The following is a 144,179-nucleotide window of genomic DNA, read 5'->3' as shown; positions in this document are numbered from 1 at the left end:
CACTAATGTGAGAAAGGATGAATTCAGGACAAAGACATCCTTTTTTTGAACCCAACCATTAATAAGCTTTACTTGATTAACAGAAAAAATGTAAAATTCAGATAAAATAATGTTATTTATTGTAGTGGGATTTCTTTGGTGGTTTCATTTTGCTCTGTTTCTCATGCTGTACTTCCTAGTTTCTGTTTTTCCTTTTCATAGTAACAAATGGGGAATTTGGCACTCTCTATCATCATCCCCTTGGCTGAGAACAGAGCAGAGTAAATAGAGGAGTGTGGGTTATGGTTTAGCATGTCCCTTTAGGAATCTCTCTGACAGGATAATGAGTGGTCAGTGTGGGTGACTCTCATGTGGTGTTAAGGAAGGAAAAGTGCTGTGTCCTCCTTCACAAACTGGTTTTGGGCATCATTTCTGGGACATCTGCAACAAGCTTAGTAGAATCTAAACTGGAGATTTCCCAATCAAGACCCAAACAATGAACAAGGTAATGAAGTCTGACTTCTGGTGACTCATCCCTCCTCGAGAGCGGCTCCCTGGATAGAGCAGTCCTGGCCCCTCTGCAGAGGGAGCATTGGAGGCATATTTTGCTGTAGACTTTAAACATTACACCTGCAATTTCAGAGTTTCATGGTCAAATTCCAAGCTAGAAATAAGCCCTCAGTGTCTGTTCCTTTATCAACCACACTGCAATGAAGATGACAGATGGTGTGAGGTTATTATGTTTAAATGGCCACGGAGGGAAGTAGGAGTCCCTAGCTTTGGTGTTAGCAGGAACTATGTTCTGAAGATAAGTGAATGAAGCAATTGCTGAGAAGAGTAAGACATTATTCCATATATCATCCATTGCAGACATACATATTATCTATGATATATGGATAAACCAGGAAGGATTTCAATTTTTAAAAAATGCCTATTGTTCTGTAGCAGTGTGGGGGTGTGTTTTTTCATGAACAGACATACATGTGATTCCAGTGTGTGCAGCTTTATTGTATTCAGAACTGCTGAAAATAATTACCCACAATATCAATTTCCCTTCTGGAGCTTAAGAAGCAGGTTGAGAGCAATGGTGCTATTAAGAATAATTTCAGAGTAGTAAATATAGCTATCTAATCATCTATAATGGCAGGCTAGACATCCAAATTTGACTGAAATGAAGAAATATATCACTATACATTCTATTTCAGTGAAAATATGCATACATCTATCCTGCCTGCAGCAAATGTGAGGTACAGAAAACATTCTTCAAAACACATAGTTCCTGTAGTGATCAGTTCCCAACCCTCCCTCTTTAGCCCAAAGTATTACAACCAAAACACTACATAAAATGTTGCATCTACTCTCTTATGTGTCATGATCTACTAAAGAGTTGGAATACTTTAAATGCATTTCATATAATATAAAAGCTATTCTGAATCAAAGCCTGTGATCTGGAATACAATGAGACTCTCACTGATGGTTCAGTTGTTAAATGGAGAAGATCCTAGAGATTCTGTTGGCATTCAGTACCAAGTCCATACCCAACACAGGCAGTATTTGCCTGTCTGTACAACAGTAGTTGTGGAGCTGCATTAACATATGGGACTGCTGCTCTCAGCTCTGGAGCATGAAAGGTTCATACCCCCCTGGCAGCAAAGCATATGGTCTAATAAATATGAACAGGGTCAATGCTTAACTCTGTGCTCTTGGGATATTTTGTACTCACCTAATGCCCTTCTGGGAGAAAACCTTAAGGGATGTGGCCAAGATATATATAAATATAACCATTCATATTCTACTTGGCACATGCTGTAATGCTTTATATTTTTAGTATGTGAAGTCTGCAGATTTTAACAGCTTTATGATGCTACATTTAGAGATGAGACCAGTAGTAATGGATGAGAGACTGAACGTGACCCAGCAATTTGCACTTGCTGCCCAAGAAGCCAAAGGTGTCCTGGGCTGTATCCACAACCCCGTGGGCAGCAGGTGAAGGAGGGGATTCTGCTGCTCTGCTCTGCTCTGCTCTGCTCTGCTCTGCTCTGCTCTGGTGACACTCCACCTTCAGTGCTTCATCCAGCTCTGGGGGTCCCAGCATGGGAAGGACCTCAACCTGTTGGAGCAAGTGAAGAAGAGGCCACGAAGATGATTAGAAAATTGGAGCACCTCTCCTATGAGAAAAGGCTGAGATAATTGGGATTGTTCAGTCTCAAGAAGAGAAGTCACTGGGGTCACATAATTGTAGCTTTCCAGTAGCTGAAGGAGCCTATGGGAAAGATGGAGAGGGACTTTTTGCAAGAACCTGGAGTGACAGGACAAGGGGGAAAGCTTCAGACTGAAAGAGGATAGGTTTAGATTAAATATTAGGAGGAAATTATTGTGAGAGGTGGTGAGGCACTGGAACATGTTGCCCAGAGAATTTGTGGCTGCTCCATCCCTGGAAGTGTTCAAGACCAGATTGGATGGGGCTTTGAACAACCTGGCCCAGTGGAAGGTGTCCCTGCCTATGGCAGGGGTTGGAACATGATGATCTTTTAGGTCCCTTTCAACCCAAGCCGTTCTGTGATTCTATGATTCCACAGTTCCATGATTCTATAGATAAAGAGGTGGCTGAGGCTGAGCTTGTCACAAGTTTTGCAAATTTTGTTTTTCTGGGAGAATCTCAGGTATCGTTGTCTGTATCAGGATTGACTGTGACCACATCCAGGGCTCTGTGGATTCAATGCCATGCACTGGTCTGCATCTCTTGGGGCAGGAGCTGCAAGACAGAGTTCACCCTAACAGGAGAACTGACTGCAAACCAGAGCAGGTTTTGCTGAGATATTTTAGATGATTGCTTTTGTGAATATATCTTAATAGATTAATATACTTTTTAGAGAAAAACTAAAGTATCAATTAGGTTAAATAGTTACTTCTACGGTGAATACCAATGTCAGATGAAACTCTTAAGTGCTGGTTACCTGTTTCCAGGTGAGGTCACCTCTCTGCTCACATTCACTACACATCTTCAAATGGCTCACTGGATGATTTTGATTCAGAAGGGTTCATGATGAGTTATTTTTTCTCACTCCACTCACAAATTATGGCTTATCTTAGGTACTTCCATGTATTTATTTGATTTATTAAGTGCAGTCGGTGACTCTCTATGATTGATCCAGTTTATCAATACCTCACACTCCACAGGGCTGTGTTTGCTTTACAATCTTTATCAGGGTCTAGTAAAAATGCACTGATTCATGAACCTCATCAGAGAGATGCCAGATGGTTGGCAAAGGTGTCTTCTGGGCATCAGGTAGCCCATTATTGAAGTTGTTAGATATGTTCATAATTTCTACTAATTTATTTTTTGAGTAGTCATATGACAATAAGTTATTACCCAAAGGACCTTCACTACACAGGGCATGCAGTAAAAAAGGTGAACAGTGAAGAACTTAGGCTCACTCTTGTAAATACACTTGACCCTCCCAGATGACATTTGACACTCTCTCAATTTAAAAATAGACTAGTGTGTTAATTCATATCTCTATGGCTTTTCTTGCTTGTCTGAGCTTGGAAAGTCTTTGTGTATTACTTTCCACTTGACAAGGAAAAGAGGTGAGAGAACATGTATCAGAAAATCAGCATCAGTCACAGCTTTTCAGTGTTTTATTTTTTTCTCCTTAACACTTTCAAGGTTGTATCACCAGACATGCTAACTAGTAAATGTACTATGAGAAGAAATTTAGCACAGAGAACATTAGCATCATCACTGATATTAATTAAAAAGCAGATTTAAAAAATGAAACAAAACCCCCAAAACAACACAAACCCCTACCTTCCAATGATTAGAGCTGTTTTTCTTATGTAATTAAACCAACCAGCTCATTAGCATTAACCACACTACACATTCTAATGACCCAATTTATTTTAAACTACAGATTCAAGCAGATCTGATAAGGCTGCTGTTTCCTAATTCTAAAATAATGCCTAATTTAAAACAGCCTTATGGGCTTTGGCTGCCACATAACCATGTCCCATTACAATTTGACTTACTCAGCAAGCCAGTCCAGTTCATCATGGAGAAATTCAGGAAGAGAATTTGCAAGCTTTTGACTCCATATGTTCTTTATGGGAATTTGATGAATTTATTTTAATTCAAATCTATCTAAGGACTGAAATTCAAAACTGTTAAGGAAAATGAACTATTTCCCTTATGCTAGAGATTGTTCAGTCTCCCGAGGGCAGCATCTGGCAGATAATACAGTATGTTGTGCAGGAAAACAGCTCAGACATATTTAAGTAGCAAACTGTGATTACAAAGGCAAAGCTTAGAGGATGATGTCTTTTGACACAGAATTTAAACTTTTAGCTTTTAACGTCAGTCAGGTTTCTTGGCCCTCCTTGGCTTCAGAATTTCAGTGAAGGAACCATAGATGCCTTCCCAGAAGTTTTACACTGTGTCCAGAGAGTGATCATGCTTACATGATGGTGACTACCCCAGAGCAATGAACTTGTGCTCTGAGCCTCCAGATCCAGCCCAGGCGACAGCAAAATTTGGGTCAAGGGGTTTTGGCCAGCTCAAAGGAGAGCAAGTTGACATCCTCACACTGCATCCAGTGCAGCCACACATTGAATGGAGTCACTGGCTGCCACTGTGGGATCGCCCTTTCCAGAGAATTTCAGTGCTTATCAGTGATCCCTGTTAGGAGATAATTTTTAATTTAACTCAAATAAGCTCAGGTTATCTTCAAAGTGGAAGGTCATTTGCTGTGATCAGACGAGATGGCAGACACTTGCCTTCCAGAAGAACTCTATTAAGTGAAAACAACTGCTCATTAGTGAGGAATTAAGCTCAAAACACTAAAAATCTACATCCTGGGACTGATTCTGGACACAGTACACAGATTAATTGAAATATTTGCTGCATCTAATCTTTCCTTATGTGCATCTGGATGTTCCATAAAGCAAATTACTTCAGCTATGAAATGATCAAGCAGTAGAGATTCAAACTATATATAACTTCTATGCAAGAGCATCAGAACATGACATTAATCTCCTTTCTAATTTCCTAAGCTCCCATTTTGTCATGCAAGGTGACATCCCTCACAGCAACTGGATGATTTATATTGTGGAGGGTATTCTTAACTATCTTTAATATTGGTGCAACAGCTCATCCATCTTGAAACAAATTATATATGCAAGATTATTTATTCAGGACAGGCAACGAATCATTAAAAAAAGATCTTATTTCTGAATAAACACAGCATATCTATCTCTGTCTTTATGGTACCAAGTAAATTGCATGTGTCCATTATGAGTATGTGTATCCCTCCCAAAATTGACTGACTTTGAAGTCTTATGATGAAATACCTCTCTGAAATAGAGTAAGGACTTGAAAAATGAAACTAAAGTAAACTTATTGTCTCATTTTCACAGTATAAAAATCGATAAAAGTACCATGACACAAGGTCAGAATTAGCAAAATAATCCTATGGGGTCTATTCTAGTCTTACAGAGTCAAGGATTTTTATGCTGGTTGCATGAAAGGCACCATTATGGTTTATCCTTATCCATCTATTAACATCTTTATGTGTAATAGCTTCCTTATAACACTGTGTTTTTGATAAACTTGGAACTTGTTATTTCTCCCAAAATTGATAAGCAAGTTGACAACTGCAATTGCCTTAAGTTCTTCTTGCTTATATGTAGGAATAAATGAGGTTGTCTCTGCAGTCCAGTGACCAGGAATTTTGTAGGATCTGACTGGGTTGCCTGTTTTCTCTGAGAAAGCACATCACTTCATAGGGCTGCACGTGGTGTGGGTGGAGAAGGGAAGGATGACAGAAGTCTTGTATTTCTTGGCTTTAAATTGGCAAGGGAAAGGTAGAAATAGGTGATTTTTAAGGTTCCTTCCAACTTGAGCCATTCTATGATTCTATGAAATACTATTCTATGAAATTCTATGAAATACTCTCTTCTGCTAACCATTAACAACACCCTGTAACACAGGAATGTGAGAGGGAAACGAGGGGTTCCAGTGAAAGAGGTGGTGGGAGCAAGATGTTTTCTCCAAGTTAAACACTGAGCTGCTGTTTAATGCTGGCTGGGTGCCTCTTCTGAGGTTCACACTAGAAGGGCTCATTCAAGACCTCTCTTCTACTTTTGATGACGTTGTGCAAGGTGGCATCCAAGAAAAACCCCTCATAAAGGCTGGATAAATGATACCCACTGCTTCGTTCTCAGCCCAGGCATCTTGGCCAGTCACAAATAGCAACAGGTTGCTCTGATATGACCTGTCAATATACCTGCTGCTTCACTCCTTTCTAGATGTTCACAGATAGTCTGGTTACCTTTTATGCTGTTTTTTTCCTACTACCATGTGCTTGCAGCAAGGTCCCCCACAGCCTCTGTAGTTTGAATTCCTCCACAAATGATGGCAATAGAGAGAGCAGCTGTCATCAGGGCCAAGTTCAGGGCAGCCATGGCCATCTTTTTTTCTCCTTTGATTCATTTAGTCTCATGACAATATTGCCTTCCATCTCCATTCCCTCCATAGTAATTGACTTCTTGTGGGTGAACTGCCTTGTATCTTCCAAGCTTTCATTTTGTTAAGCTAATAAATCAATTTTCCAGACAGGTGGTAGGGTTAAATATTGCCCAGATCTAGTAAAATCAGAGATAAGACAGAGGCAGAGAGAAAGTTCTGAACAGTCTGAGGAATTCTGGAAGAGCATTGGGGGACAAGCAAACACTAACTAAAACATGCAGTTTTAAAAGGTTTTGGTGTTGGGTTTCAGTTAGAAAGCCCATATTCCACTGCCTGCCTCAAACATACATCCAAGAGAGGCAGGTTTAAGCGCATTTTTCTTCCTCTGAAATTTAGGAAAAACAGGAACCAACAGTCTTAAAAGCCAAGCAAACTCCAGCTTGGTCTAACCCAAAACTTGTGGAGGTCAGTGTCACAGTCTTCCATGTGTTTTGAGTCAGTTCTTCAGAGAGCAGCCATAATCCATCCCAGCTGTGAGGAGGGCAGAGAAAAATCAAACCAATTGGAACAAATTGCTTTGGAGCAAAAATCCAACCCTTTAGGAGAAAAATCTACATGTCTTTATTAGGTGTCAAGTATAGAACAATGTGTTACTAACAATTTATTGTCCACGGGAATTATCTAAAAAACTCTTTTTGTGTTGAAAAGTTGTGCTTCCTGTTTTGTGGCATCAGTTTTCTTTCTTTCACAGGAATTGCCTGAAATATAAAATTCATGCCTGAAGAAATAAAAATCAATCAATGCATAATAACTTATTCAATAATATAGACTAGTCTGCCACTGAAAATTGATACAGGGATAATCAGAGTGCGTTCGACCCCATCCTTTCCTGAATTACATGAATGCAGCTCCTGATACAGCAAAGGCAGTTTTGATACTTCAGAGCCATACAAAAAAGCATGGGATCAAATCTACTCCTATATTAATTTTATGCCAGGGTAATTTCATACATTTTAATGAGATGACTTTGTATTTACACCTCTGAGAGAGACAGAATCCACAAATACCATTTCTTTTTTTTTTTTTTTTTTTTTTCAAGAGGAGGAAAAGCTATAATGTGGGCATCATAATTTTCAGAAACATTATTCTTTTTATTCTTTTCCTTTGTGGAAGGATGATCTACAATATTGTAAATACAAATAATGGCCATTGAGCAAGGTTCATACAGTATGCTGCCAACAAAGTACTGACCTGAACACTGAAAACAGAAATAGAAAAAAAAAAAGTAATAAAAATATTGATTACAGCATGGGATCGAGTAAATTAACTTTTTGCTATGAGAGAAGCCAAGTAAAAGGGAAAACTTCAGACTGAAATATTTAGCTTTCTTTTGGTTTTGCTGTAATCTTTTTCCTTTAACCTTCATCCAGACTGCATCCTGAAGAAGGTCTCTCTGCTAATAAGGTTACTCATTCAGCTCTTCCCACCTCCTGTAATTTGCCTAAATTATGGAAGGCAAATTAAGCCAGCTCCAAACAATATTAACAGGCTGGTGCTACCATCATAATTAAGTCACAGCAGATGCAAAGGGACGATGGAGACTTGGTAGTAAATATATCAAGTGTTTCTGATGACAGTAATGCATTTTATTAGGAAAAACTATCATCATTGTTATGATCTAATGCACATTTACCCTTTTCTTGTCCTTCAGTCACTGGGTAGGACATAAGCTAAATTGAATTCCTGTATGTTAATGTTCTTTCCTAGTTAACTGATATTAATATTATATTCTATATTATTTAGTGGTTACTCTTGCAGCTACACTTTGTGCTGTCAAAAAGGCAGATTTACTTTTCTCGAGAGGTATTGGTGTCCTGCACTGTTGTCTCAACAAGAACCTTGTGCAATGGGCTCCACAAGAGACACAGATTCAGCTCTGCCTGTTCTTCCTCTGAGCAGCCACCAGTCCTGAGCTGGGCCCAAGCAGGAGTGGCAGGAGGGCTGTGTGGAATAAGGATAGGACTCTGAGGAGCATGGGGCAGAATCATCTCAGCTGGAGGGAACTGTTAACCTGAATTTGCAGTCCCTGGAGGTGTGCACTGATCACTGGGCTGGCAGCAGGGTCACTGCTTCCTTCAGCCATAAATTGTGAGCACAGAATAGACTCTTTGACAAAAATAGCATTGTGGGTTAACCCCAGCTGACAACCAAGCCCCACAGAGCCACTCACTTGCTCCCCCGTGGTGGGATGAGAGAGAGAATCAGAAGGGTAAAAGTGAAAAATCTCAAGGTTTGAGATAAAGACAGTTTAATAGGTAGATAAAAAGCTGTGCACACAAGCAAAGCCAAACAAGGATTTCATTCATCCCTTCCCATGGGCAGGCAGGTGCTCAGCCACCTCTAGAAAATCTGGGCCGCATCACACACCATGGTGAATTGGGAAGACAAACACCATCACTCCGAATGTTGTCCCTTCCTTTCTCTTCTCTCAGCTTTATGTGCTGCTGTTGATGCCATATTGTATGGAACATCCCTTTGGTCACTTGGGATCAGCTGTCCTGGCTGTGGCTCCTCCCAGCTCTTGTGCACCCCCAACTTTCCCATTGCTGCAGTGAGGAGCAGAAAAGACCCTAACAAGCAGCAAAACCAAAAGCAGTCACTAAGGAGCACAAGACTTTTTAAATTTGATCGAGCACATTCCAACCAAATGCGTTGTTACCTCAAAGCCTTTGAGCACCAGAAGGATCATTGTGGTTTAACCCCAGATGACAATTAAGCACACACAGACACTCACTTACTTCCTCCCAGTGGGATGGGGAGAGAACTGGAAGGGTAAAAGGGAGCTGTAGCTGAGCATCAAGGAGAAAGGGATATGTCTCCTCAAAATCTCAAATGTCTATATTTTACATGATGTCCTGGTCAAATGTATGGCATACATGGATTTGAATATCTGAAATTCCCAGGCCAAAGAGAAATGTTGTGGGAATCCAGGGCATCCCTCTCTGGCTGCCCTGGATTCCCACCAAATGTCAGTATTTGGTGACTGCATAGTGCCCTCCTTTTTTGTGCTTTGCTCAATGGCATTCCCCTCTCACCCTGCTTGCAAGGCAGCACAGGATTAGGACTGGGCTTGGGCACTGCTGTGCTCCAAATCCTGACCAGGAGAGAGCACACAGTATGCTGTTTACACTTGCAAAATGCTATTTGTAGGGTTGCCACACATAGCCCATCTCTTTGGACTTGAATCACAGCACCAATGTGGGTGGCAGCCTCAGAGATGTTGATGCTTTTCTCATTCCCACAAGTCTCTGGGGTGTACTCAGTTCTGATATCCTTAATTTGAATTTAGCTTGTTGTCTTCCTGTGCTATGCAGCCTACACATCTCTGCTTGTTTACACTTGAGAAAGAAAATCTGCTCAGAAAAGAAATAAGGCTCTTTTCCTTAGCTTGAGGCATCAATCAAACCAAGCAAGGGGAAATGAAGTGGAAATGGAGTGTGACATCTGAGGAAAAGCCTTCCTTTGATCTTTCTTGATATTGTTGGTTACAGCTAAGGGGGAAACAGTTCACAATTCCTTCATTAGTCTTTGGTGTGTGAAGTAATTGTTTTGGATAAGGGTAGTGGTTGAATGTCTGCATCCTACAGCCTGTGCTGGGAACAACATTGTGATATTGACATTGCACAAACCACTGAGGACAACTTATCTGTTGGGAAAACCTAATTAATAGACTTGTGTTCATCCAGACTTAATATTACCTATAAATAGTCCAACAAATTTTAATTATGTCAGAGAGGCTGCAAGATAAAGACACTATTGGGATAGTGTAGACACCCTCCATTGTACTCTTTCTCCTCTTAGAATGTCATGTTAACTTGTCTGTATACCATAATCTGTTTATGGATTAAATGTGGAATACATACATTTCACCCCACTAATTAGCTGTTTAGTGTTATCTGGAGAGAAAAATATGTCTGCTGTCTTCTATGGTTTGATCTGCTGAAATGCAAGTCTGGATTGCTTGTGGTTATAGGAAAGGTGCATGCAGATGTCCTAGATAGTACTGCATTTCTTATCATGATAACTTCCTGACACCAGCCAATTGTAAGTTTAATCAGAAGATATTTCCCTTAATCGGAATGAAGAGAAGGTGTTTCAGTCATAGCTGACATTTGAGCTCTCAGCTCAGCAATTATGAACTTCAGTGACTTATAAAGCATTTTAATTTTTTCCTTTTAATGCCTAACAAAACAATTTTCCCCTGGAAGAGAAGATGGCTTTCCCAGTCTAAACTAGGGGCTTTCACAGATTAAGTAAATATTTGCCAGATTGTCCTTTATAAAACATTTGCAGTCAAATCCTTTCTCTCCGATTAGTCAGAGAATGCTGTAGATGGTCTTTTCATATACATAAATATTCAACCTTCCAGAGTATGACAATCTGTCCTTTATCTGAGTAGCTCATATTAAAATAGAAAACAACAGCAGAAGGCAGGCACCCCTGTCTGGAGGAGACATTACACCTTGCAGAGGTGGAACACCTGGGTGGGCACCCAGGACCATCACTGACTTTGGTTTCCATTGTACCCTGGCTTGCTGGAAGGCCACATCCCTTGTCACAGATGATGATCTGAAAGAGCTTTATCAGACTTGGATCACTTTTCGCTCGGATGACCCCCGTCTGCTTGCCAGCCTGAGGAAACTCCTGATGGTGCAGGGCACCAGAGTAGCCCATGCATACCTTGGCATCCTCAGAGCTGTTCTAGCCTCTCTGACTCCCATGTCTTGGACCTCATCATCAAGCAACACAGCACCCTGGCACAAGCACCTCTGAGTGGTGCTCTTACAGTTTTAAATCCTTCCCATTCCAGAAATGTGATCTATAGTTCTGCCCCTCAGACTTAACACCCCAAGATCTCCCAAGCTGGATGCAGTACTCCAGCTGGGTACAATATAAATTCACAAAAAAGATACATTTTTTTTTCATTATATGTGCAGCAATATCTCTGAGGAGTTTATTTTTCTGTGGCCTGACTACAAGTGAAAAAAACCTAAACCGTAGCAGAATACTGTGAGCTCATTGCAAATATCTGCCCCCAATCTTGACAGACTGACAGACATCCCAAAATGGGATGTTGTTTAACTAGTATTTTAGCAGCTTAGAATTTGAGAAGCATTGCACCTATAACCAGAGGTTGTCATCTAAGAAAATGAGTAGTTGAAAATGAGCATCTAATTTTAAACTCTGTGTTTGGACAAACTGCAACAGTCCATGTCAAACCCATGTAGTACAATCCCTTTCATCTCTAGCCTCTCTTTTTTTCCCCTCCCACATGAGGGATTTTTTTGTTACTGATTAAAAGCAAAATTCACTGGTCACTGGAGTGCCCTGGGAAACTCAGAAAAAAAGTGATTATTACTAGTTTCTCTAACAAGAAAAAATTGCCTCTATTTTAAATATCTTCCAGAAAGGACACATTTTTTCCCAGTTCCCTGAAATAAAGCAAGCAATTCCAGAGAGGATAGCAGTGCTTATATTTATTATCTGAAAAACCTTATGTAGCAAAATATTACATCTTTCTATATATTTTGGCTGTGTGGGAGCTGATGCCATCAGAAATGAAATACCCAACTTCTGAGAATTTTTTTTTGTTGTTGTTTATTGCCTCATTTTGTTTTATGAATGCAGCCTCCAGAGCCTGTTTATTTTCTGGCTTTCCATGTTGCTGTGGCTGCTACTTTGGGTAGTTGTGCCATCACTTACACTGTAAAACCCAGGGGATCTATCCTCATATGAAATGTGTGAATCTTCAAAGAACTGATTTGAAATACGAACAATAATAAAAAGCTTCATACATTGGGAAACAAATCAGTTTGTCCTTTTGGTAATGTTAAAAAAAAAAAAAAAGAAATCCTAAAAATGAGAGGATAAAATCCCAGCTTTGTCTCAGTTGCAAGCCCTCTCTGTAACCAGCCAAAGGAGAAAATTTCTCCAGCAGATAGAGCCTATACAGAGACCAAGTGTACAAACTGCTCTAACCAAAACCAGCTCTTCAGTGTAGGGCAGACACTGCAAGAGAAAAGAGCTGGGGAGCTGACCCCTTGTGCCAATTCCTCTTCAACTCCTAATCTCACAGAGCAGGGGGAATGAATACCCATGGCACTGGGAGAAAAGAAGAGAGATGAAGGAGAAAACTATAATTTTCTCTGAATAAAATACAAGTTTCCTCAATATATGTGTCCCCTTCCTCCTCCCAAGAGCACAAATTTCTATCAGTTCTTTCTTGAACCTAACTTGATTCCCAGCAGTCCTCCATGCCCGTTCCTCTGGAGGCCTTGAATGTATGCACATATTCCAATTTTCATTTGCTGTGTCTGTGCCTTCTATTTTTCAAAGCTAATAGATGAGTGTGATGTTTTATGCTATTTTATATTCTAGAGAAGTTTTTCAGCAAAAACCTTGTTAAAAATTGCAGTGTGCAGCTGTAGCTCACCTCACTGCAAACTGCCCCATGGAATTGGAGCCCTCTCGTTTTCTTCAAACGCTCCATGTATGGCAGAGATGTCAAATGCAATCAGAGATAAAAGACAATTACAACTTCTAGCCATGGTCTGTAGTCTTCATCTGTAAAGTCTGAGCCTCATATTACATTCAATAAACAGCCTCTCTTTAAACTAAATATAGACCACTTGCTCATGCAAATATGCCAAGTGTAGAGTTACAGTAATTGCATTTACAAATGATGGGAGCATGCCAAAGCTTTTAGGGAAAAGGTTTCTTTCTCCACCTGCATTAATCTTAAGGTTGAAAACTGCACTGAGATGAAGGGCCTGTTCACACCTCAGGCTCCTTTTGACAGCCTTCCATCAATTCAGGTTGAGAATTGCCCTGGGAAACAGGAGGAGTGGATGTTTACCCACATTTTCCAGATGGTGCTCCTGGTATGGCCATTCACAGCCGAGTGGTAAGGGGATATAAAAGTCCCTCAACTGAAATGGAAACACTTTACACGTTTTTGTTCTGGCACTATTTGCACAAGAAGAATGACAGCATCAATATGAAACTATAATTGAGAAAAGATGAATAAATAAATGTTATTTTTAATAAGGGATGTGCCTAAGAAGTTGATTAAAGCTACAAAGCAAGAGATTATGGCTTTTCCTTCCACCTTTCTGCTAATATTTGCATTTGATAACTAAAAATCTTATTGCAAATACAAGTTGTTGCATAGAAAAAAAAATCACCTCATAAACCACTTTACTGCCTACAGATCTTTCCAGTGTGAAAACCAGCAAACTAAAAAACCTAAAAATCTGGAAAAGCTAGTAAAGGGGAAGATGAGAATTCAGCTTCAGAGGAGGCAAATACAAAATCAGCAAAAAGGTTTTCTTGGTGACTAAGATATAATGTGGCATGAGGAATTTAGACAAAGTTTCAGCACAGAGACTTCGTGGCTTATTCCAGTGATGAAGAGATGGCTCAAAACAGGCAGATCTCAGGAGATCTGTGTCATCTTAAAGATAAAATTGTAATGCCAGTGACAACAGGGGAAAAGGATAGGGGCAGCTGAATAACCTACACCAGATTTATAAAACTGAACCTATTTCAGACAAGGTCTGATAAGGCATTTTCAACAGAAAAATGAGCAGCTGGATCTGATGGGAATTTCCTTGTGCTCATGTGGGGAGCAAAGCGTCTGATCAAGGGGACATGAGCACATCCAAGCAGTTCCTCAGCCCCTCTGCTCCTGCTGCTGAGCCCAAGGGAGCACAGGGCACTCACGGCAGAAGCCATGAGGAACCATTAAGGCTAAGAGCAAACTTGAAGACATTCCAAAGGATTAAACAGAAGCCTGAGGATGGTTGCAAGGAAAGGCAAATGAGATTTTAAGCAGTCTGCTTAAGCTTAATTGCACATTCCCTGGGTGACAGGAGGCAATAATGGATCTTGGGGGAGGTAAGGACAGAGTGAAGAGGTGTCTGCAGGGAGTAAATCTGTTCTGGGGTGCAGATGAACAATCAGTCCCACTCTGGGGCAGCAAGAACTCATGGATGGTGGATGGAATAGTGAGCAGGAGGAAAGCCATCTCCTAGGTGGTTGCAATGAGCCATGAACTGGGCAGTCAGGGCAGTGTCAGCCTGGCTGTGACATTTTTACAACTGCAAGGGGTGAGGGAAGAGATTTGTCTTCTGCTGGGCTGGTGGGAGCAGCCAGGGCACTGAGGGTGGGATGTTTCTCAGCTGGATATGGTGCTGGGGCTGCAGCCACAGCAGCATAACAAATCAGCATCAAGAGCTGTCAAGAGGACACTGCTATTAATGTAAAGCTGCTATTAATCAATTCAAGGAAACTGCAAAATTAACCTCTCTTACAAGAGTGACTGAATAAACGTGACACAGAGAACATAAATGGGATTGTTTTGTTGAGCCAGTATGGGAAACTTGGGTAAGAAATCCTGTGATTTTAATCCCAAGAAGCAAAAGCCATAAATGTAAATACATTTGTATCTGACTTCCCTCCTTAGTTCCCATGCTTTCTTTTCCTCCCAACTTCTCACTGGCCTCACCTGCACATGGAGAAAATACAAATACAATCTTGTGTCCATATCAAAGAGACTTTTTCCATGGGCTTTTCAGGCAGAAGGGTCAAATCAAAGTTCCCTGTGTGCTCCCCACTGGCCAGACCTGACTCAGGGTCCTTCTGCTTCCCTGGGTGCATGATCACTGGCAAAACACAGAAAGTGAAATACCAAGAACAGTGGGGGGAAAAGTACAGCAGAGAAAGTCCCTCTGTATGGGCCCTTCACATGGATGATCTTGGGAAGTGTCTGCATATAAACATCAGGCACCAGAGTAGACAGGGAGGGATGGATTTGCAGATATTGTAAAGAAAAATGACAGGGAATTTCAGCTGGCCTGAGCCTTGGGGAAAGAGTAAGCATAGTGAAAAACTTCCTGCTGATCTCATTAAATCAGAAAGCTCCAAGCTCTGTGGCAAAGGTGTGCTGAGGTATTGCTGCTGTCTGTAGCTCTGGGATGGCTTTTTGCTGGAATTATGTGGAAATACTCAGAGAACAGAACATGGCCAGCTTTCAGCTCATCCCAGGCCAGCTCAGAGCGGCTGCCCAAGATGCAGGACATGTGTGGCCTCATGGGACACGAGGAATGAAAGCACCTCACCAGGTGCCCACAGCAGATACTTGCAGAGAGTATTCTGGGCCTGAGAGGATGCAGTGTGCTTGGGAACTGGCAACAATGAAATGTATAACTGTCCTCTCAGACATGCTCTGGACATTATTTTCTCTGCAAAGACCCATATCTCTCTACCTCAGAGTCCTTTCATGCAGCCAGACCAACATAAAGAGTTTATAAATGCACCAGTTATAAACTCGAGTCAGACTGTGCCAATGCTCAAGCAATTCAAAATGAGTTGTACACATGCAATATATAGATTCAAATACACCATCTACTTAATTTCAAGTAAATCTTTCTCTCCAGGACAAAAACTCTAAATAAAAGCTGCTGTAGTGCCTGAGGCATTCAGTTTCTCTAATGGTAGAAAGCAGACCGGCCTCTTAGGGATTTTTCTAATTGGCAGAATGTGATTAAATAGAGAGCAATGAGACAGGAAGTGCCCCAGGTGTTAAATACTTAAAGCTGTTTTGTGCCATTGTGAGTAAATGGAATCGATGCTCTGTATCATTATTTAAACACTGTAATTAAATTTGGAAATTCAGGTGCTTAATGTTCCCTCTGGTCCACAGCCAGAAAAAATTACGGTCAAAGGAGAGGGGGCCAATAAACCAGGAAAGCAGCTGAGGGATGCTGGAGATCAGAGGAGAAATTAGTTCCACGGTTCTAATTGAAATCAGCGGACTTAAAGTGAAGCCCAGTTGTTGTATTGTGTTTTTATCTCTGTAACAGTTCTGTACAGACTCTGTACAGAAGGTTTGCCCCTTCACCCCCCATTGTCTCCCAGTGGTTACACCCTGAGCTTTCCTGCCCTTCCCCCAGTGCCAATCTCCCTCCCCTGTCCCCTCCCTGGTACCCTGTCCATCACTCAGCTCCTAATCCCACTCTCCCAAAATCTTCCACCTTGGGCATCGAGTGAGTGGATGAGGGCCAGGGGTCCCTCCCTTAAACTTCCCCCATTGGTTTGTGTGTCTGTCTGTCCTTTTGCCTTCCACTCCCCCGAATTCCCCCACTGGGTGGTGGCGTCCCTTCCCCCTTGTCACCGCCCCGGTACTTAAGATGATTGTGAGAGTCTTGAGGCCACTTTTGGCCACTGGGACAATGGCATTCAGAGCTCCTTGGAGCTTGCATTAAACCTGAGACTTTTCCCCGGCCTTGAGTCAACTCCCTCATTACCTCCTCGGACGCCGCCTCTCCTCCATACAAGGCAGACAGCGAAGGGCTCTGTCTTAGCCGCTCCCTGAATCTCCTCGAGAAACAGGGGAGTGTCCCCCGCTGCTGACCGTGTCTCGGCTGGGCAGGCGAAGCCAGGGAGCTTCAGGGTAGGCACAGCGGCACCCAGAGAATCTCAGGGAGCTGAGAGAGGTTTGCTTTCATTTTGTGTTGGCTGGGAGAGATGATGTCTGGGACTCTCTGCTTCCACCCTGGGCTGCTTCTTCATCATCTCTTTTGAAGTGACCACAGGGAGGATTTTCCAGTGGTATTTACCATGAAAGGCTGCTGTTCTTCATAGCACCAAGCACAGCTACTTGAAAACAGTCACAAGCAGAAGAGAGTGACACCACTCTTTCTAGTGATGAACTCCTGCTCACAGAAGGACCTGCTGTTGTCCTTGAGCAGGTGGTCAGAGCTCTCAGGTGGCCCTAGAGAACTTTGCTGATTGCTCCCCAGCAAGGGACAGCAATGACAACTCACTTTGGCACCTCTGAACCTCAGCCATCAGCGGCTCTGAGCTGATTATGTAGATAAGGGACAGAGAGAATGTCTGACATGGTCTCAGCCCAGTACTGGCTTAGAAAATAGCAGGCTTGGTCTAAATTATGCTATTGAATCAAGTTTTGTGCCTTCTTTAGATGGATGCACCTGTAACAACAGACTGAATAGGAACCATTACATCACCTCCCCTGGATATTGCCTTCTGGGTAATCAATCAATTTTTCTACACAGTAGGAATATTGGTTTCATGGCCCCATTTTTAATGACAGAGTAGGACATGATGAAATATTTCTGCTTCCATCATCTGCACAGGATAATTAGGTTGGTTCCCCACAGGTAGCCTAATAGCTGGGTGCTAATGCCAAGGAAATCCGAAGTGAAAACAAACTTTGATCATCAAGGCCAGCTGAATGTTCCGTCTGCGAAGTCTTCAGATCAAGAATGTGAAATTCCCTGGAAGTTACTAGTTAGGTAACTTACTGAGCTCAGCATTGAAGTGGAAGAGTAAAAAGTGCCTGATAGTAAGATAAAGTCAAACTAACTGAATAGTCCTCATCTGTGAGAATCAGAGTCATTGGTGCAAAAAGTTCTTTCAGCCTCTGAATTTGTAATGCAATGCTGGATTTACTTTTTTTTTTTTTTTTTTTTTTTTTTTTTTTTTTTTAGGTTAATAGCTAAAGATAATTAGTGCAACCTTTTAAAAGCAAACTTCATATTATATATAAGCCCAGGACAGCAAATTGTCCAGTCATATTTATGCTTCTTGTGGCAAAACTGCCTCCCATTCCTTGAAAAATTGTTAAACAAGGTTTGCAAGAGATTTTCTTATTTTCATCCAATCAGTTTTAAGGTCAAGCTCTGTAATATGCCATTGACAATATTTTTAGCCATTTTGAAGAGCTGGGAAAATAGGGAAGTTTGTGGTTTTCAATGTGTTGTCCTACCAGCACTTCATTCAGAGAGGTAAGTGTCCTTATTCAATTTGCATTTTTCTTAGTATATTATTTTAACAGGTATAGCTGTTTCTTTCTGCAATACACATTTTAATTTTCTTTGATCTATATTTTTTCCCCTAGAGGGGATTGTTAAAGACAGCTATACCTGTTAAAATAATATACTAAGAAAAATGCAAATTGAATAAGGACACTTACCTCTCTGAATGAAGTGCTGGTAGGACAACACATTGAAAACCACAAACTTCCCTATTTTCCCAGCTCTTCAAAAGCAGTTTCTGTAAAGATGAGATTTCCTACTAGGGATGATCTTTAGAGCAGTTTCCATGGAAAGTGCAAACAACCTTAATGCAAAATTATGCCCAAGTCTTTTTCAGATGTTCCTTTATCTAAAATAAGCAGCATAAATAGCTCATTCACACCACTGCCTCACTTCACAAACAGAGCCACTGAAATCAGAAACAAGGATGACAAATTCTGTCCCTGATGGTTTTTAAGAGGATTACAGTTCTGCAAGATGTTCAGCAGATCCTGAGGAACTGACATGGACTTGGGTGCAATTAAGACTTTGCAGTATCAAACTGATAATTATCAGGCTTTGATTAGTGTTATCTCCTGGGTATGAAGCTTTTATTTCAAGTTTTGATCTCATTAGGTTCTCTAACTTTTTCTCATTGCAGTTCCTTGCAATAAAGTAATCAAGTAATTTTGGCATGCAGATTTGTTAATATCTCACAATTTATTGGCAAAGACACTAATGAATTTTAGAGCATATTAATTAACCCAATGATTCTTTTACATTGTTCAGGCTTGAACTAATAAAAGAAAACTGATTTTCAGATGCTTTTCCAAATTTGCATAGATATAAATATGTTATGTACACAAATGCAGACATAATTCTTATGCTACTGTAGTACAGTCTAAACAAAACACATTACTGAGATATGTATCTCTCACCCTACATCAGAGGTGTCACCCTCAGATCCCAGCTATGACCCTTGGACAGTGAACTCCTTGGGCAAGGAAAGCCAGACTCTTGCTATGCATTAGGAAAAACAACTTTACCATCTGTTTTGTGCAGTTTTGCACATGTGTTTGTATGAAACATAAGTAGAAATAAGGCTTCTGTCTTTCGTAGCAACACTTACAGATGTGATTGGTTGAATGGAGAGATTAAGGGTTCCAAAATCTAGGACAGGCAAGAGATAAGGTGGTGGTGTCCCATTCTCAAGGGATGTGGTGGGTTTAAAGGGTTGCTTGTGAATGTGGAGTCTGGAAATTGTCCGTCAAGGATCAGGGCTGCCAGTGAGTGGCTCGCAGCAGTGGTGGCTGTGGTTAGTGGGACCTCCACAAGCTGCTCCATGAAACAATATTGACTTTACAGGATCTCCAGGTAAAGACTTGCTCATTTGCACATGGATCTGCCAGAAATTTCAAGATTTCAGATGTTTTGCTCTGAAACTTTTGGGACCACAAGCCTATGAATTAAATAATTTATCTAGGAGGCAGGAGAGATTATTTCTTTGAAAAGAACAGTGTTTTAGAAAATAATGTGGATGGGAATCAGCAGGATTGGGAAACAGCAGATTCTAGAATGTCACTGCCAGTTTACTTCTACATTTCCAATTAAAGATAGTAGTACACACGTGCTACACATTTATGCAACCTCATATGCTACATACAGTAACACATTTATGCTATCTCAGCTTGGGGCTGCTCTTCTGAAAAATGCATGAAGACCACATGTAGGAGATGTCTGCAAAATTGTTATTTTCTTTTTCTTTGGCAAGGACCATACTTGAGGAAGGCTAAACAGTCTAGCCTGGCACAGACACACAGCATTTGCTCTGTAAATAGAGAGCTTCCATCTCCAGCCCCTGCTGTCTGACACATTTCATATTTATTAATACTACAGGAAAAAAACCCAACATGAATGTTGTTTTTTTAAAGCAGATGTCCAATTAGCTAGTGGCTGCTATTTTTCTCTTAGAAATGCTTTTGGGAGATTAATGGTAGTGAAAAAATTTTGAATCCCCTTTATCCCAAAGAACATAGATTCCAGCACTTTAGATCCAATTCCACAACCCGTGACATACTGTTGGATGCTGTACTGCTTTCAAGTATTATCCCTATCTCTGTGTTGGGGAAAGGGAGGGCTTGTTTGCTTTTGTACATCCACGTCTGCTTTGATCCATATGTAATTTATGGTGTGCTTTCAACTGTTTAGTTAACTTGCCTTCTGTGCATATTCCACAAAGCAAACACAATTTGTAAGTCAGTTTCTACAAACTTTGAAGGGTTCTACTTTTTTGAATTGTTTGATATACTACACATGCTTGTATAAGAAGCCATGGTGCACACATTGTTACAGACCATGCTTAATGGATTGGAAGCAGGAAGCTTTTAACACCACTGTGAGCATGAGCATCCACAGTGTTTGCAGGCTGCCAGTCACAATAATCAACCAGAGCAAAACATTTTCTGCCAAGAGGAGCAGTTTTGTGCTGGCAGCGGGTGTTGCAGTGCAGCGGGAAGGAGGGAGGCGCTGCACTGTGCCCTCGCATTGCCTCGGAGTCAGGGAGCCTAAGGATCACTGGCTGCAGAAAATTCCCTCAGCTGAACCGTCCTCCTGCAGAGCTCCAGGTCACCCTGCTCCAGTTATTTTCATTCAGTCCTTTTCTGCCTCTGCCAGAGACCTTTCTTCTCTAAAAGCTCAAGGATGAAAAATCACTCTCCATTGTAAAGGAGATGGCCGCAGGGTGGCTTCACACCTCCACTTTAGTCAACTTTGGCTGCAACCTTCACCTCAGTTTTTGTCATATTTTTGTTTTAGCCATACTTCCCTGACTTTCTAGCACTCCAGAATGTGGGTAGAAGCCCTTCATATCACACTCTGTAAAATTTCTGTGTAATTGAAATAGAAACTCAGATGTTAATTGAACTGAGATATACGAGTCTGGAAGAACATTCTTTTTCTTAACAAGTTCTGGGTATTTGATCTCTGCAAGATGAGTGATGAAGCCCCACTATCACAGTTGTGATGGTAGATCGCTCTACTAAAGAGCATCTCTTCAGTAGAATTATTTTTATGAACACTTTCAACTGCTGTCCCATATGTTGAGCATGCTTGGGAGAGGCTTGGCTGTGCAATGGGGCTTTTTATTCCAGATGAAATGGCAGATCTCTGAGGAGTGAATTATTCATACTGATACCGTGACCTTTCATTAATAAACTCAGTTTCAAAAATAAACTTTAATCCTATATAATAAGTCTCCCTTACTTTTTCTGAACATCTTTCTCTTCTCTTCTCTTCTCTTCTCTTCTCTTCTCTTCTCTTCTCTTCTCTTCTCTTCTCTTCTCTTCTCTTCTCTTCTCTTCTCTTCTCTCAGCAACACACAGATCCTAAAACTTCAATATGAATTCCTGAGAAGACTATTTTTTTTAATCATTCCCCAACCTTTTTTGTTAATAACTTCAGGAAATTAAGAAAAGTTCCTATACTCCTTTCACAAAACACTCCAATAATTTCACCTTCCGTGGAAGAAACTTACTGCAGCCCTATGTAATTAAACTTCCTACTACATCCTACTAATTATATGCCACTTCCTTTAGGGAAATTATTTTCCCAATTCCAGAATCATATCACAAGAAATATAAAGTATAATAATAATTTATTTTTATATATATTTCTCCTCTCCTACTGCTAAGACCTGTTTCATTCCCAAACTTCTCTCAGCACTTTAATATTCGAGGACTCTTACATTCTTATTAGTAAAAAATAGATCTTTAAATTCCAGCTTCTTCCAAGTGTAGCACACTTTTCCAATATAAGTATTACCTCAGTATCATAATTTTTAAGCCAGATGTAGATTACTTGCCTTGTATAAACTTCCTAATGCAGTGCAAGGCTTTGCTTACTTTTGCTTTCTTTTTCTTACATTTGCATTCGCAAACAATGGGTTTGCAAGTTACCTCCTCATTCCCTAGTATGCAGGCTGTCTTTCAAATGATTACCAATACATCTTGGATTTTATCTAATTAAACCACACTCAGTTGAGGATGTACTTCAGTATTACCTTTCCTTGTGCAGTTATATTCTTCTTTTTAGGAGGCTTTCTGGGTCAGCTTTCCTTAGTGCTCTTAAAATACTGCATAAATTCTGGAAAGAATAGTAGGAAAATTTATTCTGGGAGTCCTAGTTCACTGTTTCAGAAGAGGTCTGATCCCATGCCTAGTGAACTCAATAGAATGAAGCCTGATGATTTTTGATTAAACCTTTTGATTAAACCTGATGCATTCAGCTTGGTTGTTCTCAAATCTTTCAGATCCAAACCTCTTCTTTCTTCTCCTTTTCAATAGCTTAAGCATGGACAAGGGCCAAAAGAAAGTTTGGCTCTTTACCTGACTGATACAGAATACAGATCTCTCATTGAGGCAAAAGAGAGGAAGAGAAACTCAAAACTGTACAGGTCAGAGATAAAAACCTGAGGACTCTGCTTCTCTCCTACTGAAAATACAACCTCCCCCTCACCACAGAGCCCACGCCCCCAGTTCTCTCCTGAGCTGAGAAACTGAAACTGGCTTTGCTCGTATCTTCTTCCTCAATATCACTAAATCATTCAGGTGAAAGAAAGACCTTCCCATCCTCCTGAGTGGCAAATGTGCACAGATCCCACATCCTGAAACACAGTCTGTTATCAAGAGCAATTATTCTACCTCTTTCTAACTATTATGAACAAAAGTGGTTAAATGAATACGGCTTTCTACCCACCATCACAGCCCGAGTTTAACTGAAGATTGTTGTCTGGAAAGAGAACAGAATAATTTCCTAGGAGCCTGTTTCAGTCACAACTGAAGGAACTACTGATAGTTCTTTGCTCTGGCTGAGATTATGGAAAAGGTGGATTAGTTAAAAAATTGGAACGAGACTACCACATTGCTGAATTTTTAGGTATTTATATATACGACACCTTCATTCTTAGTGTGTGTCTTGGCATTCAGAATTCATAGAAGGCTTGGATATTGTGAGATGTCCAGGAGCAGGAGTCACAGGCCCATGTGCTGTGCTTAAACTTAGCCAATAGGATTTATTCAGGTCAGGCTTAAAGTCTTTGACCTTTTAGAAATCCTCAGTGGAGTTTCTTCTGTGATTTACACCGTACAATGCTCCCTAGTCCCTGTGCCAGGATTCAAAGACAAATCTATTGTAGGAGAGAGTAAAGCAAAATAACCTAGTGTGAGAGACTGGAAGGGTTGCTGGCTTGAAACATTTTGGGTGAGGGGAAGGGGCAGCTTGGGCTTTGGCTCTGGGGAGGTGATGCCTTACCCTGCACACCCCACAACCCCTGGGCGTGTGTCCCAGCCCCACAGTGGCTGCCAATCCCCAGAACACCAAGTCAATGCTCCACACTCTGTTCCTGAAGCCCCTAACCCAGCTCCTGAGTGGCCAAATGACCAGGAGTCACACCTGGGGGAAGGGCCCAGGAAGGCCAGGGGTTTTTAAGGCCAAACACAAGGCAAGCACGTCTTGACCTTGCCTCCTCTTGGAATTTCTATCAGCTGCACACTGCTGGATCCAGGAGTGGTAGTTACGTTTATTCTCTTCTATATCTCTTCTGTCTTTTTCTTCTTCTCATTCCCTCTTCTTGGAATTTTTGAGTAACTTAAAATCAAACAGGCTTATAGTTTGCAAAGTTGAATGGGTCAAGTTAATGTTTTGAGAAGTGCTTCATGTTACTTTTAGATACTGATAAGGTCCCCTTTCAGTCAAGGCTAAACAGGCCCAGAATTCGTCTCAGTTGGAGGCATATGTGATGTTCACGTGCCCAGAATCTGCCTCTAGGCATTTAATTCCCTTTTGTAAATAGCCAAATATGAGGTTCCAACACCTTTTTTCAGGCAAATTGCTCCCAGATGTACTCAGCACTTTTACAATTGCACATCTGTTTAAATACCTGTGCAAAAATTCATGAATCTTTCTCTAAGTCTCCAGTTTTGAAAACTTTGGTTTAAAGTTTACATGGTTCAATAGCTTCCACATCAGTGATTTAGAAAAGATAGAAAAAGGCCTGTAAAATTGCTTAAAGCAGAATTGTTCCTGCTGTCATGATACTGTGAAGCACAAATATTGGCACAAGAATTTTTCTTTATTTATATATATTGGAAATGGACATGGAGATGCTTTCCTGTATGTACCTGGATACTTCTACCAAGCGCAGCACATTAACGTACAATTCTCTTTTGCACCTGGGCTATTTGATTTAATATTCACTTGATCTTTTTGCACTGAAAGTGCAGCTAGTGCGCTAATTTTGGCAAATTTTGGCATATCAACAAACCTCAAAAGTTTCATATGAGGATTTACAGTTTATACCCTGAATTTAATAACTCCTTTTCAATAGTTATAGGGAGCCAACTTAGGCAACCATAAAAGGCACATAAATCATGTAAAAAAGAAAAAAAAAAAAGCACAAGGCTTGATCTTTTCAGAACTTGACTCATTCAGGTCTCAATACCACTATTTGAGCTTCTTTGCTTTGGGGGAAACTAATTAGTAAACCAGTTAAAAAACTTGATTAAATGAAATGTCCTTGCATCCTGCTCTGAAAATACCAACTTGATTCACCAGCAATTGCTTTAGAAATGAGTGTATGAATATTAATATTCATGTGTTCGGTTGATGAAGCTATTCACACCTTTTCAGAATTCTGCATTTAAAAAAATATGCTCCCTTCTGTACCTTCTTTGGAGTTTATCATCTTAATAAAGAGCACATTTAGAGCCTCCTCCTTCAATGTGCTGAGTGCTCTACTTCAGCCCTTGAGTGCCCTTGGTTTGGTGAGCTCAGGGATATTTTGTGGAGCACTGATTGTGCTCAGCACACTAACAGAGCATCCAGTTTCTTTGCTCTAGTCCTTTGGTCCTACTCTTAAATAGGTGGATCATTTAAGCTTAGACAATACTGCTTCAAATAACTCTCCATTTATGAATTTTACCTTCCCTGCCAGGGCTTTAGAGAAACAGCATCTGATATTATTTGTTGTCTAGGTGGGTGCTAGGAAAGTTCATCCTCAGCTCAGCACAGGTGGCCCAGCTCCCATCTGCCATCTGTTAACAGAAGAGCATGGCAGACCCTTCCTGGAAGATGCTTTTGCATTTTAATCAAAGGACAAAGTTAAGAAGCTGCTTTAATGGGAACTGTGACTGAACTATATCAGCTGCTCAATTTCCCCCAAAGGCTGCAGGCTCTTCAGCAGACACAGCCACCACTTTCTCTTGGGATCTTGCCTCAAAGCTGCATGTGCTGTGCCTGAAGCTAAAGAACTGCTGAGACTGTCATCCTCAAAATTCTGGAAATTCCAAACATGCTCACAGATTAATCTATGTCCTGAGAGGAGGCAGTGAGTGGTGTTACAAAATTCCTGCTGTGGATTTATGTATCTAACACAGCCCTGGAGCTGAAATTGAACTGGTACATCCACACAAGGCTCCCTTGGGATCCCATGGATCAGTGGCACAGAACTTCAATGTCACAGCCATGAGCTATCCCTTCCTACCTTGTCACAGCTTTTTGCAGTTCTCTGCATCCCCTAGGGGATTGCAGGGAAGGTGCAATGCTCTTCCCAAGGCTGTAACAGGGAAATAAATGGAAGATGACAACTGCAGGTCCTTTCCTGTGCCTTAGTCCCTGTCAATATTAATAGACAGTAGAAAAATTCCAGTAAAACCATTTTTGCTTGGTTTCTCTTCCTCTGCAGGATCCTCTTGGCTGCTCTATTCCAGTTACTAGGAGAAACAGGGATTCTGAAACAATTGGGCTGGAGTTACCATGCTCATTCTCTTAACCCTGGATGATGCCCTCTCTTCACATGTATTAACATCTTGCCCCAAGCCTGTTGGTCTATAATAAGATAGGGGATATCAGCATGACTTAGGCTGTAGTTTTCAGGTAAAGAAACAGGATTTTTTGGGCAGGCATATCTGGCCAGATGCATTCAGTACTGCCTTACGTTGGCATATGTTTATTGTGCTCTTTCAGGCTATCTGGGGACAATTTCTAAAACATGAGCACCTCTTTGGAGTGGTCTGAGTTCATCAGCTCATTTTGCAGAAGCCCTGCTTGCCAAAAAGCTGTCAGGTGGTAATTCCTGGCAGAGCCTGAAATGGTGACCTGGTGATCTGGCTCTGAACCATTGGTTTGTCCTTCCAGGCAGAGATAATTCTGTGAGATCAGCACCAGCCTGTAGGATCCTGGTGCTGCTCACAAAGCAGTGCCCAGACTGATGAGGCAAGATCTGCAGCACCCACACTGAGGGACATCTGGTTACTTGCAATCCTTAAAACTTAAATGCACTTCAAAAATAATAAAAAAGCAAACCTAAGCTCTCCCAGCTTAAGCCAGTAGGCACATAAACATCCGTGAGAAACAAAGTGATTCACAATTGAACAGCTTCAGTTTTAATTTAATTTTGCAGCTTTATTAGCCAGAATAAGCATCTCACAGGGAAAAATTCCAAAACTCGTGGTCTGGCAAGAAGAAAAACAGAACAAAACATTAGCCAAGTGTGCAATAATGAAGACCAATCCTGTCCTGGCAATAGAAGGAACAGATGACCAAAGCAGTATTTTCCTTCTCAAGCCACAGTGGTTCAATAACAGCACTCTGTTGACAGCTGTCTTCATCCAAAAACCAGTTCCAAATTTCTGAGCACATCAAAATACTATAAAAGAACTGAGTTATAGTCAAAATACTCGATCACCTGATTTTAACCATGAAGATGAAATGTTAATTCCAACATGTTTTTTATTTTGAGACCTTCACCTTCTTAGCCTCAGAGTAGCTTACAAAAAATGAATTCATGTATGGAGAAATACACAACTCTAGTTACTACAACTCAAGTGAAGGGAATTCTGGATACAGAAGACCCCTATCTTCTAAATGGGACAGTCATTAGCAGCTTGTTGCCTTTTTTCACACACAAATAGCAGAAGTGAGGTTTCATCTTAATTTATTCCTTGAAGCAGATAAAGTCACAGTTGAAATAACTGGGGAATAGGTGTTACTTATGTCTCCTTCTGGGGTGTTTGCCAGCATCTAGATTTGGGACTGAAAAGGGGGAGTGCAATATTCCACATACAAACAATCTTCCATTTGTCACCAGGAATTGGAATAAAACCAAAAAACACCCCAAGTACTAGAAACACAGAAAAATAACAGGAACACATGGCAAATATACATGGAACAGTGTCCCTTGTGCAAAAATAGGTGCAGTGTTTGCAAAACATGAGATTCAGACAGTGAGAACAAATGACCAGTTGCTATCACATTTAGGTCTCTGGTCCATGTTAGGGATGTGCCTAAATTGGCTCGACCACCACAGCAGTCCCTCCTCTTATCTCAGAGCAGGTTTCCAAATCGTCCCTATTCATTACTGAATTTGGGGGTAGGAAGGGACCCCTGGCCACCTACCTTGGATAGGTAATCCAGGGAACCAGAAGAAAAGCAAATGATCAGGTGCATTGAGCTGTGCCATGGTGGTGCAGTGATCCTCAGCTTCACAGGCTGCGTCTTGTCTCCTTGGCAGCTCACACAGGTGTTGAAAGCTTTGAAAAGCCAAGTGGTGTTTTCATACTTCCCAAGGGGCCCCTTGTATATTTTCCAAAGTTGGTCTAAAAGACCAGAAAGGTATAAAATGGCTACAGCAAAACCTGTGTGTGCTGGGGCTCATTCGTATACAGCACTAGATTCACTAGATGTTTGCATGTGGTTCAAAATCTGTAGCAGCACAAAAATTTGCATGTACATAATGGAAAGGATGATTTGGAGCATGGTTCACAGCTTCAATCTGATTTTATCTTGACATAGTTAAATCTAAACACTGCCTGTCAACGTGGTGTTTAGAAAACAAGAGAACCTGTAAGATGTTTTTTCTTATGAAATAAATTCCCAAATATAATTTAGTCCTTCTTTAGCTGCTCTAAAGTTTACATATTGCAGAGTCCTCGCCTTCTCCAAATTAGTTGCAAAACTAAGTCTTTGGAATAGTGACAACTGTAAAAATCCCCAACTACAGATGGCAAAATTGGAACACAAAGGATATCTCGAAAGGCTGATGAATGGACAAAATAAACAAGTTTGCTCTAGAAATTTTTGGGAAACCAAATCCTAAAGAAACAGGAGACTTTTTCCTTCACCTCCTAGTAAATATTTTCTTTGCTACAGCATTAATAAAAAGGAAGTTTATATTAAGAAAATTAACAGTGTCTTCCAAGACAGGAAAAGTAAATTTCTTTTAAAGCACTCAACTGAAGAAATACATTGTAATTATTTTTATTGCTGAATTATTTTCATTTTTGTTTCTGACTTAAGAGTGATATTCTGCTTCAGAGACTGAGTAGGTAGCAGGAAGGCTTTCTTACTCAGCATATTTTATCACTGTGTATATGCAGAGTCCCATTTGCATAATGCCAAAAAAAGGAGCTGTTAGTCCTGTAGTGGGCAACCATGGGAGCTAGAAATGGTTTTGCTTTGGCTTATCTGTCATTAACTGGAATCTTAATCAAAATACAAGACCTGATAACTTTGAGATACAAGTCAGCACTGATGAGTTTGTTTGAAAAGGAACTTACAGGTCAGCTGACGAATGAGAAGGGAAAAAGCAGTGATGGTACATTTTTGTCCCAAATCTGATGGAGAATCAAAGGAAACAGCAGCTCCAAAGGTGTAGCAGACCAGCTGTCTCACATGCAGTCCATACACACCCAGCGTATAAAATTTCCTTCTGTGTCAAGTCTGTATCAGCAAAAGTTTTCTGGAATTGCTGATTTCTGAATGAGAGAGTAGTATAAATTAAGGAGTCATCATGCCTAAGTCTCAGTGTCAATGGAACTTTTTGAAGGAGCTTTTTGATGACAATCAGTTCAGCTTTAGGAATGTAGAGGCTGTTCCCAGGTTGCAGCATCCTGCAACCCCTGGTAGAACAGAATTAGATCTCTCACAGGCACGATGGTCTCCAACACCAGCAGCCACATCCAGCACCAAAATCAGCACTTTTACAGATGATAAAACATTCAACCAGTCTCTGACTTCAAGCCCATGAGTAGAAGAAAATGCAGTTGAAGATTAAAAAAAAAAAAAAAAAAAAAAAGTTTTACTGAGCTAATTAATTTTCAGCTGTGAAAATGAAACAAAGGAAGAAAAGCACACAGTGCAAACAGTTAGGGTTCGTAATTTAATATTACTGCTCAGAAAAAAAAAGCAAACATAAATCTGAAATATTATCTGTCACAGTGGAGTAAATCACAATCCACATTTTCATGAGGGAATATAACCTTTTTCAGATTCTTGGTATCTGATTGGAAGTGGTGAAAAAAGCTTTTCTGAAAAATGAGGAATGTAGCTGAAGTGGGAATTTTAATGAGAAGAAGTTCTGACAGGCAACTGGTTTGAAAAGCAGTTTTTCAAAGCTTTAAAAAAGCATTTCATAAAGTGTCCATCAGCTGCATGGTGCTTTAAACACAGTTCATATTTTCATAACAACATGTGACTGAAAGGCAAAAGGGACTTGTGAGCAGCAGGTTCCATCTGTGAGAGTGGAAAAGACACATATGCCAGGTGATTCCCTTCTTTCAAGCTTTGTAATTCTTCACAGGAAGAGTATTATTTGTTCTTCAGTCAGCTGGGGAGAAAGAAAAATCCCGCAGGAAAAAAAAAAGTAAACCAAAAGATATTTATGGATATAAAATTTTTGTGAAATTTTATTTGACTCTAATTCAAATATTTCATTTTAATTTGGGGTTGTAAAAGCACCTTAAGAACTTATTGAAGTATTTTCTATCATTTTTTTAGGGAAAGTTATTTTCAGATAAAGGTGCTTCTTTGAACAAAATGCAAAGAAAAATCTTGTTTCAAAAAAAAATAGAAAAGACCAGAAACCCCATACTGATATTTTGTAAATGAAGAGGCAGGGAGATAAGGTGCTAAGGAAAGTCTCAGAAAGAGTGGTTTCAATAAAATAGTGTCTTTATAAATGTAGGAAATGAAAAAGAGCTACTGTCCCTCCTTTCTGTATTGCTGTCTGCAAGTGAGCTGCACTACCCAGCCCAAACAATTCCTAAATTCAGAGACAGATGGACTCTTCTGCTGATTCTGGAGTTGGAAAGGCTCCTGCTGTAGTCACTTAAGTTTTATCTCCTCTTCAATTTCAAGATAAAAAAGTTTTTCATGTTCCTTAATGCAATGGAAAGTGTTCTTCCTGTTCTAGAACAAGTCAATGTCCAGCACCTCTGTAAAGCAAATCCCTGTCCTCTTCTTTGGGAGAGAGATTTCCCAAGAGCAGCTGGGATTTGCCTCTCTTCCTTTGACAAAAAGAGCAATAAAGTGTCCGGAATACTAAGTCTGAGCTGTAGCTGCTCTTACAGGATAAACCTGAAAACTGAGAATATCAGGAGACCCCAGTACTGAGAAGCCTTTGAAATGCTGGTCTAGGCACCCTGGTTCACATTTTTTGTGGGATTTCTTCTTATAGCAGAACTGCAAACAAAACCAAATACCATCCTTCAGATCCAAGAAATCTGGTAAGAGTTTTAACTGTCCGGTTTTCACATTCCCCAGTTTTACAGCAATCACTGTTGCAGTGTTTTCTGTCAGTCAACAGCCCATCAGCAATGAAGATCAACATTACTGGTTTTATTTGGATAGGGAATTTGAAAGGAAAATTAATTTTCTGACATCATCCTCTGAATAGGTGGCATAGTTCAGAACTGTGAGCTGTTCTTCTGAGTTTTGACCAGCACCTGGAATGTGATTTTATTCCCACGAATAAAACCAGAAAAACAAACCAAACCAACCAAACAAAACCAAAATAAAACCACAAAAACCTCAAACAAACAAACGAACAAAAAAAGTGTTTTGATGTTGAAGAACAGAGCTATTCCCCTCGTACACAGGAAATTTTTGGAATTGTACTTGGTTTTAATCACATATATTCCTCTTAAAATAAAATATATTCTGAAGGGAAACATCAGCCTAACCTGTTGCTAGTTCCTTGCCGAATCTCAGGGCTGACAGATAACAAATATGCACTGAGATAGGGGTCTCCTTTCACCTTATTATTTTAATAAGCCACCAGCAATGGATTTACCTATTCTGGAGCTTTAGTCAATAAGTGTCAAGGGCTGGAATTTATTAACTGCCATTTATGCAAACATGATTTTCTGCATTTAAGAGTTTTGTAGTGGAAGACAGCACCTTATAAAGGAACTGACTTCCTTTATCTGCACATTGCAATGTTACCCAGTGAACCAGACAGGCCAGCAGCAAAGTGAGCTGCTACAAGCACAAAGTGATTTATGTCATGCCCAGTCAAGGGCAACATAGAACCTGGTTGAGGTGTGATTAAGGAGAAAAGAAATTTAAAAATCCCAAACCTGTAATCAATGGAATAGTAATTTTCAGCCTTGCTAATTGTTTGTAACACTGGCATCAGATAAATCCTCAGCCCAACTAGGTTAGATAGAATTAAATTGTGTTATTCTTTACTGCAAGCAGAAGCTGATAGAAATAAGTGTGTATCAACTTCCAGTGCAGTTTATTAAACATGCTCCTCTGGCTGTTGCTGTGTCTTAGTGTGTGATGAAGCACCAGTCTCCAGGTTCCAATTAACCTGCAGTGATCAGGGAGGCAGAGCTTGGGAAACCTAACCTCAGGCCAGTAACCACCAGGCACAAGGAGCACCAGATTGGATGGCAGCCCCTTTGTGCTTTATTGAGCAAAGTTGGGGCTATTTTCATTGGCTCCTTCAATGGAGGAGCAACAAGACAATGATAAACTGCCTTTCAACCCTTCAGGACAATGACCACACAGTTATAGTGAGCAGTCTGAGAGATTTAAACTCTGTATGGAAGCAAATAGTTTTTTACTTTTCTGCTCAATTGCTTCTACCAGAGACATAAATATTGCCCCATTTTGTGCATAAAGAAGTAATCCCTTAACCATAAACTAGTTTGTTTGGGTTTTTTTTGTTTTTTTTTTTTGTTTGTTTGTTTGTTTGTTTTTTAAATTTGAAACAGCATTAGGCAGAGTTTCTCTAACTTTCCTCAGTGAGATCCCTTGTGCTGCTGACTGCCTTAGGAGCCTCTTTAAGCCAGGAAAGAGGCTCAGAAAAAGGCAGTGATAGGACATGGGTGTGATGCCATCACACCAGGGGAGGCAGGGGCTGTGACCTTTTGCAGTGGAAACACTCCAAGTCCACCTCACAATGAGGTTAAAAAGAAGAAAAATGTGCTCTGATGTTCTTGATGAGAATTACAGCATGGGGACTGGGTACCTGTGTGTAGCAAAGCATTAGGGATCATTGGGTTATGGGATAATCCAGGTTGAAAGGGACCTCTTGAGCTCTCTTGTCAAACCTCCTCCTCAAAGTGGGTCAGTTACGGCTCAGACCAGGTCACTTTGAGCTTTATGCGGTCCAGTCTTGAAAACATTTTAGGATTGGATTCCTCTGAATGAGTCCTGTTTCCTCAGATTTTGTTCAGTGGGCAAGTGCTCTGTCCTAATGGCCTTCCACTGACCTTGCTCCAGTTTGACTCTGTGCCTCTTGTCCTGGGGGGAACATTAAAGTTGTGGTTGAACATGCTTTTAAATGCAGAACTGAAGCCTACACGTCTTGGGCCAGAATGTACTTTTGTCACAACTGTATGGGCAGCAGTGTGCTGGAAACCACAGAGCTGTTGACCTTTCTGCTGGTACCTGCCTCAGTGCACAGGGGTGAGACGGGGATGCTGTGATCCCTCTTGAGGAAGCAAGAAAAAAGGGGAAAATGGAGGGGAATAGAAAAGCCATCTTTGATCAGTGATTTCAAAAGAAACAGAATGTTAAAGGTCAGATCCTTATCCTTGTGGCCTTATTTACGGACATTGGTGCAACTTCTGACAAAGGGATGAGACTCTAATTCAAACAAAAGTGTGATTCCTGCATTTCTGAGAAAGGACTGTATGAAAGAAATGGCCAAATTCTCACTTGTTGAAATTTTGGGCTTTTGCTGCCACTCTCTTTTCCATCTGAGGTCAGGTGACCTTGAACCATCTATTCTTCATGTGTCTACTGCTTTCTTGAGGGTTAAGCAGGCTGTACAAAGCCAACTGATATTTTTGATTTTTTTTTTAGCCTTTTGAAAAAACATTCTTTTTCTGTCTGCCTTTCTGAAAAAAATATGGGTTTTTTTCTGAGTCCAGTAAGCATCTGATGAATCTGAGAGAAGGAAAAGGCTCAAAGTAACCATACTATTTTTTTTTTTAATTTTTCTCTCCCTTCTTTAGCATCTTCTTTTCATACAAACAAATTCTGATTATTTTTTACATTACTTAACCAACTCAATGCCTGGTATTTTATACATCATAACTTCTGAGAACATGAAATGAAACCACCATAAGACTCAGAGTTCCATGATTAGAATTTACCCCACCTCCCCCCCACAAAAAGAAAAATGTGTATAAAATATGAAAACCAAGCCTGCAATCTGTTCTCAGTCTGATTTCCCAGAAGAATCAATATAAGGAGATCGCAGCACACAGGTGGTTCCTCTCTGGATGCAGTAAGTGAATCACCTTGGGTAAGGGTGGGCTCATCTCTTGGAGCTGCTGCTCATCCCTTGACAATGAGACAAGGGGCTCTTGTTGGAGGTGGACCTGCCTGCCTGGAGGTTTGTTTGTGGGACCCAGAGGAAAGACCCCCAGTGAGGAGTCCAGATCTATCAATAGTCAGCTCTGTTCAGATCCTTTTGCAGAATGGCCTGTTTAGAGAAAGCTTTCTGTAGCAATAAATTGTAGAGATATAGAAAAATGGAAGCAAAGTAAAAAGCCTCAGGTGTATCTGAGTTCAGATACACCAAAGTAATATATCCACTTTAATCCAATTATAAACCAGTTAGTACATAATTCTTTGCCTGAAATACTGGACAGTGATGTAAAACCCACATTATGTAGGAAATAGATGTTCAGAGCCCATCAGTAACCAAGTTCAGCATTAATTGATTTACTGAGCAATTTTCTGCTAGTCAAATATCCCCAGACATGCTGTAACAGAGGCAGCTCTTTTCCCTGATTCTTTTTCTGACTGACAGTGCCATCAAATACCACCTCTTGGAAAGTAATGGCTCTTTTTCCTATAAATATAAAATACAATGCCGGGAAAAAATATATCTTCCACCCCAGTAGGCATCTTCTTTTTTTGCCTTATGAACCGAAAATAACTCATGATAATAATTTGATTATACTTCTCAAAAGTATTCAGATAGGCCAATTTTCTGCTTATAAAAGAATAATGATATTAACATTAAAAGAAAAAAAAAGGAGAGATTTACAATAACTCAATCCTTGTGTATAGACCAAAGTTATACTGCTTTTTTATGGCCAAAATCTTCTGGTGAATTTTAGTTGTATTAAAAAAAAGAAGGAAGACTTTTTTAAGAACCTGTCCCTGTGGGTACTCAGGTTCTATCTGTTCTTCATCAGTTTTGATATTAGGTATCTCTCAGTAGTTTGCTGTTGGAACTCTGCTGCATTATTATGTGAAGACCCTTGTCTTATTGAGGTAGATCAAGAATTTCCTACTCAAACAGTACAGGAAAAGGGTTTCTACTGTATGACAGATGGTTAGGTATCTGCAAATTGACATTGTTTGGGTATGTGACTTTGACCGTAGTTTTGGAGTTTGGCATTTAAACAGCAGAGATAATTCCCGTAGAATCAGACAGACAATTCGTTATTCAGCTCTAAGCAGCCTGCCAAAGGAAGTGAAAATTCCAGGCCACACCATGTGGCAATATTCCATAACACTAAGCATCAAGTTAAAACCAAACAGTAGATAAACCTTTAAGGGGATGTTTACAAAATTAATCTATTTGTCACTCATCTAGCAGTCCTTAACCTTACTGAGAAATTATCACTACTTTTCTGCCATGATAATTTTTTTTGCTAAGAAAGTTGCCTTGAACCACTTAAAGGATGAGGGTGATGACTGAAAGTGACTGTTTAGCACTCTTAAGGATTTGTTCTCTTATGAGTGAGCTTTGCAAAAGAAAGCAGTCCCTAGCTAAGCTTCTCCCAGATATGTTCTCCCTGAGATCAGAAATCAACTTTTTGTTCCCTGAGAGCAAGTCCTCTTAGCCTAATGGGTAAAAGCTTTCATATCCAGTCAATAATTTCCCCACAGCCAAGTAAAATCTATAATAAGAATTTTATCTAAACTTATAATTAGCAGATTCTGAGGTTCTTTCCTGAGCGAGTTTCCTGCTGATGCACAGTTGCCCTGTCATGGATCTGTGTTTTCTGCTTTCAGTGTTTGCTTGGTTTTGGTATCTCAATAATGCTGTACTGCAAGATTCGAATATTGCCTCTCTGGAGCAAGGGGACCATGGGTTCTAATATGTTGTTAGTTAGAGGAATCAGGGGGCAGTCCAAAATCTGATGATGCCTAGATTTTTAGTATGTATTTTTAGGCAATTTTTGATAGTTTGAAATGTCAGTGACAAGTGAACTACTAAAATAGGGTAAATTGCTTAGAAAACTGCACAGAGCAGGATGAAATCTGAGCTAGGAGGCCAGATCAGCAGTGTGTCTTTATTACTAAAATATTATTTGCAGCCCAACAAGGGAGAGCTTCACTGGGAGACTGTATCCAAAAGGCTGGGAAGTGCAGCAAATATTTCTGAGATCAGTTGCTTTGGTAAAATAAATAATGTTCCTTTTCAATTATTATCTGAACCACAAAAAATGTTACTACAATAGTCATAGAATCACTAAGATTGGAAAAGATCTCTCAAGTCATTGAGTCCAACTGTTAATCTAACACTGCCAGGTTCACCACTAAACCAGGTGCCTAAGCACCACAGCCACATGTTTTTGAACACTTCCAGGGACAGTGATTCCACCCCTGCCCCGGGCAGCCTGTTCCAAAGCCTGATCACTCTTCCTAGCCTGCAACTAATTTTAAAGATCACTATTTCTATTACACATCTAAGAATTTTAAAATGCTCAGAAGCAAAAACATGTTTCAAATTGTATCCTGCTGTCTAATACAATGTCCTAGCAAGGCTTTCTTCACTTGTGGATTTGAGCTATAATAGTTGCCATTACACTATCCCTAAAAAGAGCTAAAATCCAATGGAGCTGCATAAATAACTTGCATAGATCAGGTATGCACTTGGACACAGCAACTGGCCATCTGTGATTCCAGATGAAAGCCCACAACTTTTTGTTCTCTATTTTCTGTAATAACTGAATCCCCAGTGAGAACAGCACAGCATCTATTCATGTGCTCTGTGCACCTCGTGACTTCCCCAGAGGAATTTGCAATATCCAGGAATGAGAGTGGTAAAAAAAGAAGTGGTAACTTCTGCCCTTGGACAGACAGACACACCAATATCAATAGATATGCCTGAGATTTCATAAGATGTCTCTAGCACAGCCAGGAATGGCTCTTTATTTATCTCAGAAACAGGCTACAGTTTTTTCCATAAACTCAACTTTCTAAGGGCTAAGTTAATACAGAGGCATCTGAATGAGAAATGAAAGCAGAATGTTGATTCTGCAACTTCACTTAAAGATTTTTCCTCTTCTTTCATTTTCTTTTTTCCCCACTGCATGAAGATTACCCTAAAGATGGAGGAAAATATTACAGAAGGCATTCATTACGTTTCAAGGCATAATAAAAAAATTGGTAATACACTCATTGCTGAGATGCAAAATGAATCTCAAAGCAATCAGAGAACAATAACAGTTTTAAATTAAAATGTGCACAGTGTACAAATTGATTTTGCTAAAGGCAAACAAACTGTCAAAATGATCTCTGTTGGCAAAATAGCTTTGAATATTTAGATCAAGTTTACTTCTTGATTAACTTCCTAGAAAAGCTGTATTTATACTATGGAATTTATTCCAAAATTTCTTGCTTACTCTGCATATCCTTAGGTGAAGATGCAAAATCTTAATTTTATCCTTGGATTTGTTACTTTTTTCTTCCAGTTATCATTTGAAATGGGGGTCTGAGAAGAAGAACACTGGGAGGATAATAGCTGATGTTTATACATAGAGGAGCGTTAATCAACTTTCTGTTCCAGGAACAGCTTTTCAGCATTGACATTGTGTAGGAAGCACATCAGCAGCTTTCCATGTTCAGGGAGGCCCTTGGACCTGGCAAGCAGCTTGAGCACCTTCTGCTCCTTCCACAGGAGGCACTGAGCAAACAGAGAGAACAAGCCCACAGCAGGCACAGCTTCAGCCCCGAGCTCCAGAGCTTCAAGTGGGCAGAGAGCATCCGTGTGAGCTCCGTGCTGGAGGCTGCACTGGGAGGAGAAGCCATGGAGAGCTCCCACAGAGAGTGGCTGTGCCAAGGGACAGTGCTCAAGCCCCTGTGCATCACTGATGAATGTCCTGTGACATACTGAGCAGTTGAAGGACTCTACTGTGTTGGATTTAATCTCTCAGATGTTTTGAAGTTCGCTTTCCTTTCCCTCCTGTTGTGCTGTTATTTACTTTTCCTTCATCTCATCTTCCTAATTAAAAGAGTGCTGAGAAAAAAACAAATTTTATCAGGCTGTTCAGTTCTGATGGTGCTTTCTTTGATACCTGATACACACAAGAAATCAACATGGATAATGGATTGAGATGTGTTATAGGACTCCACTGTAAGAGATTAAAGAATGGATTGAGCAATCTCTAAGTACCATTCATGTCTACCCTGCTTTTTGAGGGCATGTGTGATCTAAAAAAAAATCCCTTTTTTTAGCACAGTTGCCAGGAGATAGGTCATTGGGCAAAGAAAATCTCTGACTTCACCCAGGAAATCCTCTTTCTTTAGAAATGCCAAACATATGAGGAGCAGAAAGCAAGTAAAAATATAAGTTTCAAATTATTTTCCCCCTCTCCTCGCTGTTAAATAAAGTCTGTCAATGTATTGCCGAATTTTATGACTTTTTAAGTACATTGGAGCATAAATCCCCCACAGAACTATTGAAAATATTTCTACAGAGGAAGCACTTTACCTGAAATTCTGCATTGTAGTAGAGGGAGCCTTTCACATTCAAAGCAATAGATATGAGGGTAAAACCTGTGAGAATGGCCAGGTTTTCAGGGAAGATAGGTTTGATAGCCACAGTTCTCCATGGCTGTTGTTATTCATCAGTCCTTAAGTGAACTGAGCTGTTGAAGAAAAATGAAGAAAATGGGCATGCTTTATCCCAGTTTAGCAGAGTTGGGATTTGCCTGGTTCAGGAGAAAAGCAGGAACTCACTAAATGGATGTATATTAGGCATTTATTACTCATAGCAGGGAAAATTATATGCAGTTGCATGTTAATTTGGAGGCTATGTTAAACAAAGAAAAGATCCTCCAAAGCTAGAAATATTGTGGTATAAGTGATACGTCTCTCTGTCATCTGTAAGTCTGTGGGCGTAGGCAGATTTTGATAGAAGATGTATATTTTTATTTTATATTAAAATTCATTGACTATAGCTAACAGAACCTTTAATTTAAGGAGTAACATATAACAGAATTTTCTTTAAATTCATGAAGATTGTCGATTGCACAGAAAATAACAATAATATCTATTAATTCATATCAATAGTTAACAACTTAATTACCCTTAATTAATCCCACAACTCTCAAAAGTCTAGACAATACCCAGCATCTGACTGCACCTGTTACACATTTTGGAAGTCTTACACTGAAATCTTACTCCAACAACATCCATACTGGCAAACAAACCACAATTTCTCTTCAAGACCTTTCCTCCACAGCTGCCTTGTGAGGGCCTTTCTCCCTGCACCATCGTCTCTGCAGACTCACTGTTGAAGTTGACCAAGGTCTGGTGGCTGCCAAGTGCCAAAGTGGCAGCCTCAGTGCCTCTCTCTGCACGATTCCTTTTGATCTTGCTGGGGAGAAGAGTGGGGTTTTTTTCCCTAGTTGCTGTGAAATGTTGATTTTTCCTTGAAAAGGGAATGTTTTCTTCTAGGAAAAGGTATATAGTTTCCCCACACTTGGCCCTTTGTTTCACACGAAATACCACAGACATGAAAACTAACTCTACACACACTGGGGAAAGTCAGAGACATTTTATGAGCCCAGATGAACAAGTGTCTTTTTTTCTGGTTTTGTTTGCTTTCTTTTTCTTTCATGAGAGTTGTTGTGAACAAAGAACCATCTAGGTCAGAGAGAACAGCTGAGTGATAAAATAATTCAGCATTGGTTTTCTTTTTATATTAGTGTTTGTTTCATTTTGGTTCTTCTACATGGAGCATGTGGAATTCTGGGTGTCTGTTGAGTTTTGTGACCTCTGATCAGACCTGCTCTGATCATGCCTGCCCTCCCCTTTGTTTGCTTGTAACAGTTTACTGGGTCAATTGATCTCAAATTTCTCTATCTGTGATGCATTTGTGTCCAACACATGGCAGCTAAAATGGCAGAGAAGCCAAAATATGTAGCTCTTCTGTCAATTTGTCTGAAATAATGGATAGATTTTTCTCCAGTTTTCTCCTTCATCCTCTACTCCCTTATTTCTCCCTTCTGCTCACAAAACTGTGGGAATAAACTGACATCTCAGAAACATTTGGGGTTATATACTCAGCTGATACAAACTGTGACATCTTATTGGGGCTGACTTGAACAGGGAGCCTCATCTTTGGGTTTCCCACACAACATTTCCTTTCTCTGTAAATGGATTGCACATTTCAGGTAATCAATCTGAGCCCCAGTAACAAACAGGGGAGACAACCTGACAACTGCTGATATTTTAGCTCCCCACATCTATGCACACTCTGTTCAAGACTATCAGATCTAAACTTCCTGTTGTTACCCTTGTTGTAGCACTTTATCTCCATGTAGGTAAAAAAGACACTCAAAGGAGTAAAAGAAGCTGGTACAGAAAATGAAGCTATTTAGATGTCTTCAAGCAGTAAGGTTTATGAGTTACCACTAAAGAACTCTCATCCCATAAGGACAATGTATCTTATCTTACATGTTGGAAATGAATACAAAAAACATGCCCATGTTTTATAGTAGACACTTGTAAATGCACTTTTCAATTTGTAGGGATTTCTTCTGCACAAGTTGGTGCTAATTGGTGTTTTTTAAAAATTGATGTGATCTGGTAAAACTGCAATTGAAACATGGTTGTACTAGCTAAAAACCAGCTAGTTGTGTTGTAAAAATTCTCTTCCCACTATTGTCAGAGCTGCAAATCTTTCCTTAAAAGCTCTGGGAAGTTATAGCATACCATGAGGAGCAGGGTTTAATCCTAGCAGCTTGCCATAGTGTGAGTGGGATTTAGTATTAATGTTCATTTTACTGTCAGAGTTGCCTCCCTGGGAAGAGTTGTGGGTCCTTTTAGCAGAAATGGATCCTGTTACAAAACCACCCATCTCTGAGAATGTTTCTGCAGCATGGATAAAGAAATGACACTGCTGTTCCCCAGCTGTGATACTGAATAAAAAGAAATGTAATATAGGCAGGGGCTAGAGAGAGATCCTCTCATGAACAGACAAAGAATAAATAGAAATGCATCCCTCTAGGACCCACAAAAGCTCTTGGCTGAAATGCACATGTGCCCCATGCTGCTTTCTAGGGTCACCACATCTTTATATTCCAGCATTAAGAAATTTCATGAGAAAAGGCAGACAAGAGTAAAGCTGAAAGGTGCTTGGCAACAGGGAGGTACAATAATGAGACTAAGCAGGATACCAATTTCACCCTGGGGTCATTGTATGAGCTGCTGTATACAATGAATCTGTCTTCCTCTGCTGGAACATTGGGATGGTCATTAAACATTGATTTTTATTTTTTTAGTGGGGCAGACAATCCCTAATCACTTTAAGCTTGGTACACAGCTCATCTGCTGTGGAAGGCAGGCTCTACTTTTGGCAAAAGACACAGAGTCTTTTGACACAGAGTCCTGGCACCTGTTTCAGCTGTGGGTAAATGCCATGGAACAGTAATCAGTGTAGAGGAAATGAGTTAGCACTGTTCTACCTTGCTCTGATCTCCCAACACATTTTCTTTGGGATGCTGCCCAGAGACCCTCGACTTTCAGGGTAGCTGCATTTTCCAGGCTGTTTTCACCAAGAACAAGTAGACAAGCTGGGGGAAGCCCAGGGATTGGTCTAATGCAAGCTGACTTCCCTTGTTATCTCCACAAATCTTTGCCTTAGAACCCTCTTTACCAGATGCCCACTAAATATGACTCCTACATTTTCCCCTAGGAAATCACAGGCTGATCTTCCTCCTCCATAAATCCCTGCCCTGTCCTCTGATCTTGCATGTATTTCCAGCCATGCTCATCTTTCTGCTGCCCATGTGAGAACACAGTTTAAGGAAAAGGAAAATTACTTGAATGTAGACCTCTCATGCTGTTTTCAAGTCTCTGAGTAACAAACAGCCAGGCAAAACAGGCAATGGGTCTGTCCTGTTGTCACATGGGACCTGAAATAACAAGCTTGGTGTGAGAGCACTTTGCAATCTGAGCTCCAGAAGTGGGAGCAGTGTGTGAGCATAATGGGAAGCCTGGAGGGCTTAGATGTGAGGTGTATGCTTAATTTTGCAAGAGGCATTTTCTAACAAATTCAAAACACATCTTAGAGTCTATTAGTGTAATGATCATACCACCTAGCGGGTTCCAGGAGCCCTCTGAATTCAGCAGCAGGCACAGAGAGGGCTGGGGGTTACATTTCTAAGTACAGAAAGTAGCTGTGAACTGAGTCCTGTCTGGTAGCAGTGAACCAGTTTTCAAAATCTGCTTAGAAACAGAGATCTTTTTGAATGGGTGGGAATTCAGATCCTGAAAACCTTCTGAGGACCACCTACCTTCTGTCATGCATTGCATGAAAATACAAGATGCTGTGCTCTGCAATGCATGTGTGTCTGCAGTTGCATGGTGTGTTGAGGAACAACCTGTGAAAAGCCACTTTCCTTCCACTCTAGCTGTGCTTACAAGCAGTGGAAGATGCTGGAGGCCTGAGGGTCCTGATCTCAGAGATCATTGAGAGGTAAATGCATGAATATTTTTCTGCACCATGAGCTTGATGTGTCTGTGCATTCATTCAGCAGCAGCACTCCCCTGATTTCAGTGATGTAAGATCAGATCCTTTGCACCCATCTTCTTGAGAGGATGGCAAAGGACAGCCAGAGATGTACTTATTCCTCCTGCAGAAAACATTGCTCAGGTGCAAAAGGGAATAAATGAGGATGATTAAAGTTAAAAGCATAAAAGAAATACTGAAAAAGACATCATATTTCAGACCTGAACATACAGAATAACATTTCATATTGAATCAAGCAATGCAGCAACACTGTCCTGTATCTTATTAGCCTGACTTGGTGTTGACTTTGGAGAGCTCTTTACGTATGTCATTTAATGTAATATTGATTTTTCCTATGTGACTTTCCTATTTGTGAGCTCTCCTTAAATGAGCCAATATGATGGAAAAAATGGAGATTTTCTGTTGACTGGCATTAACACTTGACTTTCTCTCACACTTGTGTGCAGAGCACAGAGCTGCATGGAAATGGAGTCAGCACTAAGTCTGTGCCTTGCTCAAAAGTGTGGTTGTGCTCCATGCAGCCTTTCACACCTCCCTGGGGCTGTGCTATAGCCCCGGTTTCATTCTCCAAGCCACAGAGAGAGAAGGAAGATCTGTGCACGCTTCACAGGATGAAGAGAGTGGGTTGACAGACAGAGACCCAGTTGCAATAAACTTGCAGAGTTTTACCCAGCAGAAGAGCTGGGTAAAAAGCACAGGATTTTCTGACTGAGCTTCAGATCCTGCTCTGCTTCTCAAATGGGATTCCTTGGACAGAGCAAGACCCAGGGGCTGGAGGGGCAGGATTCAGCAGCCAGTTAAAGATTCATTTTGGTCTAGGTATAGTTTTGGTTTTTTATCAAGTTTAGCTTGTACCAGCTCTAGCAGGTAGAGCTAATTTAATTTCTGACCTGCCAATTTCTCCCACCTGCATTGTGGGAGAAACAGTGCTGGTAACTCAGATATATTCTTATGGTATCTACACTAAGCTCATGTTTATTAAACCTGGCTATAGAAAAAAAATGTGTCCAAAAAGGACACTGAAAACAGTTGGACAGTAGAGAAAGAAATCTTAACAGCTTTATCAGATGTACAAGAACAAAGCCAACTACTGTGCAAAGGTTTTCATGCATTCTTAATTTTATAGATACAACCAGATCCATTGCAATCAACACATGAAGAGAACTGTGACCAAGGTGCCAGCAGAAATGGGATTCCATTCCAACACCCCACCCCTGATCCTACCCAGATGCCTCCCAGCCATGTGGGAAGCAGCTGCCATTTACCTGCATGGCCACCTGAATTCCCTGTGCCCTTAGATCCAACACAGATCCAAGCACATGGACAACCCCTCTGGGAACATGATGCTCTTGTTTTTCTGATCATACCTTTGATTTGGCTGCTCAGGAATTCTCTATTGTCTGAGAGCTTCAATAGGATCTGCTGGCCCACATGATTCTTTTTGCATTTTGACAAACTAAATGCCTGTATTTCTTCTCTGTGTACCTGGAATCAATCGTGTGGGGGTTTGTGCTGTTTTTTTTTTTTTTTTTTTTTTTTTTTATCAAGTAGTGATTAAGAGTGAGAAATAAAAAAAGCAGGTTTAGGGTCATATGAAAGTAGCTTACATTTTCTGAGTGAAGACAGATGTAATGGCATTACTTTTTGTGACGAATTGGGATGGCTAGAAATTGGATGGCTTTTAATTTTGTTTTTCAGTACTTCCTTCAGTGTTAAGTTAATTAACTGGAAGGTGGCCAGATAACTTGGAGTCTTTACAATATTTGGGGTATTTTGCATAAAGAGAGACAAGCCCACTACTTGCTGAAATAATTAGATTAGCCTGACTAATTTAAAGCCCTTGGAGGAGGAGTTGCATAAGCTTTGTATATATAATGCTGAAGCTCTTTTGGTTTTTTTACAGAGACTAACTGAAGCCCTGGAAAATCAGGCCTTGTCTATTAGGCACTGCTCTGAGCTCACAAACCAACCAGAAAGCACCAAAAGAAGCAGAAGTAGCTGGCAGTGATTACCTAGAAACAAGGCAGGTCCCAGCAGCAAGCAGAGCTTGGATCTCTGGGTGCCCACGAGCTGTAGATGCTGGTTTTGACCCACTCAGATGCAAGGCTGATTAATTCTTCCAGGAAAGGCTCCACCCATGTCTGCCTCATTGAGCAGAATTCCAGCTCCTATCCCAGGCAACAACTTTGCTTTACCAGAGGCAAAATGATGACAAGCAGTGACAGAATTGGTGCATGTGACATGCCCCTGACCCCTGCAAATTAAAGGAATAATTGGAGAAAAGGGATCTTCTGCATCTAAAAAAGCCTTGGAAATAACAATGTGGAGGGAAAAAAACCCAAATAAACAAACCCTCAAAATACAATCCTCTCTCTCTGTTGAATGTCAGTGGCACAATGCCAGCAGGTTTCCTGCGGATACCACGCTGTGTTCCACAAACTCACACAAGGGTTCAAATCTGCTGCTGCTGATGCCACAAGCCTTAAGCCATGCCTTTGTTCAGAACACACCAAAATCTCCATTTAGCAGGAATGTCATCTTGCTGCAATTAGCAGATAATGGATGTGGAGAACAATATTTCTGTACCATATTGAGACAACAGGATGCACAACTGAGCCCAACAGGTTGACCTGAGGATCTGGAATTTCCTTAATCTCTAAAATTTGTTCCAAACCTTGCTGAAACTACAGGAAATCAGGCTTTGAGCAAAAATGCTGAGGTGATCCATTTGCCTTCAGAATTTCATTTAAACTCTATTCCCAGTTGGAGATTAATGTAACCATTTGTAGCTGAACCTGGGAGTCTCTGTCTGTTGTAGTACTACACAGCTAATATCTCTCTGCAAGGATGAATTATTCTTGTACTCTTCCATATTAGGCCCAAATTCAGTCTCTCAGTCTTTTCTGGACATATCTTATTTTCTCCTGTCTGCCATTTTAATATAGAATTTTATGCATATACTTATATATCTTACTTACAACCTTCAGGCTTTAGAACATTTTTGTAAATGGGACTAAAGTTACTAGAGTCACTAAAATTCTCATGGTAAGGATCAAGCATGTGATGCATGAGACTCAGGCAAGACAGGAAGAGTAATACATATTAATTTTGTAGCCCCAAAGCGATCCCAAATCATATGGAAACCTAATTTTTGCTGACTGTTTTTGTACCAAATAGCTGTCATGCTCCCTGTCAGTTGAAAAATCACTCTCTGCCACTTCCATCACTTCATTATGAAAAATGCAGTTTGTCTGTATAGGCTTAAAAAAAATTGGTGCTCCTAATGAACATATGAAATGTTAGACTGGAATTTCTGCTGCATACTTTTGGTAAAGCTACAGGTAGCTTATTAAAATATTTAAATCTCCTCTTTTACTTGCCCTGGAATGTTGTTGGACACTAGAGCTTAAATGATCTCCAAGACATTTTCCCATGAGCAATTGTTTGAGATCTTACTCTGATTTTTTTTTTTTTTTTTTGTTGTTTCTGGGTGTGATTGCTCGCAGTCTTCATTGAAGAGCAGTTTGGACAATTTGGCCATTGCCAAAGGAAACCTTGGATACCAGGTATCCTATGGAGCTATGAAGGTACCACATTGAAATATAAAAACATCACATTTGGAGCACTACAAAAGCATTTCTACAGCTTAGGCAGGAGGGCTTTATTTAAAAACATTTAAAATCCTATAAAACTTATATTAAGAAAATAATTTCTCCTTCTTTACAGTGTACACTCTCATCATTGTGTGCTTTCTCATTGTTACTCATATTTTCCATCCCTCTGAGGGTAATATTTCAAACTGATGTTACAAACACAGTTCACTGTCCTGTATTTATAGAATGCTAAATTTCACTGCACATTTTGAGAAGCTGTACCTAAGTGGCTTGCCTGGACTGGCTTGTTGTACGTGGCATCATTTGCAATCACAACATGCAATAAGATGTCTTTTCTGGGAAAACAAAACAAAACAAACTAAAAATCCCAATAATCCCTGACCCTACCTCAAGCAACATCATTATTTTAACATGAAGCAAAGGATCTTAAAGGTGCATGACATCTAAAGGTGCATGACATAAAATGAGATTTTTGGCTGTAGTCAGTGAAGTGATGCAGTGATGATTAAAGAAGAGCTCAGACAAGTACAATTCCAAGTTATGGATATCTTCTGCTATGTTCAGTTGATTTATATGGCTTGAGTTGTAAATTACAATGAAAACTAATTTGGAAAAGGCATATTAGACATGATTTGGACATGGTTTTCCATTTAGGAAATAAGACATTATAAAGTGTGCTCAGTCAATTGGCCCAAGGTGGTTACAAGGTAAACATTCAGAGAGAAGACAGACCTCAGTAAAAGGGGAAAACACATCAATCATAATTTTGCTTCTTTCTGTGCTGAGTAGGCTCAGTCCAGCTCCATCTGGTTTCTCAGCTGGAGTCCAATAATGTCCTAAGGAGTATAGAATTCTCAACTACTTCCAGCATGGTATATTTTTTCCTCTTCCAGTTTCCTCTTCTCTCCTTCCTTCATGTGGTTTATTAAATGTGATTTTTAGGATAGGGTCAGCATTCACAGGGCACTTAAAGGGTGGACTAATACCTCTTCCATCAATGAGAACAAAAGGGCAATATTTGCTGTGGCATTTAGCCTGACAAATACACTTGTACAGAGAGATGTGTATATTTATTAAAGATGAAGTAAGTGCATTGGCTGCTTTTCTTTCCCACAGTATTTTCAGTTTTGGAAGCACCCCAAGACATTTCAGGTCTTTCTGTGTTTGAGATGGTAATTGGGAGAACAATTGAAGAGGATTGAGCACATAGTGAAGAAAAAGCAGTAGGAGGCAAAGATTTCTTCAGAAGAAAATATAACACATTACAGAAATTGAGTGCTCTGCATTTAATAAGGCAAGCAAACAGACAAGAGAAAAGCAAAGAAAAGGCACAATGGAGACAAAAAAGGCTTATTATGACAAGAAAGCCAGAGCTATTAACTATCAGTCTGGTGATAAACTATTACAGTATTGCCAATGCTGTCTCCTGAAGAATGTAAGTTGTGTGATAAGAGATTTGGCCCCATACAGAGATAAAGAAAGTGCACGTGGTTATATTTCCAAAAGGACAAGGAGATAAGAAAAAACTGGGGATGGGGAGACAAGGGAGTTGAGCTATCATTTTGAAGTCACTAGCACAGGTAAAAATACATAAAAAAGCAACAAATGAACAAACCCTGGAGTAAAATACAGCAACAAATCAAGCTTAACTTATGCAGATGTAAAGAGAAAGTAGATCTCACACTGGGTGTTGCTGATTTGATTTTAGTTGAAATTTAGTGCTCTGTTAATCAGATCTCACAAATACAAGGGGATTTGGCTGTCAGGAGACCCTAAGAAACATTTATCAATCAGCAAGGAAGAAAAACATCTTCCTCAAAGACTGTGGGTGTCCACAGAAGGTCTGAAAGTTTCAAGAACAATCAGAGAAAAGGAGAGTGAAACTGTCTGGAAGGTGGGAATGATACCAGTCATCTCAAATATGTTTTCTTATGTAGAATCACAGGTTAAGTACACTTTAATAGAGAAAGACAAATAAATATTTTCTCAATGTATTGTACCTTATACAAGACAAGTATTTGAATGAAACATCAATGCAGATTTAGAGACTTCATGACCAGGCATTATTAAAAATATGCTTGAAGAGAGCAAATGGGATCCACTGCATGTGAGAGGGCTGCTGTACTCTGCCTGGGGCAGTGGAAAGAGTTCTCCTTCTGTGTAAGGGATCAAGGGCACTACATGATAATCTCACCATGCTATTCTAGAAGAGTTTCATCATGACACCTCAATGTCTAGCATACCGTGTTCTAATCAAGTAACATTTAAGTCTATCATATGTAACAGAGCACCACACTGCCTGAGGTGTAATTTCCACCCAATACAAGAAGGAAATTGGGAAGCAACCACACCCCAGGTAATTTTATGGGTGCTGTGCATATTTGCTCCCAAGAATATAAAATGAAAGTTGAGTTACTTTTGTTACAGGAGGTCCTAATGGGTGTCAGGTTGAAAGCTCCCAGGCTTCCCCCACCAATGCCAGGAAGAATTCTGAGTCCTGCTGGCTGTAGAAAAGGATTATTCACACATACCCCAAAAACTACAGTGACTGGCTGCAGGGCTGCCTGACAGGGACCCCTTGCACCTCATCCCCATCTTCCAGAAACCAACTTGCCTCTTAAAACATTTTCCCCAGTAGTTCCAGGTTTGATACCTCTGTGCCCAAATCTGTTAGTTCTGGTACTTCTGCTTGGGTTAATACTTCCAATAAAAACGATGAGGCTACTCACTAAATAACAGCCCAGCAGGGCCTGGGTGAGTTTCTGCCTTGTGGTGTTTTCTACAGCAGAAAAGACATCTGGAGCCTGATGCCTGTCAAAGCCCAAGCCACACAGGCACAGGGGCTGTGGGCAGCAGGACCTGGCAGAGGTGTGGTGGTTGCCATCAGAGCTTCGTGCTGAACGAGGTCCCTCAGGTACCCTACAGCACTTTGGCAGCTGCTGTTTCAGCCCAGTGCTTTGCTTCAGCAAATGAAAAAAACACACAGCATAGGCATATCCTTACAGACTTTAGACACCAATCACACCCCTCACAGACTGTGCCTTGATCTTAACTCTCCTATTGATTATTTTCAAAATCAAAACATTCTTTTTTCTCCTTACATACACAGCTATCATGGTACAGTACAGTTTCATGTACTTCAGTGAAAAATTCTCTTTGCCCTCAGACCAAATATTTGTTGGTTCAAGATCAAAAGTATTCCTCTTTATACCTTCTTATATCAACAAATATAAGTGAATAGTCTTCCACTTTGATCTGTGAATGCTGTTGGGGTGATAAGAGGACATCTCAACCTACCATACTGTAGTTCTCATTAGCCTGAACTATTGTTCACAACAGCCTGGAGCCCATGATTCCTCTTTTTGTTTGTAAATATTCATAATGCAACTAGCAGAGAAAACCCACACCTCAAACAAAGTTTATATTTGGTTTAAATGAAACAAGACTCACCTGTCTCTTCCTCTTGCCTTCTCCTTTGCCTCCTCATGCAAAAATAATACTTTACTGTTTTTATAACACCATGGGAAAGTTTTACCTTCTTTCACTTAAGGGTATGCAACGACAAAGAAGCACAAGGAAAAATATGTCTTAAAAGATAAAAGCCAGCTTAGTCTAGAATGCTTAAATCATACTCCTAAAGGCATGGCTCTACAGGTCGAAATTAACATTATTCAGATGTTTTATTGTGTGTGTTTGCATTACTCCTCAATTTAATATTTCTGTTTCAGTGTGTCAGGGGTTTGGCAAAATATGTCATAATTGTTTTTTCTTCCCCTTAAACACCTGATACACACTCCCATTCTTATATAATTTTTAGATAGATTTTTAGCTGCAGAGATCTTACAGTTCTTTACATTCTTGTGCTTTCTCCCATTCTTGTTCTTCTTCTATGTAATGTCTGTCCTTCTCCCCTTCCTCTGCATCTATGGTGCCTTCATTAATCTAATTTGTAACTGACAGGGAAGGTCCAAGGAGGTCAACCTGGTTATTCTGCTTGAATTAGATCTGTTAGGGGCACTGGGCTATGGGGGATAAAGGGAATAACCTTTTTACTCAGCCCAATTACTCAGTATAAGCAGTGGGTTGTCAAACCATCAGCCCACCCAACAGACATTGCAGCAGAACCACATTTTAGTCCCTTTTCTTCAAAGTTGTAGCATCTTGTCCTACATAAGAGAATTACAAAACTCTTTTCCAGGTGTCACCATGAACAACAGTTGCAGATCCCAAGAGGGACTGCAGCTCCTGCCTCTGTGCTGGGCTGTGATTTCTCTGAAAGACACTGCAGATGGGGCAACACAGTATTGCTGTTTGGAACACCTGACTTCCTTACACAGTTTGTACCATGGGTACATTGAATTGTGCACAAATAAACATGGGTTTTTTTCAGGGCTTTATAAGTTGACTGCATTTCTAGGCTCCTCACAGTCTTTGTTCTGGTCCCTTTTGCCTACTCTTAAGAAAATGTTTTTAAAAACACTGAAAGCTGACATTTACTTTCACCCTGAGGCTCAAGACTTTGAGGAAGGAGAAGCTGTTTTCTAAATGCAGCACTTATTCCTGAAGAATCAAATGAGGCAGAACTCTGACAAATTAAGCCAACTACAGAACTTTAAGATGAGGAGGGAAGGAGAGGTAACCTCCTGTGAGTCAAGCAAGTGAAACCATAGGTCAGTGAATTCACATCCAAACAACTTTGAATTATATTGCATTATATCTGCTGGTTGGTAATCATCTGACCTTTCCTGAGAAACTTTATTTTTATATCCCTTATTTTGTCTCAGCCCAACAGCTTGTTATTGAATAAATCACTGGAGGCTAAAGAAAAGCTTTAGCTGCTAGCTCAGAAGCACATTAGATGTGATTTCCTGGATACACGATTTCCATCATATCCACCACAGATGTATGAATACAGATGTTGCCTGTGCCTAATCCATTCGAGAAGGCTCACCTGCTTTGGGTAATCACTTCCTGCAGGCCCAGTCACACTTCTGGGAGTTTTTTACACTTTTCTCACCAAGTAGCCATGAAAAAAATACAGATCTCTGATTAATTGCTTTTTTTTTTCTTAGGCACACTTTTTAAATTGACTTGGTTGAGAAGCATGAATAGGGGTTACTGTGCTTTTCACCTCTGTTCTGTTGTTTTTAAATTGGAGGTCATATTTCAGGAAAGCAATTAAGCACATGTTTAACTTTGATTGTGCTTTATCAACCCTGACTGTCACTGTAATACTCACAAGATTAAGCACACATTCAAGTGCATGATTTCACCAGGGCACTTCACAGTCAGTGTGATGTGGAATATTTGGACTCTTGCTAGTGTTTTGGACAAACAGGCAGAGTCATTTACAAACAGAAACTCATCCTTTATTATTTGTCATTTGTGTGTGTATGCATGTATACATAATATACAACATGATAAATATAAATTTATTGTCGTACATTCTTCAGCATTCAGATGCAATCTGTCAGTTTGTGGAGACTGAGAAATGCTCCATGCTCCTTTAGAGTCACACTCTTTCTATAATATATGACAGAAAAATATCAAATCTGTGATGATGAAAAAAGAGGAGTTAAGGGAAGGGATGATAAACCCCATAAAAATAACTCAGGCACACTGCTGCCAAAATGAGTAATTGTAAACACTTAAACAAAAGAAGGTATTTGAGTGTTCCTTTTTGGTTTTTTTTAATTATATCTGCACATTTATGTACCCATGGATTATTTTGTGTATGTATATTTCATCCAAAGGGAAATTGTCATGGCAAGCATATAATTTAAAAGTTTTCTTGTAGTTTTCTTTCTATGACTAAATTATCATCACATTTTTATACCCTGTAAATACCATGTCTACCCAAAGTTTCAGATGAACTGAAATGCTTCCAATTTTCCATACCAAAGAGACAGAGTAAACAGATGTCTGCAGATGTCTGGGAGTGAAGGTGTGACAGATAATTCTCCAAACTGTAGCTGTTTTTTTTTTTTTTTAATGCAATAAAGATACTTTATTTATTTATTATTTATTATTGTTTAGAGGAAGGCTGTTTCCCAAAGTGGAACACCATTTTTTAACCAAGAGAAATTCAGGAGAAGAAAGTTTAGTGTAAGGCTGAAAAGGAGGATGTGGAGGAAGGATTGAGGAGGTGGGAAGAGGCTTGTGAGAGGAGAAAAGAGAGGTTTGAAATGATGGTGTTATTCCAGTGCAAGGGACCAGCAAGAAAAGGGCCAGGAAATTGACATACACAGAGAAAAGGCAGAGAAATGAGAAGGAGGACAAGGGAGAGGAAAGAGCTGTGCAGAACAGGAGGAGAGAGATAGGAGAGATAGAGGAGCAGGGACCTCATAAAAGTGATACAGAGAGAGGAGCAAGGTACCAAAAGTACAGCCAGAGCAGTGGAAGAAGATGATATTGTAGCTGCCAAAACCTGAAAGGATGAAGAGCAGAAAACTAGTGTGCTGTGAGAAGAATGCAGTAGCACAGATGAGAATGTGGTGCCATCATAGGCACCAATGTTTTATTGGTTTTCTGCCTTAAAAAAGGGCAGACTTTGAGGCTCACTGTCTCAGCTCACTCGGAGCAGGGAAGATGAGAGAGGATGTGGGTAAAGGGTGTCTTGCAGAAGCTGAAGCAGGGATGGAGAGGACCAGGTACATCCAGCAAGACACAGACTGTAATGGAAAATCCCCTTGCTCTGGTTGAGGCTGTGCTTAAGCTATGCAAGGGAAAGTTTAGTTTAGACATCAGGAAAAAATTCTTTACTGAAAGAGTGTTTGGGCACTGCAATCATCTGCCCAGGGAGGTGGTGGAGCCACCTGGACATGTTTAAAAAAGAGACTGGATGTGGCACTCAATGCCATGGTTTAGTTGATGAGGAGATGCTGGGTCATAGGTTGGACTTGATGATCTCAAAGGTCTTTTCCAACCTCGTTCATTCTGTGATTTTGTGATTCTGTGGAATGTGCTACAGAATGTCCCCTTGCCTGAGCCTGAGGTCAGGCTCTCCACAGGATGTGCTGAACGTGTGAATTGCTTCTGTGCAGAGGTTGCTTGTGGCTTGTACACAGGCATGGTTTGGGCAATTAAATTACTGATGCCTTTGATCTGCAGTCTCTTGAGTCAGCTGTAGAGATGCTGGGCTGGCATCTTCTGTGAACTGTAACAGGGCTGGAAGACTGTAAAAAAAATTACAGCTCATGGAATATTCTGCCTCTCCCAGGAAGCTCCTCTGAGGCGAGTGTACCAAATCTGAAGCCCTTGAAAATTGTGGCCATCACAAAAAAAATTGTCCTCACTCCTTGGTTTGGAGACAGGGAGCAGTGATTTTAATAAACATCTAATCCCAACCTCTCCAGCCCATTCAGGTAAATTGCTGGTAGAGTATCTGGAAAAGGCAGTGAAAATATCTCAATATCTGAGCTGTACTGGGTCTAGGCTGTGCTGACAAATGCTCTCTCCTCAAAGAAGGCATGTCAATCGTCAACGTATGTCTGAGTGAAGACATTTTGTATATCCAGATTTGTATTTTACACCTCAGCTTTCATTCTTAAAGGAAGTGGTCATCATCATGATGAATTATGGGTGCAAACACTTCTTAGTCTTGATGGGATTTTACTTGCAGTGGCAAATGAAATCTGTAGGTCACATCATCCATGTAACCAGCCGGACCCAGGCCTAAGCTGTTTCCCTGAGACAGACAAAGGGTCGAGGGAAGAGTCAAGGCTCTCAGACATCAACCCCTCATGGTCCATGTGGCAGTATTCTTCCAGGTTCTTGAAACTGCCAGAAGGGAGATGGCAAATTCAAAAGAATGGATTGAATAATTCAATTGAAACAGGTTCCTCAGGGGAAAATAGTAATAAGTATCTCCAGTCTTATCTGACAAATGATAAGGAGTTTAGAGCTGTTAGGGTGATTACTAACACAGCTACACCTCCAGCTCCAATGCATTTCTTTTCTGATAACTAATATATATCTTATTTCCACATCTGACTCTGACAGCAAGCAGAGAAGTTTTGTACTTGCTTAAGAGAATATACAATGCAGAGAGGTGGCTCACCTCTCAACGTTTCAGATGCTTTCTCCCTGACAGGCCCCAGTCCCTGCCTCTCATCGCCAAAGGAAGCTACAGATTCAATCTGGCAAGTTGTACCCAACGTGCTGCACAGCTGAAACCCAAGGAACCAGCGTGGCAGCTCTCATCCCTGACCCCTCACAGAGCTGAGAGAAGGAGTTGCTGCCTCACTGCCTCCCATCCACGAGAAGATGCTCTGCAGCTCTGTCCCCACAAGACCAGTGATCCTCTCTGCTGAGACTGATGCTCTCACCCACTTTATGCATGGTGTCTCTGCTGCCCACTGGCTCCTCCCAGGCATCATCACAACATGAGGCTGGATTTAACTGTTTTCCAGTTTAGAAGGTGGAATGAGACAGTATCTGGTGTGCAGCAGACCCATGGGTAAAGACACTTAGCAACAGGCTGTTTATTTCCCTCTGAAGGACCTGGGTCATAAGGAAATTCTGTGTGTGGAGAGGCTGATGAGGAAAGTAGGAATGTAAGAAACATACAGTTAAAACCTGCTTTTGTAATTTGATTTGATCTTTCATACTCTGACTTACTAAGGCTTCCAACTATCCTGAATTGCCTGTGAAGCCTTTCCTCAGGCCAGAATAATTGAAAAAAAAAAAAGTAAAAAAATCAGAAAGAGCAATCCCTCCTGTTGCTACTGCTACAAGATCTGGTGCAAGAGGACTGAAGGCCTTATTAGAACCTGCAAACCTGCCAGGAGGCAGTTTTTCCCCTTTGGTAATAAAGCATGAAAAGAAGGAAGAGAGTCTGAATCACAAATATGGATAAAAGAGATATAGTCTGAAGTGTCTATCAAAAGTCATTAAATATTTGTCTTCTACAGAGCACAACAGTGGAATAATTGTTACACTGGGACACTGGGAGGAACTGAGTGAAGGCTTGTTCCTGTGGGAGGTCTTCAGGTTCTTCCACATAAAAAAAGTGGCACTCATTAACGACTTTAATAAAATACCTGATCTTAAAAACACACCAGAAATGAAAGCAAGGCTCTGCATCATGCACTTACTGTCAGGGAGAAAACACAGCACTGAATTGATGACAAACCTTTTTGAGAATGACTCACTAACCTTCATCTCCAATCCCCAATTTCCCTGTCCCCAGATTGCCATTTCTTAGAGGGGAGAGAACTGGAAATTTGTTTCTAGCAGTGGTCCATGGTTACTTTCAGCTAATTTGAGGTATTCTGCTTTTGAAGGGGGGTCCTACCCTCACCACCTCCTCTCCTTGGGTTCGTGCATCAGAGCAGTCAGACAAACCTGAGTACTTCCAGCCCCTCCCAGTCACCTTCTTTCATTTCACCTCATTTCACCTCATTCACACAATGCTGATAAGGGGAAGACTCAAGCATTGTTCAGCAAATAGGAGTTGCATCCCTGTGAACTGTCACAGAGCAACTTAAAGTCATCATGGGAATTCAGGCAGGGGTGGCACATTTACTCTGACTGGTGACATGGCTTTGCTTCACCTGTCATTCATGAGTGGAGTCAGAGTGAGGCATTTTGGAAAACAAGCTATATAAATATAACAGTGTACAAAGCAGACGTCTCTCTGCAGTGTTATACACAGCAGGCTGGATCATGAAGGTGATCCAGGTGGGTGCTCTGCCAGGTGGGTGCAGGGAAAAGAAATAGAATAATTGGAGAAGTTTTGAAGGAATCAGGTGCTGCCATGCTGTTCTGGATTTTCTGAAGCAGATTCTTCCCTCCAGCTCTCCCTGGGCATACACTGCTCCTTACTGAAGTTGCAAGCTAGCAAATGTACAGTGAGGAGCATCTTGTCACAGCCTGGTCCTTGAGGTCCTTTCAAGTGGTTGGAATTTTTTTTTTTTTTTTAAATAAGTCAAGATGAAGGAAAATGCTGGAAGTGCAAACATTTTTGATTGTCCCAGACCTTGCTTTATCATATCAATTTTGTGTCATTTTCTTAGCTGAAATATTTCTTTCAAATAGGACCAGACCTGGGTATAATAAGAAAATGCAGCAAAATTGCTGCTTTTCCCCCTTCACAGAGTCTGCTGGACTAAGATATTAATTCTCCCCAAGAAGGTCCTAGAAAGGTAATTTTGGAAATGCACATCTGGCTATCTTTAGATAAGGTTAATGCATATAACAGCTTAATAATTATGTACTTTCCCTGACTTAGGTGTGAGGATGTGTAAAGCTAGTAACATCAAAATAAACCCCAAACATGAAAACCTACCAACACCAACAGAGAAAATTCATTATAAATTTGTATTAACACTGTCATGTGCTCCTGTTCTTGCTTCCCAGAATTCACAACCAACAAATTTAGTAGTTATGGTAGAAATTGAGGGGCTGATTCACTCATTTTTGAGTAAGGTTTGCTGTAATTAGTCAAACCACTCTGGCATAAATGGCTGGTGAATCAGTCCTGCAAGGTTAGAACTATAAAATTTCATTTAGGCAAAGTATTTTTTCTAAATAGGACATATTTATGGTGTATATATATATATATATATATATATATATATATATATGTGTGTGTGTGTGTGTGTGTGTGTGTGTGTGTGTGTGTGCTCAGAGCTACATTGGAGCAGTCTGTCTTTTAAGAGGTTTCATGAACATGAGTTGCCAAATGCCCCAGTACAAGATGCTCATATTATGCCCCTAAAACTCCAAGTTCCAAGACAGAGATCAAGTCCAGACTCATGTTTGACACCATCAAAGTCCCAAGAGCAAATGCAAATTTAGGCTGAGCTCCAGAATACCTCAGGGCAGCAAAACTTGGGCTCAGCACTTGACCTTTGAACTCAGCATTTCCTAAGCAAATCCTGAATGTCTCACACTGAGGAATGAAGAGGCAAATAGCCAACAAGGCAGATGGAATGTCAAAACCTTGGATTTCTTCTTTTTTACACTTAAGGAGAGTCTTTATCTTGTAGTAAAGATAACCTCAGAACTTTTCAGCATAGACCAGACTTCCGAGGACACACGTCCCACTTCTGAGTGCCTGGAAGTAGGCAATCACAAGTCTGAGAATTTAGTAAAGAGACACAGTCATTTAGAAGTTACAAAGAATCTTTTAAAAACTATATCAAAGCAGCAAAAGACTTGCAAATATTTTGGCTTGCCTAAAAAATAATTAAAGGGAAGTGTGGCATTTTACAGTAAATTGTAGAGAATGAAAATCATTTTATCCCTCTCAGGCTTTGCATTAATTTTCCTCAACACCACCTGTGTCCTAAACTCAACACAAGGAAAACAATTAAGTATTACCCCTGAAAAAAACAGAATCAAATCTAACCCATGGAGACTGCTTTCAGTCTCTTCCACCAGATTATGGCTAAAAGCAAGAAAAAGATGCAGAACCTACCAATGTCAAGTCTAATCCCAGGAAGCAGAGGAAGTAGGACAGCTATGGAAAAACATTTCTCTTTGAGAAGCTGCAGCTGGTGAATGGTTGTACAGTGCTGGGGTCTGGCAGGACTGTATCCATCTCTCTGGGGAACTTTGAAGTTCTCTGCATCTGTGGCAGGCAAGAGGGTACTAAACTGGTTGGAGTTCAGTCTGTTAATTTTAGATGGTACAGCTGTATCATCCTCTTACTGTTTCAATGAGGGGAATAATGTCTTGCATCCAGTTTAGACAAGGGATATTAATATTAATCGATAAACCCTTCCTGGCTAAGTCAGTAGATAACCCCAGAGCTGGCTACAAGGTTCTTCATTGGAGAGTTAAGTAATTAAGTGGTGAATCTTGAAAAAAAACCCCAATAACTTTGACCACCTGAGAAAATTGACTTGGCCTGACTTGTCAAAAGTCATAAAAGGATGATTCCATTGATATTCTAACTATCATAATATAACACTAAACACAGAGGTCTGGTGTTATCTGAGGTGCTTTACTATGTTCAAGACATCACCTAGGACTGGCAGACATGACACAGGACAAATGTGAGACCTGTACCCTTCCCAGGGGTGTCTGGAGGCAAGAGGGGTAGAGCATCTCAGGTGTCTGATGTGGGCAAATGAACAGAGCCCTCAGTCCACCCAAGCCATGGTGTCTGGCGAGATATTCAGGTGGCCAACCAGTGCAGGTGGAGCTGAACTGTTCTGCTACATCCGCTGCCTTACATACCTAAGGCTTGTTTCTGTTCTCTGTACACAGGAATCCAGTCTTTGAGATGTCTTCAGGTATCCCACCTGGCCTCCAGCTGCAGCTTTGGAAAGGCAGGAATCTGCCATGGGTACTGTTCCATATTAGCCCTGCATGGATGATCTGGGTATGAGGTCAGTAGGGTCACCAAATTCCTGCTTGGATTTGTCTTCAGCACAGTTCACATGCTGCTTAAGACTGTGCCAAACATTTTTATGGGTGCTTTTGATGCCTCAGGTTTTAGCTTTTATATTTTTCAGATTCTGTACTGCTTTAGTGTGTAGTTCTGAGCTTCACATTAAGAGATGGTAAGCTCTCTTCACAGAGCAGGTAGACAAAACAATTCCTTCTCTAGCTTGGGACCAAGGACAACCAATCCAAATTTCAGGCCCAAGAGCATAAACAATGGTGGACTGAAGAGAGAAAAACAAGAAGGATGGGACTTCATAAGCTAAAGCTATAATTGGGCAATTAGCTCTATTATGCAAATGGACCAGAACTTATAAAAGTGTGAGACCCCGTGAACGGTTTTCCATTTTGTGACCATTTTGGGTTCATCTTGGGTGTAGCCCTGGTTGGGCTCTTGTGCTGCTCAAGGTGTATCCATTGAGGGCTTTTAATAAATACCTACTTTATTCTTTAACTCTGTTTCATCTCTGTTCTAGGTCAGCCTTCACAAGGCATCACTTTGGGAGTTCACGCCTCTGAAAAGGGAATCCAGCCCTTTTAGAAAGCCTGGGTCTTAATGCACAAGCTGCTCAGACACATTCAGCCATTGCTGGAATGTCTTTCGTGACAGAAGAAAGAAGAAATGCCCAGGACTAAAGGAGCTGATGGGCATGACCTATGAAGTTGCTCCAAATACTTGTGGTCAGATATTTGTGGTTACTCTGAAAACATATCAGAGGAAGGGACTAGATCATTCTCACTCAAGTAATTAAAAGCACAAACACTGATAGTCAAGAAAGAAATAACAGAATGAAGGCTGTGACACAAAGAGCTTACAATTGTGTATTAATTAATTTTCCATACCAAGATTCCTGGTTACTACAAGTCAGCACAGACCTGTTTACTTCTGCAAATAGTGACACTTTATGGGAAGACATGGCATTCAAAACTTCAGCATATTTAGCCTTGAATGGGAAAGTGTGGGGTTTTTCTCCTCCCACAAGGTCTAGGCAGTGAAGACATTACACATTTCAGCACTGCAGAATTACAGTATGCTGCTCACACATTGCAATTCACAGCATTTTCTAAAGTGTGAAGCCACTTCAATTGTCAATAGATCACAGAAAAAAAAAGACAAACTAGTGATCTCAAGATAAAAAAAGCATTGTGCAGAGCAAATTGGTAAGGAACCTTTACAAGTTTTAATAATCTTGCAGAAAAAAATCAAGAACATGTAACCAGATTTTTTTTAAATGGCTTTAATGTAGCAGAAAATGAATGCACAAAGTGGGTGTTTTCATCAAGCAAAAATCCGTAAAATTTCAAGTCCATAAGTTCTCAGTTGACAATTAAGAAACTGAGATAAAATATTCAGCTCCTTCCAAAACATCATGAATGGTGAGGGCTCAACAGTACGAAGTTACTAAGGCTAGCAACTTTCATAGAATTATCTACTCTGTGCTTTGTGTTCTCCTTACCTACATCAAATTCAGGTTCAGATGAGACAAACTGTAGTTCAACATAGGTTTTAAGCTGCCACAGCTTAAAAAGAAGAAATGCTACCCTTCCTCTTTTTGAGGCTGATCACATCCAAATCTCACATGAGCTTAGAGCAAAATAGACCTGAAAACTAACCAGTATTCAGGATAGCAACAGCAACAATAATAATAATTATGAATAATAATTATTAAAAATTTGTTTTTCAGTTGGATCAATTAATTTATTTTAGTACACAGCTGTATAGATGTTTCATAAAGGAAAAGGGAGTGTAAGGACCATACAGCAATGGGAAGAGTGAAAGAGGGTTTCTTTCAATGTCAATTGATGCAATAACAACCCAGCTATAATGTAGTGAACATAATTTTACTAGAAACTACATGAAATGAAATTATCAGACTGCTGCTATGGGATAAAAGTACAAATAAGGGCAGCTACTGCAGCTCTAGTAATGCTTGGTAACTCCTTAGATTGAACTAATTTAACAGTGGGTCTAAGCCTTGAGAAAAGAATTTGAAAAGAATTGGTCTTAATTATCACAATAGCACCAAGTGTAAAGGACTTCACATTTCCATAGTGCTTTACCATCACTAGCCATTTAATCAATTCAGGTCCCAATGGCTAACTGAGATTATTACTATTTTCAATGTCTTCTGCATAAGGCTGGGAGAATATGCTGCTAAATCTTCACCCAATTCAAAGAAACCTTTCTGTAAGAAAAAGTATGAAAGTACCTGAATGCTCACAGCCTCTTTGTGTGCTGCTGGTTGAAAAGGCAGGCTGTGCCCATCCCAGGGCAAAATTTCAAGGTATTCTAAAGGCCAAAGACTGCAGAAATAAAGGCATTGCAAGAATGTGGAGAGATCTGGTAAGTGTTAACACTTCCAGGAATTTAAGGGCTATAAAAAATAGACATATGAAACACATTTTGGTTTGTTTCTGAAGCACTTTTTTGATTGCTAAGTGTACATGTGCTTAGCACATGAGGAGATAAATGCATTAGGACAGGAGAGCAGCACTGAAACACCAGGAAGAATAAGTAAGCAATGCTATAATTATAAAAGTTTCAGAATTAATTTCTCTAAGCAATAGGAGAAGGTGTTACAGAAGGTGTTATAGGAGACACTGTTACACATATTGTGTTTTCTTGGAGTCAGAGAGTGCAAACAACTGAAAATGGTCCAGTCCTTGTGGTATTTAATCCTTAGAGACTAATTTAGAATTGGATATATATACATTTCAGAAAAAAATGGCAAATATTAATATATAATCCCATATTAATTTTGAATCAGAGGAAGGAATTATGCTTTGAATTAATCTGGTGTGGAATAAGAAGAGCCCAGGAGACCCATAGGGACTGGTTAAAACTGGTAAAACTTGGATTTTCTTAGATGGTATTATGAGTTGGGCCTTCTGGCAAGATTTGAGAAATGTTTTTTCTCTGTTTAACAACTGAATTATATTAGCAAACAGATTGTAATGGAAATGAAAACAAACTGTTCATCTGCACTCATGTCATTTTGTTACATTGAAAAATAAATTATGTTCTATATGAGCTTTTGTTATTCTCTAATATTTCATCCTATCCCTTCATTAGTGCAGTAATCTCGTCCTCCATTAAATCTCCCTTGTTTTTACTTGCATATAGATATGGGAATGTGCAAAGAGAAAATGTGATGAGGGTTTATTAGTTTATTTTTCCTGAATACATTTGTTATTGGTATCAGATATTGCATTAAATCAACACAAATACTTTTTTGTTATATTGTCCATGAGTATTCTGTTTCTATGCTCTTTTGCGTTGCTGTTTCCCTTCCCAGTACACTGCTATGGGGAAACTTCCTTTAGTCTGGTATGTGCACTGTAGTTAAATTAACTTTCCAGGGTAAGCAGATTTTGATGGTGATGATTTTTACCAGAGACAGGATCATCAAAAAACTGTGGTGTAAAATACCTCATTGAACTGAGACAGAGAAAAAGGGGAAAGATTGCTCAATTTAGATGAATTTGTTTACTTACTTTATCCATGGTAAAATTTTAATGTGTGTAAGACATGGAAAAAGGCATCTGTAAAAGCAATGAATTTTCAAGCAACTGCACATTATCAGCTAAGCAAAAATTTAGCTGGAAAACTCAAGGAAAAGGCTTTCAGAATTGGGTCCAGACTAGATGTCTCACTCTCTTCTTCACATACACCAATTCTTCACTGGAACAACTGCAGTGGCTGTCCACCAACTTTAACAAAATTACTTTTGATTTAATAATCCTGGACATAAGGGGCAACTCAAACTCTTGGGCTAAATTATGGATCAAAGCTTTGTTGGAGAAGGAATAAATCTACATGTTAAAGCCAAAAGCTTAACAATTACAGACTGGATAACACATAAGGAAATGAAATTGTAATTCTGACTTGTCAGTTCCAAGAATAAAGGCCTTTATCTTCTGCATGAAAGGAGTTACTTTACAAGTATTCTTGGCAGCTAGTCTCTTCTCATATTACAGGTGAGGTACTGGAAGGTGGACACTCATACCTCCAGAGCTACTAATTTACAGCAATTAATTCAGCTAGGGATCAGTTTGAGAAATTGCAAAGTTTCCTCATCTGTTCATGAGTCACTTTCATATGGAAGAGAGGAATGGTGTGTGATTATGAACGTCAGAGGGAGGACAGAAAACTCAAGAGAAAAGAATGACCTTGCAATACCATGTGAAAATTGTGCAAACAGCTAATTCTGTGAGCTTTCAGTAGAATCCAGACAAGACAAGGGCAGAACATGTGATTTATGCCACCATATCAATGTGGCTCAGCTCTGATGAGATGGTGAAGTTGCTCTTGCAGCTGACTGTTGCCCTTGGTCTTACCTGAGACACTCAGAAAAACAGAATGCTTATGATTAGAAGGGATCTTAAAGATCATCGAATTCCATGCCTCCACCCTAAGGCAGGGATACCTCACACTACCACAGAAACAGAGAAACAGAGAATCAAAGAATCACAGAACCCTTCTTTGCAGACCTGCTAGACCAGCTTTCCCAAGGTCTCATCCAACCTGGTCTTTGTGCTTTCTTTTTGTGTTTGAATTTGTCTGTGGGTTACTTGTTCATCCACACAGGCCTCCTGGTGTCTTTGCCCAACTTCCTCTTTGTTGGGATATGTTGCTCCAGGGCTCTATCCCATGGCACTCTACCAAGGAGATCCTTGAAGAGGCCAAAGTCTGCTATCCTGAAGTTCAGAACTTGTTGAGTGCCATCCTTGTGCTGGCACCTCCTGGACTGCCTGCAACCTGCAGCCTTATCCCTCAAACAGACACCAGCATGCTTGAAATCCCCTGTGAGGACCAGGTCTTTGACTGTGGGGCTGCTGCCCCATGTCTGGAAATGTCCTCAGCCATTCAGACTTTCTGGCTGGGCAGTCTGTAGCAGACCCCCATTTTAATATCACCCCTCCCTGCCCACGCTTCCATCCTGATCCATGAGCTCCTCATCCATCCCCAGGTGAAGCTCTGTGCACTCCAGCTGGTGTTGTCCACAACATTGAGGATGTTGTCCCCTCCTCATCTTCCTGCCTATCCTTCCTAGAGCCCATAGTCTTCTCCACCATAATCTTCCACAGTCCAGTCATAGCAGCCATTGCATCACATCTCCATGATATCCATAAAATCACAGCCCTGCAGGCACGTGCACAGCTCTAACTTTCCTTGTTTATTCCCATGCTCCATGCACGTGATGAAGGCCCCCAGTGACACAGACTCACTGGCTGGAGTGCCTGGAATTCCTCTGGGCTGCCCTCCAGGTGCTCTCCTGCTGACCTTTGATCCCTCTCCAGGTTCTGGGCATCTCTTGCTGGCCCACGTGTTGAGCTGGGAGGAGTGGGAAGGACTGAGATTCCCCTCCCTAACTTTGCTTTCAATAACAAAATAAAACCCAGAGGTCTTGGCATGATTGTTAAGAAAGAAGGCATCAATACTGAGCTGTGATAGTTAACATAACGAGAATTATGGCCTTAAAATCTAGAACTATTATTTTGTTATAATTTAGAGCTATTTTTTGTTTTTGTTAATTAACATCTTATTTTTCAATACAAAATATTTAATCAGATTGTATTTATTTGCTGTTTTCTAGTGAACATGGCTGCTTTGCCCTATAGAAAAGGTTAATCATTGGAAAAATTAATTTCTTCTTTTCTAGAAAAAACATTATAATTAAGTTCTTAGTGAAACAGATGGACAATCCTACCCACAAAATAGAGGTATTTATACAAATATCACTGAACTAATTGATGCTCAGTTGCATCAAAAAGAAGCACATAAGATGCTTTCCTGGTGTCAACATTTCTGACTATGATTTACTACATTAATGATGTCTTATAGTGAGCCGTTTTCCTGAGGGAGAACAAAACCTGTAACTTTTGGACACAATTTATTTTCTTGATCAATGCAGTTGCATGAAAAGAAAATACATTATGTTAGCCTAGTATATGACACGTCCATAGGAAGGTGTAATTCAAGTGTGCTTGGACTTCGTTTCATAAAGAAGTCATGTATAAAATCCAGTCTCATTCAGGGGTGTCTGTATTGTATAATTTTAGAAATATGCATTTAAAATTATTTATTCATAATTAATTGCCATTCAGTAAATTTATAGCCCCTGAGGAAAGAGCCAGGCATGAACACCTCATTAATTTCGTTTAATCAACAGTAAAACATTCAGAAGGCTCACATGCTTTTATCCCAGACCATTACCAGACAACTGTGTACAAACCCCTCAAACTGTAGGATAGTTCACATTTTCCACAAACCCAAAGGCTAGAACCCTTAAAAACGTCTGTTAAAGGGAACATGCGTGTTTTGCAAAATGCTGGTGGGACCCATTTCAGTCTTCCTTTAATATGTATTGTTCCCCTCTAGATATAAAGATCCTATATGTAAAAGCCTCAGAATATAAAGCAACATGGGGCTAATCCATAAATCTTTAACTTGAAATTAACTCTGTTCCCTTAACTGCTCACCTGGAGTCAAGAAATGCATGACTTGGAGATCTGGCTGATGATTTCACCAAAAGTTTGCAAAAGAGAGAGGGAAGACAACATTTGTGTCTGAAGGATATACTGTATGTAGGAAAATTATGAGCATGGCTTCTTTTACCTCCTGCAGTAAATAAATCTAATTCCTTTACATCCAGGAGAATCATTATAACGTCCATCACTACTGAAACAGATGAACAATTGCACCAAATAAATAAAATATTAGTGTAAATATCACTGAGCTAATTGACTTTCATCTAAACCAAAAGAGGGAAAACAAGATACTTCCATGTTGCTAACAGCTGTGACTATAATTTATATCATTAATGACTCCTTCTGTTAAGCCATTATCATGGGCCTAAAGATTCTGGAATCTAATTTAATTTCTTGATCAGTGAGATGAATGCAAAGATAGCACACAGGGATTGTTATAGAGCAAATCATATCTCTATGGCAGTAAAATGTAGACCCACTCAATTTTTTTCCCCAGGAGGTTTTATTTTTCAACTGTTTTTAGTTATGTAAGAGACAATATTTTTCTTCAAAGTTTTTTTTTTTTAATATTTCAGATATTTTCTCTCTAGAGAAAAGCACAAGATTCTATCTATTACCCATCCGTAAAACCTGACAAGTCTGTGACATTTCTCAGATTTACCTCATTACCACTAAGAATAGGTTTTATTATTTTTGGTGAACATATGTAGTTTCATTGAGTCCACAATTATGAGGAAAAATTTCTTGCTTGAAGCTGCATAACAAGTATGTAATATCGTACTTCTAGAGATAAAGCACAAAATATGGATGTTCTCCTTATACCCTGATTTTATATGTGTGTAAACCCAACACCTATTGGGATGAGACCAGTAAAAACATTAAAGATTTCTGTCACTCTAAATCTGCAAAGCCTTTGCAACATCTCCCAACAAAGGAAAACATTCAGGCTCACTAAATCAAAAGTGAAAAAGGTGGGATCTAGGTACTGTCCTAATAATTAATTAATGTTTCCATGAGATTTGCTCTAGTACTTGATCTTGAAATTCTGTAAGTACAGTACTTTTATTTTGAAGATAAGGCCATTTTGTTGTTTTTGAGCTAATTAGATTAAGGGCTTGAAAAGATGCACTCGTCAAATTTTAACAGCCTGAAAAAAAAACCATCCAGAATATGTGTAGGGTTTTTTCCTCTTAAACACCTCTAGAAATCTAAATCTCAGGGCCCTGTATAGCAATTCAAGCTATAAGCAGTTTACATATTTCAAATGCACACTGACTACTACATTTCTTTTCACAATCCAAGCATCAGAATTCTTTTCCCCTCATTTTTCATAACGTGTTGGGTTTTTAAAAAAATCAGTGACAGCAACAAAGAACAGCCGGTGGATGCAGTGCTGACTCAAGTAGTCTGTGATAGCTCTCTAACAGATAACACATCTTGCTATGCTGCAGAGGCACATTCAGACAGATAATGTGCAATTCTAATTCAAAAAGTGTTTGAACATAATGTTTCTGTCTTGCTGCCTGATCTTTCAACTTCTGTTTCTTAGCAGTGTTAATTCTACTACAGCCCATTGATTCTCACAAAATTAGTTTTTCTCGGTCTGTGTTAGAGAACTTTTTAGTCATGAGGTTTTTGGTTTTATATTTTGTGAGGTTTTTTTCCCTCCTCCAGCCTTACCCATTCTGTGGCTCAGACTCACCTTTGACATACTGCAGAAATGTTACAGAAAATCTTTTAATAGAAACTAACTGTGGAACATGACCTGAGTGACCATTTACTGAAGATGCCACAGAAAAAGAATATATGATGCCAGGTGAGATACTTCTACTAGAGTTAGGGAATTAATAATTCAATAGTCCAAGGCACTGATGAAGCCTTGTCTGCAATATTGTGCAACATTCAGATCCCTGGGTCATCAGGGAAATGGAAAAACTACCTAAGGGCAGGAGACTGATGAACCTGAGCTTTTCAGAAACAGAAGTTGTGGGGAGATCTGATTGATGAGTGCAAATGCATCAGAACCTAAGCACCAGGGAAGGAGATGAACTGTTAAAGCTAAAGGCCAGTGTAACAAATGCTGTACTGTAACAAATGCTCACACAAACACTTTGTGAATGGGACATTTTCCCTCATCAGAATGGAGTTCTGGAAAAAAAACCTAAAGTGACTGCAGAACAAAAAACAATCTGTATTTTTAAGCAGGTGTTTATTAATTTTGTGCCAAGGAGTAACATCTGGAGTCTTCCCTCACTAAAAGTGAGAGAGAGGGAACAAGAAAATACAGGACAGGGAACAAGAAAATACAGGACACTGGAGTCCAACCACAAACTCTGTTAGTGCCCTGTCAAGAAATTCTTTTGAAAAAAAAAAAAAAAAAAAAAAAAAGAATGCAGCAAGAAAATGTTGTGCTGTATAAGAATCCTATTGACCTCAGCTACCCATCAGAGTTGTGTCAAAAGCCGGGCTCTTACCTGTCCAAAGGTCTGAAGAGTTAAGGTTGAGCATCTTCAGTGCCCAGTTTTAGTGGCTTTGATTGCCTCTGACTAACTAAGGGAAATGCTACATCATTTTAGAAATCACATGATCTCTTCTTGTCTTGAAGGTATTTAATTTCTTTCCCCAAAATCACTGAAAATCATTAATTACCTTAAAAGCTTAGCTAGGAGGTCTTGTTAGGAAGTCTGAGGAAAACTTCTTGACTCTCATTCTGAATAACAGTGAGGGGAAAGTGCTGAGACACTTCTTCATGCCTCCATGGCTTGGAAAATGCAGATTTTCTAAGTGTAGTAGTTCAGCTAGGGATATTAAGGGTACTCCAGCATATGGCAGAAGAAAAAATGCAACAAAATAATTGCTAAAAGGAATGTAAAATTCCAAGAATGCAGGAGAGATTAAATTCTCTATGGTAAATTTCTTTTGTAGAAAGTAAGGATATGGGTGCTTGTCTCATTTTAGGATGGGAAGAAGAGCAAGACAGCACACTTCATGTTCAAGGAAGAAAAAAAATTAGACAAATGTAACACTCATGTTTCCTAGTTGCTGAAGACCAGTAAATAAAACCAGACAGTATATTTTTCCAGGCTGCATCCCCTCCTTTCTGCTAACTCCAGAAACATTTCAAGCTTTTCATCCTATTGTTTTTCAGCATATACTGTCTTCAAAATTCATTTCCACGAATCTGATTATTTCCATTTTGTGCTTCACATAATGAATCACATCTTTGTTTCAAGAGCTCCTCATCTCCTGATCCCCTTTGGGATCAAAAGCATGAAATTTGATACATTAGCCGTTCTGTCCCATTACATTAATTAGGAATGAAGATCATGTTTTGACAAATTGCTTGAACTTTATGAAGCATTTATTGAAATCATTGCCTTTTAAATATATACAATTGCAGATCTTCTTATACAAAAAAAAAAAAACCCAAAACAAACAACAAAAAAAAAACCAACAAAAAAAAAAAAAAAACAAACCAAAAAAAAAAAACCCAAAAAAAAACCAAACCAAAAAAAAAAAAAAAAAACATGGGAAAAGCAGAAAAAGCTAGAAAGCAAACAGACATGACAGGAGCACACATAATTACTCTAAAATTATTGTCTCAGATTGTGCCTGCCTCATAGGCAAAAATGCCAAAGGTAAATACCAAAATACTCCTCTTTTCAACTTGAAAGAGCAGATATAATTTCCTGTAGTTACAAGGTAGGGTTTGTTATTGTTTTTATTAAGAGCAGTGTGAAATCCACAGCAAAATTTGAGAAATATGACTTTTGGGAGTAAATTTTTGATCAAGTTTTTTCTGGGAGATGTTTTTATCAGAATTTGATGCCTCTCTGAATGGAAAATAGGACACATCTTCCTCTGAATCTTTAAATGTTTTAGCTCTTTATCCTTTCAATTTCTATGTATCACAATTAGGAGTTTGCAAAGAGCCAAGGACACTCCTCTGAGACACAAATGAACCTTCTCTCTGCCTGCCTCTGCCTGTGTCAGAGCAGAGTGCCTTGCTGATGGCTCAGATGTGACATTATGGCACCGAGGGGGATCTGGATGTCCAGGGGACAAATCCAGGTCCACCCTCTTGGCACAGACACTGCTGTGCAGGACCTTGGAAGAGAACAGGATGGAGAGGAGGGGAGAGGAGAATGGTGAGGAGAAGGCAGCTCATCTTCTCTCCTCTGCTCTCCTCTTGGACAGCAGATCCATCTGATGCATTTGGCAGTTTAGGGGTAATGTCAGGAAGAAAAGTTGTGTGAAATTCCCACTGTCTGCCTATTCCAGCAACACAATTAAGACCTTGGAATCTGGATCTCATGGTAATTCCATGATGAGTGAAGTCCATCTAGAAGGTGATTCAGCCCACAGCTGTGCAACTCTCTACACATGAGTTAAATACAGTTGAAATTAATGAGATTTGGTAGGTTGAAATAGCTTATGGTTGAGTTTTAATCCACAGACAGGAACTGGGGCTTCTCTGGGTCTGAATTTCAGAACATTCTTTGGGATTGTGGGATAACATAGTCAGCTATGAATGATCAGATATGTACCTTCAGTTCTTTCCCTGCTGTGAAAGGGTTCTGTGCTCTTGGCATTATTTCTAAAGAGAGAGAATAATACCTCCCTTCAGCCAAGGGATTTCTGAAGGCCTGTAAAGATTATTCATGCTCCCTACAGACTTAGGAGAGAGAAATTTGTCCAAAAGTCCTCTCTGAACTCTTTTGCTCTACAGCTTCTGGAGAGGCATGTTCTCCCTCTAAATACCTCAGAGAGGCAAAGCCCAGGAGCCAAAGCAGACACAAAGAAGTTTAAAAGAAAACATACTGAGTGCAGCACAGGCCAATCCACTCAGCTGGCTCAGAGTTGTTTTGGCAGAACAGTTGAACTTTTGAGTGTTCAACAGCACAAAATGCCAAAAAAAAATATATCCCCTACCTCTGGCTTCATATAATTTTCTTTATATCTTTATGTCTCTACCTTTATTGTCCTTTTGTTTCCATTCTTTCCTTTGGTATTTTTGTCTTCCTAAATAGCAATGATAAGCATATTTATGCAGATCTCTTAGTAGGCAAATGTATTCTTGTATGTGCTCTAATGTGCTTCCTGTCATGTTGTTCATTATTCCTTCAGACTTTAATAATCTTCTCAGCTTGATATAGTTAAGAATAATGAGGCATTTATTCCTATTCAAGAAGCTAATTAAAAGACTCCGTTTTGTTTCTCTTAGGTGGGTTGATAGCTTAATTATAGATGTAAGATTCACAAAAAAAAATCCCCTTTCTATGTTGGATAGCCCTATACAACTACATCATGTCTCTCTTTCCATTTTCTTCATGACATTGTATATTACAGTTCCCTGGAAAAAGAACAATACAATGAAGTTTGAAACAAAATGCTTCTGCTAAAGAGCTGCAAAGTTATGATGAGCAATTATTATGTGAAAGCTAAAGTGAGCATTATTTGGAGCTGGAACTGAGGTTTCTATTGTTTGTCTGAAAAGAAAATAGGGCCTGGCTATTGTCTTCACTTGTCACCTCCAACTCAGATCATAAGTAATGGGGCATGAGTGATGTATGGCTGTGTGCCCATACCAGCCTTAATTCTTCCAAGTGGAGAAGTCTATGCAAAGCCAGAGACATGCAGAGCTTCCTGGGGTTTTGCCTTTGTTACACTGTATATGCCAGGAGTGATTTAGAGCTACACTGTGGTGCCTTCCCAATAGTTTTCCAGATTTATATTTTACTTGTATTGTCTCCTTGTTATAGCTCACTGTTAAATACCATGATTTGTGAAATAAAGAACGGAGACCTAAATGAGCTCTCTGAGTCTGCCCATCAGAACCACAGTGCAAACAGAAATAATGGGAGATCCTCAACTCCATTAACTCCCCAGTCCTGCAGACCTTCAGGGTCCACAAGAAAAGCAGAGGTACCACCAGACTAATTCACACTGGAAGCAGAGGCAGAACTGTGTGGGGTACTCCAGCCAGGAGATGGAGGCTGTGGAACAAGACAAAATCCTGGAGGAAGAACCAGCCTCTGCCAGGGGCCCAGCAGGGTTGTATGGGAATGACTGTCCTCAGAAGCTCTGGAAGGGATCTTCTGGTCTCCTGCAGCAGGATCTGTCCAGGCATCTGCCTGCAGTGCTGCTGCAAACTGGACCCTGCAAAGTGGTTTGTTTGAGTGGACAACTGGTAGATGCCTTGCTGCATTCAACATTTTTTTATCAAGTAGGTTCAAGTCTTGAGAGAATCATAAAGGAGCACTGTGTAAGAAAGGCCTATGGTTCCATTCTGTGGGAGGAGATTGGAAAAAAAGAGGAGGTCAAAAGCCTTCATGTCTGCCCTGAGTGATAACTCCCTTGTTAAAGAAATTCAAGACACAGTTGGGTTAGCCCAAAGTGACATTTCTACTGAGTTTTATTGCAGCTTGATGAGATATGGCATCATGGCCTAGCCCAAGGTTTGGATGCTCCTGACTTCACTTACCTGAAGGGGTTTTGTCTTTAAAAAATAAACACTCACAGACTTTTTCATCTTGCTTTGAGGCAATGTCATACCTGCCTATCATGGATAGCAGACACTCATCTGATGATGGAAACTTTTCCAGTCATGATCTCCCACTAGTACTTCCTGGAGCTACACACTGGGGAGGAGTTTTCCCTCCTGCTGAGCACGGCAAATACGTTGGACCACACTAAATAGCCACTGATTATTAGGTCTGCATCAGGGAATGGTCCCTTCTGTCTATTTTAGACAATGGTCTTAATTTCAGACACCAATTTCCCTCTCCTCTCCTCTCCTCTCCTCTCCTCTCCTCTCCTCTCCTCTCCTCTCCTCTCCTCTCCTCTCCTCTCCTCTCCTCTCCTCTCCTCTCCTCTCCTCTCCTCTCCTCTCCTCTCCTCTCCTCTCCTCTCCTCTCCTCTCCTCTCCTCTCCTCTCCTCTCCTCTCCTCTCCTCTCCTCTCCTCTCCTCTCCTCTCCTCTCCTCTCCTCTCCTCTCCTCTCCTCTCCTCTCCTCTCCTCTCCTCTCCTCTCCTCTCCTCTCCTCTCCTCTCCTCTCCTCTCCTCTCCTCTCCTCTCCTCTCCTCTCCTCTCCTCTCCTCTCCTCTCCTCTCCTCTCCTCTCCTCTCCTCTCCTCTCCTCTCCTCTCCTCTCCTCTCCTCTCCTCTCCTCTCCTCTCCTCTCCTCTCCTCTCCTCTCCTCTCCTCTCCTCTCCTCTCCTCTCCTCTCTTTCCCTTCCAGAGATATTAGACTGCAACTTTGAAAGCTTGTAATAAAAATGCTAAGAAAAGATTTAAATACATATTTACAGTAATGCACCAGCACTAATATGTTGGCTCCTTTCCTGGAAAGCTATAGGAGTCTGTGATAACTTTTAGACAGTCAGAAAATCTTAGAGGAGAGAGAAATGAAAAGCTATTGAAATAGTAAGCAAATAGTTTAGCATGGAGGTGGAAGGAAGGTTTTCTTACCCTTGACATGATTTAAGACTGAGTATTAAACCCCGATGAAGGAAAGGAATTCAGTGTATATGAACACAGGCCTCAGGGAAAGAGTAGGACTTGAAGGAAAGCTATTAAAATAAGAACAGCGAGTGGTGAATTGGTGGGTACTTCATTGTGCTGGCCTTATTTAACAAATATAAATGGTGGAGTTAGACTACTAGTGATGGGTTTGAATATTTTGGGTCTTTTGGACCAAACACAGTGATCCAAGTTACATAATGATAGAGTGTTCAAAGACATACACCACTGAATAAAGCTAAATTACTGGGTTTAAATGATAATTTTGATTCTAGATGAACTGTTTTTTAGTGTGTCTATCAGATTTAGCTGTAATCTGAAGCCAATATGTGACAAAAGTATATATTAAATAAACCTAGGTATATTGCCCTTACTGGAAAAATCTACAGCTCAATTTCATGGTCATTTCATAATATATGTATTTCAATAGCAACTTAATTGCAATGTAGAATCCAGGATTACTCCTTAAATACATGTGACCAGTATGACTCAGATTAAACATTTGTCTCCCTTTCTTCTGGAACTCAATTACAAAAATTCTGTGCTAACATTTAAGAAGTGGCACTGTCTAAGTTGGAATGACCAACATTTAAGTGGCAACCTGATAGCTATTTAGAAAAACTTAGAATCATAAAATTGTTTGGATTGGAAGGGATCTTAAAGATTGTCTATTTCCAACCCTCAGACCTTCCACCAGATCAGGTTGCTCAGTGCCCCAGCCTCCAGCCTGGCCTTGAATGCTTCCAGGGATGGGGCATCCACAGCTTCTCTGGGCAGCCTGTACCAGGGTCTCACCATCCTCACTGTAAAGGATTTCTTCCTAATATCCAATCTAAGCCTGCCACCTTTCAGTTTAAAGCCATTGCCCATTGTCCTCTCACTACATGTCCTTCTCCAGCTCTCTTGCAGCCCCTTCAGGTATTGAGAGATGGCCATAGGGTCTCCCTGGAGATTTTTCTTCTCCAGGCTGAACACCCCCAATTCCCTCAACCTTTGCTTATAGGAGAGGTGCTCCATCCCTTTCTGCAAGATTTACAAGGACTCCGAATGGGAATCATCAAAGCTTCTAAGGTTTAGACTGTGATAATTAATGAAGCAATGTTTGCTAATTATATCTATGGAATGAATGTCATTAAGAATTGTGAATGTTTGTGTGGGAACTGAAGGCACAGGGGGTGTCTGTTATTTAGAACAGTTATTTAGAACCCATTTTATCAGATGTGAAATATAACAATTCTTCCTGTAAAAGCTGGTTTAAGGAGGAGCAAATTGTAGTTCCATGATCTCATTCTTTGATCTTTCAGACTTCTAAAAAGGCCAGCCATTTCGAGGGGGACTTCTGAGGATCTGAAAGCTTCCAGTCCTTGTATATGCCACACCTTTGCTGTTGCAAAGACACATAAAGGTGATCCACTCCATGAAAAACCTCCTCAGAAAAAGTAGGGCTAATTTCACCAGTTTAATGTAGTATTTAAGTGTTGTGCTTTGCACAGTCAACAAAATAAAACTTATCTGTTATTTTCTCCTTAAAGTAAGATTTCTCCTTCCAGCCAAGCACTGAATTTGAACCTCTTTGTTTTCATGGATACCAGATTTCTCATGTAAGGCTGAGACTTTTGATGATCCATTGCAATTAAATCTATTAAACCTGTCAGCCCAATGACTCTGCTGTCCTAGAACAACAACTTGAAACCAACATAGAGCACTGTGCTGCCTGCCCACCTTCGGAGAATGAGGTAGCCTTGAAGAAAACAAGGAAACTGCCTGGGGACCATGGCTGAATGGTGTTGATGGCACTGTGTGCCAGGATTTGTATTCTCTAACGTCACCAACAGCTCCAGCTGACACTGTACTTGAAGCCTAAAAATAGCTAAATCTAAACATTTTGGGTTTTTCTGTGATAGCTGATGCCTGTTGGCACTGACATGTTTTCCCTTCTGCCCCTTATGTCCTGAGGAACAAAAAAGATGATTGAAAGTCTCCCCCGCATCTGAGGGACTTTTGCACACAGCAGTTTGGTCACAGAGAGTTGCTGTGTCTGATTGTCTTCATTATCCAAAGCTGAATGAAATTTTTCATGATTAAAGAAGACTAAAATGGTGCCAGCCTACAGCTGATACACCTGAGGATTTCAAAGAGGTTTACTGAGTGGGAGATAAAATTCAGATTTTTCCTGAAACCCAGCACCTGGCTAATCCACATGGGAAGATTCCCCACAGGAGTCCTTTCAAGGTTATCAATACATTTTATGGTATATTGCCCAACATCCACACAGAAATCTCAATTTCACTTTCAGTTGCACAAGATGCAGTTGCTTGGAATTCACAGTGAATCTTCTGAAAACTAATGTATTTTAAATTAAAGGCTATTGCTTCTTAAGATATGTGCCATATAAGATAGAAAACTCATCATGATGTTTTCCAAAAGGATTAATGGGAGAATCCAGCCAGACAGTAATTTCCCCAGGAAAAGTGTTTTGCCCATGACAGTTACTGGTGAGGGATCTCTCCCTGTCTTTACCACTGCATATGAACCTTCCATGGTATCTTCTCCCTGCCCTGTTCAGCTGAGGAGGGGAGTGACAGAGTGGCTTTGGGGGGCACAGGGCATCCAGTCACCACCAACAGTTTCCTAAATAAACAGACAAGCCAACTATGGGGCCTTCAGTAAGAACTGAATGATGAAGATCTCCCTGCATACTCGGCCACAGTAAGTGAGTAAAACATGGGGGATAAACATGTGCAGCACATGCTGCTTTAGAGACACTCTGGGGAAAATGCTAGAGAATGAGGAGAGTGTCTTAAGAGCGTGGAGGGTTGCTTCAAACTCCCCACAAAACACAGTGAGAGAGAGAAGGCTCTCCAAGCTGTTATCTGCTCTTCCAAAGAGCAATATTTTAGGAACTGTAAGCACTTAAGTCTATAGCTTTTATTTACTTTAGGAGTTTCTTTTAGTCACTAAGTATTCTTTATAAATGGGGAAGGTCTGTTCTCTAGATAAATTCAGAACAGTAAATATAATTCAAGTGTATGTTATTTCACTGTGGAAGTATAGGCAGTTTTGTGTGCTTTGTTTGCCTTCAGTTTAGATGCCAGTTTTTCATTTTGAGCAGTTCAGAGCCCAGAGGAGATTAAGAGAAAACTTCTCTTTAAAGCACAGGAGTTTATATATACTCCTAGGTCATAGCTCCCCCTTTTTATGGACAGATATGGTTCAAAAATGTTGGTATCTCCTTATGCCTGGAACAACCATGCCCCTGAGTCCTCGCCATACATCCTTGCCATGGAAACACATGCTTTGTCCCAGTGTGTCACCGTTTCCATGGGTCAGTCGACAAGGGTAGCAGGACAGACAGTTACACAGCATTCACAACCAGACTCTGAAAATACATTTGATTACTGCTTGTCCTTCCTTTATCCTTCCTTTTGGTATTGGCAAGCTCGTCTCTGGGGCAAACATTGGCTTTTGCCATCTGTTTCTGTGTATCCAGGCTAACTCTGATCCTCATTATTTATGATATCAGAGCTAATATAATACAAATTGCCTCCTCCAGAACCCCCTTTTTTTTTTTTTTTTTTTTTTTTTTTGTTTCAGATTTCAAATGTTCTTTTCTAAACTCGGAAAAAGCTAGCACCACTTTGACACAAATGCAATTGAAACCCTCATTTTTAATTTCCTTTACCTGACTCCATGTCCTCTAAATTCCAGGTAACCACAATCCCACATAATCCTTAAACTCATTATCTCATATATCTTACAAAGCATGAAACCATCCTTATCCAAGATTCTCCTCTCTTTTTCACATATTAGACAAAAATGTTCTGCTTTTGCTTCAATATTTCACCAGTTTTATTTACTGCTCTCAGAAGCTTGTGCATCTCCACCACCATCAACCCCCTCCCCTCTTTTCTCTCTCCTTTTTAAACCCCCAGTACTTGGTGATGGGCAGATCATCTTCTCTGTGACAATTTTTAGTAATTTAATGTTGTTTTCTCACTTTATCTAGTTCCCCAGCAATAAGAGCTAGGGAGGTGAAGGAAAGGCAGGGAGAAGGCAAGAAAGAAGCAATGATTGATATAGAATAATAATGCAGACATCTAAAGTAAATGTAAGTTATATTTCACCAATTTTCATCAGTTTTATAAAATAGATTTTCATCCTCACAAAAAAAAAAAAAAATCCAAAACATAGTGTGAGAGATAGATACAGCACAACAGCATGGCCAGGCTGATCTCCCCACCACTGAAATATAGACTTTAGAAACCTCCCAAAAGACTCTGTGTTCTTGTATCAGTCATGAGGTCATTTTCTCCATTTATTTCTGTAAACACATCTGTAATTACAAATGCCCTTTGATGAACTGTTACAACTGAGTATATTTATTCTAATTGCTGACTAACAATTGTCAAAATAATGAGCATCAGAAATGTGGCAGCCTTTCTTTTTTCATTCTGTTTACTTTTATACTCATTATTTTGAGAAAATGAGTACATTTCAACAATTTGGAAAAACACTGAGGTCTTAATGTGCTTAATTTCTTGATGTTTATCCTGCCCTCAGAGGGCCAGCATATTCCATGCATCACTTCAGATGCCTATAGGACTACTTTTCAGGTTTAAGTGGTGCACACACTGTTCCTAGGCACCTCACTGGAGTCAGAGGTGATTTGAATCTTGCTGAAGTAATTTGACACTCAGTACATTTTCAGCTAAATAGTCTAGTTTTCATAAATGAAATTTTTTCAGGATACAGTGCTGTTGCATGACTACTTATTTTACTGGTGCTGAAAGTCAAATAATTAGTGTCAAAGATGGCAAGAAATCTGTTTTAACAGGATCTCATTCAGACTAATGCTAAAAATTACAATTTCTATTTGATTTTGATTCACTACCTTCTCTACAATTTGTGGCCACTGTCCAAAGCACATCAGATGAAGGACCACACTGGAAAACCTAGATTACAAAAAGAAGATGCTTCACACAAATGAGAAGAAATGGTTTATAAATACTTGTAGATTTTTTTACTTTGGTAAGTTATAGGACAGTTAATTTAGAACTCCATTAAAGCTTCAGCTAAACTTTAATAAGAAGATATCATTTATATGTAGACACTCAAGATGACCATAAAACAGTTGTTATTTTCTAATTATAATTGAAAATAACAATTTTATTTGATTGCAATTGGTATATAAACATTATGAGTTTAAAGTGCATAAACAGAAACCTGATAATTTATTTGAGTCAAATAAGAACTGTTTTGAAGCTGATAACATTAAAGTGAAAGTGTGACTGATAAGCCCAATCTCTATTTCATTCTCAATCTACAACATTAACTTTGTATTAGTTTAAGATAAATTTGTTAGTGTTACCTGCAGGGAAGAGGCACGAACATCTGTCAGATGTTCAAAATTCAGATTTTATAGAAATGTAGATAAATTTCTATAAAATCTGAATCCTGGCACACCAAGATCCATATTCTCAAATATTTCATCTGCTTCAAAGGTATTTAGGAGCCTAACTCTCCTGTTAATTCAAACAGTGTGGTTGCATAAATTATCTTGGTGGTTGGATCTTCATAATAATTTCAGAAAAACTTAGGTCTTTAGCCATTCAGATAATTTTGATAGCTTTAAGTCTTAATTGCAGTGAGCAATTGAACATAAATAAAGTGGGTCAGTGCTATCAGATCTTGCAGTAACTGATTCACTGAGTGTGCTCAGAGGTGCACAGGTGCCACATGGAGAAAAGTGAATTTCCTGGTTTTGTAAGGTCAGTGTTAAACCTGACTATTGCACAGAAATGCTCCTGCCATGGGAAAGCTTTGGGTGTTAAAAGAAGGTGTGAAGGACTGGAGGTCTGACACAAGGTTAGGAAAATCAGCAGACGTCTTACAAAGCCTTTGTAGATCCTGAGCTGTTCTTGAGATTCAAGATACACCATTTTGGAGTGAATTTCTGGAGCACTGTAATATGAATGAGGCATAATGTACCCAGCAAAAGGTAAGAGGAAAGCTCAGTATTTCTGGTCATTAAAGTGTCAGGGAGTTTTCTGAGAGTGCAAGCATTCACACACAGTGTGCCAGTCTGTTCCCAGCCAGTGGCCAACACACATGGACAGTACAGATCTGTGCGGGGTGCAGGTGAGCTTTTTTACCTCACTCTTAATCATTTTCTTGTTCATGCATGTCCAACCCACAACACTTTGTTCCTGTCCTTCAGAGAGCTCTTTATTAAGTTGTGTACAGACAAGAAGGGTTTGCTAAAATGCCATCTCTGGACACCCTATTGCATGCTCACACAAACCCTCGGCTCACTTCTCCCGGTCTGTGAGGAGAGCTCTGCTCAGAAGGTGACGATGGTTTGAACTGTGCTGTTTGAGAGATGTTTTGGTCCCAGAGCATCACTCTGTGGTTCCCTGAACTTCTCTATCAGAAGCAATCTTACCACGTGTCCCCCTGAGGGACAGGACCGTGTCCCCCAGACCCAGCATTACCGGCCTTTGTCCAAAACATCTTCACTGTGCTCCCTGAGTTGGCAGCAGATACTCTCCATTCATCCCACAGAAACATCCTTTTCTTCTGCCAGGTATCATTTGAAGAGATCCACTCCAAGCCCATCCCAAGGTTTCAGGGCAGCTTCAACCATCCTAGCCATGGCTCAGCACAAAAGAAATAGTATGCCAGGAATTATCAGAAATTAACAGGCAAAAGGCCAGCACAAGGCTGAAGGCCTTCCCAAAACAGAAAAAAATTTAAGGGACTGCCAATGGAAGAGGATTAGTAGCGGAGTGTTTCAACCCAGTGATGTACAGTGGGACTCAATGATCTTGGAGGTGTTTTCCAATCTTGATTATTTAACAACTCGACAATTCCATGAGAAAAGTACAGAAGGAAGTGCTTGGGTGCAATCTGCTCTTTATGCAGCTTCACAATTCAGTCTGGACAAATTATTTGTTGTTTGTTGATTCCAAAGGAATTGCTTGACAGATTGTGCTGCAGATGCCATTGTCTAAGGGATTTTTTTTTTCCCATCAGTTTTGCTTTTGGGGAAGAAAAAATGAAGTGGCAAACAACATTTATTGTTGGTAGTTACCAGACTTGTTCCTGGAAGAAAAAAGTGTTAAGAAGTTATGAGCTGGATAATAGAACTGCGTACATTTTTAATGCAGTGCTATTTCGTTTCATAGGGTAATAGATCTGCAAATGGGAATAAGAGGGCATTGTAGTCAGAAGCTTTAAAACACATTTAATTGGGAAATACTGAAATTATATATTGGTTTTGTAAGCTTTTCTCAGGCAAAACAGTTATTGTTATTACTAACTTTTCCAAATGCAGAAAAATTTAGAGAACAAATAAAAATCATAGGACTGCTATAAATTTCAACACATCCACACTGGAATACATCTTTCTCATATTTTAATATACAACCATAGATATTCCTGTTGGAAATACATTTTTACATGGAATTTAAATCAAAACCCGACTGTATAAAGCAGATACAGATTTTCAGCAATGGAGGGCTTCCTTCCACTCTCACTGAGGTCAGCTGTAGAGCTACTGTTAATATTGCTGGAAGTAAAATCAGCCATTTTGCCTGAAGCTGGAGCTGCAACTTCGAGGAAACACAACAAAATCTATTATTTTTTGGATGAAAATATAAATGGCTGGTGATCCAGTGAAGAAGAGTAAACTGGCAAAGAGAATCATGTAAAAGATTAAAAAAAAGATAAAAAAAGAGATAAAAAAAGAGTGAGTGGAAACTTCTCAGAGGTGGCTGAAATAAGAAGTGTAATGAAAACTTTGATCTCTCCTCTCCTCTCCTCTCCTCTCCTCTCCTCTCCTCTCCTCTCCTCTCCTCTCCTCTCCTCTCCTCTCCTCTCCTCTCCTCTCCTCTCCTCTCCTCTCCTCTCCTCTCCTCTCCTCTCCTCTCCTCTCCTCTCCTCTCTCCTCTCCTCTCCTCTCCTCTCCTCTCCTCTCCTCTCCTCTCCTCTCCTCTCCTCTCCTCTCCTCTCCTCTCCTCTCCTCTCCTCTCCTCTCCTCTCCTCTCCTCTCCTCTCCTCTCCTCTCCTCTCCTCTCCTCTCCTCTCCTCTCCTCTCCTCTCCTCTCCTCTCCTCTCATGTGAGACTGTAAGAGGACAAGCAGACTCTACAGATGAGGGAATTCAGAGTGAAGAGAGAAATTTTTACTTCTGCAGCCTGTGACCACACCATCTAGGGAAAACCTCTGAGATAAATTCTGCAGCTTAGTATATTAAAAGGGTTTGCTAAACACTGCCTTTTCATGCTTCCATTCATCCCCAAAAAGTCATTATCAAAATCTGGAATATGTCAGAGTTCTGCAGTCAGGAAGGGCACCAAGAGCTGAGCACCCAGGTGCTAATTAATGTGTGCATCTCCTGCTAGCAGGTCTCTGGAGGTTGAGGTGCAGCCAGTTTGGCTTTCACACCTTCCCTTCTGAGTTCCAGAGAGACAATTTAAACTCTCCATCAAGTACTATTAATGAATATCAGATTAAGAGACTGAGACTTTTTTTTTAATATGTTGTTAGTTTAAAACAAAGTATTTTATGTGCTTCATAAAACTTTCCACAGGGAATGCATCCCTGTGATTAAATTATTTTAAGAATTAGCTTAATAAATTATATGTCACAGTTTCATATTAAAAACTGTTTGTCTTTGAGTAGTAATCACTCTTTGAGTCAAAAGAGAGCACAGCTGCAAATTGCTACCATGGGAAATTACTTAATAAACCCTGAATTTCAGTATTAATAGATTTCCTCTAAATATATTTAATTAAATTTAAACTTGAGATTTAGTTATAGAAAACTGCAGCACATTTTAAAATCCACACTCTTTTGAGGAAGCATATTTTCAATTTCCCAAGAAACTCATTGCTAACCAAGGCAAACCATTTAATCAATGTTAAATTATAACAGCTTTCCCTACAACATAACCAAATCTTCACTTGTTTTAGAAATTTCAAGAATAATTTATAATTGCCATATCTTTAGGCTAAGGATGGGATAACATGGTTCATAGTACCTTAAGGATCCAGATGACAGATATTTGAGCCAAACAGTATGTTCTTGGCTGTAATGACATGGTTGGGCTCAGACCTTACAGTGGTTTGCAACCTGAGCAATAAGCTCTCCTAAATTCATTAATATCTACCAGAGGAATTACAGTTAGTTCTAGCATACTAAGCAAGTCTGCAACTGTCTAATATTTAAGTACTTTGTTAATCCAATTCTGAGTACATCTGGACTGAATCACAATCTCTTTCTCCTGAAAGTCATCTGTCTGTAGCATGTGTGATATTATTAAATTATCTTGTTGTCTGTCTTTTCTACTCAGTCTCAGTGAAAAGCTTCAACATTGTCTCAGCCAAAATTACCAGAGAGTTTTTAACTAATACATACTTCAGTGATCTTGTCCAGAGTTTGTTCTATTTTTTTTTTTTTTTAATTAAGGTCCCTTCTACATCTTTCACATCACCCCATGAGCAAGCCTTTGCTTTTCATTTCCTCAGACATGGTCCTGGGCAGCCTTTTCTGTCTGACCCTGCCTGAACAGGGGTTTGGACCAGATGATTGCAAGAAGATCCCTTCCGACCTTGATGATTCTGTGATTCTGCACCAAATAGTTTAATTATTTTTAAAAGTTTCTGTTTCTCAGTGGTATCCTATTCCACAAGTCCACTTCCACCAAGTTCAGAGTTTCTCATCACTGTACTGATATCTTCACTGGGTTTACATTAATAAACTTGTTACCTGCCTAATTACTCTTACCCTGGTCACACTGCCATGGTTGACAGGGACATGCACTCTAACAGCCAGTGGTACAATTGATTTTGCAGGTACAATCCCATAATTCTACTTTTCCCAACAGCTGTGATCATCCCCATTCAAAGCTTGGACTCAGCTATGTTTTCAGACGCTGCAAATAGATCTGTAAATTTGTACTGGAGTGTTTGTCATAGAGTCCAGCTTTAGATTTCATGGCTCAGCAATGAAAACAAGGTATCTACTGAGGCCAGCATAGATCCCAGTAATAAGAATTTCTCTGAAGTTTGACATTGTATGGGAAATAATGATGCAACTGAGCAACCAACTCCATGGGTGAACCAATTGCCTGATTTGAATAATGTAGGCTGAATTCCAGTCTCAATAACACCTGGGAAAGCAGCAATATAAATACATATGGAACATAAAATATTTTAGTTTGTGTATGGGAAAGACTTAATTGACTTTTTACAACCATAGATGTAATTTTGTCATCATGGGAAAAGACTTTATAATATTTCATGAACCTAGGTCTTTTCTGATCATCTAGATGACCTTAATGATGGTGATTGGAGAGAGATCTGAGCCTAAAGATTGATCCCATATTCAGAAAATACTGCAGTGTTTTACAGAAATAAAATAAGTGAAGAGAGTAGAATCAATACCTGGAAGCACAAGAGATACTTCATATTTAGTAGCATTGATTAAAATATGATTATTCAATAGCACACACAGGGGATGCATAACTTTTCAGGAAAAATAAAGTATCCTATGTAATATCTGAGAAACAAGACAGGAAAGCAAAACTGTTAAAATAAATGTTAGGAAATAGAACTTTTTACAACTGAAACATATAAAAATACAGAAGATGAGAGCGAGGATAATTAGAGCTAGTTCCTCATTACAGCATACAAATTGCAGTAGTAATCACTGTCTTTAGTCTGGGAGTCTTGTTCTTGGATATGACACAAAGACAGACTATTACACACTCTGGGTTCTGCTCATGAGTCTGATTAACTTAAATGCCATGTTAATTTTTCTAGATACACCAAGAGTTAGAACAAGAGTGGTTGTAGCTTACAGATGGCTCCTGTGCCCTTCTGACAGAGATTTACAGGCTCACGACTGGCAACACCTTTAGTACTGGTTAAGAAGTTACTGAGTTACATGTTTTATAGAAAAGTAAGAAAACCCCCACAACCCTGTTCTCTTTAATATACTGGGTTACAGTGTGCAGCATTTCCTCTGTCATTCAGGAGTTGTTCAGCTTTCTTTTTTGAGGGAATGTACATCTATCTTGCAAAAGAGGGAGAGGCTTGGAGATATCCCTCCTAATACTTTACTGGTGTCCAAAATCTTTTGTTTCCTCCACTAAGTGAACCTATGGAATAAATTGAATCCAGGTCTCTTTCACATCTCTCTGCATGCACAGGCATTTATTACAGAAACATGACTGTGTGCCTCCAGATCTCTAAGCCTCTGTACACCTGCCCTAGGACAAAGCTCAACCCTTTGGCACGTGTGGTTGCACAGCAGAGTCCAGAGTGCTGGAAGAGACCTGAAATCTTGGTGAGAAAGATATGCTTAAAATGTCCATTTCAGTCCTCTGATGTCAATCTTTTGTAGGTGCTTCCTTTTTTTTTCTATCAATGGCATAGAATCATAGAATCGTCAAGGTTGGAAAAGATATTCAAGATCACGAAGTCCAACCAGCAACTAAGTGCTACCAGTTTAACTCCTAAACCACTAAACCACATTACCCAGTGCCAGGTCCAGATGCCTTTTAAACCACCACAAAATGTCCTGATTTGGAAAGGACCCACAAGAATCATCATAGTCTAGCTCCTGGATCTGCACAAGACAATCCCACCATGTGCCTGAGAGAAATGTCCAAACACTTCTTGAAGTCTGTCAGGTTTGATGCTGTGACCACTCCCATGGGGACCCTGTTCCAGTGCCCAACCACCCTGTGGGTGAAAAACCTTCTCCTGATATCCAGCCTAAACATCCCCTGAGTCATCTTCAGGCCATTCACTTGGGTTCTGTCACTGATCACCAGAAAGGAGATCCATACCTGCCCCTCTGTTTTGTGAGTCGTGAAGAAGTTGAAGATCACAGTGAGGTCTCTCCTCTTCTCCAGGCTGAGCAGAGCAAGTGACCTCAGATGCTCCATGTATGGCTTCCCTTCCAGGCTCTTCCCCATCTTTGTAAACCTCCAGAAGCTGAAAACTCCTTCACTGAGGGTAAACATTATTTAACAACAATTAAAACATTAGAGTGTTATCAAGCTTATTCACATACCAAATCTAAAACATAGCACTGTACCAGCTACTAGGAAGAAAATTATCTCTATCCCAGCTGAGGGATCAGCTGAAATCAGGGCACCCTGAAGCTGTACTCTTCCACACAGCATCTCTATACAAGAGGAAATAAAAAAAAAACCAAGGAGGAGTTAAAAAACCAAGGAGGAGCTACCCTTTAAAAATAAACAACTGAAAATACTTTACAAATCTCATTTGCTCTCACTAGTTTGCTACCTCACCAAAAATAACAAGCCTTCTCAGATGATACTATCATAATATTCTCTTAAGTGCCATGTGCGGTATTACAAAATCAGAGATGGACATTTCTTAGTATTTATGCTTTAGAGCTTAGTTGTGAACCTGTCGGGTACTTCTGAACTGTTTTTGTAAGGAAAAATAACAATACTTAGCATTTATATAGCACAGCACTGTTCACTCGTATAGTGCTTTCAAGTTATTACCTCATCAATCCTCTCATTGTCCCTGTGCAGCAAAAATGTATTCCCATACCCATTAGACAAATTTTCTACACTACAAGGAAATATGCACCCTTGAGATCTCTAACTAGCTGAGCCACACACAAAAAGTTTGGATAAACTACAGATTAAATTCTTTGCTTAAGCTAGGGTCAGTTTTAGGATAGGCATCTGTGGTGTCATCATCACACCCATACCCTGCATTGTTTGTGTGACAAACCTGTCACCTGCACTTCTTACAGGTTCCTGTTGTTATGAACTACATCTATACAGCCAATTGAAATAGGGGATGTAGCCTGTGCAGTAGGATTAGAGGAGCATTTAGGATCCAAAGACAAAATCTTATCAGTGCTTCTGTTTGGAATGGTGACACGATGAGAGTCCTTGTTGATGTGCAGCAAAACCACACTGGGGATTGTGGTGGCATGGAGGCAGTAATGGTGTCAAAGCTGTGTGTGGAACTGTTTTATCTAGTGGGATGGAAGCAGGTTGGCATACAGACTTTTCTCATTCTTGATTATAAACAAAGATGGCGCAAAGAGTAGAATCATACAGTCATTGAGTGGTTTAGGTTGGAAGGGACATTAAAGATCATGAAGTTCCAATCTTCCTGCCATGGACAGGGACACCTTTCAGCAGCCCAGGTTGCTCAAAATCCCATCCAACCTGGCCTTGAACACCTCCAGGGATGGGGCATCCACAGCTACTGTTCCGGTGCCTCACCACTCCCACAGTTCAGAATTTCTTCCTTATATCTAACCTAAACCTACTCTTGCATTTTAAAGCCATTCACCCTCATTCCATCACTACATGTCCTTGTAAAACAAGCCCCTCTCCAGCTCTCTTGTAGTCCCTTTAGGTGCTGGAAATTTGCTAAAAGGTTTTCCCAGAGCCTTCCCTTTTGAAGAATGAATCCAGTCCAAAACTTAACATCCCTGAACTTTCCAATAAAACCCATGTGTTTGGAACCCATTAAACTGTTCAGATTTTCTTTTTTTTTTTTTTTTTTTTTTTGGTTTTGAGGAAAATAAAACGTGTTAGAGCATTGCAGTATAAAGGAGAGACTTGGTATCTTTGCCTCTTCATATTCCTGGTAAAAGACCTACAATGACAACTTTGGATTTAAGAAAATATAGTGACTCGACTCTCACTGCAAATAACAGTAAGGAAATATCCAAACCAGAGGCAAATGCATTTTTTAGTTAAGTTGTATGTACGTGAGTTGTCAAAACTGGCTAAGAGCAGGAGAATGCAAGAGGACTCAGATCATGTTATATGAGACCATGAGAAAATGATAACTTTTCTCCAATTTCATTTTCCCTAAAGCATTTAGTTCTCCTGCCAGAGATTTGTTAAGGAAAGTTTTAGATATTTAGTTGTTACAGAATCACAGAATGATTGAGGTTGGAAGGAACCTCTGGAGGTCATCGATCCAACCACCCTGCCCAAACAGAGATGCCTGGAGCCAGTTGCCTAGTACCCTGTCCAGACAGTTTTAGAATATATCTTAGGATGGAGACTCTATTAGCTCTCTGTGCCAGTTCCAGTGCTCCATTACCCTTCAAGTGAAAAAGAATTTTCTGATGTCCCTTTGGAACATCCTGTGTTTGTTCCCACTGCCCCCTGTGCTGTCCCGTTTACTGGGCCACACTGTCAAGAGTTTATATCCTGCTTGTGTCGTGGCTATTACAGCCATGGTGGTCAAAAGACATGGGCAAAGCAAGAATTAGAGGCAGCTATAATCTGTTTTATTAGACCAACTGGTATAGTTGAAAAACAAGAGAATAACTTTTTGGTAAACAAATATTCTCAAATAATTGACATAGATCTTTGCAGGCAAATACAAAGTTGGCTGGCTGTTATTTACTCTCAGAGCACTGCAGTTTTACTCTCCATGGACTGCCTTGGAGCCTGACTGAATAAAAGCAAAGCTACAAAGACTGACTTATATGTACAAATCTTGCCACATTCCCCCTTGAGCAGATGCATGTTGGATTGTTGCTAATGCAGAGCAGAAAAATCAGGATGGAAAAGAGCCAAGTGTTCAACCCTTATTTTTGAAAAGTGCTCTACTTCTCATAATGGAAAAGTTTTACATATTTCCTTGTCCAGACACAATGAGGAAAATCAACAGTCTTCAAATAAAACTCAAGTTTTGAGCATCAGGACCGTGTATCTCTGCTTAACAAAAGCCTTTCTGTCCTGCAACTGAAAGATATAAAATTTGTGTTATGAAGTGAAATCTGTGAAGTTATTCTTGCTGCTGTCTTTGTAGAATGATAAAGTTTAGATTCTAGCTTTTTTTAGCCAGATTAGAATCAATTCAGCACAATACCACTGATTTCAATTGAGTTATATTGAATTGTATCAGTGTCACTGAGAGAACAAGGTGACCCAAAGACTACAAGAGTATATTGTCATGAAAGCTATAACTTGATTAGAAATAATCTTTTAGGACGAAAAAGTAATGATAATTCAGATAAAAATGAGAAATTAAGTTTTTGTGTTTATATCCGTTTAATAACGGATTCAAATTCAAATTTTTTCATTTATTTTAAAAACATTAATTTAGAAAAGAACCTTTATCATAAGTTATGTAAGATACATTGAGGAGAATTTTTGTTTGCTTTCTTTAACAATTCATATAATTATTAAATTCTGCTACTGTCCTGAATACCATTGGTTTAGTTTGTTTCAGTGATGGTCTTGCTAAGAGAATAATTTGTGTCTGTAAATTACTGTACTGAACTGTTGAGCTGTGTGAGTAGGTATTGTTAAAAGGGTTTGTTTTTCTCCCAGAGGGACGATAGGATCTTAAAGAGACTTTCCTATTTCAGAAGGTCAGATTTTTCTTTTGGATAAGTTGGTCTGGGGTAGGACTAAAAAGAATTAAAACTAACCCAATGGTTAATTTCTAAATTTACAGGGTGCACAAAAAGCTGACAAAATTTTTAAAAAATCTGCAAGTACTTGAAGTGTTTTGTTTTCAATTTTACACTATTAATAATTTTACAAAAGGCTATAATGTTATTTAAACTTTACAGTTAACTCAGAAAAAATAAATTCCATATTTTCCTGAAACAGGATTCTGCTAGAGATGACAAGATTAAAATTTTTATTGGATGAAATTAAGAACAATAGCTTATTGTAACACCCCATATCAGTTTGTTGTTAGTTTGATTGGGCTTTTTTTCCAGTGGAAGGTAATAAATTTTACCCTTCTCTTTTCTTCAATTCTTTAGCATGTTTCTGGAAGGTATTATAAACACTGCATATAATTCTGTTCAATTATTTTCTTTCACAGTTTCAAGCCTTGCATAATTAATCTCCTTTTGGAAAACTTTCTATTTCTTAACCCAAATTAATGCCACCGCCAAAAAATACAGATGTCTTAGAGAGACAGGAGTCTCTACAGTGGTTGAAAGGAGTAAATAATAAGGCAAATTTTCCATATGAAAAGGTACAGGAATAAAAATATATAGCACAGAATAATGTAGGAATCTAATACTGAGAGAGTGGACACAGAAGCCTTCTAAAAACATCCACTGAGGAGGTGTACAGGGACTCTGTTCTTCCTGTGGTGTGGCCCTGGCTCCAAGAATTTCCTGCAGATTAGATCGAGGATAGTTTGTTCAATCCTTTCAATCCTTGGTTTGACTTCTGGTACAATCTGAGACTTTTGGGGATTCATTTACCTGAAGCCTGAAGAAGATGGTTATGTAATGACAGTGTCAATGCTTAAGCAGTTTCATCCCATCCTTAGCTTTGTAAGTAACCTCTCTGTCTCTTCTATTTGATAAGGAAAATGGTGAGATTAGTTTCTCCTTATATTAGCCACTAGCATCTAGTCTAAGCAGATCATGCAGTACTCTCTCCAGTCAGAGGAGAGAGGGGTTTCTACAGAAAATAAGAATAAGCCACCCTTCACACGTGCCTACCAGTCACCAGTGACCCAAATGACTGTTTTTAGCAGTGTAGATAACTGTAATTGTCTCAGGTTTCTTACCTGAGTGATTCTTACCACAAAACCCCCGTCATCTTTATACAATGTGTAAAACGTGCAGGACTACAGTCTGTGATAAAACTTGTTTTGTGGCTTTTCGGTCATTTCTTCAAGCATTCCAGGTCAGAGAGTAATAGCATCATGTTCTCTTATAATTTTCTACTTCACAATTCTTTTCTTAGCTGTAAATTTTGCAGGCAAAGTTCATTAGTTCATCCTCACCATCACTTCTCCTCCTCTTCCCCCCTGCCCTTATCTAATAACATTGGGCCATTGATTAACTCGTGGGCTACCCAGAGAGAAATATCCTGAATATTTTCCTTTCAAAACTTGGATTTTTAACTTTCTGTGCCCTGTGTTTAATACTTAGTATGTCCTTCTTCTATTCTCACCAAATAAATTTGTTTTGATAAAATACTATGGGGTACTCATCCAAATGGTACAAAGAAATCTAGTCCCACCAGCTACCTTTATGAGTCATACCAATAATTTAGTTTTAAATAAGAAAAAAATGGAGATGATGTTTGTTTGATCAAGCTTATTTTACTAAAAGTGACAGTGAGTGAGAGGAATATTATCAATAAAGATGGAGAAGGAAACAATAGGTTAGTTTATTACTTTTGGCATAATTTTAGTAGGGATTTACATCTGACTGTCTAATCTCTGGCTCAGTGAAATATTATATTATTGCATTACAAACATCATTATTATATTATATTGATAATCCCCCAGAATGTGAGAATTTTCCTGTTTCTAAAAATGGGTTCAGATAAACTAATTTATGAAGGTGATGAACTAATTCTTTGAAAACATCACGAGGGCAAGTTACTTGAGTCTACTTTTTGGAAAATATTTAATTTGAAGATCCTATGCTTTGTTTTGTTACTATAACAATCCTATGGGCTTTTTTATTATTCCCAATTTACTACTTTAGATCATGGATAATTCTTCACTATGTATAGTTTCATCTGTAATTCATTTACAATTCTAATTCCCATCCATTAATTTTTCACAAGATCAGCTTTTTTAATACCTTGCTATTTTCTTTAACCATATTATCATTGACTCATTTGTCTCTTCTATCAGTCAATGACAGATTTTAATTTGAAACTCATCTGCACTGCCCTTTATGCTCTCATTTTTAGCTTCATCTATATTGTTAAAGTATTTTAACATTCAGGATAACTTGCTTTGCTCCCTTGTGGGAAAGCATAATTAACTCAGATAGACCCGCAAAGAAAGGAGGAAAAAAACTTTACAATGTTAATTCCTTGTATCAAAATATTGATTAGGCAGTATCAATTAGACAAATTAATTTATATCAGAAGAAATTGGCACTAAATTTCTAACTTCAGTTGAAACTAACTTCAAATGATAACTAGCATTTTCCATTAAAACCCCCATAATTTAGTAGATATGAAATTTTTTAATGAAAAAGTTAGTTTTATACCAATTTCCCATAGAAATGTTTTATCAAGTAACAATGTTTAACCTCATCTTGTGCTGTGATTTTTCAGTGTTACTTTCACAAGACAAAGGCCCACGCCACACTTTTTGGAGAGTCTCAGAACCTGACATGGTGTTGGGAGCCTCTTTTTCAGATTCACCAGCAGCAGGTTAGCATCGTGGACACTCATCCACTGTGCGGTCAGGACATCACACAGAGCTCTTATCTTTTTTTGAAATAACAATAATTAGCCTTTTCAGCATCTTGCATCTCTCAGGATATCCTTCCTTCTGTGCTCTAAATACCAGTTCTTGCTAAATGAACTTCATTATGCATGGAAATAAAGATTGGCTGTGCTTTTTGGAAAAAGTCCTAAATTGTCGAAGACTGGACATGAAGCCTGAGAGCAGGAGCTGCTTGGGTGAGGCTCCATTTGGGAAGGCAATCCATGCATATGGAGGAGAGATCATAACCTGAAGATTAACATAAAACACTGCTGCAAATTTTCAGCTGGAAAGACAGAATTGCTCTCAACTAAGACAATAAATTAGATGAGGACTCACATGCAGGGTTAATGGTAATATCTGTGGTGTCACAAGCATGCAGTAATTACAGCTGTGAAGATGAGCTCTGTTGTAGCTGGTATAACACCTAATTATTTAGTGCTGCTGGAAATTCCTTCCAAAACACTAGAGCTGGGGTCTCCAGCGAGGAACTCTGAAACAATCTTCTGTCTTTCTGTTTAATACTTGTTAACCTTTTTAATCTCTGTGCCAACAGGCACCTTATTTTGTACAGCAAAGAAGGAAGGAAGGAAGGAAGGAAGGAAGGACATTTGGACAGAAAAACACAGAATTCCAGAGGAGGGGAAGGCCACCAGGAAGCAGAGTGTAACAGCTGATGCATATTTAGGTAGTCTTCAGCCCAGCAAAGCTCAGCTAGGGAAGGCCAGCTCCTTCTAGTGGGAAACTCAAGTGTCAGGATGAGAAATCCTGACACCTAATATGGCCTGGGATAGAGGTTCATGGTCTTCCCAGTGGTGCTTTTATTTCAGAACTGAAATGTCTGTCTCACCTATCACAAGTAGGCAGCTCTTCTTCAGAGGGGTCTCTGCCAGAATAAAGAGGCAGGGACGTGCCTGAGGGAACACAGCCTGTGCATGACTGTCCCCAGCACAGTGACACAAAGTATTGCAGTGGAAATACAGTAAGAGGCAGGCACCAGTGGGACAAAACCAGTAGGAAGCAAAGTTTGGCAGAAAGAAACCAGTAAAAAACAAAGGGTGGCAAACAGACACTGATAAGGACATAAAGACAGAAGGAATCCCTTATGGACAAGACCCCAACCTCCTGTGCCCCTTTATCTCACCAAAGGAATTAGGACAGACCAAGTGGAACCTGTAATTAAAAGAGTTTGGGCTTAAAATGAGATTGGAGAAAGAGAAGAAATTATGTTTGCTGAAGTTTTTATTTTAATATTGATTTTTTTTTACTCCATATATGAATGAGTGATAAGAAATTGTTATTAATTTGCAAGTAATTAATTTTCTGAGTTATTACTGTTTTGTCTGCAACAAAGTCACTATATGGTAATTTTTATAATCTTCTTAGTGTCTTGTCTTCTAAGAAGCATTGAATTATTGCCTAGAAGGTCCTAACATTACATGGGGAGCACAAAGAGATTTGCTGCCTCAGTTACCCTCTCAGCGCAGTGTGGGACTATGGCTGTTGTCAGCAGTGTCACATCCTGGAACCAGCCTGTTTAGCCAAGACAGCCGTGTGCTCACAGAGATCCATAAATTGACACTGAAAACAGGAGGTGGGGAAGAATAAGAATTTCCTCTAAAGTCAATTTGCTTTTTGAACTAAAACTACATTTTACAAATACAAAGTCTGTAACTACTACCCATGGAATCATTTGACCCTTGAGTGCTGAGCTCTGTGACAAATAAAGGCAGGAAATACTGAGGTAAATGGGCATTTGCATTTATACTCTTGCACTTCCACATACCTCTAACAAAGAGGGAATTTCAGGGCAGCTGGAATGCTCATGAAAACTTTCCTGTGACCCACCCTTTAGATACTGCCTGGGATATTATATATTGGGCTACAGTCTACTGGGACACAGTCTCTCACTGGCTCCTCTCTTGAGCCTCCCTCATGACAGGACTGCACTGAAGCCCACCCTCCACAACCAGAACAAGCAGCTGGCCACAGCCAGTCCTGACCCTATTGCAGCTTTTTAGGAATCATTCTCCCCGGTTATAAGTCTCCTATACTGATCTCTGCTCCTATCAGCAAACTTCTTGGTGCAATAAGCTCTAGACTTGCCAAACCTTGTAATTTGCTAAACTCCTTCTTGTAGGTCCAATATTCGCCTACAAGTCTGATTTTGACAGTAATTTCAAGGTGACCTCTGAGGACAAACTCAGTTATCGCCCCTGGTTTTTTTTCCTAAACAAAACAAGGACAGGAATTCTGATTGCATTCTTACCATTAATTTATATTTCTGTTCCTAAACCCACCTTCCAAGTAGCTATCTTTCTTGTTTATGTTATGCCACCACATCTGGATAATAATATCATCAGGAGCTGAAATTAGGTTTCTTTGAATTAGGCTTGGGATTCTTTGAATCAAGGAAAAACAGTTTTTGGATTCAAAACCAGACTGGGTACACACAACAGCAAATCATCCCCAAAAAGTCACAACAACAAAATTTTCTTTATAGGATTGTCAACACTCTGACTCAAACACCATTTGGAAGTCAAGAGGTTCAGCCACCTCCTCTGGGTTCTCCCTTCTAGCAATGGGAAAAGCATCCAGATCCCTCCTGAGTGCACAAGAGGGTGAGATGCAATCACAGTTGGAGCAATACCATGTTTACAGTCTTGCTCCAACTGTGTTGGTCAGGCTCAGCACTGCCTCACAGGGAGTTGTGAACATATGATCTGGTTCACAATATTCCCTTTTTACCATGCAAGATCTTCCCCTTTACCACCCTCACCCCCTTCCAAACAAACAGCACTGTTTTTGCTGGTTTTGAATCCTTATTTGGTGTTTATGCTATAGTTTCCCTGATAACTTGTGACTGACAGCGATTTTGCTAAGCCCTTGCCTACCCTGTTATCAGTAACATCCTGCCGTTTCTCATTTTGCTGTCTTGTTAGCGGCACCACGGGTCAGTGTAGGCCATCTGCATGCACACTGCTTCCCTTTGTAATCTGCAGCATCCTGCAGCTCCTCGTGTCTTTATCTTGTCAGAGGCACCACAAGACTGAGTGAGCCATCTGTACATGCATCTTAACACATACCTGCCTGTGCCATCTGCTGCTCTATTAACAGGCAGAGGTAAATAAAATAAACAGCTAGCAAAAATAGGCACTTCTTTTGTAAAGAAGATGAAACTGAAAAAAAATCACAGCTATTGTACTGAGGAGCCTAGAAATGGACACAGCACTCCAGAAATGGCCTCATTAGGGCTGAGTGAGGGGGAGAATCAGCTTACTCAACCTGCTGGCCACACTCTTCCCCATGCACCACAGGGTAACATTGGCTTTCCTGGCCACAAGGACACTGCAAGCTCATGGTCAACTTATCACACCCCAAGACTCCCAGGTCCTTCTCTACAGAGCTCCTCCCCAGTGGGTCAGCCCCCAACCTGTGCTGGTGCATGGGGTTATTCCTCTTCAGGTGCAGGACCCAACGCTTTCCCTTGTTGAACCCCATTAGGTTTCTCCACACCCAACACTCCAGCCTGTCAAGATGAAGGTGAATGAATCCCAATAGCTACAGCTGTATTCTACTGGATCTAGATTTACCTTTGGGGTCATGTTTGGGCATCTTGTAATGTTTTTTTCCTGATGTGAAGTTACAGTGTACCTTGTGTTTCCCACTCAGTTCCAGTCCCAGTTCCCACAACACCCTAAAAAGCCAGTCCCAGACCTACAGTGGAACACAAAAAGAGCCAAAAGTGCAGGTTCTGTTCAAGTGGGTATGTTTGTCTCTGTGGATTATAGGGACACCACAAGTGTCCTTTCCCATGCCAGGAGGGCAGAGTGGTTAGTTCCTTCATAAAAGCTGATCACCACAACCCCTAAACAGAGGTGATGCACTAACACTGCAGCCAGTACTCTCCTGAAATAAGGCTTCCACAAATTGGCTTTAACAGGCTCTTTCAAAGCACCTGATTTATGCAGGTTTTATTTAACATGTGCCACTAGCAAAACAATGATCTGTTTGTTTTCACTCAGTACATTTTAGTTATAGTTAACTTCCCAGAGACAAATTTAATTAGCGATCAATTCTCTCTCAATGCTGTAGACTTCAAAAAGCTTTTCCCCTCACTGGGGCTGCACAGCAAAGTGCATTGTAATTAGAAGCAAATGTGAGATCCCTGTCTTTTCTTATTTAGAAAGAGTAATAGAAAGGATTAAATTGCTCTCTCCAAGAGAAGAATGAACTAAAAACAACACAGTAAATTGCCAAGACTTCCTCAATATTAATGCTTATATGTTTATTGTCATAACTTTCAGCCAAAATTATTTTAGGGACCAGCCATGGGGTCAATAGTAGCTAAGAGGTCTGTCCAGGAGTCAGGTAGAAATAAGCTGCTGAGGGAGAAGCAGAACATTTGATTCAGCTCTATGGACAAGTCACCATTTATCTCTCACTTTGGTTTTTGTTCTGCAGAAGAGCATTTGGGGTCTCTCATTTTCAGTGTGTGCATTTATATTACCTAAAGCCACAGGTTGTTGGTCCTGCAGGTTCCTTCTTGCTAGAAAATGAAGCTTCTCCAGATGCAAACTCTGAGGAGATGAACACTCCAGTTCCTTTGTCTCTGTTTGCACCAGGAGATCCCCTCTAGCTATAGGGATATGATCCAGGATAATGTCAGGGGACATCTCATTATGCAGGTCATTGCAGCCTCTATCTGAGGTGGTTACGCCTTTCTGATCCATAACACATTTTCTAGAGAAATGATCCCTCTGTGCCCTTGGGGCAGCACAGTAACTCATTGTCTTTTACACCACACACACACTGAAGCTGTGAAGTGCTGTAAAGACCAAGGTATGGTTTTTTTTTTTTTTTCAGCAGGTCTGTAGCCCTGAGTGCTAATGCTCTGATCCTGCAAAGGAGACTCTGTGCACAGTTTTTTTTTCCTGGTCTCAGTCAAACTGTCTGATGAAGGCTGCTGAGCTGTGTTCTGCAAGCAAAACCTCTGTGCACTACATGCAGCTTCGCCTGGGGAAATGCCATAAACCCTTAGCAAGAAATATTTCACTTGTGTAGGGATTGTATGTCAGAGATAATGGGCCTAGTTTGAGGATGGCCTTTTACAGAAAGTTTAATATCATGCACTGGGCTCCTGTGATGGGTCTTTTGCCTTTTATGCTTGCAAACAGTGTCCCCCAGGCTATGCCATCAACTGAGATGCAGAGAATTTTTTGAGGTTGTCTCTGCCGGACAAAGTCATGATTTAATCTTCATACATTATCTTGATAAGCCTGAAAATAAGCTGCAGACACTCCAGAATGTTCTGGGGTGCTTCTGATGTGTATAGTGTCAACTCCTTCCTCTTTTTAATAAAGGTGAAGTAAATGTTGCCTTGATTATTTTGGATTTTTATTCAATACATTAGGACTAAGCGGTCTATAGAAATTGTATTTGTTCAAATAAGAGGAAATACCATTTCTGGTAATTTTAAGTGGTGCACTCATCAAAAAGAAAAAAGAAAAAAAGAATCTAAGGATTCTTACCAAATGATTCAAACAGTATTTTAAGCGTTAAACCTGTGCTTGGCTAGATCTGCTCTTCCGAGACACACTACCAATCAATTTTTAGAGTAATTTAAGACCAAATCTTGCTCTCTTTTATTACCATTCCATATCACTCATCTTTGTGAAAGGCTTCCAGAAGTTCAGCTCATTATAGAGTGGACCAGTTACCTACAAAACCTTGTGCAAGCACTTTCCACAGGTAGCCACTATCTGATAATAGTCTCTCTCCCAGCTGCCCAGACATGCTCAGCATTGCAGGTTGTACCAAAGGTCAGGATGAATCCTCATGCCAGACACAGCTGGGTACAGAGCTATTTTCCATCCATTGTCAGGCATGAAAGATGATCCATTTGCTTCAACTTCAAAACTTCACTGAACTTCAAAAAAAATGTCACGCATCACTATTTTATAGACATGCAGATGAGGTCTGGAGTGTTCAGTCCATTCTCCATGCTCACCAGCAGAAGGTTTTTCTTTGACCAGGAAGCTTCAGGGGCTGCCTTTACTCAATTCATGATGGGTACCACCAGAGGTTCCTTAGTCAAAGTACAAAAGCTTACAATCACAACAGTATCCAGTACTTGTGGAACATGTTACAGGACATAAGAGAAGTTAATTTTTACAGCTGAGGACACTGCAACACAAAGCAGGGCAGTGAATTTTTTCAGGGACACAGCAGAGCAGTCACAGGGTTCAAATAGCACATTTCTCTTCCCACCTAGTAATTGAGACATGCAGAGAGCAGAGTTCCTCTAGGACAGGGTTCACATAAAAAATATTTGCAAAAGATGGCCCTGACTAAGCAGTTGACCTTTTTGGGTAGGATTGCAAGGACAGGGACTTTGGTTCTGAAATAAGCATCTGACTGCTGCCAGAACTGGCTTTTGATGCTTTTTGACTTCTCCAGACTGACTTTGGAAATGTGAAATTACAAAGGCAGTATGAGTAGTTTTTCACATACGAAAATTCACTTTTTGATCTGAGAGAGAAAATAATAAGGCTTATGAATGCCCTTCATTTTTAATTTTTTTTTTACTTGAGTATTCTTTACAATGAGCATGTAATATAGTAGTTTTCAAACGTTTCTTGTTTGTAGTGAGGTCAGAGAACATTTGTTAATGCAGAGATATGTGTGGAGTCCTGATGTCATGCTTTTCCCTGTCACCAAGCCATGGTGAGCACCCTTCAGTTGCAAATTTGGTATCATAATTCCTCAGGACTAGTTAGAAAAAGCACAACTGAGAGTTCAAGGAGATTAAATGTTTTTTGTGTTTGAGTTCTTTCCGTCATTACTTTTTCCTTTAAAATAACCCTCAGACACCTTCTTTTTAGCAGCTTTTTTTTTCCCCCCCCCAAACTCATTTCATTTATTGCAAAATAAGTTTATTAATCCCTTGATCTGAAAAGCTGACAGCTCATGTATTGATTAGCCACCCAGGTATGCTGCTGCAGTGTTTTCAGCTTACAGCCCTGTCTCAGCTGCTACAAGTCTGAAACATGTTCAGAGTCACAGCATTTGAAAACTGATTTGAATGGAGGGCAGGGCTGTAATTCAACACTCTGATTTACACAGGACAGGAGAACACACATGAGGTGTTTTTTGTAGAGAGAGGAGAAAAGAGAGGCCAGCTCAGTGTGTGAAGCATACAGATGGGAGGCACAATATCTCTTCTTTAGTTAGGGTTCAAATGCTTCACTGTCAATGTTGTAAAACTGAAGCATGAGAATCTTATTAACTGCATAGCTTGGAGACTCAGCAGCAACTAATAACAGACTGACTGGTCTTCACACCTTACAATGGAATTTCTGACCTTTGATAAATAGCTGCAGATATATTATCTGTGATTAATGAAATGAACAAAGTTTATCTTAAATTGAAACAAAACAGGAATCCACTAGACATCAGGAAAACCTTTCTGATTAGTAGGAAGACTAAGCTCTACTCATGGAGGAAGGATGGGCCTTCCTCCATCCTTCATGCTAATGCTATGTCCAGGTTCTCCATACTAATTTTAATTCAGTGATATCTGTGAAGGATGTGGCTGGTGCATCCCCAGTACGTGCAGGAGCCTTGGTTCTGCTGATGGGATACACAGCTAAAAAACAGATTTGTTTGTACCTGTGATATGAGGAGAGGCTGAGAGATCTTGGACTCTTCAGTTCAGAGAAGAGAAAGCTGGGGGAGAATCAATATAAATATCTGATGGAAAAGGATGAAGAAAAAAATGAAGAAGAAGCAGCAGCAGCCACACTCCTCTAAATAGTGCCTATTGAGAGGGCAGGAGGAAGTGGGAACAAATTAAACATGTGAAGTTCCATTTGAACACAAGAAAGCACTTTTTTTACCATGCTGATAGTCAGAATCTGAAGTCTTCAATCATAAAACAAGTATGAAAGAAACCCAACACTAATCACAGTTCATGGCCAAGTTAAAGGAAAAATTCTGCAAGACAGGGAAATGCTAAAGAAAAACCCAGAAACCAAAACAAACATAAAAACCAAAATAAGAAATGAATTATGTACACAAATAAAACAGCGAAGATAATTTACGTGTACAGCAAGAAGGACAATGACCTATTGCTGTGGTTTTGAGCCCAGCTGGAGATAAAACACCACCCCCTCCCCCCCCCATTTGAACTCATTCTTCCTCCAGGTCACTTGATAGAGAATTGATACAGTTAGAAGAAGTTGACTCTACCCCAGCCAAAACCAGCACACCCACCCTGCTGACTGCAGAAAGCATTTGAAAATGTTGTTACTTTTAATGAGAGACAATTTATTAGGAATCAAAGCAGGGTGTACTTTTTCTCTGCCCCATCTTTTCTAGAACAATGTGAAAACCATTCAGAATCAGAGAAAACAGGACTGGGAGGGGCTGTGAGAAGATGTCCAGTCCATGCTCATTGTGGTGTTAACTATACCATGAGCAACTATACCATGAGTAGGACTTAGCCTCCCTACTCATCAGAAAGGTTTTACTGATGTCTAGTGGATTCCTGTTTTGTTTCAATTTAAGATAAACTTTGTTCATCTCATTGAACATGAATAATATATCTGCAATTATGCATCAAAATTTCTCTTTAAATTTAAATGTTTCTAGGAAAAAACAGCTGCAATTCCTTTGACTGTTTTTTGTACTGATTTTGACCTTGATAAATTTCTTCACAGTGGCTATTGTAGGTCTGTATTTTGTTCTGGAAATAGTGTTGCTTACACACTGGTGTTCCAGCTCCTGCTGAGCAGCACTTGCGTGGCATCAAGGCCTTTTCTGCTCCTGACACTGTCCCAGCAGTGAATAAGCTGGAGGTGCACAAGAGGATGGGAGGGGACACAGATGGGACAGCTTACCCCAACTGACCAATTTCCATATGACATGATGCCATGCTCAGCGATAAAACTAGGAAGGAAGTTGTGGTGAAAGGGGACTGTGCTGGGGGACTGTCTGAGCATTGGGTGGCTGGTGGTAAGCACCAATTGTTTCCATTTGTATCCTGTCTTTCTGGGGTTTTATTTTCCTCTCTCTTTTTTAAAAATCTCTTTTCCCTTTTAAAAATATTACTATTATTATTATTATTACTTCTTTAATTATTAAACTGTTTTTAGCTCAGGCCATGTGTTTGTTTTCACTTTTGCCCTTCCAATTAATCCCCTCATCCCGAGGTAGAGTGGAAGGGGGTCTGAGTGAGTAAGTGTGTGGTACTTAGTTGTCAGCTGGTGTCAAACCATGACAGTTTTTTTCTAGATCACTTAATTTACAGGTGTTTCCATTCTTGTCAGGCAATACTGGTGTCCTGTCCCACAGAACAGCTGATGAGATGCTTGGAAGGTACATCCTCCCAAAGCACATTCATTTCATGTCATTCTCAAGTACTAATGGAGCACGCCCTTGCTTCAACAATGTGGTCACCAGAAATGGGGCTCAGTTGACTAAAATAAGTTGTCTAGAGCTGCATTAGGATGGGGTAAATCTGACTTTCCTCCTTAGGTTGAAATGAGTGGGGTTTCATGGACTGGGCTGAGATGGATCCTGATGACAAGGAGATGCTGCAGTCAAGGATCCTGGGCCAGTATCAAACAGATTTCCAAATTATTTAGCTCACATGTGTCCTTAACACATGTGACACTTGTCCCCATAAATAGAGCTGCCACTGTTCTGGTACAGGATCTTGATTGGACATGGACCCATGTTTGTCCTACAAACATTCTCCTACCCTGGGAATAAATACCTTTTCTTTACAATTTCAATTACATCTCACTCAGTGGGCTCTATTATTAATCAGCTGCATGATTTTCCAAGCACACTACTGAGATATTGATACACGTAACCTTAGGGGTTAAAAAAGCTCTGAATGATTTGACAATTGTCTTGGAAAATCTCAACTTCTCTGTATTAATTTAGAGCCGTTTGCCCTGGTCTTACCCTGGTGTAATTCAGAATTTGATTCTGTGTAAATAGTGTTTATTGTAAGCAGAAAGTAGCACATGGGACTCATATATTGTATTCACTATCATTTGTTAATCACCATTTGAATTCCAGCTGTACTAAGATCAACTTATCCAAGTAAAAACATTATGAGAATAACTGGATTTGTTTGCCTGCAAATTCTCTACATCATATCCCCAAGGAGGCTCTCAAAGCACTTCACAAACATTTCCTGAGCCTTACTGACAGGCTGCAAGAGAGATAAGAATTCATACAGGTGAAGATCAAATGTTTTTGCAAAAGAAATCCTGTACCTCACACACAAGTTGTGGTCCAGTGCAGGGAATACTGAGTTAAACCTTTTGCCTGTTATGGAGGCGAACAAGACATTGATGATAGTCTTTGGGTATAAAATTTATGACTCATCATCTCCTTGTGGAGATCCAGGAGCCAAACATATTGACATTTTAAAATGGTAGGGCCTTTGGGCATATTTCAGAGTTCTGGTCTGTTGCTTTGGGAAGGCCTATTTTAGAAAAGAAGTGTTTTGGGGTTTTACTTCTGATTGGAAAGCTGCATAGCTGTAGATATTTGATGTGGGCTTCTGGTTAAGGACTACACTCCCAGGAGTGTCAGCAGAGAAACTGTTGTTTTAGGTGGTCTCAACTGGCTTCTTGACTCTGCAGAGATGAGTGGTAGACATTGTGACTCTCAGTTTCGTGTTTTTATACACAACTTTTAACTCTGATCTGAAAAAAATGAAACTGTCCCTTCTGTTGTGGAAAAATTTATGATTAAACTTAACGTGACGTTTCTCGTTGTTTAACTTGATCTTATGTGAACTCATAATAAAAATATGGTTGTGATTCATGAAAATCATTATTGGTACAAAAAAGTTAGTGAGGAGGCTGATGCAGTGTTGGGGGTTAGGTTTCTTTTCTTTTGTTCCTTTTTCTTATAGAATTTTTTTCCATAAGTTCCTAGGAAACACTAACAACTGGGTAATTAAGAAAAACAAAAGAAGTAGCCAAGCTCAGGGGAAGAGGGCATCTGCTTGCACTTCTCTTATCTGGGAGTTTCTCTGTGAGGGGCAGAGATTCCTTGAGAACTGGGCAGGTAAAGGACAGGGCTGGGGCAGCTGCTGGCTCTCTCTCTCTCTCGGCTTCGGACGAGGATAACTGGAGCCGCTGCCTGGGGAAGGGAATTCGCTGCTGCCGCCAGAGCCCAGCCCAGAGCTGCTTCTCCTGCTGTAGAGTAAGCCTCTGCTTACGAGAGCAGCCACTGAACTGGGACCTTATTAACACCCACCTCACTGACAGAGGGACCCATCCCCATCTGCTGGGGTGCCCGGGATCCTGAACCCGCCTCTCCCTGCCCTGCTCAGAGCCGGGCTGCCGCTGCCCCACCCCTGCTGCTTCTTTGGCACTGCTCCGAGTTCTCGCTGCACTGTAGCCCTGCACCCCCGGCCTGCCAAGACATCTTGCCGGCTTGCTGCTTCTGAGAGTTCTGCTGGGGGCACCGGGATTGGCTGCCCCAGGGTTTGTGACACGAAGCCTCTCCTCCATCCCCTCCCGCCAGGGCCCAGCCGCCATTACCGCCTGCTCCCCGAGCCCGCGCCGCAGCGCCCCCTGCAGCCGCGGGGGAATCACCGCACCTGCCCTGCCCGCCGGGAGCCAGCAGCGCCCCTGCTGGCCATGACCGGAACTGCACCGAAGGGAAAGCGCCGCAGCCGGGAGGCTGGGACTGGGCTCGTGTTCTGTTTGGTGTCGATGCCAGAGTTTTTGTTTGTTTGCTTTATTATACACACTAGAAAAGAACTGTTATTCCTATTCCCCTATCTTTGCCTGAAAGCCCCTTAATTTCAAAATTGCAATACTTCGGAGGGAAGGGGTTTACATTTTCCGTTCCAAGGGAGGCTCCTGCTTTCCTTAGCAGACACTTGTCTTTCAAACCAAGACATGGGGAAAACTCAAGCCATTCTAGAGCAGTTAGGAGCACTTGATGTTTATCACTGTTTTCTGTGCTCTGTTTTCCTTTCCTGTTCTAGGACAATTCCACCCAATGTGTCATTAATGGCATTTCTCTGACTAAAAACTTTCCCTTGATATGTTGACCTGTTTCCTGTTCTAGCTTTTGTATCATTTGGCATTGCTCATAATGAAGTGACAGATTAAATAACATTAAGTTCCCTACCTGTTGGGACAGAAGCAGGATGTTGCCCAGCACAGAGACAGCCTGTAAGATAAATATTGTTGACAACTTATGCAAGATTTTGAACACCAGAAGGAGACAAAACTGTTTTGACCAGAAGTCTTTGTTGGTGCAAGGACAACTGGGAAGATATTAGCTTTGAATAATGGAAATTAGAAGAAATTTTCTAATGGATCAGTGGAGTAGGGAAGGAAGTCTTTGCATTTTTGTAACAAAAAAATCCCCAGCTATTATTCAAAAGGAAGCTTGATCATTTCTGTGGAAGGTTGATAGTTCTCTGCAACATTGGAAGGTGGGATTTGGTGACATTGAAAGTCCTTTCCAGATGAGAGTGCCCAGCACACAGTCATTCTTGCTACTGGGACACCATATGTGACACTCAAGGCTAGGTAGGACAGGGTGCCACATGCCACCATCCCCAGGGTCACATAACAATGTCCCTTGGCACAGAAGTACGGAATCAGAACACTGCAAGAGCAAAAGAAACTGTGCTCTTTGTGGGAGGGAGAGGTGTCAGGGTTGCAGATATGGAGTGAATGGTTTCCACATCTCAGCTAGGAGTAAAATGAAACCTTGAACCTCTAGGACACAGAACAAGTATTTTGTTCAAATACAGTTCAAGGAGCTAAGATCTCTCTACCTTTATTGAGCATTCAACCTACATAAAGAAGTCCACGGAGGAGGAATTGAACTGCAATTTAAGCCTTGAATGTTGTGGTCAAATTTAGGGCCATAGGAAACCTGCCTTTCAGTGAATTCAAAATATGGATGTTAGACTGGTTGCAGATATATTGTTGCACAACTACAGCCTGGCTGCAATGCAGTGGAGAAAATCTTTCCAAGAAAGAAATGGCTTTCCATGTTCTGCTGAAATTCCCAGGGAGCAGTAATGACTTCAGGTGGGATAGAAATCCTGTCACAGAGGAAGCAGATACCAGGAAAATGTCAAGGCTTTGAGCTGTGGCATCTTTTCTCAGTTTTCAAGCCTGTTGTTATCATTTTTTTTTTTACATCTGCATTGGAGCAAAACTTGTAAAAAGCAGGATTAATCATCCACTGCTCCAATGAAAAATTGTTCAATTGCCAAGAACAACTCAATTCTACAGAGTAAATACCTATTTTCCTCTGCTCATTTGACACTCATCAGTTGTTTTTGGTTTGTTTTTTTTTTTTTTCCTAGAAATACAGGTGCTTTTGTTAAGAGCCAAATGAGAACTGACAATTTGTGAGCTTTCCCCTTCCTTTCCCACCTTTCATCTTCCAGCCTGAGTCACATAACACACAATCCCTTCCAGCTTCCCAAGTGGAGCCTCAGTGAGAAATGGGGTTCAGGCTTAAATGAAGGAAGAGATATCATGCAGTGTAATGAATCCCACACAGTGCAGTGTCCTGAATCAGGGCAGAACTGGTGCTACAGAGAGATTTATTCTCCTATGAAATCCTGGGTTAGGTGCAGCTCAGCCTTGTTTCCCCCTACCTGCCAAGAAAACACCTGGTTTAGATGGGAAAATTATTGCAGAATATTGCCATGATATAGCTGCTTTGGCCAAGTCCTGCTGGTTCCCACATTGCAGGAGTGTGGGACAACTCTGATTGATTATTTCCTGTATATCTACAAACAAAAGGGTTGGGAAACCAGCAGACACATACCAGGCAGCTTAAGGGATCACATTTACACTACTCCTTACCAGACATTCAGACCAAGGCACAAGCTGTCCCTTAAACAAATAAAAAGCATTGCAACTACAAGTTTATTTAACCCACCAGGGAGCCAAGAATATGACATTGCTTCAAATGGTTTCTTTCTTTGGGGTATAAAACTTGGAATAATATTAACTTTTCCAAATTAAAAATAAAGTGTTACCATCTGGAAATTGCTTCCTTACTCTTGCTCCTGTCTTTATCTGCTATTTCTTCCAACAGGAACTTTCAAAGCTTGATCATAGAATTGGCTGGACCATAGTTTATTAGATAGCAGAAGGTATTTCATACTCTTTAGCCTCACTAATGTAATAATAATTTCCTTCAAGTTAATGAATAAAGTTCCTGTTATAATATATTTTTTCCTTCTGTTGGAGGGAAATAGTGTTATCTGCTTCCTGCACATTCCTCAGCACTACATTGTTGGAATGCCTCCAAGCACAATTTAGTCCATAATAATACAATATTAATTTTAAAAAAATGGGAGAAAAAAAAAAAAAAAAAAGGCAGCATTTCTTCTCCTCTGCTGCCTGCAGGACATAAATTGAGCTTCTAGGATTTTTCTGCTTGCTTGGAAGGGAGCAGTTTACATTAGATTTCAGGCACGTCACCATTTATGCAGTGTTTTCATCTTGATTTGCTGTAGCAGTAAAAAGAAGAACATCTGTAAGAATATATTCTTCTAGAGCACCTTTTATCCGCTGCTCTTCAGGTGCTTGAATCCCAACTTAATTTTCTCTACAGCACTGGAAGGCAGCAGACAGAGATTTAAGGGGGAGGAGAAGGGACAGCAGTTTGTTACCTACTCACCCTGTCTTCCATCTCCTGCTGAGCAGGAATTCAACTGGCACAACTGGAATTGCTCAGAGGGGATGAGGCTGGTCCAGCACTGCCAGTGGCTGGAGGGACAGGCATTACCTGCCACCATGGCTGGAGATGAGTTACCAGAGCTGTCCAAATCTCAGCTTCCTCAAAAGCTGTGCAGGCTCTGAGCACGGCCCCATGCAGGTACCAAACCTCCTGTCACAATTCTCTCGTGTGAGATGGGACATGATCTTCAGTGGCAGCAAACTGAGAGCACCACCACAGAGTAGACAAAAGGATGTATCTAGAAAGAAGAAGAAAGTCACACAAATAAAATGCAGAGCTTTCCATTCAGAAATTTCTTGAAGTGATACTTCAAGAAGTCCAGTTTCCTTCTGCAAAGTGTAAATAAAGAAAAAAGTAAAAATAATACTTAAAATATTTTGCCCTTTTGTTTTATTTATTTTATTGTTTGACATATAATTTTGCTCTCTATTCCTTCTTTTTTCATTCCCATCACACACACACACACAAACACACACACACACAGACATATATACATCTATACATGTATCTATGCATATGTGTTCATATTGGTTCCATATGAGCAAAGACATGAAGCTTTACCCTTGAAAGAGAAGAATAAAAGACAGCAAGTTAATTCAATAGAAGATACAGTTAATTATTAAAAATGTCGTTACTGTTGAAAGTATATCACCTTATCTAAAGGTAACATTTGAAAGGGGACTGAGCAATTAATTTGGCAGATATAGTAGTAAAGAAAGTCTCTGCTAGAAATAACCATTCTTTCCCATAGAACTTTTTCTTTAAGTGATGCCACTGAACTCTGGCACTTTTTCCTGGATGTCTTACCACGTTTCTTTTCACAGCAGCACTTAGAGGTGCAGTTGAGAGCATGACAACCCTGCTGGATCTCATACAGGCACACAGCATGAAATCTTGCATAAACATGGGAAGGGTTTTACATCATTAATTTCTTAGCAGAATAGAAAAAGCTATTAATAAACAGGCAGAAAATTTGAGGTGCTTCCTAAAGTCCTGGAGTAGGTCATTGACAGATGACACATGCTTTAGGGCAGCCATGGAGAGGGGTACAAAATTTTGGTCACTGGATCATCCTTCCAGACAAATCTATGAACACCTCCTTCTGTCCCTTGGGATTGCAAACCACTTATTTAATAGCACAGAAAAATAATTTCTCTGCTTTAGTTTTTGGTCAGCCCTGAACTGGTCAGGCTGTTGGACTAGATGGTCATTGGAGGTCTCCTCCTACTGAAAATAATTCTATTATTCTATTCTATTCTATTCTATTCTATTCTATTCTATTCTATTCTATTCTATTCTATTCTATTCATAAACAAACTTAAGTTAATAGTTATGCTGCCATTAAGTGCAGAAAAGACAATATTTCTGTAAGGGAGAGGAATATCACATCCAATAACATTTATTCAAACATTTTCCCCTGTTTCTGCAATGCTTCAGATTTTGTACTTCAATTTAATTTAGAAACTAGGGGAAATGTTACCTCATTGTTTCCTTTCATCAAAACAGCTTCCTGATACTTGCTATTTTGTCTCAAACATCTGCCATTAGAAGGCAAGTGTCCCTTCTGTCAGGTCTTTCTGTCTTGCCAGGGCTTTGTCCAAATGAATCCAGTAGGAGCTGTCAGAGCTATGGAGAGTTAAAATGAACAGCCTGGTAATTTAATGGAGAGCACTGAAGAGTTTCTGCCCATTAGAGAACATGTTGGATTGAGTTTACAGGCCCATCTTTTGGTAGCAAGATGGCTACAAGGGTGGCTTCTGTGAGAAGCTGCCTGGAGCTTTCCTCATGGACTGGCTGCTGGCCAAAGCTGAGCCCATCAGCACTCCTGGGATAATGTGTGTGCAGAAGGAGGGGCAGGAGGTGCTCCAGGTGCCAGAGCTGAGATTCTCTTGCAGGGCATGGTGAGGCAGCTGTGTGCCTGCAGCCCATGGGGGTCCATGGAGATGCAGAGATCCGCCTGCAGCCCCTGCAGGACCCCACTCTGGAGCAGGGGAATGCCCAAAGGAGGCAGTGATTCCACGGGAAGCCTCTGACTGGCAGACTTCTGGCAGAACCTATGGACCCATGGAGAGAGGATCCCACACTGGACCAAGTTTACTGCCAGGACTTGTGACTCCAAGGGGGACCCACACTGCATCAGCCTGTCCCTGGAGGATTGTCTCCCATGAGAGGGACCCATGCTGGAGCATAGGAAGAGTGTGAGGAGTCCTTCCCATGAGGAGGAAGGAGTGTCAGAGGCAATGTGTGATGAACAGACCACAGCTCCCCATCCTACTGCATTGCTGAGGGGGAGAAAACCCAGGAGCGAAGCTGAGCCCAGGAAGAAGTGAGGGATGGGGGAAAGGTGTTTTAAGATTTGGTTTTATTTCTCATTACCCTACTCTGATTTGATTGGTGATAAATTAAACTAATTTCCCTGAGTCGAGTCTGTTTTGTTTGTGATGGTAATTGGTGAGTGATCTCTCCCTACCCCTATCTTGACTTATGAGCTTTTTTACTATGTTTTCTCTCTCCTGTCCAGCTGAGGAGGGGTGTGACAGAATGTCTTTGGTGAGCACATGGGGTCCAGCCAAGGACAACTCACCTCAGGTGTTGCAGTATTTCAGTATGCCTCAGTGTGGTGCAGAATTTGCCAGGACAGGCTTTGCCAGGACAAGCTTGACAAAGCAGAGGAGATACAGGTTTAGAAACATGGTGAATCAAACCATTATGCAGTAAATTGTGAGGAGGTTGGCACTAGCATTTAGTCAGCTGCCAGGAATTCATGTGTGGTGTCTGACAGGGAGTCAGATCAGTGACAGAAATGTGTGATTGGGCAGCACAGGGTGCACCTGAATTTATTTTTGTGAATGGAAGCACCGGCAAAGGATGCAATAAAAATTCTCATTGCATACATATTTAACCCTGCCCAGTCCCTGCTGTCAGTCAGTGTGATCACTCCACTGATGATGTTATTAAAGGGCTCTTTTGGTTAATCTCCAGTTCATGTTTGCACACTTAGCCGAGCAGTGCTGCAGTGGATCTGCCAGCCCCCTGAACGCAGGCATCTGACAAGTGCCTTGAGAGCAGCACCTGTACATATGCAAACAGAAAAAGCAGAAATGTGTATGTTCTCCATCTGACTCCAGTCTGGAGCTTTAGGTCTATTAATCATATTGCTCATATATTTGAAAGCTTTTCCAGCTAGTTCATTGCCTGACTCAGTGGAGTAATGGTTCAGTGCTCAGCACTGAAAAGACAGAGCCTATACATTTTATCCCAAGCTCTGCAATCAATTCACAGCATGGTGAGTTAATCTCTTAGGATTAGGCCCAAAGGGTTGAAGACTATAAATCAGAGACATTCCTCCTTCCAGGACTTACCTACTAGATTGCAATCCAGAACCTGGGGACAGGTGCCTGGTCCCTCCACATAGTATCCTGTGGGGAGCAACTGTTGTGTAAATTGAGGACATCTCAATGGAGAGCAAAATGCTGGGGAAAAGCACACATAATAATTAACTCTTCTCTCTCCTCCAGATGTGAATGCTTATCCAAGCTATGTTTACTCTGCTAAATGGCTCCAGTCTTTCACCAAATCAATACTTTTTCTGTTTTTCTAATGAAAAGTTATGATTTACCAAAGAAAAGTCTCTAATGCAATTTTGGTGGCATCTCTGAGCACACCATGTGGGAGAGCTGGTCCCAGTTTCACAGCTGCATAGAAGGATTCGAAGACACCTCCAAGAATATAATCTACCTGTTTGGGTGTGGGGAGGAGAGAGGTTTCCATTCCTCCTGTTGAAGCTGTTCTCTTTTGCAGGAAAAACCCCTGAGAGGTTGTGATATCATTGTATTTGGAAATACTGCAAACTCAACTGGACAATGCCCTGAGCAACCTGAACTAACCTTGAAGTTGACACTGCTTTGAGCAAAGAATGAACTAGATGACATCCTAATGTCCTTGCCAGACTATGATTATAGAATTGCATGGAAAATACTTTAGACAAAGGAATATGTGAGAGTTTCCTTGCATCATAAAATCTAGAACTCTCACTGTGGAGGACTTCCCTGTCACCTAAAAATGTATATTTTCTCTCATGTCCCTAACATAGGGAATTAGCTCTTTTCCTTTTACTAATTACTAGGCAGATCCATATACCTACTTGAGAAACAGGATGCTGCAGCTAAATCCATGTGAAATTGTAAGCTGGACTTTCAGGGAAAGTGTCTTGTCAGATGCTTAAGGGCAGGTAGACAGGATGCTGCGTAGTCTGTGGATCTGGCCAGTCCTGCACAGAATGAAACCCAGAAATACAACAGAGGAATCTGAATAGGAAAAACAAAGAGCAGAGTAGTCTTGAGAGGAAGAGGTACAGATTTATGCACCTAAGTTGTATGTACTCCCTATTGTCTGTGCTTATAGTTTCCTCAGAGACAGCTTCAAAAACAGGTTCCAAGCATCATTACTTATGCTACTAAACAAGTTGCCTGAATTTCATCTGGACTTAGCAGACACATCTGATTTATTTCATCACTAACAGGATCATGACTGAAATAAAATCATACACAGATGAGTGTTTCCATTGCTACTGTTATTAATCCTGCTGTTTAGGTTCATGTTTAACAGGAGGCATATGCAAGGCTCATTTCATATCAAAACAGTGAAGAAGCTTCTCATCTGTCACTGTCACAGACATCTGTGAGAAGCCACCTGCAGCACTTTTCAGGGCAGACAGGAACTGAAGAGTGTAAAAAGTCAGCATGACAAGCAGAGGGACTGTGATACTAATTGTGCAATGTGTTTTCCTTGTCAAAATGGAATGGACCTATCTCAGAGGATCTCATTTCTTCACCTCACACAGGCACAAAGTGGGAGTCACGAGATGCCACAGTGCATTGGGGACATGAGGCAGTGAATGATCTCTGCTATGGAATAAATGTTCCTCCTGCCCTTGACAGGTCAGTGCTGGGTAGCAGAGTGATGCTTTCCTGTCCTCTGTGGAGCACAGAGAGCTCATGCTGAGACTTTTTCAGGCAATATTTGCCTCAGATGAAGGATGGAGAAGCACAGATCTTACCCAGCTTTTAAAGGTGGATCACCCTTCCAGTGCACTCACTCTCCCAGAAAATTCCTGACCAAGCACAAGCCAGGTACCATTCCCAGTAGGAAGTCTGCATGTTTTTCCAGTGAGCCAGTCTGTTCCTGGGGAACATGAAAGTTTCAGATGTGCACCTTTCCTCCCAACACTGTCTCAGCTCTAGAGAACTGTCCTGGTCTTGTTTGATTTACAACAGCAAGTGAAGCCACAAAGTTCTATTTCCTATTGGCAGGAATTAATCCCAGCTATTTCATTCTGGAGAGGGAGTCAGCAGACGTTTTACAAGGGAAACCTATGGAGCAATGTCCCAAGTATATCTCACAACAATTTGAGTCTGGCAAGCATTTCAGCAAAGTCATAGGAAGGCTTTCCTTGGCTTCACTCCATGTCAGCTGAACCATTTCTTGCTTAGCTGACTCCCCTCAGAGACATTTCATTCATTTTCCCTGTTTCTGGTGTGGGACAAGGAAACTGTAATCCTGGCCCTGGGCCCTGGCCATTTACCCTGGTTACTTGTTACTGACACAATCCAGAACCATATCTTTTAGAGTAAGATGTAGGAATTGGGAGGATATTTAGGTGGGACAATTTCCACCTCTGGATGCCTCATTATAAACTCAAGGGCTGATGGAAAAAAAAAAATCTGATTTTTATTTTTAGGACTCTGAGAAATTCAGGCAAGATGACCATGGGAAACCATTCCTCCCTCTCCAGAAATTATCATTATGGAGCTTTGATAACAATCAGGGATACCTCTACTTCAATCTCACACCAAATTTAATTGTCCTTTTCTTTCAATCTGAACAGATTTTTAAGAGATGGTGTTTCTTGAACATTAAAACAATAAATATTTAAAATATTTCCATACATATATTGCATGAAAAATATGCCAGCCTCATAACAATTCTAAAGCAAAGTTTTAAATAAATATCTGATTTATTTTCTCTCTAATCCCTGAAGTCGATGAGATTCCTCTCAAAACCAAGCAAACATCAGTAGAGCTGAAAAGATCCTGTAACTTATATTGTACGTTATATTTGTCTTTCCAAGCATATATATATTGACATTGATGTTTCAGCCTCAGAACTACCAGTTATAAAACTGTGATATTGCTAATTTTCTCACCAGAGTGCTAAACTTCTTAGGCCTCTGTTGCAATCGCCTACAGCAGTTTCCAGAAGGCTGGATTTTCCACTTGCCTGCTGGACAAATCTCTTCTCCTCTCCAGTTCTTTCCCTGTCCTGCTCTTTGTGCCAATGAACATCTATTCTGACATGTTTGTCATGTCTAGTTCTACCAGAAAGAGGTGTGTAATATTGCTGTAATATTATAAATACCTTACTGTCACCATTGTGGACTTTAGGAAAGAACCACATGAACTGTTATTGTAGCATTTAATCAGTTGTTTATAAAGCTGTTATCTTCATTTAGTAGAGTTTTGAGACCAGATGACACTGATCATTCAGTGTAAACTGTTTTGTTTTATCTGCATTTTATTTTTACTTAATTGCTTCGGTTAGTGAAATGCTAGAAGTTCACTGATCTGTCTCATTTCCTGAGGGATGTTTCTGCAAAGTAAAATATGAGTTTCACAAAGCAATTTCACAAGTACAATACAGTAGAAAACACAAAAATAATTAATAAATAAGCTTGTTAAAAAGAAATAGCTTTTTCAATTTGAAGAATATTGATTTTATTTTAAATCTGTATTAAAGTGAAAAATATGCCTCTAATATAATTTTGATGCATTAGCAGTGATGCTGAATATAATCTTCCCCTTTCTTTCTTCGGTTTTTAAACTCAAGCAAACAGTATATGATTTATCTTCCACCCTCTCAATTTTGCCATGGATTCCATGTTTCTCCCTCTCTATCTTGAACAAAAAGATGTATGCACATTATAGACAGTGGGTTTCAAATGGCTACAGAATTTGCAACAAATTTTGAAAAAAAACCCACAGTGTTGAAAAGCTTTTGGCCATGCAGTGGGGAGGCTCTTGCAGCTGATGAAAGGGCAGATTCCAGATTAGACTTGCAACTGACCTGGGAATGTGACCCCAAGCAGGCGTCAGGGGAAAAATCAGTCAAACCCCATATACTCTGGGACATTTGCATCAGTCAAAAGCATTTCTGAATATGCAAGTAAAGGACATTTAGGCCCTTAGATCACCAAAAAGGATCTTTACTTCACTCTGATGTTGTGCAGAGCCATGAACACATTAAAAATGGTGCCCTTTATGAAGAGGAGTCTTGATCAGGGGCCATCAAAAATCCAGTGCAGCGCCTGAGCCATGGAAGGAGGATAGTGTCCCTTATTAATAAAATTATTTACCCACTGTGCACTTGAGAAATTTTTGCCTTCAAGGCAAAGTCTTTTGCTTTGGTTTGGGTTTTTTTAAAAATTTGTTTAAAAATGTCACACACTAAGGAACAAATGCGGCAGCTGTCACTTGTGGGACTCCAGCTGCAGCTTTCCTCTAGGAAATGTCTTTTCATGACATCCAAGCTCAGGGATCCACTCTGGAAATGCAGACAATTTTAAGGAAGAAAGCAAAGTAATGTTAACCAGAGAACTGATCAAACAAAGCAATGTCAAAGCACAGGCTGGAGGAGGGATGAATCTCTGTGAAGCAAGAATACACCATTCCTGCCACGTGGGTTGTTGCTCTCCTGGGGAACATCATGGATATAATCCTGGTGTCATTTTCTTCAAAGTCAGAAGTGTACATACTGAAGTCAAAGCCACAGTCATGCAAGGCTTGGTATAAAAGATCAGAAGTGCTCTCCCCTGGTAAAGTTCTGGGCAAATGGATCCAGGACACTTTACCATGTTAAAAAGAGCTACTTTCAGCCCAATTTTTCTCTGAGCTGCAGTGCTCTAAATACAAAAAAAAACTAAACTGGAGTGAAAGTCATTCTCTGGCACTATTACAGTAACTGGCTGAGGAGCATTAGCAACCTTTCATATCTTTGTTCATTTGAATTTCTCCATATACATTAAAATACCTACATTGGTAGGTAAAAGCAGTGCACTTAAAACACAGGCCAGCATTTTCACTCAGGGCACAGGATGTACCTGTGGGTTAACATTCATGCCTGTAAAGGCAGAGAGCCTCCTCACCTCTTTTTGTAAATTTTGGAAGTTAAAATGTGCACCAAATACCCGAATATGGTCTCGCCTGCAGAAGTTGTAACATTTCTGTGGAAGTACAGATAACATTTTTCAAAGCTTTTTGTGGGCTTGTGAATGTGAAATCTTTTAAACCTCCTTCAGGCTTGTATCCCATGTGAAGGTTTGAGAGATTCATTCTCCTCTTACTGAGATATAGACAACCTCTCACTTTTTGATCACAAATATTGATTCTGTCCTTCCTTTTTCGGTCAGATTTACTCTGGGGTGGGCCGTGCCCTTTTTCTAGTGTAAAGATCCTAAACTGCTCACACTCTCAACTGACTTTGCAGTGTATCATCTCTCAAAAAGAGTGCTGAGGCTTAATTCCCTTCTCCAAAATACCTATTTGAATTCCCACCCCAGCAGCCAAGCAGTCCAATGACAGCTGGAATCAAGTATTTTATTAACGTTTAGCTGAGGATTCATTTTAATCCAGAATCATAACTAGATCCCTAAGCCAACATGCACTCAAAAATGTGCTTTCTGTCCCCCAAGTTTTATAGGTAGGAATTGGGTACCTGGCTTCAGGCAAAAGTCTGCAATTCAAGACCTGAGCTGAGGGATCTGAAAGCCCAAGGAAGAGCAACTTAACTTCTCTGTGAAGCTGCTTCCACTTTCCCTGTGGTCTGGACACCCTTCTCCTACAGGGTGGGGCAGGGTGGTCCTTGTAGTCTGAATGTGAGTTGGAGACTACTTGGCAGTGTCTGTGGCTCTGTTGCCTGCAAACAACTCTTTGACTGCTCCCAGAATGGGTATTTGCTGTGGAGAGGCAGGGACAGAGCCTTTCCGCAGTGGCTGTGTGGTACTTTTTAGTGCACATGGCATGGCACCTACTCAAAAGTAAAAAGAGCTAAATAAATATCCTGGTCACCTAGAAGCCTTGTGCCTAAATTTTTTTTTTTTTTTTTTTTTTGGAAATGAATCATCTGTGAACAATAAGAACTCTAAAATGTAGACCACTGCAAGGACTGAACTGGGAAAGTACAGAGCAAAGTCTCAAATGTTTGTGCTTGTTTTCAGGGATGTAAAGCTTCAGGCTGAATTGAAAGGGAGTTTGCTGCCCTGGACACATCACAAGATAGGGTTTTTAAGAAAACCTTTAACAGAAAACCTTTAACACAAGATACAAATTGTCACCCACTGCTGTTGTATCATGGTAAGAATTAGACACTGAGAACATGTAGACATGTCCTCATTCCAGTCTGAGTTCTTGCTAACAGTGCTTCAGTTATTTTTTCTTCACCTTCTGTGCCCATCTACCACTTGCAATAAGTTCAACCATGAAGTTTGGCTAACCCCTTATTTCAATTATCAGCTTGGTTTGCTGATTCTGGCAGAAAGTGCTAAAGTGAAATAATGTTTTGGGCAGGTACCAGTGCTCTGGCAGTCCAAATATTCTCTGAACTGGGTTCATCTGCTGCCTACATTTTCTTCAGAGCTGAGTGCAAGGCAGGAAGTCCATAGGGCTGTTTGACTCTATTTTTGTAGTTTTGCCATTTCATTGATTTTGCAAACGTGACCAAAGACTCTCTGGAATTTCTGTCAGTGTAGTCTTTCAGGTAGTTTCTGGTGGCAGGACCCTGTAAGCCAGGGCTCCCCTATGTGCATTCAGATGTTTGAACACCTCCTCCCACCTCCTCTGCCTGTGGTTTATTCCCTCTGAGGAGCGACTGCTTAACCACAGTGAATGCATCCAGCTCATGACAAAATTGGTAGCTCAGTGCTTTTGCCTATCTGAGCTTAAACTTTATTGAAATGTTCTCATAAGCTGCAATACACAATAGAGATCCACAGACAAAAGAGTAACAACAACAATAATATGAGGGCAGCTCATCTGAGAGCTCCACTGAGAACCAGACTTTACAATATCCTAAATGAAAAAACACAAGGCACCACAGCAAACAAGCTCATCAGTAGTGCAGCTTTCTCCAACACAAATGTATGTGTAAATATAGCCCAGGAGAAGGCAAAGTCATAGATGAAAACATCTTCTTTAAGGAGATTTTACAGACAGATGAGTCTTAGGATACCCTGTAAAGAGTCAGTTTGACAAGCAGCAAACTGACTGAGCCAGGCCCAGTCCATCTCCCACACACCCAAATAAAGGGACAGCCCTTTTCCTCCATCCCTTCTTAGGGATGGGGTCTTCCCCAAATGAGTAACTCATTGCCTTATCAGCTACCAAGTGCACAGGTGCAGCTTCTCTCCTCTGCCTTTTGTGGGGGGACAGCACCACTGCTGTCCAATTCTGTCAGCATATCAGGTATTTCACAGAATCCCACCCAGCAGGGTTTCCTGTCAGCATAACGGGCTGTTGACACATGCCTTGAAGGGTTTGTATTCCTGGAGACTGCAGAATCCTTCAGATAACCTTCTTAATTATATTGGTCCCTAGCAATGGCTGTCATCTTAACAAGAGGCAGAGATGAGTCTGTGCTGTTTGCCCCTTCCTGCACATCAAATCTGGAGCTGATCCACATCTCAATTTCAGAAACAGACATGTCTGACCAAAGAAGTTGCTGTTTCTCTACCAGCCTCTGCTCTTTCTTCCTTTGCCCTCATACAGCTCTGACAAACTTTACAGCAAACTCTCAACTCTTACTGGGAACATGGGGGTTAAATTTACTCTTCCTTGGGACAAATTTGGCAGACATATACTGATTCTGTTTTCAGTTGTGCCATTTCTCTCCCAGTGCATGCACAGTAACAGCTGTGAATGAGTTGCAGACTTAAATTTTTAATGCAGAAGGCTATTCCCAGCTACCTCCTCAATATTACCACCTCCAATGCAACCTATAATGTACCCACGGAGACATCCTGGATCCCACTTAATTGGAACAACATTTACATTTGTCTTTCTGGTTTATTTGTATCATTGAGTTCTTAAAGGGAGTCTTGCTGAGGTATGGTAACAACTTTGTTTCTCCATCTTGGAAAAAAAAATTAAATTACTTTATCTGAAAGCAGTTGCAAGAGAAAGATGAAGAAAAGGGTTCTTAGCTCAGAATAAAAGGCAACCAGTTAATAAGGAGGGAAGAAAATGCTGTGTATTAATGACTGGATGAAAAATGGTTGCTGTGATGTATTTAATGGGATGAGCTGAGCTCAGGGTATTGTTTTCCAGGGTATTGTAAAAAGAGAGAGCAACATCTGCTCTGAAGACCTAAATAGAAAAGGCACTCAAAAATAAAGGCAGTAAAATGATTTAACAGGGTTGAGACAGAGAGAGGGTAAGTTCACAGCAAAAGTCTTGAAAAATCTGGGAACTGATAATTTCATGTGCTTTAAACTGATCAGCACCTACTAGTTTTTAAAAATTTCAATGCATCTGTATTGTATGCAATTTGGAAATAAGTCCAAATCCATGGAAGCTTTAGGTAAAGAAAATATCTTTAGGAAAAAGAAGCACCACAATCTTGTCTGTAAGTATTTCTACAAGTAAAACATTTATTTCCTTTTTTTTTTTTTTTTTAATGTGTCTTTGTTACTGGTAAAATAATCAACTTCTACACTGAGACAAGGTGTGCATCTTTCATCTTGGCCTAGGACCACTCCACAATGGGTACCAGAGAAGTGCAGTGTTGAACGGGAGAGGTAAAGCAGTTCCTTAATGCAACTCTTGCTTTAGCCCTAGAAGTGCCATCTTTTTAGTTTTGTAAAAAAATAGAATAGAATGAAAAAAGTCCTAGTTTGATGATGCTATTAAAACAACATTTGTATCATATTGTCCCCTTAAAATGATTTAGAATTTCACTGTGAAATTCCCTGGCTCTTCTTCCTCAACCAGGAACACTCTAATGAGTGTTGTTGTCTTGCTCTCCTGTTATTTGAAAGTAAAAGCAACAGAGAAAAAAAAAATTTCCATATAGAATTGGTTTTGGTTTCAAGACAATCCGCATGCAAATGTTAACACATCCACAGCCTGAAGGAGAGCAGAACACCAAGTTTCCACTGCCTCCCACTTCAGGAATAGTAGTTATAAGTTATGAACCTAAGTCCACTGAAGAATCTGTCAGGTCAGAATCCAACCCCTTTTCATGGCCACTGCCACCCTCTAGCAGGCACAGTGTGGCTCAGTGTCCCCAAAACTGATGGATCCCAAATCAGCACAGCAAATCCCTGGTGCTTTTTGATGCAGATGGACATACAAAGCTACTCCTGATGCTAAAAAGAGGTGAAGTCTCCCCACACCCAAGGTTTGCCATTGCATAAGGACAGATGATGGGAAACTTGTGAGGGAAAGATCTGGCTCTAAATTATGATAGCTGAGCAGAGGCCCATATTAACAGGGATTATGTTTTCTCAGTAAAAAGGAATCAGGATGGATGTGGCAGCAAATACCCTCTCAGCACCTGGCAAAGACATCTGATCGTTCAGGGGTGAGTTCTTGCCCTGGATATTTGGCAAATCTGCTCCAGCACAGGCATCTCTGTCCTGTGGGTCTTCATACAACAGTGAGACACTGCTGAGGGTGGAACCACAGCCAGCAGTAAAGTGGTTTTCCCTGAACTGCGGTATCCAAAAGTTACTGTCCCTCACTCCTGGGGGGAATGGAAACCATGCTGCTGGCTCTTGCCCTGTCCTAGACATATACTCTCCTGTCAGATGGTCTTTCTCCCTGTCACTGAATAATTCCCAGGGTGTCTCAGGCCCAGATTTGCTAAAGCCTGTGTGATCTGCACCTTTGCAATAACCTGTGAGAAAGCTGATGCCTGGACATTCAGTCATGAAGCAGTAAAGTCCTGTATTTTCTCTTTTGGAGCATTTTTTTTAAATTGTGGATGAGCTCTCTGCCACCTTTGCTAGACCTGACATTGCACTCAGCCCTCAAGGACTTCAGACAGCCCTGATGAAACCAATAAGTGATTTTATTGAGTTTTGAGTTTGAGAGAAGTCATTAATAACAGGGATATTGTGGAGAATATTGTCCTATTTCTGGTTTTGTCTCTGTCTGCCATAACACTGGAATAGTGACACACAGCTCTGATTCAGTTCTCACTGATTTGAGATTTATCTAACAAATCTTATATATACAGCACTATCTTGTTTCTCAGTCAAATCTTCTCATTGAAAGAGTCTTCATAATGATATTGATACTGGCTGTGTGCTCAGGGGCCATTTTAAAGAAAAACAAACCAAGGAATTCAGGTTAATGGGAGGACCTCTCTGGTAAAATTAATTCTATATTGGGACCTCAGTACAGAAGAGAGTCTGAGAAACATAGGAGGGTCTAGCAGAGAGAAGGCAGGTTGTTTAAGGGGATGCAATACATAACGTAGCAGAGATTATCCTGGAGAAAAGGCTGAGGAGGGACCTGGTGTCCTCTGTCTAAAAGATGGCTGTAAGCAGACAGAGACAGAACTTCTGAGTGAGGTGAACAAAAGGTGAACAAATAAGATAACTGGATATCTGGCACAATTGTAGGACAGGAAATCTAAACAGTGGAACGGGGGCCCAGGGAGGCTGTAGGATCTCCATCCTTGCAGTCATTTGAAACTCAAGTGGAAAAACCCCTCAGAAACCTTTTATAACATTTGAAGCTTATCTGGATTTGAGGAAGACCAGAGAGATTACCTAGGATATCCCTTCCAATATTTTCTTCTGTAATTCTATGTTCAACATGAGGGTGGGAACAACATTTTATTACCTTCCCACTTCTCGTCTTCCAAGTTTCACTAGAACTGCTTGAATTATTTGTTAATTCTGAAAAGGTGCTCTGTCATATGTCTAGAATTCAGTAGAACTATAGAGAACTGGACTGTCACAGTGCTTTTCATGCATATTTATGCATTTATGAAACACATACAGGCATCTAATATTAGCATCATGCTGGACCTTTTTGTCATTTTAGTCTCTTAAAATGGTTGCAGATGGAGCTGAATTCAGAAAAACAAATATGCAAAGGTATTTAAATATAATTTAAAGAGAGTTTTTCAGAAATACTTTGTGACTTCATCCCATTTTTCTTTGCATATATCAGCCTTCAGTCCTGTTATCTCATCCACCACCTACTTTCTTGTCAGACTTCTTTAAGGACTCTGCTAAGCCTTGATATAGCCTTTCCCTTTCAAAGAAGAGCACAAAGCCTTTTCTAAGAGATTTGGGAGACAGCACATCTGCAGCAGAATGTCACCTCAGTGACTATTGTCTCACAGATAATAATGCCAAAGCATTATGGAATTTGGATGAAGGAAGCTGCAATGTCTGTCTCAAAAAAAAAAAAAAATAGAAGATGTGTTTTTCAGCTACACTTTGGGAAATGTAAGCTCACATGTGAAATTACCCTCTTTTGCCCCCATTCATGTTGAATATACTGCAGTGAACTCTGCTTAATTGCAGTGCCTGGTCATTCCACCCTCCATGGGATCAACTGAACTTGATGATAGTGAATGGTAAATGACTGTTGCTTAATCAGGCTAAAATTAACATAAATTCCAGATAATGGGAGGCAATGTCTGTTGTTAATAAAAAGAGAAAAACATTGCTATTTTTAAAGAAACAAATTACATGTAGCTTTGCTTTAGTTGGGAATAAGCTTCAAGCTCAGAAGTGCTAACCCAGAATAACAGATTTTGTATGAGCAAACCTGGTCTGGGTTTCACATAAACAGCTTTACCCATTACTGCACGTGGTGAGATATGTTAGGAGGTGAAGTGTGGAAAATGAAAGGACTTCACAGAAATTTCTGGGTTTGTTTCAACATAGAGCATATTGGGAAGGTGCAAACATAATCAAAACTAAGAGAGAAAAAAGGAAAGCAGTCACAGAATTACAGAATGGGTCGGGTTGGAAGGGACCACAGAGTCCTTCTGGTCCAACCTCCCTGCTCAGGTAGGGTCATCTCAGAGCACATGGCATAGAATTGTGTCCAAAGAGCTCCTGAATATCTCCAGTGAGGGAGAGACCTACACTCTCCCTGGGCAATGTGTTCCTGTGCATGGTCACAGTCACAGTAAAAAAGTTCCTTCTCATATTCAGTGGAACTTCCTGTGCATCAGTTCCTGCCCATTGCCTCTTGTCCTATTGCTCAGGACTAATGAGCAGAGCCTGGTCTGACATCTCCCTCCAGATACTGAGGTCCCCTCAGTCATTGATAAGGTCCCCTCTCTGTCATCTCTTTTCAGATTTGAAGAGGTCCAGCTCCCTCAGCCTTTCCTCATAAAAGAGATGTTCCAGTTCCTTCATCATCTTTGGACCTGCTCCAGGAGCTCCATGTCTCTCTTGCATTGAGGAGCCCAGAACTGGACACAGGAAGATCCACAGTCTGGATCTTTTAGCTGAAGTTCAGCTACATTGGATTTCTCCTGCAGATTTCACCAGTGAAACTCACACATGCAAAAGCATTCACTTAGCTTACACTATGTACAGATAGACTGAACAGCCAGACATGTGAAAAAAATTTAAACAGAGTTTAATATTTCTCAGTTATTGTACTGTGTCAGATTTCATAGACTGATACATGGACAAATGAATGTATGATTATTTCATTTCTCAGTATGTACACTGACTATTTATGAGCCTTGATGCCATTGATAGAATAACTTCATTGATAGAACCAATTAGAATAGAGTTAACCTAATAAAGATCTTTGGCTAATAAGCAACCAAAAAAATGTTTATTACTTGGTATTAACTAACTTTCCAGTCAAGCAGGATATGTGTTTTAAGGAGGACTTAATAGGTTTCTAAGCAGCACATCACATTGACAAACTTAACTTTCTTAAATTAAAATAAATATTAAAAATTGTTGGATTCTCCATAAAGCCAATAATAGTTGCAAACCAGTCTGTGACAAAAGCAGCATATTGAACACATGCAACTTTACTGAGTGCCATAATATGTTACAATTTTCACTGAAATGCTCAGCCCAGCTATCCTGCTCACAGCAACCTTTAAATCTATTTATATATTACCCATATTGCTTTATTACTTTTCCTATAAGAAGAGCACTTTAATGCTTGAGTGCTTTTCAATTTTGCCATTCAGACAGCAGATTAAGTTTATAATTACTAGCTTAATTTTTACAGGTTGTAGCAAACAGAATTTGGTCTGAAAGATACCCCTGACAATATGAGGCTTTAGATGACTTTGGTGTTTCAATAAAAGTTAGATGCAGTCTGATACCTTCTTAAAGTCCTGTTGTGGTTGATTATACATCTGCATGTTCTTTCTGGCCAGTACGCAGTATGCAATTTACAGCCTATTTCTTTCTTGGTGTTTGAAAAGGCAGAGATCTCTGAACAACAAGTTAGGAACAAGTTTGCCCCCCATTTCTCCTGTAACAGGCAGATTACAAATAGATGAGGACTCTGCATTGAACACCTTAAAAATGTGTAGTACTATGGGGAAAAAGCACCTAAACTGAAAAAAATTAAAAGGCACAGATATCCTTGAAAGCCTATTAGTGGAGACAGCTTTTCAGGGTCTGGAAGTGACCGGATTTGAAATGACCATGCAGAGACAAGGAACCCATGGAATGAACCCCTTCATCTCCCTTCTAGACACTTTGGACTCTAATTTTGAATAAAATATTGATGATTTTATCTTGCACTGAACTAGGCCCCATGAACTGCACTGATCATGATTCTCCTCTGAATGTACTGAGCAGATCACAGAAGCACAGAATCACAGAATGCTTTGTGTTAGAGGGGGCCTTAAATGTCATCTAGTTCCAGCTCCCCTGCCATGGGCAGGGACGACTTCCACTAGACCAGGTTGCCTCATTCAACCTGGCCTTGAACACTTCCAGGGATGAGGCACCCACAGCTCTTCCCAGCAATGTACTCCAGTGCCTCACCACCCTCACAGTAAATTTTTTTTCCCACTATCTGATCTGTAGTCATTACTCTTTGTCCAATCACTCTATGCTCTTGTGGAAAGTCCCTCTCCAGCTCTCTTGCAAGCCCCCTTTAGGTACTGCAAGGGGCCAAAAGGTTTCCCTGGAGCCTTCTCTTCTCCAGGCACAATCCCAACTCTCTCAGCATGCCTCCACAGCAGAGGTGCTCCAGCTTTCTGACCCTCTTTGAGGCCTTGTCTGGACTCATTACAACAGATCCATCTCCTTTTTTGTGGGGGACTGCAGAGCTGGATGCAGCACTCCACTCTCACCAGAGCAGAGAAGAGGAGCAGGGTCCCCTCCCTCACCTGCTGCCCAGGGGGCTTTGGATGCAGCCCAGGACACCTTTGGTTCCTGGGCTGCAAGAGCACACTGCTGGATTATCTTGAGCTTCTCTTCCATCGACATCCCAAGTCCTTCTCCTCAGTCCTTCTTTCTACTCCCAGCCTGTGTTTGTGTTTGGGATTTCCCTGACCCAGGTGCAGGACCTTGCACTTGACCTTGCTGAACCTGAAGAGGTTTTATGTTCAATCCATTGTAAGCCACTTTCTCAACAAATGAGTATTGCTGATTGCCAAGTACTTACACACTGGGATTCTTACTTCCTTTTCTTTCTTGAATACAAGGGAAAAAAATCATGTAGGTAGAACTGTGGAAACTTCAATGTTTTTGTTGGATGGACTTAAGTACTTAAGGTTAAAAAAAAGAAGCAATTTAATGTCAGATTTAGGATTGGAAAATATAAAAAGTTTTTTTAAAGGAAGATTTCTTAGACGAGTTAAAGAGAAATGATACATTTTTTCCCTCTCTCTATATAAAAGGATCACTTACCATAGTCTCTGAGCTTTTCAAACACTCATTTTTTAGCAAAATCCACTGAAAATTAGGTAACCTTTCCCTCCAAATTATTCGAATTTCACTAGCTGACATCTGTTGTTAGTAATAGATACAATAAAACTACCTGTGCCAAGAAAGTCAGACCCTTGTGTTTGTTGTAATAAAGCAGAAGGATTTACAATTTGGTGTAAAAAGTTTTCATGGTTCACTATAATTCTTAAATTCAAAGTGTTTCTTAACTTTGAGAGAGAAGCAATAAAGGTGAAGAGATGACCTATTATTACTACATTTTCCTCAGTCTATTTCAAAGAACATTGCAAAGGTATTTTCAATTTTAGAAATGGTCAGCAATTACATTTTGGAAATATTTTCCAATGGAAAAAGGTCTTTTCTGAAATAAGTTTTTCTATGCTCTGTGAGGAGAACAAAAGTGATACATCCCAACACACTGAAAAAGCATCTGTAATTTCAGTATCCACATAGAACATGAAATTATGGGAGAGCCTTTCAAGTAGTTAACTGGAAGTTTACAGCAATGTCCAGATCTCTGCTCAATGTTTAGGCAAAACTGATCTCAGTGAGGCCTTGGATCTACACAGTAAATTTTATTTCTACACCAGGTTTGTTTTATTTATATATATATAAACCTAAGACAAAATATTCCAAGTTTCTATTGCTAGCTTAGTATATTTCTGCAGAAATCTCTTCTGAGAAAATTAAATTTTTTCGTGTTTAAAAATAACATACATCATATAAATCTAAAATTTAGAGAAGTTAAGTCACCACCATGATATGGTTTTATAGAAACCTACCCCGAAAGAAAACACAGATCTGTTGGCTATTTAAGGAGAGGTTTTGTTAACTCTTTAAAGATCTATTTTAGGAAATTTTGAAAGGATATGTGAGCACAAGCACAGTACAAACAAACTTGTTGATATTCCTGTTTAAAAGCCATCAGCTCAGAGAAGTCAGGTCTCAAAAGACAAAATAGGAGGTCTGAAGCTGTGTGTTTATTCCTGGGGAGCTGGAAGTGCTACTCATTGATGTGGTGGGGTTTGCTGTCTGGAGAACCGTGGAATTGCTGGTTTTCGTGAGTATTACCAGTCCAGACCTGATGGACTGCCTGATTACAAATGTCACTCTGAGCAGTGGGAGTCCACAGTCAAAAGGAAAATATAAGTGCAGGGCTCAGTTCATGATCACAGAAAATGTTAGAGTTGACTTTAGGGAGGGTTTGCCAGCTCTGTTTATTATTTCTTGCCAACGACAATATTGGACAAGGCCTTAGCCTGAGTATGAGCTCTAAACTAAAGCCAGAAAATGGACTGAGTTCAAATTGCACTTATTTACATTAGTAAATAGGATAAGTGTATCTCCTCCTACAGCCTGAGTTCTCTCTTTTACACTGTTGCTGACACTACAGGTTCCTGGCAAAGAGTGTTCTTAAAAACAACCTAGTTGCATCTGCCCCTCCCATGTGCACTTCAGCAATGAGCAGCTCAGTCCTGAGAGCTGGCTTTTCCTGAGGAGGGAAATGATCCCTTTTAACCTCAGCCTGACTGGGGACCTGCATAGTGTGATGTGTAAGGAAAGCAGCACTTTGGATTGGGATGTCACTGGGAGTGGTCAGGTTGAGAGAAGATATCAGGGCATTCTCTGACTGTAGATGCAACTTCATAATCTTCTCTAAAGAAAGGCATTTTTGCTACTGAAAGTAGGTGATAATCACACAAGTGTTAGGTTCTTTTGCGAAGTAATGCTGCATTCATCCTGAAAACAGTGTGGCATTAGCAGAAAATCAGGACTCTCTACTGTGATCACAATTAATGTGCTCTCTGCTGTGATCAATTTACACTTAATGATGCATTTAATGGTAATAAAATGGGGCAGATACAAAATACCCTTGCCATTGTTTTAATTTGGTACATTTTAGATGTCAAGGAAAGGTGGAGTCATAGTGTCTATCATTTTAGAAAAAATTAATTCAAATAGCTGAGGTAGAAAGTTGTGAGGAAAGAAACAGATAATAAGGTTACTGGGAATTACAAATCCTTTCTCTCTGTACCAATCATAAGAGTGCTGAGTTAGGAAAATGACATTTAGAAAGTTGTTCTTATAATGATGAGATGCCCTCCTTGCCTCTGTACAGTAGTATTCCGTCTGAAATTTCTCTGCCACTAGGTAAAGCTTTTAGGAAGTCATAAAGACATGCAAATAGACCATGCTAAATTAAATTGATTAATACATCATAAGACTATTTTCTGCTGCTTCAGGCAAGTCCTAATGCACATCTAATCAGCAAGGAAAATCCAAACATCCAAGAGGTCTGAATCATTGGGGAAGTTATCATACAAAGTTTATCTTTGAGTGAAGGAAACATGACACATTGGTTTCCATGGTTTGAAAGTTTTGTTCAATATATTTCTCACTGTAGCATGGGGCCAAACCAAACCTGATCCAACCTACGCATCTCCCTGCTGGAAGGTTCAGGCAGGAAAGTTTAGACATGAGAATTCATTTTTATTCCAGTGCTTTTGTCCATTATCTTCAGGACTTTGATTCAGTGGCTCTTGGCTGGGCATGAAAAGCATTTCTGTCATCCTACATTTTCTTAGGCAGGCAGTGTAGATGAGGGCAGCTAGAAAAGAAATGTGGTCATCAAATACTCTGGACATACAGAGTTGACTCACTTTTCTCCTCCTGCCCTGGAATACCAAAAGACATTAGGTCACTTTTTGGCAAGAGGAAAAGTGAAATGAAGTGCTAAGACAGACTGAAAATATGAGCTTAAGCAGGTGCAGGGAGGGTAAGTGCAAATATCTTTCAGCTGTTGAATATTGATTCACAGGGTTTGAAGCACATTTTTGCATTGGCCATCAAATTTCAATTGATGAGGAACAGAACAAGAATAGAACAACAACCTGTCCCAATTCTCTTCCACAAATTAACACCGTCTCATCTAATGTGCTGAGGTTGGAAATTTTCAGTTAATTACTTTTCTTTTACTATTTTCCCTTTTGGACCTCTTTAAGACTTCAATATTCTTGCATTGCTCTTAAGGATTTTCCTCTATTTGGGAAAATACAAAGTGCTGAATTGTTAAAAGAAAGTCAGATAGCAGAGGCTGTCCATGTTAATCCTGTACTTATGTCTAGAAAATGGGTATGCAGGGAGCAGAACTGTAAGCAGCATGTTTTTATACAATAGGAATGAGAGTGAGATCTGTTTATGTACACCCCTGTTGTAAAACAGCCAGAAGAGAGACAATTTCACCTTAGGAAAGCCACAAAGAAACAGGGCTCATTTTTTTTCTGCATCAATTCAATGCAAGAGTGAGAAAGTGGAGTGTTTTGAGTGAGATGAAAACATGATGTGCAGTGAATCTCCTGAATTTCAGCAGAACATGTTGGGTGGAGCTGACATTCCTCTTGCACAGGACAAATCTTCTTTGCATTTATAATGCCCTTTTTATGAGGACATGTAGTGATAGGACAAGGGGGAATGGCTTTAACTGAAAGATGGGAGGTTTGGGTTAGATATTTGGAAGAAATTCTTTCCTCTGAGGGTGATGAGGCACAGGTTGCCCAGGGAAGCTGTGGATGCCCCATCAACACCTGGAAGTGTTCAAGGCCAGGTTGGATGGGGCTTTGAGCAATCTGATCTAGTGAGAGCTGTCCTTGCCCATGGTAGGAGGGTTAGAAGTAGATGATATTTAACATCCCTTTCAACCCAAACCAAACAAACCAATGGCAATCCAAATAAACCAAGTTTCTGTAGAATCTGCAGCATCATAGGCTCTAGTACTGCTCTCCTAATTCCTGGTTCTCTGCCACAGGGACAAAGAAAAAAAAAAACAACCAAACAAAAAGATATATTCCCTGATTTTGTGATTTTCCTTGAGGATACTGCACAAAAAGTGGTAAGAAAATATACAAGTAAGGAAAAGAGTCCCATTTGGCCCCAACCCACATCTTCCTGTGTTGTTTCTAATGAAGTTGCCTTTCTTCCATGCCTTTGGCAGGCAAACAAGGGTTTTAATTTCAGGCTCTCAGAGGCTGTAGGGAGAGATGAGTTATATTTATTCAAATCCAGTTGTGGGTTACTCATGTTTACACACTTCTGGGTTGCTGGAGTCACATAAATGGCACATCCATATCTATTTAGAAGTGACTATTTAGTGACCTTATCCTTGCTTCTAACATCTCCTTCTTCCTGAAAAGTTCCTGAAAAGTGGCATGTTGTTTCTTCAAACAAAAAGAGGCACATTTCTTAGAAATACTTTCATACATGGGACATCTCAATAAGGTAGGATGTTGACAAATTTGATAAAGTGACCTTTTTTTTTTTTTCTGTGAGAAATTGCTGGCATGAAGAAATCCAGATGCCAAGTGGCATAAGAGGATTCCTGTAAGGAAACATGTTTCAGATGCTTCCCACAAACCCAAGGCAATTACCCTAGATGATGTCCTAGAGTAGAAGAATGCATAGGTGGATTGACTCTGGAAGGAGAGGAAAGGTTCACCCTAAGGTGTGTCCCTTCACAGCCCCTGTGCTGTTGCATCTTTTTGAGACAGTGCTTTCTTTTTACCACTGCTGCCTTCTTTCTCATCTCCCAGCACCCTGCTGGTGCTGGCTGTTGTCCAGCATACAGTGACTTTTAGGTGTACTGCAAGATCAGGATCTCCAGGCTTTTCCCTCTCCAGAAGTAATTAAAGCTCCTTTGTGAGAGAATAAAGATGTCTTGTCACCTCTTTATCATCTCTCCGCATCCAGGTCAGCATCACTGTCCAGTCTCACTTTGAGGAGTTCAATTCATTACAAAATAGAAGGTATAGGCTGAAAATCAAGACCTTTTATTCATTTTTCCCCACAGTAGAATCCCTGTCTTATGTAATCTAATGACACGAGAGCTAATCCTTTGATTCTTAGAAGTGTTGCGAACATAACAAAAGACTCTTTTCCTTTTATTCCTATCCTTGAATGAATTGTGAACAACACTTCAGAAATGTCCATCCTGTCATGGAGATTATCTGAGAAAATTATCTATGTCTCTTCCCCCAGTCCATCAGTAGATGGTGGCAAAGAGTTCTTACTCATCTGAGTTTCAGACCCCAAGGACTGCACAAACATGACAATAACTGATGGGTAATATTTTGCCATCTGCTGAACTCTATATCTTCAAATGCTCTATTAATGTTTGGATGAACCTGTTGGAATTTTTATTTGCCCTCTCATGTACAAAGTTTTGTGAGATCACAGAATCGTTTGTTGGCATCATTTGCTTGTTCCAGGTAACCCTTATCTTCTGAAGGCCTCCAGACCTCATTTCTATGACTGAATCCAGGGAGTTCACCTGTTTTCAACTGTCTAGGTTCTCCTCTTTCCACTAATTTTTCTTTGTTATTATTTACTCTGTTATTTAACTGTGAGGCATATAGGAGAATGATGCATATGAACCATGTGGCAAACCACAACTCTATTGCAAGTTACATTACTCTATAAATAGAAAATAAAATGAAAACTATTTGTCTGTACAGGAAACTAATAAAAAAAGCCATACAAAGTTTCCTACATGGAAGATCTTACCAGACAAATAATTATCTCCTGAAATTACAAGCACTGCACTTGAATTCTCAAGAGCATCTTGCAGCACAGACTGGTATTTCATTATTACAATTTCATGGTATTTTAAAATCAGTAATCCTAAAACTTTTATTTGAGATTAGAATGCAGATTTCACTTTTTCATTGCCAAATTGTATTGCAATTTTGTATCATCAGTGTGCTAATAACTAGACCAAATTAGCATTTTAAGCTTTATTTGTGACAGATCACAGCATGTGTCTGCAGTCTATCCCTTAGCAACACAGCTTGGGAGATAAATAAAATTGTGGGTGCCTCTACTGTTGTCAAGAATATAGAGAAAATCTGGTGAAAAACTATAGGGAAAACAATAGTGTTGCTTCTAAAACTAAATCAGTTTCCTAGTTCTACCTCCACTCTGAATTGTAAACTGACATCTGTGACAAGGAGAAATAGCAAATGCCAGTTTTATTTTCAATGTGGAGTTATTTTTACTTTTTTTCTCCACCACTTGATAGCCTTCAAAATGTCCTTCCAATGCCGCAGAGAAGCACAGCTTCCTCAAACATTCAAAACCAGTTTGGGGAGTGAAAGTCAAAGCAATTTTCTCTTACAGAGAAATACAAACAGTAGAGTTGATCTGTATTGAAATACCTATCCACGTTAATGGCTCCGAAGTGCTATTCTTAATTATAACATTTAGATTCCTTTTAAATACTTAAGAGGAAGAGAGAAATGTCACTGTGTACAGCTGATAATTGCAGAAAGCTTGACTGCAGAGAGGAGAGCAAAGATGGTATTTAGCTGTATGGGTAACAGGGTAGCAAGTAACACAGAAGATCCAATAAAAGAGAGTGATCTAGACATGCCTTCAGACATCTGCCACAGTGGAAAATCCCAAAGTAAAAATTCTGGATGGAGGTCTGAAAGGCTTGGCCCACTTAGTGTGGATGGGCAGCAGACAGTGGAGGACTTTTATAAAAAAAATAATTGTAAAAAGGTCAGTATTTGAGGGTTTGGCTTTGTGACCACAAAGCAAGGATCTGCTTTAGTTTATAACTGAGGTAGTGCAGAAACATTTGCATGAAACATTTCACATTCAAAGTCCTTGATGTTAGACTCTGGGGGAGCGCTGGGTCATTAACAACAACACTGTGACCACCAGTGTCAATCAGACTGGTTTTGCCCATCAAGACCTTTCCAATTTCTGCAGAAAAGGACAAGGGATTTGGCAGGCAGTAAGCTGAACATGAAAGAGTAATGTGTCCTTGAAGCACCAACAAAAGCAAGAGATCCTGGGCCACATTTGCAATCCTGTAGCCAGCAGATCAAGGGCAGAAATCACCCTACTGTACTTGGAATGTGTTAGCCAGATTTGGTGTTCTCAGTTCAAGAGAAACCTTGAAGTACTGGAGGTGGTCCAGTGGAGGGCCACTGAGGTGATTAGATGGTAGGAGAACTTGACACATGGACAAAGGCTGAAAATTATCTTTGTCAAAAAGAAAAAGAAAATTTGGTTTGCTACACCTAGAGAAGGAAAGGCTCAGGGAGATCTAATATTTGACTCCCGAGGATGCAGCTGAAGAGGACGTGCTCCCTATACAGAAATGTGTGGTGGCAGGACAAGAGGCAGTGGGTAGAAGTTGCTTCAGGGAAATTTCGTCTGGATATAAGAAAAAGTGCTTCACTGCAAGAGCACTTAACCATTGGAATACATTATCCAGAAAAGTGGGGAAAATACTCAAGACTTAGAATAAGAAGGCTCTGGATAATGTAACCTAAAGCACTGCTTGGAACATTCTCCTTTATAATTTCCCCTTTTAAATGAGAGTTTTCTGTTATTCATTTTCTGTCACCGTCCTATCTTAGGAGAAAGCAGCTTCATGCTCATCTTCCCCTGTGCTTCACCCATGAGAGAAGAACCATACCGCCTGAGAATGCTTTTGGAAAGAACAGAGAAAAGAGACACAGAGACAAATGACAAAAGTGTCATTTACAGCCTCCAGCCTCCCACCCAATGCAATGGACAAGCCTCTCCTAAGGGATTTGTCCTGTCTCTGCTTCCTAAATGTCCTGAAAACTATTCCTTGTCCCCTGCTGTGACCTTCACTGTGGCAGTGGCTGTCAAATGATAAGCGTAACCATCTCTCCAAATAGAAGAATATGTTGAACTGTGTAAAATAAACATAATTTCAAAGCCGTATCTTCCAGCAGCAGCACTACATTGTCTCTTAACATAATGGATTTGTTAGCATCGCCTCGGTTTGAGAAGTGCAACAGGAACTGCTAAGGTGAATTATGAAAGGTTAACAATGAAAAGTAAGCATTGTGTGCTGAGCTGATGACTCATGCAGAGCTTTTCAAGAGATGCACATATTAAAAACAGCTGGAAAATATCAGACAACATAAAAAATCCACCATCACACTCTTAACCTCTGGTGCTGTAAATAGTCCTGGAAATTTAGTGTCGGTTATATCTCGCTCTAGAGGCTGTGGTGGAAAACAGGGCACCACAACAGTTACAGTGTAGCTTTTGATTTATCTCACTGACAACCACCAGCCCCTTCAATGCCTCTCTGACAAAGAAGCACAGAAGAGGACAGACATGCAAACTGGAGTGTACCTGATTTATATGAAGTGGGAAAGAACTCCGTCTGCATGCGCAGCCATATCCCCGTGCTGGCTGACACACACTTCTCTCTAATGATTCCTGTGCCTGATTTATAAAGCATCCAGTAGGTTTCTGATCTGTCAGCAGCTGCAGTGCTGCCTTAGCTTTAAAAAACACACACATGTCCCTGGAAGTTGACCCATGAAGCTCATAGGAGAATTGGAGATGAACAGAATGCACATTCCTCATGCTTTGTTGCTTCATGAGTCTCTTCTCCAAATATTACACCATGAATTGGATCAATTTCTCCCCCAACTCCAAGAGCCAACACAATCTAAGTGCACCCAAACCCCAGCCCATCAAATGTAGGTTATTATACTCAACATTTTCTTTTCCTAGGTATTTGTTATTCCTGCCCCAAGGTTATTCCCTTTCCATCCTGTGCTGCCATCTGTCCTGCATTTGGTGGATGGCCACTTCCACTATAGAATAGGGAAAAACATTTGCTGTAAGATAATAAAGTATTTCCATACTATTGTGTTCACTGTGACCAAGGAAGTCCATTCAGACATTGCAAAAAAAGGGATAAATTTCAATTGGATGAAAAACTCCACTGAAGCCCATCCATGAGACTGCTGACCCACTGCTGAAACAAGGACTCTCCAGGACTTGGTTATTATAACCTGAGTCTCTATTTACTGGCAGATATGCTGTCTCAGCTCCTTCCCTCTCTTATCCTCAAATGTAAAGAAGACGTCAGGGCTTTGAGTATCACATTTTATTTCAGATCTCTTTTTTCTTCTCCTCAACCCATGAACATTTGCCTGCAACTGGCATTCGACAAAAATATTACTTTTCATATGTACAAATACTCATGCCACATAAAGTTAGTCAAATGAGATTACAGAATTATGAAATCAGCCAAATTGGCAACCAGGAAACATGAGAACTAAGGAATATATTAGTCAAGTGCATGGGCAGACTTGCCCATTTGATCAAACCAGCACGGGACAGGTAAAGAACACATGGAGGAGCCAGGAGCTCCTTGCTTAATGCTTGCCCTGAAGCTCTTATGTGGAGGGTGATTCCTCTCTGCCTCCCATGCTGCTGAATCCCTCACCCCCACGCAATACAGCCTGGCATTATTTGAGTTATAGGCTCTGCTGGAGGTCCCAAAGGAGGCTGGAAACCATTACATTAGTTATGCATATTAAGACTTGATCTGGCATAGCAGTGAACAGATTACTGTGTAAACAGGGTATGTGAAATATAGTGTTATCACTTTTATTGATAGATAGGGATAACAGGCACAGAGTTTTGATTTACTGACAGATGGATACTGTTCCTTTACTGTTCCTGGACTCAATAGTCCATCTTAATCCACTGCCTTAATCACCATCTGCTCAGAGCAGGGTAGGGGACACTCAGTCTCACTTTGTACAGGTGTAAACCTGGCCATGTGCTAACTGTGTTTGTGTTCAGTTTGAGCAAAGCCATTACTCCATTTTAGTCTCGCTTCAGGAACAATGACCTAGATTTTCTAGGGTTGGCTGTTAGTTTTCATTCTCATCTGAAGCCTCATTTAAAAAGAAAAAGAAAAAAAATATTTAGGCACCCTGAAATGTTTTAAGATTTTTTTTAAACTGAATGTGAAAAAATAGTAACTCAGCACAACTGAGCATTGCTATTCACTTTGAAAAAATGCAAGCCTGTGGCTCAGCAGGTGATGCTCAGCAGAACCTGTTAATGAGGCTGGTCAGCATCCCTCAAGACTACTTTTAATTTTACATAACCTGTCCCTAATGGAAACTCTATCATTTTAGACTAAATTGGGAACTTCATAGAGCAAAACTGTACAGAAGTCCAAAGGTATAGGCCTGGACGTCCCACCAGGCTCCAGCTCAGCAGCATCCACAGGGGTCAGTGCTAGAGATTGGTCCCATTTACAGCCTTCAGAGTGTGCATAAGTCTGGATTTTCATCAAAGCACCCACTTTAGCACTTTGTCAGATCTGCCAAGTTCCTGATACAAGTTGGGATGAGACCTGGGCATGCATTGTCTCCTCCACAGTGAACAGTGCCATAGCAAGCAGGGGTACAAATCATGCTTTCTACTAAACATAATGAAAGAATTATGCAGAATTACAAAAAGCTGTGCCTGACAAACTGTGAAAGCAAACATAAACTGCACTGAACTTGTACTTAATTTCTTTTGTACTTGCAATTAATAGGTGGGGTAAGAATTCTTGGAACCTGGGACATTCCAGTGCAAACAGAAGCAAAATCTGCCTGTTCATGTCTGCAGCTGACTGGGTGGTTCTGCTTTCTTTGCACCACAATACGACTGTATAAATCCACATTTTCATGGAAAGCTGAGACACTAAGTTCAGCTGCTACACACTTGCTTGCCAAAGCACAGGCAGCCTCCTGCTAAGTAATCTTTCCCAGGTAGCAGAATTTTTATGGTTCTTTAATGCTTCATCAGGTGTTAATCATAACATTTTACTGTCTGAATAACAAGCTTATCTCCCTCAAGAAAGCTTTGGTTCACATCCAAAATTCTGTTCACAGAGTAGACAATATACTTTGATAGCAGTGACCACACTTCACCCTGCGCCCAATGAATTTCCAGGCTCATGGATTGAATAAGAACATTTGTTAGTTGCTGCCTTTGGTATTACAGAAGTGCCTACAATTTATTTGCCAGGATACCGATGATGAAAAAATCAGTAATTCCAGAAAGGAATAGTCTATTTTTCCTCCTTGCTCTTGTCTAAAAATGTAGCTTGATTAAGGTTAGAGAATAGCAGTGGGGTGTGTGCAGGTGAAAATCAGCACCTCAGTCATGATCAAGAACTGCACCAAGGCAGAAAGCGCTGTATTCACTGTATAGGCAAATACTGGGGCAAATTTGTTTTTTCTCTATTTGTAGCAATGGGGAACAAAGACACATGGACTCCCTTGTGCATACTGAGGAAATCACTTCATTGTAGAAAACTCTTCCCTTATATACCTTTAGTTTCCACCGGGCAGAACCTGAACTTACCAGAGGAAGGGCACCCCTTGGCAGCTCAGCTGCAGTGCTGCTGTCCACGTGTCTCTCCCCACAACTGCCTCCCACCCCCCCAACTGACCTCTAACCACCCAGACTGCTGCTGTGCCCTCCCACAGGGCTTTCTGCTAAACAGAACCATTAACACCTTTTAACAAGCACAACCCCATATCCCACATCTATTCCGTAAAAAAGGGGACAAAGTTCCCTCTCTCCCACCACATGATGGAATCTGAGCTGCTTCAAGTCCAGGCTCTCTGTCAATATTCTCAAGAGATCTTTTAAATTATGTAGAAACCATCATTTTCAGGGCAGTTTCCTGAACACCTGTCTTCCAAGTGCTTGCTCCTTCTGAAGATGGGACTGAGGCTCCTAAAGCACAGGGTTGGTTCTAAAAGCTCTGCTCCCTCTCCATCGTGCTTGTACAACACTCATCTGGTAAAGCACCACTCCCTGAAATGTTCCACTCCCAGGTTTTGAGTGGTCACTGGAAGAGCTGTTTTGTACTGTACAAGGTTATAATGAGTTATTCTGCTCAGAAGTCCTTAGGGTTATTCTTGTCTTTGTTTTTACCTGTAAAATAAACTTAACCTTATAATGGTATGCTCTTCAAACAAGAAACAACCATCCCTTTCATCATTCCTACGACAATTTTTAGCCTTTATTTTTTACTGTTTGGCCTCAGAATACTTTATGAAGGAAAATATACAGTGAGTACCTAGTCCTGAAATCATTACAACATCATCTTTATGGATTTGAGATCAAAGTCTCACTGTTAATATGCTCTTTTCACACGTGGATCATGCTTCAGCAGACAAGTACTGATGCCAAGATGCTCATCTGGTGATTGTGGGGTCTGTGTGGTCCAAGGAGAAATCATGGTAAGGTTTGGAAGATGTTGCTGTCGAATACATGCTCCAAGACTGAACCTCCCAGAGTCACAGACACAGCTTCTGGCTGAAGGCCTGCAAGCCCCAGAGGGTACTTCAAGGTTTCTGAAAGTAACCCCACACTTGGACTGCTGCCTTATCCATGCCCGAAGCATGGCCCCTCCCTGGGATACAGGCTGAGTCATTGCTGCTAACAGTTGCCCGCTGTATTTTTCCATATGCATTGGTAGAAAAAAAATCCTTCACCTTGTGAAAGGTACATGAGAAATGTGAATAAGAACAGAGTGAACTCATTCTGACCCTAACTCATTCAGCACCCACTGAGTTGACTTGCCTTTGTGGAAAAGTCACGTGAAGCACAAGGCTGGAGTCACAGCTGTGCAGATGGAGGTGTGTGGGATGGTGTGTCACTGCCAAACTCAGAGGGGAGGTTGGAGGGCTCTGGGGCTCAGAAAAACAGTGTTCAGCAGCCTTGGCATTGTGGAGGTACGACACACTCCTTTCAAGTCCTTTAGCTGGCACACAGGTCACCAGGTTGTGATGTCCAGGAGCTGGTGCTCTGGGTGAGGGGACACACTGGGATCATTCTGTTGTCCTACATGGACATTTAGCAGAAAAGCCTAGAGAAGTAAAAATTGCCTGGTTCAACCTCAGTTTAATAAAATTCACATCAGTTCTGCAGCAACATTAGCTGCTGGCCCCGGTATTAGCAGGGTTTTTACCTGGAGAGCTAAGCTCACTGCAGTCCTTCAGATATTTTTCAAGTGATTTGCCAAATATCTGATCTCGTCCAAGTCATTTGCACAAGGTATACCCTGAAACTGAGCTTGCATCCAGGGCCTCCAGCCAGAGGGTCTTGTGGGCTTTCAGAGCTTGAAGAGAATCTGATCCTGTCACGCAGGCAGGATGAGCCAGGCTATAGGAGACTGAACAGTCTGTTTGTATTTTAACCTTACTTTTTCTTGCCAGAGTGATTTCATTTTTTCTTTCTGCTTACATTGTTCTGACAGAAACTGGATAGCTGCAGCCCATCAACTTTTACAGTTTTTTTTTCTTTCAGCCACAGTCACGTATTAAGAAATGTGTTTTTTCATGGATGCCTCCCCTGTTGTTATGTTGACTACCTTCCCATCTGTTTACAATCTCAAATCATTGCAGTGGCAGCAGAGTCATGGGAACAGCTGCCTTTCGAAATCCACAAAGTCCCATCATTATTCTGTACTTAGTCTTGGCTAAAGAGCTTACCTGGCTATGCTGCAGGTCACTTCCAAGGGCAAAGCTTTTCAACATCCATGGCAAATAATAAAAAAAAAAAAAAAAAAAAAGTTGTTTTCTTATCGCCTTTACCTTCCCTGGCTGCTTTCTCTTCAATTTCTGTTACTTCTTATTTGTGCACCTTTATGAATGATTGTTTTGGCTGTGCAATTACAGGAGTGCAACCATGTGGCTCAGTCTTCTAAGGAGACAGGTCCTCTACACCATGAGCCTTGCAGAAGATTTGTAACAGAAAAATATAGAAGACTTCGTGTCAGCAAAGAAGGCTGTCTTGCCTAGCATTTGTTGGCTAAAGTTACAGGTGACCTGGCAAGGAACTAATTATAAAATTTATCTTACTAGTGCAAGGTGTAATCATAAGGGCAGTCAAAAGAGAAATAATAATGAAAATATTTTGACTTTTTAAAATATATTTTTTAGAGATTTGCTGGTAATTTTCTACTATTTTTATTTTTTTCTTTTATTTTCTGTCTTTTCTTTCGCAATATAATTTATAACAATTTATGAATGTTCAATGACTTTGTCCTTTCATTAACCTGTCTAGTGTTTCCTCTCATCTTTGGAAACCTTGTCATCTGCTATATCCTGCAGAAGGAGGTCTGCAGTTTACATAAAATATGATGAAAAAATACTTTGTTTCTTCTCACCCTCCTTCCCTTCTGTGTAATTGGATGTCCATAGTTCTTTTACTGAAGAGATTGTAAACTATCTATCCCAACAAACCTTTCCATGCCCAAAACAGCTTTTACAGACATCAGCTAAATTTTCTCCTCTTTTCCCTAAGTTGTCTCTTGTCTGGACTGAAGGCTCCCAGCTTAGTCTCTCCTGGTAACAGAATCAGTTTCTCACATTGATTGTACCTGAGATGCTTCTCTGAATTTTTGCAAGCCTTACACAAATCCTACAGGATGGGAATACCAGAACTGTACAAATCATGTGAAGGGTGGGCAATATGTGGATTTACCCAGTGGCATAGTAGGGCTCTTCCCTTCCTCCTCCAGCCCCTTTGGGAGTGGCACCAAGGACTTGCTATAAAAATCTTTGCTCTCCCCCATCATGACATGGACCATAACAGGATAATTAACCTTAATATAGCAGCCCATATGTGACAAACATGACACATTTCTAAGCACCAGGATTGCTGAATTTTTTTCACAGCTTCTTCAAAGTACTCTCCTAGGGCTGAATTAAGGCTGTTGAGATAACTAATACACACAATTCTGTTTCTAAACTGTGTTTATTTTAGGTTTAATTATGCCTCTACATTCTCTTATTTTCAAAACTTTTTTATTAGGTGAAAATAACAATTCTGCAATTCTCCCAGAATATCTGCAGTTATTAAAGTGCTTTCCCAAAATGTGATTTTAATTTAATATAATTTTTCAATGTAGAAACCTCCTTTGTTTTTTGTAGTTAAACCCTTACACATGAACAGTGTAAAAAGACACTTTAGAAAACAAAACTTCAAGACCAATTTTCTTTTAGGTGCCACAATAAACAAAACATTGCCATACAAATCATCCAAATTCTCAAAGGTATGGAATACTGCCTTTGCATTTTTGTGAGTTTAAGCCTAACCTTGGAGATAGTGGATTTGCAGATTTGCTCAGGCTGAGTCACTGTGCTCTGGAAAAGCTGATGCAGATGTGTTTTCCTCTTAAGCCAGTTCTTATCAATTTTGTCTGACTCCTGCTCAATGTGAAGCTTGTCAAACCAGCAGGTACAAATACAGACTCCTCTCTATCTTCCCCCTGGAATGTCACCACACTGACATTTCTATTCCCCTCCTATTAGTCTCTTCCTCCTTCCCTCCATAGTACCTTTATCTTCTCAACATCTCTGGAGATTCCCCTTTCTTGGCTTCTTTCCTGAATAACCTTGTTGAGAATGGGATTTGGTGTGAAATGTGTTTTGATTTTCTAATGGGATTAATGACCAGGTTTTGACCTTTTTGTCTGGTTTTGAACATTTCTTCCCTAGAAGAAATTTACTTTCTCCTGCAGAATACTCTCACATAAAATGGTGTTTGTTCAAACTGCCAGTCTCTTCTGCTCTTACAGAGAACCAGAATATGGAAGCAGTGTGACCCCCCTGTGCAGGGAATAACGTGCTCTGACTCCATCTTGCAGAAGGCTGAATAAATTGCTTTTATTAAGCTAAATTATATTACATTAATACTATACTATACTAGAACTATATCATACTAAAAAGACACTAAAGAAAAACCCGTGACTGTCTCCAGACAGTCAGGACACAACTTTGATCCAGTTGGCCAATCAATCCAAACAACCATCACTGGTGTCCAATTAACAAATCACTCTTCAATAAACAATCTCCATAACACATTCCACATGTGCCAAACACTAGGAGCAGCCATTAGAGATAAGAATTGTTTTCTTCTTTCTCTGAGCTTTCTCACTGCATCTCACAATTTCCCAGGAAAAATCCTGGGAGAGAGAATCATGTCTCTCTCTGTTCAGAGAATGTGAATACCACACCAGACCACCTCTGCCCTTAGAAAAGATGTCATTTACCAAAAATGCTGCTGGCTTTCCTCTGCAGAGGAAATATTATATGGTTGAATAAACTGTTTTTATAATTGTTATGTCTCTTTTTATTATACACATTTAGAAGGAGAATAAATTTCCCCAGGAAGTTTAGTTTTCATTTTCTAAAAGATTGCATTTTGAAACTAAAATGTCACAGTTGTCTCTTATGCCAATAGCTCTTAAAGTCTATTTTCATGTGTATATATTTGTATATATCGGAATTGTTGAATAGTTTGAGTAGAAAAGGACTTTAAAGAACATCTAGTTCCAAACCCCCTGCCATTGACAGGCACACCTTTCACTAGACCAGGCTGCTGAAGGCCCTGTCCAACCAAGAGAATTCATTTTCGTACTCTGAGACCTTTGTGTGAATTGTTGGGAAAGCCTTGAATTTTCTAATTTAAGATTTCTATTACAACTTATTAAAGGAATGTGCAATCTTTGGATATTTGCAGAGATTTCCACTTTATCTAGTACAGCTTGTATGAGTTTATGTCCTTCTGGGCAACTGGAAGGCAACACACAGGCTTTCACAGTGTTTTTGGCTTACAGGATTGTGGTGAGAAGACAAAGGAAAATTCTGTTTTGCACAACATTTAACAGGCAGTCGAACATAGAGTAAACATTCCTTCCCTCTCTCATGCTGCTTTGTTCATATTTCAGTTAAATTCCATTTTCCTGGGCTATATTACTGAATCCAGCAGGAGTAGTCAAGAATTTTCCTTTGGCTATGTCTAGTCCACAAGTCTCTAGAGGCACAGACAATTATAAAAGCAAATAATTTCCCTGGACTGCTGCATTTTGATACTCAGATTCTGACATTTGTGTAACCCCATTGCAAATCATCTGCTTTCCCTATGCACAGGTAATTAGCTTTCACCCTAACTGCTGGGGAATCCACACAAAATTTTATTGCAATTTCTCTTAAGGTGATCTAGGACTTCAGCAAAAGTCACCTTTCCCTCTCCTTGTGGTGGCATTACAACGCAAAAAGGAGAAACATAACTGACTGTAGGAACCAGTATACCACTGAGAGCCCCCGTGGCAATATCTCAACATCTTCTCCATGGCCCGGCATAAAATTTAGGTTCACTGTTTTTCAGTGAACACATAAAGGCTGTGCTTCTCATTATCTGGTAAGCTAAGATGGGATTTATGTTGCCTAATTTGATCTGTCTAAAATCAAATTTTGTCATCTAGGTTACTCTATTTTTGTCCAGATTCACCTTGAAGTCAATGGGTAACAAGTCCAGCTGAAAGCGTAAATTCACTGCACCTCAGGGCTGGTGCCAGGTAAGAGGGTAATTGGACCTCTCTTTGTAGTTTCTTCTTTGTCATTAATTATGAAGGGACCTGGACAACTAACCCACACTTTTGCAAATTCTAAAGGACCAATGAGGGTGTCTTTGCAACTGCAAGAAAAATTTGTATTTGACTTGGAAACAGCCCCAAGTTTGCTCAATATGTGCAGAAAACCCAAGGTTTTTGTGTCCTTCCATGAAGTTTTACAATACTAGTAATACCAGAAAGCTTGTGGGACACTCAAAATACCCATTTAATGTAAAAACATGTATTTATATCACTCTTTTGAAGTTTCTGGTCTTCTCCTTTCCTTATGAGAACTTGGTCTAAAATTCTAAATCTGCAAATGCAAAGCAAGCTCACTTAGCTTTACAGACCAGATTCCTGAGTCACTCTGGCTAAGTGGCACAGGGCAAAAATATCCCTCCTCTTCATCTCCTGCAGTTCAGAGGAATCAATAAGGTCAGGCAGATGCATCAATGTTGAGTACTTGAACAAGTGTTCTGCAAGACTGGGTGTAAGCAAAGAAAGAAAAATCAAGGTGCAAGTCCCAGTGAGACAGCAAAAGCACAAGAGCATTAAATCAAGAGAAACAGTGACTGAGTTTTACTCTATTCCCAGGGTGTTTGGGGTCACAGGAGAGCCCAGGAGAGCTGCTGCTCTGGATGGATAACTCATAGCTCCTGTGTCACATCTGTCAGCAACATGGAGCTGTCTCAGAAACCCAAGACATTTTCTCCAGAGGCACTCATGCTAAAGCAGCTATACTCTGTGTCCTCTGTGCCGTGGCTTAGTGTCCTTTGCAGGATTATGAAGCTGCTGTTCTGACATACCTGGCTGGCCAGAAGAGGTGGACCAGATGGCTGAGTTTGGGGGATGAAAGAAAAGAGTGTTTCTCTGGAGAGAACTGGAAGAATAGGCTAGAAGTACTCTGGGAAAAACGTGGAAGAACATCTTTCCTTGTTGATAGATTTGATTCCCCTTTTCTGTTCTTTTCCAACTGAGACTTCTGCTGGATAAAACAAGCATAAACTCAGGAAAGAAAATTTGGATCCCCATGTGAAGCTGAGCTATCTCCCAGCTGTAAATCCTTGAGAGATTTTGACTTCAGAAGTAGCCAGGGATGCCACAAACCAGGACATGGCTCATATTTATGAGTCCAGATACGCCACTTCCAAATGCTTTGTGTGCATGTGTGTGAATAAGCTAGATTCAAACTACCCAGGTTTTTCTGGTGTGTATTACCTGTCAGAGCAAATGGACCCTAGACAGAAAATGAGGTTTTCTGCACAGGCACAGATGCAACGTGGTGCTGTGCTCAGTCTGCTTCAAATATCACCGATGAACCCATATTTTTTCTTTTTAATAATCTTCATTGCTTAATTTGTTAAATCTCAAAGATGTCTGCTCCTGCTAGTTAAGGCAGGACAAGTTAAGGCCTCTAGAGACTTGTGGACTAGACATAGCCAAAGGAAAATTCTTGACTAGTCCTGCTGGGTTCAGTAATATAGCCCAGTAAAATGGAATTTAACTGAAATATGAACAATTGAAAGACACTGTATCAGATTAAAAAACAAAGAAGATCCATTTTCTCCATCATCCTGCTTCCAGGAGCTGCTAACAGTAGATATCTATAGAGAATATAAGGAAAGGTCATAGGAACACTGCAAAAATAGAGTGACTCTTTTCCATAATACTCTCCCAAACTCAGTTCATTCCAGTGAGAGATAATAAAGATCAGGATTTTTGTAACAGCTGTAAACAGATGAGACATAGTTAACTGGACTACATTTTAACAAAAGTATACTAAAATTTCCCAAGCAGAATGTCCTAAGTTTCAGGACTTAAATGTAATTCATTTCAAAAGTTTGTTGTTTTGATTTGTTGTTTTGTGGGTTTTTTTGTGTTTTTTTTTTTTTTTCTTGTTTTTCACTTTTTCATTTCAATATCTCAACTGCATTGGTTGTTATTGATTCAGAAACTGACAGTCCATTAGAGTCTGAGTAGTAATGATGGAACAGTACAAAGATCTTATCTTTTTATTAGTTGAAAGTATAATATAATTTTATACATTTACAAGAACTTACTTTAAGAATAATATAGAATTACTAAAAAATTAAAATAAAACTGAAATTCAATCTAAATACATCAGCTGAAGGGGTTTTAAAATTAATTTTAGAGAAATTAATTTTGTTTCCACAAAGGAAAAAAAGTCACACTGTTACTGTTTGTCACAAAGAGGCAAAACCTTTCTCTTCATATTAAAATGAAACAGTCACATTTAACAAACAATTCAAACTGAAAAAATGCTTTGATTTTTCCAGAAAACAAATTAAATTTAAATGTTCTAAACTTACTTTGACCTGGATGGGGCTGAAATGAAAGCTTTATCTTCTTTCTCGTTTTAAGCAAATAGGCAAAATTCTGGGTATTAGCAACAGTGAGAACACAGTAACAATTGGCCATATCTGATATCTGAATACATAAGTTCATTTTGAATAATGTCAATTAAAGTACGGAATAATTTTAAATCAGCTCATGAAAGAATCACATATATGAGAATTGCATAATATGTTGGCAAAATACTTTCCCTGGTTGGAAAAAAACATATTTTTTTTTCTAAGCACCTTTTTTAGGACCATTTTACAGTCACATTCTAATTCAAACAAGTATTTTGTCTAGTTGAGCTTGTTGTCTTCAGATACTCTGTACAAGAAAACAGATCACAAGAATGAATACTTTTTTCTGGTTGGCATTTATCACATCATTGAACTTGATGGTTCACTCCGAAGAGCTTTGCTGCTCTTACGGATGCTATTGCTTATGAATGCTTAGTATTTTTGAAAAAAAAAAAAAAAATCCTGTATCTCCCCAGAGTGTGACTCTGTGAGCTCGTCTATAGAATTATTGTTATAGCAACCACTACAGGTGATTGGAACCAGACTGTCATGGGCCTGTGAGTGATGCACAATTTATGACTCATCTTCTGTCTTGATAAAAGCTTAGGGCTTATGAACGTGCTTGGTTTTTATCCAGCAGTAGAATTCCAGTGTTTCAAATCACAACATCCATAGTTTTGAGGGAGGGAGAGGGAGATGAGGACACAAATACTGCCATAACAATATTGATGGAGAAAAACCAGATCAAGAACAGAGACACAGAGAAAAAATGGGTTTGGGGATATTGTGTATATAGATTATTAGTGTTTAGATGTGGATGATGAGGTTGAAGAAGATGAATGTAGTAGAGTGTGTTTTTATGGGGAGAGCAAAAAGAGAAATACATAGGCTAATGCTTCAATAGTGTTCTTACAACACAGTAAATTAATCCGTGGCAAGTCGTACACTCATGTCAGAGGGCAGGTTTGCTTGTTTGCTACATTATGGTTTTGTAATTGTATCTGTATTTAGATGCTCCTCAGCCATTGGAAACAGATCATTCTACCCTGCAATTACAAATATTGATTTACAATGATATGTGTCTCTTACAAAGTGTTTCAGTAACATCTGCAAAAGCAGATGAATGCAGAAACATTAATCTCTCCATCTCTCTGATTAAAAAAAAAAAAAAAAGTGGTTTTGCCCTGTAATGGCATGA

Source organism: Vidua chalybeata, chromosome 1, assembly GCF_026979565.1.
Source record: "Vidua chalybeata isolate OUT-0048 chromosome 1, bVidCha1 merged haplotype, whole genome shotgun sequence".
NCBI classification, from domain to species: domain Eukaryota; kingdom Metazoa; phylum Chordata; class Aves; order Passeriformes; family Viduidae; genus Vidua; species Vidua chalybeata.
This window is presented reverse-complemented; position numbering follows the sequence as displayed.